This window comes from Polypterus senegalus, chromosome 13 (genome assembly GCF_016835505.1).
Source record: "Polypterus senegalus isolate Bchr_013 chromosome 13, ASM1683550v1, whole genome shotgun sequence".
Classification (NCBI taxonomy): domain Eukaryota; kingdom Metazoa; phylum Chordata; class Cladistia; order Polypteriformes; family Polypteridae; genus Polypterus; species Polypterus senegalus.
The window spans coordinates 133,143,360-133,264,619 of record NC_053166.1 but is presented as its reverse complement, the minus strand read 5'-3'; the positions used below and the strand labels follow the sequence as shown (position 1 = coordinate 133,264,619).

General features: G+C 36.3%; 3 protein-coding genes across 3 annotated transcripts; 2 read left to right on the top strand and 1 right to left on the bottom strand.

The window, feature by feature from the left end:
- Positions 1-16,185: 16,185 nt before the first annotated feature.
- Positions 16,186-64,167, top strand: LOC120542965 (probable cytosolic oligopeptidase A). Its single transcript, XM_039775738.1, has 19 exons — positions 16,186-16,540; positions 30,887-30,952; positions 31,738-31,910; positions 39,292-39,428; positions 41,986-42,054; positions 42,151-42,308; positions 43,831-43,956; positions 44,477-44,653; positions 46,267-46,391; positions 50,209-50,326; positions 50,510-50,551; positions 51,789-51,910; positions 52,960-53,043; positions 53,164-53,282; positions 54,561-54,765; positions 56,824-56,899; positions 57,318-57,384; positions 61,896-62,059; positions 63,644-64,167. The coding sequence occupies exons 1-19, from the start codon at positions 16,440-16,442 to the stop codon at positions 63,780-63,782; spliced, it is 2,268 nt and encodes a 755-aa protein (XP_039631672.1). The 5' UTR covers positions 16,186-16,439; the 3' UTR covers positions 63,783-64,167.
- A 1,874-nt stretch (positions 64,168-66,041) lies between these two features.
- brat1 (BRCA1-associated ATM activator 1) lies at positions 66,042-89,630 on the bottom strand. Its single transcript, XM_039775763.1, has 14 exons — positions 89,025-89,630; positions 86,781-86,945; positions 84,920-85,074; positions 84,457-84,604; positions 83,258-83,681; positions 82,184-82,303; positions 82,002-82,093; positions 81,606-81,724; positions 75,303-75,498; positions 74,468-74,535; positions 72,237-72,321; positions 70,692-70,790; positions 69,669-69,847; positions 66,042-68,104 (listed from the first exon to the last, which is right to left on the bottom strand). The coding sequence occupies exons 2-14, from the start codon at positions 86,926-86,928 to the stop codon at positions 67,385-67,387; spliced, it is 2,553 nt and encodes an 850-aa protein (XP_039631697.1). The 5' UTR covers positions 86,929-86,945; positions 89,025-89,630; the 3' UTR covers positions 66,042-67,384.
- A 79-nt stretch (positions 89,631-89,709) lies between these two features.
- Positions 89,710-115,111, top strand: eif3ba (eukaryotic translation initiation factor 3, subunit Ba). Its single transcript, XM_039775764.1, has 19 exons — positions 89,710-89,922; positions 93,058-93,250; positions 94,359-94,478; positions 96,301-96,358; positions 97,347-97,475; positions 97,629-97,786; positions 98,045-98,176; positions 100,143-100,209; positions 100,355-100,401; positions 100,583-100,793; positions 102,514-102,586; positions 103,238-103,360; positions 103,769-103,847; positions 104,807-104,945; positions 107,664-107,789; positions 110,460-110,537; positions 113,753-113,861; positions 114,099-114,213; positions 114,651-115,111. The coding sequence occupies exons 1-18, from the start codon at positions 89,820-89,822 to the stop codon at positions 114,194-114,196; spliced, it is 2,043 nt and encodes a 680-aa protein (XP_039631698.1). The 5' UTR covers positions 89,710-89,819; the 3' UTR covers positions 114,197-114,213; positions 114,651-115,111.
- Positions 115,112-121,260: the final 6,149 nt, after the last annotated feature.

The window sequence follows — 121,260 nt, the reverse complement described above, 5'->3', positions numbered from 1 at the left end:
ACGTGCTCAACTTTAGTTGTGAGTGGTAGCTGATATCCCGAATGTGTCTGAGATTGCTTGCAGTAATCGGTCACAGTTATTTCTCAATTGCTGAAGAAGAATCTAGCTTGTGAGTTCAATTATAATGAGTCAGAAGGCATAATAACAAGCTAGGACCAGTGCAAACAGGCCACGGTTTAAAGCTTTCTGGTTTGTAGTGCATTTTGCCATATTGCTCAAGTGCTGTGACGTTTAAGAAGCAACTGCCTTCAAATGAAATGCATGATAACTTCCTGTAACCAGAGTCAAGGAGGAATGCCAACATGTTCTACGTGTTTAGGCACAGCTATTCAATACAACGGCATTCAGTAGTGTACACTACTGTTCTTTTCAAACAAATGCAATTTATACCCAGTGCTTTAAAGCCTGGCTCCTTTTCTGCACCTTCCCTTCTATGTTTCAGTCAACAAGATGGAACCTTAGACTCTTTTTTTTTAGTTAGGCTTTTTGTATTTTCAAGATCGCTGCTTCCATTTATCTTGCCCTGTAAACATTTTAGTTTTCTTAAAGGAAGACTGGAAGCTCTTGTGACGTTGTTAGCTGGACTTATGAAAGTGTTAGAAACCTTTCAAATCATACAACCCAGAACTTCTTATTAAATTGGAATGCTGAATGCTGGAGATAAATGAAGCTTTCCATTAATCTGTATTTCGTTCCATCTGTGAAGCAGGTTGTCCAAGGGGCTGATGGACTTATAGACTCCGCTAAATTCAGTCTGAGAAAAGTGGTCTTTGCTGATGTGTCCATCAGATGGAATTCCACTGATACAAAACTGGAAGGAGTGACTTTCTCTAGTCCTATGTTGTTGCTTTCACACGTTCTATTAGATGGGAGGGAAGAAACTAAGGTGCATCCTCCAGGAAATGAAGGAATTCTGTGTTGACCACCCAACCATTACTGAACTCACTCAATTAAGCAACGATGGAGCTTTGGAATGGGAATTTTATACTACATATAGCATGAATGTGTTTAGGACCTTGTAAAGTTTTCTTCAATTAATCAATCAATCTTTATATATTGGTACAAAACAACATGGCAAACATTTCTCTTTTGCCTTTATTACCATGAAGAAAGAGAAAGTTAAAAGTGTGACAGCTTACATATACACGTACTAGTACAACTTTTTCTAATCCTTTTATAAATAGATGAAAAAATCATTACAAAGAGTCCTGCATTTCTATATGTGAACTCTAAGAACGGTTCAAACGATGGTGTCTATTAAAACATTCTGCCTGAGGCATCAATAAAAAAGAGGCTTCCATAAGAATACAGTGCCCTCTTGTGTCCAGGTGTGAGAGTGCATCACACATGGAATTAGCCAAATGAAGCACCCAGGGAGCTGACAAGTGACCTTGTCACAATTGACTTTTTTGATACAAAATGAGTAAATAAAAATTAAAGTGAACTGTAATTGTTTTAATTACCAATACAAAAAGTTTCAATTCACAGAATATATTAGGCAAGTTTGTGCTTGTGTTATTTTTTTTTATATAAACTTATCAAATTGATAAAAGTCATAGATGCATTCAGGATCGTGAAGGCCACACAATGGCAGTTAATGAATGTAACAAGAGTATACAACTGAGTATACACCACCTTGCTCCATTCCATGACCTTCTATAAACTGTAAGTGCAGGAGGTCTTATAGTTTGTAGCTCAAGTTCTCAATCCCAGACTTCAGTATAACATCATGGCTGTTCTGATACCAACCAATTCAAAAGATAATTCTTATTTTAGCTGTACTACTTTAACATCCAACATTACTTTTAGCACATTAGCCAAAGGAGCATGTTTCATGCAAAAACAAGTAGGTCTTGTTTTTCTTAATACTGACATTTAATGATAATAATAAATTTCATAATTGCTCTGGAATTAGATACATGCACCTGTTCATTACAAATTAATTACCCAAAAATTATTTAATACTATTAATAAATCAGTCTTAATACTCAACTAATTTAAGGAGCATCTGTCAGATAACAGAGGACACTAAATTTGCTGCTGTTCAATAAATGGTATACGGTTTCAGTCTCAACACAGTGGAGAATTTCTTAGTCAACCCAACAAGCCAGGGTCTGATGATGCTTGGAGGGATTCTGGCTCCCTATCACCCTTAATTGTAGAAATTCACACTTATAAGCTGATGAATAATAAATAGTGTCATTTCCAGGCAGAGGAGTAGCTTCAGTGACAGACTTTTGTCACCGTCCTGCTCCACTGACAGACTGAGGAGATCGTTCCTCCCCCACACTATGCAACTCTTCAATTCCACCCGGGGGAGTAAATGCTAACATTAATTTTATTTACATTTTTTTCATTTTTATTGGTATTTAATTTAATATTGTTTGTTTGTATCAGAATACTGCTGCTGGATTATGTGAATTTCCCCTTGGGATTAAAAGTATCTATCTATCTATCTATCTAAACAGGGAAAAATGCAAACAAAAAGTTTGAAAAAAATGATAACTTGTCTGGAGGCTTAAGGTTTTACTAGGCACTTCTGTTTTTTTTTAAGCAAATATTTGCCTATGAACAGAGCAATGCAGATTTTTTTCACTTCATTACTTTCATTTATCTATGTTATCACTCTTCTGAACGATTATTACAAAGGCTGAGTGGCTTGGGTTTCTGTAATTTATCTGTGCTATTTCAGTTACTCCTTATATTGGATAATTAACTTCTTGGAAGTCGCTTTGGATAAACAATGTCTGATGAATGGAGTGCATGTGCAGTTGAACTATGCTGCGAGATTTGGTCTCAAATTAAGATTTTTGAATTTAAAATCAAAGGTGTCGGCCACAAAAATCCTTTAAAACGTAGAACCTGTTGGACCCGTGCTGTCATCAGTACATAATGTTGGTTCAGTCTGAACACTGCACTGCAGAGTGGTGTACAAGAGGTTTCATGACAGCCTTAAAATATTATGCTTCTGTTCATAAGCAACATCATTTTAAACACTATATGAATATACAACTATATAAACATAAGTCTTAATTTCTTGGATGATTATACAGGCAATATATTTTAAACTTGCACAGGATACTTGCTGCTCTGAACCCTTGATTAAGATCCTGGCCCATGTCTCTGTGGAGTTTGCACTTTTGAGCACTGGAAGAACGCTTAGTTTTGTTTGCACCAGGATTGATAGGTGACTTGTAAATAGAGGGATTTGAGTGTGTTTGGGTGTGTGAATGATTGTGCCCTGTAATGAACTGGCAACATATTTAACATGGATTTCAGGCTCCATGTCTTCTTGTGGCCCTGAACTAGATAAGTAAAGTGAAAACAAGTTGATGAGTTAGAAATTAGTGGGGAACATAAGGAGTTAAAGTGTATCTAAACTACCAGAAACCACCTTCTTACTTCAAACAAGGTTGACCAATAACGCTAATACAAAATAAACATTTCCATTAACTGAATTAATTTTAATATAATGTATTGTGATAATAAAAATAACTGAAGATGTAGCTAAGTGTATTGAGGTCACTTTTAAGGACAATGTTCTGGGCTCAAAATCTCAACAGTAAACATGAAATGTACTAAATAGGTTATTCAAATATCAAAATATTAAATACATTTCTTATGTTTTTTTTTGTTTATAAAATATGTATATGAGAAAAAAGATGTTAGGTAATAAAAAAGTTGTTTAATGTAAAGTTAAAATATGTTCACAAGAAGAAATGTTAAAGAATCATTACTAATATGATGGAATGTTTTTGATTCCAAATGAACAATGATTTGGTTTAATAAAAACTACCTGCATTCATAATATACAACAACAACACCATTTATTTATATAGCACATTTTCATACAAAAAAATGTAGCTCAAAGTGCTTTACAAAATGAAGAATAGAAAAACAGAAGACACAATAAAAAATAAAAATAAGTCAACATTAATTAACATAGAATAAGTAAGGTCCGATGGCCAGGGTGGACAGAAAAAAAAAAAACTCCAGAGGCTGGAGAAAAAAAATAAAATCTGCAGGGATTCCAGACCACGAGACCGCCCAGTCCCCTCTGGGCATTCTACCTAACATAAATGAAGCAGTCCTCTTTGTATTTAGGGTTCTCAAGGAAGGACTTGATGATGATGGTCACGTAGACTTCTGGCTTTCAGTCCATCAATGTTGGTGCATCATGAAGCTTTGAGTAGGTGGAGGTGGTGCAGGCCGCCACCACAAAGAAACCGGAAAAAGAAACAGAAGAGAGAGTAGGGGTCAGTATGGATTTTAGAGCCACCATGAGTAATTATTATGAGCAAATTGAACATACAGAGTATCAGGATTAAGTTAAATTGAAGTTATAAAAAGGCCATGTTAAAGTAATGTGTTTTCAGCAGTGTTTTAAAGTGCTCTACTGTATCAGCCTGGTGAATTCCTATTGGCAGGCTATTCCAGATTTTAGGTGCATAGCAGCAGAAGGCCGCCTCACCACTTCTTTTAAGTTTTGTTCTTGGAATTCTAAGGAGACACTCATTTGAGGATCTGAGGTTACGATTTGGAATATAAGGTGTCAGACATTCCGATATATAAGATGGGGTGAGATTATTTAAGGCCTTTATAAACCATAAGCAGTATTTTAAAGTCAATCCTGAATGACACAGGTAACCAGTGTAGTGACATCAAAATGATATAAGGAGAAATCACATAATCTTATTAAAAAATGATCTAAAAACTTAACAGTATTCTATCCTGCATTATTATGAGGATACTATAATTGTCATTTGTTATGTGCTTGGCATCTACAAGCCTAAGTTTTTGTATAGTTTAAATCATGCAAGAAGTTACCTGGGTGTCTTTCTATTTTTTATGCTGAAAATATCAAATAATGAACAGATTTCTGCCGATAAAAAGAGTGTAAAACTGTATGCAAGATTTTTTTATAATACGCTGTACATAGTAAATTGATAAATACATTAAAAGTTTTTTTAACATGTGTTGCTTTCATTTGAATCTATTGAAAAAAAAATCTTTCAATACTTGCATAAATACAGCTACATGTGTAAGGAAAAATCATTAGATACACAACTAACACACAAGAAAGGGAATTGTAGTGGTAACATATTGAGAGATACAGTCTATCTATCTGTCTGTCTGTCTGTCATATAGTTCCTCATCTATCTATCATATAGCACCTTTCATATCTATCTATCTATCTGTCTATCTATCTATCTATCTATCTATTATATAGCACCTTTCATATCTATCTATCTCTATCTATCTATCTATTATACAGGTGCCGGTCATAAAATTAGAATATCATGACAAAGTTGATTTATTTCAGTAATTCCATTCAAAAAGTGAAACTTTTATATTAAAATCATTCATTACACACAGACTGATGTATTTCAAATGTTTATTTCTTTTAATTTTGATGATTATAACTTGACAACTAATGAAGTCCCAAATTCAGTATCTCGGAAAATTAGAATATCAATTAAGACCAATGCAAAAAAAGGATTTTTAGAAATGTTGGCCAACTGAAAGGTATGAACATGAAAAGTATGAGCATGTACAGCACTCAGTATTTAGTTGGGGCTCCTTTGGCCTGGATTACTGCAGCAATGCGGTGTGGCATGGAGTCGATCAGTCTGTGGCACTGCTCAGGTGTTATGAGAGCCCATGTTGCTCTGATAGTGGCCTTCAGCTCTTCTGAATTGTTGGGTCTGGCGTATTGCATCTTCCTCTTCACAATACCCCATAGATTTTCTATGGGGTTAAGGTCAGGATAGTTTGCTGGCCAATCAAGAACAGGGATACCATGGTCCTTAAACCAGGTACTGGTAGCTTTGGCACTGTGTGCAGGTGCCAGGTCCTGTTGGAAAATGAAATCTGCATCTCCATAAAGTTCGTCAGCAGCAGGAAGCATGAAGTGCTCTAAAACTTCCTGGTAGACGGCTGCGTTGACCTTGGACCTCAGAAAACACAATGGACCAACACCAGCAGATGACATGGCAAACCAAACCATCACTGACTGTGAAAACTTTACACTAGACCTCAAGCAACGTGGATTCTGTGCCTCTCCTCTCTTCCTCCAGACTCTGGGACCTTGATTTCCAAAGGAAATGCAAAATTTACTTTCATCAGAGAACATAACTTTGGACCACTCAGCAGCAGTCCAGTCCTTTTTGTCTTTAGCCCAGGCGAGACGCTTCTGACGCTGTCTCTTGTTCAAGAGTGGCTTGACACAAGGAATGCGACAGCTGAAACCCATGTCTTGCATACGTCTGTGTGTGGTGGTTCTTGAAGCACTGACTTCAGCTGCAGTCCACTCTTTGTGAATCTCCCCACAGTTTTGAATGGGTTTTGTTTCACAATCCTCCCCAGGGTGCGGTTATCCCTATTGCTTGTACACTTTTTCTACCACATCTTGTCCTTCCCTTCGCCTCTCTATTAATGTGCTTGGACACAGAGCTCTGTGAACAGCCAGCCTCTTTAGCAATGACCTTTTGTGTCTTGCCCTCCTTGTGCAAGGTGTCAATGGTCGTCTTTTGGACAACTGTCAAGTCAGCAGTCTTCCCCATGATTGTGTAGCCTACAGAACTAGACTGAGAGACCATTTAAAGGCTTTTGCAGGTGTTTTGAGTTAATTAGCTGATTCGAGTGTGGCACCAGGTGTCTTCAATATTGAACCTTTTCACAATATTCTAATTTTCCGAGATACTGAATTTGGGACTTTCATTAGTTGTCAGTTATAATCATCAAAATTAAAAGAAATAAACATTTGAAATACATCAGTCTGTGTGTAATGAATGAATCTAATATATAAGTTTCACTTTTTGAATGGAATTACTGAAATAAATCAAATTTCTCATGATATTCTAATTTTATGACCGGCACCTGTATAGCACCTTTCATATCTATCTATCTGGGTTGAGTATAGGGTACAGCTAAAGCTACTAAGTAAATATTAATTTGTATGGATGGTTTTGGGAGTTTTAGTGAGTTTACTTCATTGTAAATCTTAAGTGTCTTCTGATTCATATTCCATCCTGCCTGCTTATTACAAAATAACACATTAACAGATTATTCAAAAATGAGTGACATGTTTGTGCAGTACAATGCTGAGATTAATGTAGTGGGATCCATTCCTATAATGTTCACTAAATTCCAGGAGATGAGTGGGATGTGAATCTCTGGCATTTCATCTAGAAAGAGTTCCTGCCTTGCACCAGTGTATTGCATGTTGTAGATGCTTTTCTGGAGGTCTTTGTGCCTGAAATGCCTGTAATTTTGTTTTCTTCGTTTCTGACAAGAATCACAATCAATATACATAAATGGCAGCAAGATTACACAGGTCAAGTGTGATTTATTCATTCATTTTTCAAATTTACATATTCCAGTTCACGCAAGTGTTTTAATAGTTGTACGAGAGTTTATCTTTTCAAAAGGTGTCTTGATTCACCTTACCTTCACAAAAGCATCTTTAACAAATGAGCAGCAAATTCAGTACAATATGATACAGAAAATATCAATCCAAGAACTGGCATATTACAACTGTGTTGAAAATGTACGTTACAGCTTTTAGGATTACAGGGAGTCCATATGAGACTGTCCAGCTCGTGCCAGGCCAGTTTAGAGCCAATTATTTATACACTGGTGGGATGTGGAAGGAAAACAAGTGCAGGAGTGAGGAGAATGTGCGCATAGACAGGTATTCAAGGCCAGTCTCTTGGAACTGTGAGATAGCAGCACTCCTCACAATTGACTGTGTCCCCTTTGAATAAAGTAATTTGTTATTTATTTCTCTTTCTGTTAGTTTTTCCTTAAGCAGGATTTCCTGGCAAGGGCCAAGGTCACAAATTTCCATTTGAGACTAGTTGGGAATCTGTATGGGTTTGTGGTGAAGGGGGAGTTAAATTGAAGGGGTTTTAGGATGAATCCTCTATGTGCAATTTAATTTCACACAAAATGTACAAAAGACAAGATTTTGTTCATTTGTTATTGTTTAAGGGAAATATCTCAAGTGTGAAAAAGAAGCAAGGCTTTTTATTTATTGTGAATTCTCACAATAAAAATAGCCACTATTGTACAAATACATGTTTTTTTTATGTTTTGAAGATCTAATACACTGTGTAAATGTTTCTAGTTAGTTCAAATGTTATTCTTTACAGTAACTTTCATGATTAAAAACCATACTAAAATGTATATGAATCGTTTAATAAAATTTACAGTGATAAATATTGTGATTGAAAATGATTATAAAATTTACACTGGCAGGTTTGTATCTTTAATCACAGAGTTAAAAATTTACTTATTTAGCCATTAAGCCACATGTTACTAAAAGAAGGATTGTTAACCTCTGCAGCAGTGTTTGTAAAGCATAAAAAGTACAGGCTTCTTATTGGGGGAAAAATGGCACTTGAAAGTGTATTTGTCTGAATACAGAGTTTTACCTGTCAGCTTCTCCTGGGCAAGATAAGTATACTGTTTTAGGACACATTTGTCTGGATATCTTGTTAGTATTCATACAGAGCTCTACTGTAGGTGATAAATCCAGAATGTAAAAAGCATATTCAAAGTACTTTTCTAAAGTGGCCTTCAGGGGCTGTAAACTAGTGATCTTATGATTCTTATTAGAACAATGTTTTCTTCACGCTGAATTAAATTGGACCTGAAGATGAACTATGACATTTCATAACCGCCTATCAGCACCACTAGGACTGTGAAGGCACAAAGACATTCAACTCCAAACTGATGGCCAGAATGTACAGTATACGTAATGTACAAAAACTTTATAAAGTATTGCTTTAAAACATTTCATGTCTCAGAATATGTACTAAGTTATGATAACAGTATGTAAAATACATATTTTAACCCAGATTATACTTTGAGAAAAATGCCAAAGGTATACAAGTTTTACTAATGACATTTCAATGAAAGAACAAAAATCAATTAGATTTATATCAGTTTGTTTAGAGGGAGCATTAGCTTCATGAGTGGGCCAGGTTAAACACCAAGAACAGCACCGTGGAAGGGTTATTCCACTTACAGCACCTCCGCAAAGATACAAAGGTGATAAAACAACACGAAAAAATCCATCCATCCATTTTCTAACCCGCTGAATCCGAATAGGGTCACGGGGGGCTGCTGGAGCCAATCCCAGCCAACACAGGGCACAAGGCAGGAACCAATCCTGGGCAGGGTGCCAACCCACCGCAGGACACACACACAAACACACCCACACACCAAGCCCAATGTAGAATCTCCAATCCACCTAACCTGCATGTCTTTGGATTGTGGGAGGAAACCGGAGCAAACCCATGCAGACACGGGGAGAACATGCAAACTCCACGCAGGGAGGACCCGGGAAGTGAACCCGGGTCTCCTAACTGCGAGGCAGCAGCGCTACCACTGCGCCACCGTGCCGCCCCACGAAAAAATCATTATGGGAAAAAAATATATAAGGAATTAGCACACAATGCCATGTCAAGCTCTGCTGGGAGATCCCCATTGAGTATTCTCAGGGTGAAAGCTGCTGTAACAGTTAAGACCCACACTATCTGTCTGTCTGTGTGTTAGCCGAGGTTCGCCCATTACTGTAGCAATCATCTTCTCCAAGAGCTGCTGGGGCATGCAGACGTTGGGATGATGGTACGTTACTCATATGTTCCAGGGTTGAGCATGTCAGTGGTTGTGGTGCTACAGTGTATCTGGGGTCTAGTGGTCGTGAAGTTCTTCAAGTGCTAGGTTAAATCTTTTTATAACTAACATTGTTTTAGAAGTATAAACCACCCATTCTTTAAAGTAAGAGCTTCACCCACATTTGCAAGAAATTTCTCTGTATTTCTGCTAGAAGCAGAAAGGAAATACTTCTGCTACTGACTAGTAAAGCATAATAGATAAATCAAAACAAGAATGTATAATAATAAAGGAAAAGAAATCAATGTAACATTTTAGTAAAAACAATAAATAAAAACTATATTGCATACAAAAATAATAAATCATAAGCAGGATATGTACTCTATACAAGTGCAAAGCTTAGTAAATACACAGGCCATAGTGATGCATGGAATATTGGTTGAACTTGACTGCTGCCTACATACTGAATTGCAAAAGAATTATTTAACATTAACACAGTATAATATTGCAACCGTCACTTAACTTGTAAATCTAATAATGTTGTGCTTAAATTTGGAACCTTCAAAGTACATGGTCAGGATATGATATGTAACTCATGGAAACAATAGTCGCATTGCTAAATAAAAGTAGATAGTTCAGCAGTCATGTTGCTTTGAAAGATGGAAGCACTGTTTTTATTTATGCAGTCTAACCCAATTGCAATCTTGTAATGTTTAAGTAGAGAAATGACAAATGTGTGTTGCACTGTCTTTACACAAATGAGGCAAAGGTCACGTGATTTCAGAAACAGTTTATCCTCATTTATGGCTCATCTCTCTGTCAACAGCAGTTTCTCCTCTCAGTCAGGTGTTTGAATTCATCACAGGCACCCTTAAGGCAGAATGAACACTAGTTAAAGAAGTCACTTACAAAGTATAGTTTCTGTGGGAAAAATACCATCATAAATATTTTGTATTCAAAACTACTGCATTATCATCGGCTTAAAGAGAACAAGAAAAAAGGAGTCAGACCTTTACTGGGCAGTTTATAAAACACAAGTTCAAAAATAACTTCTACAGACATAACTAAAATCAAATGAATATATGAATTTGAAAAAAATTACTTTTTAGCTTTGCTCTGAATCAGTAAAATACATTTTTGTTACCTGGAGGAACAACAGTTTAAGCAATTTTTGCTAAACCTTTTTTTTGTTTTGTCCATTTAGGCGTAAAGTGTACACGTGCTCTTTTGCTTATAAACAGTGATGGCAAATATAAATTAATTAGTGAATCAAATTCAACTTATCAGCTGAGATAACAATGCGTTTTATAAGGAGTAAGAAAAGGACTGTTTCAGTGTGTATCTGATAAAAGGAAAAACAGGTGTTCTTTCCACATTGAAAAAATAAGAAGGATAGAAATATATTTCGCAATATGGAAAAACTTTTACTGATTTTATATTTATGGATATTTAAATATATATTTATTACTGTACAATACCTAAATTAGAAATATTAATTAGGAATTTCACTTGATTATTTTAATAATCATATTTAAAATGAAAAATATATATAATGTAACTGCACAAAATATATGTATAAGATGCAACTGTCTATATTTGATTTAATGGTCTATTTTAAATAAAACATCCATCCATCCATTTTCCAACCCGCTGAATCTGAACACAGGGTCACGGGGGGTCTGCTGGAGCCAATCCCAGCCAACACAGGGCACAAGGCAGGAACCAATCCTGGGCAGGGTGCCAACCCACCGCAGGACACACACACACCAAGCAGACACTAGGGCCAAGTTAGAATCGCCAATCCACCTAACCGGCATGTCTTTGGACCGTGGGAGGAAAAAACCCACGCAGACATGGGGAGAACATGCAAACTCCACACAGGGAGGACCTGGGAAGCGAACCCGGGTCCCCTAACTGCAAGGCAGCAGCACTACCACTGCGCCACCGTGCCGCCCCTTAAATAAAACATAAAACATCTAATTTTTCCCCTTTTTCTTTCGCAAAAATAACTGACTACAGAATATACTCATTGAATGAATAAAAGAGGGTGATAATACTTGTGAGCTTTAGTTGTATAATTCCCTAAAATACCTTCTTTATATCATTGTTTGTACAGCTCTTAAGTGTCTTAACATGCTATACCCAGAAATAGTGATGAGTGAACCACAGAGAGTTGGTAGGAAGCCTGGGGTTTTGCCACCCCATTTATTGATTTACTGTGTGTATATTTGTTACATTACAATAACTAAATCGGCACTAGATCACAGAAAATTAGTCTTTTGCCAGGAATGTTAAAAGATGCTAGTATGTAGAGCAATTTGCAGACAAGTTCTACTTGTAATTATGAGTCTTTTCACAGACAGAAATATTCTAAGAATGTGGATAGAATGTCCACTAACAACTACTCAGTACATGCTGATCTTACAACAGTTTGCCTAAATACAGCACTTACTTAAGCACTCTACCTTAATCAAATATATCTCTTGGCAGTAACAATTCTGCACTACATATGTTTGTAGACAGCAGGTTGCAGACTCCAAGATTAAAAAGACAAGATTTGTGTTCTTTATAATCTTTTTTTATTGGGAGTTATCTAACTGACCCAAGTGGTTGCTAGACAGGAAAAAGTATAATTTGCCCCTTTAAATAATTTTTTAATGACAGTTTATATCGTTATTAATACATTTCAAAATAAAATTGCAGGTTTTATAGCAAAGCTAGAATATCCAAAAACTCATTCTGGGTTTGCATCCACAAAAGTTAAGAAAATGTTTCTTAGCATATCTTCATAAACAATATGGAATTTCAATATTTACGTGGATTATTTTTTTACTGAAGATATGATGTGGCCCAAAGTTTTGTATAAAAAGTCTCTTCTCTCATCATAAATAGGCTGCAGTATGCAGGGCATCAAAACAAATTTATTCTAGACTGGTTTAAAATCAGCATAGGCTGATAAGACCAGTTTCTTCTTTTTAGACCCTTATTTGGTATTTTATTATTATTTTTCTATTTTCTTTTACTACTCTTCTACATGATTTGCCTTTTTTTATTTTTTATTTTTCCCTACACCCTAGCAACCTGACAGACAGATGCACAGACACAAACATAGACATTTGTCATTTTTTTAGGGTGGATAAGGATACATATTATTATGCCATCATTTTGTGATTTAGTTATAAGTAACTAAAGAACAGAATATCTTTGCAATCCTTATTTACTATCAGACCTTTTTCTGTTTTTCTCAATTGGACTCATAAGCATGCCACAGTAAGCACTGTTTGATCCAAACTGCATCAGGAAACATACATTTAAATGCAATAGACATTTAAAGAGGTTTTAAACATGTACTTATTAAATTAAATGTTTCTTAGAATTTAATCAATGAAAATACAGCACAAGCCATTGGTAGTGACCGAAACAACAAAATAAGGTTCAATTGTATATAAACTACCTCTTGGTTTCTAGATTGTAAATCTGTCTGTCCTTGAAGTAGTGCTACTAACAGAAAACAATATAAAAATCAATTTACCAAAATAATGTTGTAAAATGGGGAAAATACTTTAAAAAAAATGAGAATCTATTTATTTATTATGTGTAAAACTGTGGAAAATCAGCTGGTATATTGAAGTGCATAGTAAAAGTAAATAAACATGGCTGATCTGAAAATAAAATACAATTTATTTTAAGAATATGTGGAAGTCACAGAAGGTTTTATTGGTTGTATTTTTTTTCCTTTTTCTCCAAGAATATGTCTTAAGTTGTAACTAAAAGAAAATTCATAAACAATATATATTTGTTGAGTTATCACTAAATCTCCCCATAACAACTTTTCTTTCATCCTGCACGTTTAATAAATTTACTCTTTTCTTTGCATCGATGCAGAGAATACTGTTATTTCATATTAACCATCATTCTTGTACTATGTATATTTTCCTTGACTGTTTTGTGCTTGTTCTATACAGTACACACAATATTCTGCTACATACAGTATATGTGGTATATATACTTTAAATGCAGCTGCACAGTAGTCATAGGGATAAATTCCACCTTTATAAAGCAATAACCCTATTACAAACAAATGCACATTTTACAGTTGAGGGTCATTCTCCTGTTATTAGATTAAGTCCTTTTGGATGACTTGTTGACTTTACTTATCTTTTGTTTGCTGACAGACATTATTTCTGTATGAGGTGTGGAGACACCTGCTTATAGAACTACAGTATGCCTCAAAATCTTCTAAAGGCTGTGGGCAACTTAACAACAAGACAGCCTGTTGAGACTGTATGCGTCAAATAAGAAGCATCGCTTGGAGATTGAGAAGGTGTTTTTGTGGAGACCTGGAATGCATATATTTGTGGAAGCAAGTGCACAATGATAAGCATGGTGGGAGTGCAGAACTCATATTCAAGTATGTGTTCCTGCTGGTCTAATCCATTTATCTCTATGGATTCTAGGGGGTGCTCTTGAGACATTCCAAACACAAAGTGCTAAACAAAATGGCGATTTACCAACACTATAACAGCATTTGACTACATCACTTCTTACTATTTGATTACATTTCTAAAGCTAGGCCTATATGCAACAGCTTTAAAAAAAGAGAATGAAAGCATACCATCATTAACAAGAATTGCATTTACTAAAGGGATACTGAGAAACTCAATGGGGGATGTTGGCATTAGAAAATGTTTAAAATAAAGAATAACTGGCCTGATCCAAAACATGAGATTTGCCCATGCCATCACTACACCATTTAAGTGTATATACACTGCTCAGAATAATTAGGAGAACACTTAATTATCACAATCTTAAAACCAAGTCAGTTAAGCTTCAGGGATATCACTCTGTCCAGTTAGGAAACATAAACAATTGTGAATGAGCTTCACCTGCTTTGGTGCAAATGAAACTGACAACTGGTACACTGAAGAGGCAACAGCAAGACAACCCCCAAAAAGGGAATAGTTTTGTAGGTGGTGGACACAGACAATTGTTCTCTCCTTATCCTTCCTGACCGATTCGTCTCTGGTTTTGCATTTTGCTACTGTCCTTGACACTACTGGTAGCATGAGACGGTACCTGCAGCTATTTCAGGTTGCATAAGAAGTCCAGCTCCTCCAGGATGGCACATCCATATATGCTTTCACAAGAAGGTTTACTGTTTCTCCCAGCACTGTCTCAGGAGCATGAAGGAGATGGGCCATTACACGAGAAGAGCTGAACAGGGCCATAGAAGGACATCAACCCAGTAGCAGATCCAGTATCTGCTCCTTTGTGTGAGGAGGAACACTGCCAGAGCCCTACAAAATTATCTCCAGGTGGCTACTCGAGTGCATGCTTCTGACCATACTGTCAGAAACAGACTCCATGAGGGGGGCAGGAGGACCCGACATTCTTTAATGGGACCTGTGCAGCTCAACTGCCATTTGCCAAAGAATAGCACAGTTGGCAGCTCTGCCATTGGAGCCCTGTTCTCTTCTCAGATGACAGCAAGTTTACAATGAGCTCATGTGATAGATGTGAAAGAGTCTGGAGATGCCGTGGTGAACATTATGCAGCCTGCTACATCATTCAACATGACCGGTGTGGCAGTGGTTATAGATGGGCATATCCAAACCTCCATGTGCTAGGCAACAGTACACTGACTGCTGTTAGGTACTAGATGAAATTCACAGTGTCATTGTCAGATCTTACACTCACGCAGTGGGCCCTGGGTTCCTCCTGGTGCAGGACAATTCCCAGCCTCAGGTGGCCAAAGTGTGTAGGCAATTCCTGGATGACGAAGGCATTGATGCCATTGACCGGTCCAGATGTTCCCCAGACCTGAATCCAACTGAGAACCTTTGGGATGTTATGTATCAGTGCATCTGACAGCCCTAAATAGCACCACATACTGTCCAGAGGCTCACTGATGCCCTGATCCAGGTCCACCATCTCATCAGGAGCAGATGGTGAGTTGCCATGATGCAATTCACACAAGTTGGATCAACATGTACTTTCAATTTTTGACTTTGATTTTCAGGGTGATGCGGAATCCAGCCATCCATGGGTCAGTGATATTGGTTTTCATTGAGCATTGTTACATCCTTTTGTTCTCAATGAATTGCACAGTATTACTCCATCCATGATTTTCCACTTCACTATTTTGTTCATCCAGATCTGATGTGTGATTTAAATGTTGTGTTAATTTTTTGAGCAGTATATACATGGGAAAATAATGCGTTGGAAATTACCTTTTTAAGAATGCAAATATGTTAAATATGCCGTTCCATTTCGTTATTTACCTGCTATATAAACCGAAATTGACGTCCTTGAGTCGTGTTTGTCTTGCATCTTTGTATCTTGACTTGTTCGCACAGACACTTGTTGATTCCACAAAGTATGAGCCAGCGTTCCCTGGTTGAAGCCACTCATATTACTGATACCGCATGACGGCAGGAACTTGATATAATTGTATGTGACGATGCTCTTTGCTCCACGCAGCACTCAGGTTTTCTATTGGCAGAATCGAGCGGGAATCTAACAACTCCGTTCCCATGACAACGGCTCGGCAGTTTCCATTTATTTGGGCACGTTTAAGCAGTGGTCTTACTCATTTGGAGCTGAAGAAGAAGAAGCACAAGTGCCTGTGTCATGTTTGCACCTGCTCACACGCAGCTAAGTCACACTTCCTTAGCCCGCCTACCACCTCCACCCACCATGCCTGGCAGGTTGACCAGCACCTGAGCACCGCGCGCACTCAAGCAAGTCATTTCCTTGTTTGCTCGCGAGCCCGCAGACTCGTATCACCTTCGCGGCAAGTTAAGTTGACTGCTTGAGGGATGAAAGGCTATTGGTGGCTGCTGCGTTTGCCTGTCCGTTGTGGTTCTGGCTCGCAGCGTTATCAGCGTTCGGGATTTTCGCTCCGCAAGCTAGGCTTCCTGTAAGTATACATTATTAAAAGAAACTTGTACGATTGCTGGAGAGACGCTAGGTGTGGTTGCTTTTAGCAGAACGCCCGACTTAGGTGCTTATTTTCAAATGAGAATTCCCGGTAGTTTTCTCTTTTAACCCGTTTTGTTTCGGTCGGGTTCTACGCCTTTCCCAGTAAACTCAAGTGAAGGAAGTTGTCACCGGCATTTTTTTTTTACAATAATTGTAATTGGTTCCTGCCTTGTGCCCTGTGTTGGCTGGGATTGGCTCCAGCAGACCCCCGTGACCCTGTATTCGGATTCAGCGGGTTAGAAAATGGATGGATGGATAATTGTACTCATAAACCACATGAATAGGAAGAAACCCACTGAAATCGTTGTAGACATGATTCTCAAACTAAATAAGTGTTTCAGCTTTCAGTTCCTATGTTTAATACATGACGATATCTGAAATCAATTAATCGAAAAAGAAGTTAATCGTACTTTAGGATTGTTTTGTTTGATTGTATTGATCAGGGTTTTTCCAATGATACATGTATCATCCAACGGTGTTTGAAGTCTAAAACGGATGAGTAATTTTGAGTTCTTCACTTTTCTTCAGTTTCCTTCTGAGTGCCTAATTAAACCAAATAGTGAACGATGAATACAAACAGGTGGACATGAAGACAAGCTAGAGGTACAAGTGCTGCTTCCTTTGTTATTTGCATCTTACTGCTAATAAGGAGCAGTTTAAACAATTAATTCAGCCGTTCAAGACGAAAGTAAGGAATTAAGGGTTCAAACCTTCACAAGCAAGACGGCTAAAATGAAGCAAGAAATACTGTGTTACCTGAGCAATAAACGCTTCATCAGCAATGAATGATTTCTCATAAAGCAACTGGTTTGGAACAAAAACCTGAAGTCACTGTGGCCCTCCAACACTGATTCAAAGGGTCTGAGTCTTAAATAGCAAATAAATTAAAGTTAATTAGTAGCAAAAACTAGTCACTAATTAAGAAAATAGAATGAAAACCTGTAGCCACTGTGGCTCTCCAGGTAGGATCAGAGTTGGCCACCCCTGGTATTGACATTGTGCAACAAGTGGTCCCCAGCAAACATGAACACAGTGACCCCAGTGTGGGCAAACTGTAGGCAGTGTGGGCTTGGGAATAAACAATTAAATACCACACTTCCTGACTGTGTGGGGGATGCTACAAGTTGCCCCTTAAAGAAAAGTTTCCCAAGTGGCAAATCATTGGCAGTACAAGTTCAGTAAATCTTTCATTGGCACACTGCTGGTTTGGTAGCACTGGACCAATGTAACCACTACCCCTATAGTTTTCAGCTTTTTAATGTTGTCGCAAAGTAAGTAACGCTGAAAATTACTATTGTTGGTATGTTTTAGATTTTGATTGTAGTACAACTTCACAAAATATTGCTTTTCTATTGACTAAAATCACACAGTTTATTATTGGTTTTGTTTTCATATTCAGGGTTGTAACACTGCAAAATAACTGGCCCAGTACGAATAAATGCAAAAGCATTTTGTGTTTTTTTAAGAATAAACTGTTTAAAACCACATTAGTGTTGTGTTTCCTACTCTTTTTCATATTAATTAATACCCTATAAGTTTTCAAAATTACACAAAATTCAATTAATAAAAGCAACTGAACTCTAGAAAAAAGTTTCAAGGAAGGACTAGCAAGATGGGGCAGCAGGGTGTAGTAATAGTAGTGGTGGCTCTGAGGCTAGGGATCTGCACTGGCAATCAGAAGACTGCCGGTTCAAATCCCGTAAATGCCAAAAAGGGACTCTGCTCTGTTAGACACTTGAACAAGGCCCTTAACCTGCAATTGCTGAGCGCTTTGAGTAGTGAGAAAAGCACTATATAAATGCAAAGAGTTATTATTATTATTAATGAAGACAATGGGGTTCATGTCCTGGGTCCTCCCTGCACTGTTCTTTCTCTGTCCATGTGGTATCCTCCCAGAGTCCAGCCATGCTGATCTTGTGCACTTGTGATGCTAAATTTTCCATAGTGAGTATATTTACTCTGTGATGTCCAGGAGTTGTTTCTACGTGTTCCCACTGCTTTCTGGGATAGATCCTAGCTACCCTGCAACACCACCGTGGATAAGTAGGTATAGAAAACAAATAAACAAATAGAGTAAGGTATGAACTTTTTCAGGTTCATGACCAAATTTGGCCTCACTGTCTGTTTACTCAGTACTTTGGAGCCAATGTTGCTTCTATGTGCAAATCCAAATTGTGTCATTGTTGGCTGTCCACATACAGTATGGGCAAATATGTTTGCCCTAACAGGGCCTACACTAACCGATTGATAGTTTGTTTGCTGGGCCTTCCGTAATCCAACCATTGTCGTGCTCTCTAAATCCAATTCAGGTTTCTGGTCACTGGAGCACAGCTTTGCAGCTGTTGTATGCAAAGCAGGAACTAATGCTGAGCAGGAAGTCAGTTCTGTGCAGGGTACATTTATGAACATGTCCTCATTCTCTCACATCAGACCAATTTAATGTCTTTAGGTTGCTTAGTATGCATGTTCAGGATTTGGATGGGAATGATTGTACCCTGTGGGTCCTGGGTAAACATATAATCCTGGTCATGATTCAAACCCAGGACATTGGAGTTATGAGGCAACACTGGCGACCACTTCTGTTTCACTCCGTTTTGATCCTTTCAGCTTAATTATACTGATTATTCTGCTGGGCACATTTCAACTGTGCTTTTTCTAAAATGTGTTTCATTGTGTTAATTTTGATAGTTATTTGGAGTTCTCCTTAACAGTGCAATGTTAATTTCTCTCTAAATTTAATTGAAAAAGTGAGGTCTTTGAAGGGTACTTTATAAAATCCACCCTATCTAATATCCAGACCCATTTCTTTCAGTACAAGGCCACAATAAATCAGTCTACTGCAGCAATGTCAAATAAAAGGCAGAAAGTAATCTCAAATTAAGTTCTGTTGCTCTGTAGGAATGTATTGGCTGTGAAAAACATTATGGTAAAGTTAGTAACGTTAGTGAATATAATAAATATAATTAAAAGTGTAGTTTTTATTTATTTATTTCCATCTTTTACTGCAAAAGATCACTATTTGTTTTGTTTTAGGAAATTACATTAGGCAGAGAGGACAATATCCAACTTTAGCTGATACGTTTCATGTTTTTATAGTTTAGTTTTTTTTCAGCAGGTTCCATCACAAGGTGCTTTACAGTTCAATGTAACAAAGTTGGTTAAAAAAAGTTCAGAAATAGTAAATTTATGACCAAAAAATGCAAACAAATGTGATTGACAGTAGGAGCCAAATAGACAAGATTGAGTTTAAAATAGGAACAGAAAAGTAAAATTCAAAAGATTTTAGTAAAGTAAGACCGAGGGACATATAAATAATTAATTGGTTAAAGTAGACAAAGTGTAGTTTTTGGAATGTTGCTATTAAGCCTTGCCCTTTATCACCAGAGACAATGACAATTGAGGACCTACCCAATAATTTTTATTAAAGAGCTGGTCATTTGTGACTGTACTACTTTTCCCATGCACCAGATAATGCAGTGTGCCAAGTAACCTCTACTATATATAGCACTTTGCATGAAGCACAACATTTTAAAACACTGGCAGGCAGTTTAGTATAAATAAAATGGAGACTGATTATTAGTTTGTGACAGATGGCTTGATGTCATTCCCCTTAGCAAACCATCTAACCTGCCTTTGTTTAAGCTGTGTATGAATGTGATAAAGAAGTTGGTGTTGCCACCTCAGTGCTTTGGTTTCAGAGATCCATTTTTGGTGAGGTACAGTCTATATGGTGTTTGCAAGTTCTTTCTTCATGTGTTCAGCATCGTCCTCACTCCGCCCGATATTCAATCATGTTGATAATCTCAAGGCAGTCTGTTATAAAATGGCCTTCTATCAATGGGTGTCATTTGTGACTCTGAATTGTAAAATAAATGCTTTCCATAAATTGCAACAAATTACCTGAATAAATAACACATTTTTACTTTGTAAAAGGATAGAATTGTCATGTATTTGCACTGGAAATGAGGATTCGATTGCTATCCAAATCCCTGTCCTTGTGGAGTTTGTTTGCCTTACTTTGTGTATATGTTTTTTTATCTTGGTAGACTTGTTTCCACCCAAAAGACATACATGTTAGACTTGGCAAATATAAATGGGCACAATGTGGGTGGAGTGAGTCTGACTGGTGTCTTGGCCTAGGATTCTTCTGCCTGTCATCTTTTGCTAACAGAATAGATTCTTACTGTTAGTGAAAAGGTGATGCATATTCAAATGCAAATGAGGCATACTCAGAAAATCAAAAGATGGCATTTGCCTAATTAAATTGTATTAGAGTTGGCTTTCCTTTTTAAGGAATAGGTCATCTGTACAGAATGCTTACAGTTTGTCTTGCTTTTTTACATATATTAAGACTTTAGATAGCAGCATCTAGTTTCAACATTTCCCTACCTGTATGTCCTTTTAGCTTCTTTTTCATCTGTGTGTTAAAATAAATACTCCAAAGTACCACTGAAAAGAAAATGAGGATTTAATTTTTTGATCTGGAGATAGAAATCTTGAAAGGACTCTTTAACCTGTCATCCATCCATCCATTATCCAACCTGCCACATCCTAACCACAGAGTCACAGGGGTCTGCTGGAGCCAATCCCAGCCAACACAGGGTACAAGGCAGGAAACAAACCCCAGGCAGAGCGCCAGCCCACACACACACACACTAGGGGCAATTTAGAATCACCTAACCTGCATGTCTGTGGGGAGGAAACCGGAGCACACCCACGCAGACATGGGGAGAACATGCAAACTGCACGCAGGGAGGACCCGGGAAGCGAACCCAGGTCTCCTAACTGCGAGGCAGACGCGCTACCCACTGCGCCACCATGCCGCCCTAACCTGTAATTAAAGACATAATATAAAACAACATACTTTATTTTTTTATTTCTTTGAATTAACAGATGCTGAAAACCAAAGAATATATACAGTATATAGTATATTCAGAAATAATTCATATCTCTTATCTTTTTTCATGTTTTGTTATGTTGCAGCTGTATGCTAAAATCAATTAAATTCTTTTTTCCCCTAATGAAGTAACACTAAATAACCCAGAAAGGTATTGTGAAAACAGGATTTTAGAAATTTTTGCAAAAATATTCAAAATAAAACACTGAAATATTCCAATGACAAAAGTATTTCAAGTGTTAGAGCAAAGTGTCCATAGAAAGTGTGGGATAGGGGTACAGTGGTACAAATGTAAGTGTTAACTGATATTTTGGCAGTGTAGGCCAGATCTACTATTTAACTGATGTTGAGGGCAGATGGAATTGTAGGCACAGCAGTTACAGTAATGGTGAGAGGTGAATGTAACTAATTCCACAAGCTGTTCTCCTTTCTGCCTTCTAAAGAAAAATCTGTGATATTGAAGAGAAAATTTTCTGAAAACTAGGTAAGGAGTATTATGCAGTATGGGGGGAGACATGGCCAGTGAAGGCAGAGCATTAAGCAAATCTAGATGGCACAGAGCTGAGAATGATTGGGTTGAATGTAAGGTGTGTGATTGAGTAACAGGAGGATGCAGCTGAGTTCAGGGAACAATTTAGTGTATGAGTTATAGGCTGCTTCACTTCAGCACAAAAGTGGTTGGAGTGAAACACAAAGGATGAGTTAAATAAAGAGTTGAAGGTTTTGATATGAAAAGAATACATCTAAACCTATAATATACCCAAGCAATGTGGACAGTAAAGATAAAACATTTGGGGCCAATGGGCTAACCTGAGTAAAACCTGAAAATGGCTGTGATGATGATGATTTTCCCAGTCAAAACTAGCAGTTCCAGTGATCATGTCTATATTGAGATTCTCTTTTTCAGTCTCACTGACCACTGTTTTATAACAAAGGATGATTTTTTAACATATCACTATCTTCCACTTTGTCAGACGTTTTCCTCCACTTTTCATCATTTTTTTCTAGTATCTTTTCTATTTTTAATCTGTAAACAATGTTTAATTACATTCTGCTTTTTCTTTGCCTCTATTATATTTAAAATTCTTTCATCATTTACACTAATTGCAAAAGTGTGATCTCTTTTTCTTTTTGTTCTGTATGGCTGAGAATTCCTATACTTTTCTGCAGTCTAAAGTCTACTTCAGTTCTGAACCATAGGGCCCAATGTTATATCTGTGGTGTGTATTCCATTTAGTGAAACAGGTTTTCAGTAATTAGTATTCAGCTGTTTCTCTTTGTTCAAAAATATGCTGTTCTTCTTGCCTACTGTTTTCACCACCCCTTCTAAAGTACAGTGCTCTAATATCCTACAGTCAGCAGCTTCCAACATTACCATTCCCTGGAACCACCAGGATAGTATATCAAGTGCCACCAACACAGAACTCTTGTCTTTGTGTGTATTTCTATTATGGCTCTGTTTAATAGTACCATACCATACTACTTTCTAAGCCTGCTTAATTCTGAGCCGGGTTGTGTGGAACAGTTTAATAGTATCCAGGTAAATACCTGTCCTCCTGTTTCATTCCCTACCCATTTCATCTGGCTTATACTCATCTTCTTTTCCAATTTCATCCTAATAACATGAGATATAGGACAGTGTTTTAACTCTGTTCATCACTCACCTCCAGATCATCCATCCATCCATTCTCTAACCCGCTGAATCCGAATACAGGGTCACGGGGGTCTGCTGGAGCCAATCCCAGCCAACACAGGGCACAAGGCAGGAACCAATCCTGGGCAGGGTGCCAACCCACCGCAGGACACACACAAACACACCCACACACCAAGCACACACCAGGGCCAATTTAGAATCGCCAATCCACCTAACCTGCATGTCTTTGGATTGTGGGAGGAAACCGGAGCGCCCGGAGGAAACCCACGCAGACACGGGGAGAACATGCAAACTCCACGCAGGGAGGACCCGGGAAGCGAACCTGGGTCCCTCCAGATCATGGAGAAAGTAAATGACTATGTTCATTGTCTATTTGCCAATTGGCCGCAAAACGCCACTTTTGATTTACTAGAATGCCCACAACTGCAGTGACATTATATGGTGGTGCTGCATGATGCTGTCCTTATAAATGCGAAGAATTATTATATTATTATTCATCCATTTATATGTGATGTGCTGTTCCAAGTTCTGATTGGTTTCCCAAAGATACAAAAGCATGTGGTAGTGCTGTAGCATAAACATAGCATTATCAAACTTCAGGATTTACTTGATGCAAATTAGGAAGCATCTTTGGCCAGGGAATTAGTGAATCATAGATCACATTCCAACAGCACCCATACATTCATTCATTAGAATTTTTGATGTTTTGAAATTATATTGTAAATAGGATAAAAACCATAGACATAAACATCCAGACTGTCAGAAACAGACTCCACGAGAGTAGCATGAAGGCCTGATGTACCTGTGCTCATAGCTCATCAACTGTGAAGCTCGACATTCACCAGAGAGTACCACAACTGGCACCTTCAAGTGCTAGGCAACGTTGCCCTGATTACTATTGGGTACCAGGATGAAATCCTCAGAGCCATTGTCAGACCTTATACTGGTGCAGTGGGCCCTGGGTTCCTCCTGGTGCAGGTCAATACCCAGCCTCATGTGACCAATGATGAAATTGATTGGCCTGCATGTCCCCCAGACCTGAATCCAACTGAGAACCTCTCGGACATTATATATCGGCCACAGTGAGGAGCTCACTGATTCCCTTATACAGGTCTGGGAGGAGATCCCCCAGGACATCATCTGCCGTCCCATTGGCAGCATGCCCAGATACTGTCAGGAGTGCATACACGCATGTGTGGTCCATACGTACTACTGAGTCACATTATGAGTTGCCATGATGAAATTCACAAAAATTGTATCAGCCTGTGCTTTTAATTTTTGACTTTAATTTTTGGAGATATTGAATCCAGCCCTCAGTGGGTTGGTAATTTTGGCTCCCATTGAGCGTTGTTACATTATTTTGTTCTCAATGAGTTACACAGTGTTATTCTGTAAAGATTTTCCACTGAGATCTGATGTGTGATTTAAGTGTTTCTTTGATTTTTTTGAGCATAATTAAAAAAAACATTATAGTACTTCTGTTTCTAGGACAGTAAATTTAGAATCCATCCATCCATTATCCAACCTGCTATATCCTAACTACAGGGTCACAGGGGTCTGCTGGAGCCAATCCCAGCCAACATATGGCGCAAGGCAGGAAACAAACCCCTGTGCAGTGCGCCAGCCCACCGCAGTAGTACATGTCATGATGATCTAAATGATATCTTTTAACAACTTTACTTGAGTATCCTTCTATATAAAAGAGGCCGGGATTGTCCTTCCGTCCCGTGAGTGCTACGCAGGCGCGGAGTTTCACACACGCCCATTCCATTTTGCAATGCACGATGGGATTTGTAGTTTCGTTTTTTTCCAGGTAAAAGATGATTTTCTACTCCCGACTGTGCGATATCTTGGTCTTCTTTCTTACTATATAAAAGCGGTTGGGATTGTCCTTCTGTGAGTGGAAAGCGTAGCGGTATTCTGCTTATCACAGACTTACTACTTGCAGCTTGCGGTACGAAGCGACATGATGTGAGCAGAGTTCTGGTGCTCCCATCGTTCCTTTGCTTTTGTGCGCGATGCGCTGGAAAAATAGACAAAATTATGTCTCTGGAAATAATTAATGTTGATGGAGTACAAATGTCTCACCACGTAGTAAATATCAGGGGGGTTCAAAAGGTCGACCTCAATATAGAAAAAAAGTTTAAATTTCATCACAAAAATAACAGAAACGAGTATTAAAGTAATACCGCTCAAATGCAATATAACCAAATTAATGAGTTTGTATAAAATACCAAATTGATCTACATATTGAATTGCCTTAAGAAGTGGTCAACTTAAAAGTCGGTCGCCTTAAGAGGCGGGTGAGACTAGTATATTGATAATGTTTGTATAGTTTTATATATTGTATTGCTTTTCTTTTCTTTTTTAAATAATTTTATTGATTTTATTGAAATCACACAACATTCCTTAGAAACATATCAATTTTACAAAAATAGGATTGAAAACAAATCAACCCCTACCCCTGAGAAAGAGAGCATGGGCAGCAGAATAAAATTTAAAGCTAGTAAAAATATGTAAATAGATTATTCACTTATTAATTAAAGGTAAATGGAGAAGAAAAAGAAATAGGGAGAGAATCTGCTTCCTCGGTGCTTTAAAAGCTTATTCTAAAATGTTTTTGATTAGATCCTGCCAGGTTTTGAAAAATTTCTGCACAGATCCTCTAAGAGAGAATTTGATTTTTTTAAATTTCAAATAATATGTAACATCAGTTACCCACTGACTTAAAAGAGGAGAGTTAGAATTCTTCCAGTTTAGCAAGATGAGTCTACGTGTCAATAGTGTATTAAAGGCAATCACCATTTGTTTTTCCTTCTCCACTTTAAGCCCATCTGGGAGTACACCAAACACAGCTGTTAATGGGTTAGGAGGGATTGTGACACCAAGGCTGTCTGAAAGGTATTTAAAAATTTTGGTCAAAAATGATGTTCATTTGGTGCAGGCCCAAAACATTTGACCCAGTGAGGCTGGAACTTGATTGCAGCGTTTGCAGGTTGGATCTTGCCCTGGAAACATTTTATACAATTTTAAACGAGACTGATGTGTGCTTGATATATAATTTTGAGTTGAATAATTGTATGCTTTGTGCATATGGAGCTCGAATGAATTCTCTGCATTGCTACCTTCCACTCCTTTTCTGAGATGTTGAGTGAGAGATCCTTTTCCCACTGTCCTCTTGGATCTTTGAAAGGGAGGGACCGTAAAATGGTTTTATATATTGCAGAAATGCTGTCTAAGTCCTCGAAACTGAGCAATATTTTTTCCAGCATAGAGGGAGGTTGGAGGTGAGGAAAATTGGGCAGGTTCTGTTTAACTAAGTTTCTAATTTGAAGGTAGTGAAAGAAATGTGTTGCTGGAAAGTTTGAAGTGTAATTGTTCGTAGGATGCAAAGGCAGTAAAGTACAGTAGAATATACAGAGGAAGAGGCTGGCAAGGCAGAAGTGGAATAGTCAGAGTGATAAAGAAACTTGACAGGTGTACAAGGAGATAAGGCATGAGGTGAAGAAAGGTAGTGAATTAGTAGTAAGTTGTGGTTAAGGCTTTGGACTTCAAACCCTGAGGTTGGGGGTTCAAATTCCACTACTGACACTGTGTGACCATGAGCAGGTCACTTGACCTGCCTGTGCTCCAATTGGAAAAAAACGCAAAAGAAATTTAACCAATTGTATCATAAGTGTTGTAAGTCACCTTGGGTAAAAGCATCGGCCAAATAAGTAAATGTAAATGAGAGGAGGTGAAGGCAAAAGAAAAGGCATATGATGAGTTGAATGAGACAGAAGGTTGGATGATGTGGAGAACCAGCAAGTGCAACAGATTAGTAGGGAGGAAGTAAAGATAGCTATGAAGAGGATGAAGAATGGAATGGCTGTTGATCCAGATGACATACCTGTGGAAGCATGGAGGTGTTTAGGAGAGATGGCTGTGGAGTTTTTAACCAATGCAGTCTTGGAAAGTGAAAGGATACCTGAGGAGTGGAGAAGAAATGTACTGGGTGATGTGTAGAACTGTAGTAACTGCAGAGGGATAAATTGATCAGCCACAGCATTAGGTTATGCTAAAGAGTAGTGGAAGCTAAGTTAAGAAGGGAGATGATGACTAGTGAGCGCCAGTGTGGTTTCATTCCGGGAAAGAGCACTACAGATGCAATGTTTGCTCTTAGGGTGTTGATGGAGAAGTATAGAGAAGAGAACAATGGTGAAAGGGAAGGTCTACAAGATGGTAGTGAGACCAGCTATGTTATATGGGTTGGAGATGGTGCACTGTCAAAAAGATAGGAGACAGCTGGAGGTGGCAGAGTTAAAGATGTTAAGATTTGCATTGGATGTGACAAGGATGGACAGGATTAGAAATGGGTACATTAGAGAGTCAGCTCAGGTTGGAAGGTTTGGAGTTAAAGCCAGAGAGGGAAGATTGCGTTAGTTTGGACATGTGTAGAGGAGAGATCCCATGGCTGAAATTACCAAGCAAGAGACAAAGAGGAAGGCCTAAGAGGAGGTTTATGGATGTTGGTGAGAGGAGACATGCAGGTAATGGGTGTGGCAGAGCAAGATGCAGAGGACAGGAAGATATAAAAACAGATGATCTGCTGTGGTGACCCCTAATGGAAGCAGTCGAAAGAGGAAGTATTCCGTGTGTGCATTTAACTTCAAATTCTGGATTGTCCTGTTTGACCAGAATTATGCAGGTAGAACTATTTTGTGACTTTCCTTTTACATTTTTTAGTATTTTATCTGTAAAAATCTTTAAAATGTCAAATGAATATTTGGACATACATATTTAAACTGCACAGGCTGTATTTACTGTATACTCTCTCAATTGTTCCGTCCATTTCTGCACACATCTCAACCCATTCTTTGGTCTACATGCCTATTGTATGCTATAATTTAAATAATCAATCATTAACTGTATTGCAAAGATATAAATAAGTATCTGATTATTATATGTGTTGATCTTATGAACATTGTGTATTTAAATTAATAATCCGTGAGATTTTCCACAAGTTGTTTTGTCCTTGCTAAAAGCTGCCTAAAGCTGTTGTCTTTTGATCACATTGTAAGCCAAATGGTAAAGACATTGTTGGTAAAGTGGAGGGACATATCCATTGTGTATGTTAGAAGACGTATTTTTAAATCTTCTCTAAATTTGTCTGGATGCCAAATTAAGCATGTGCTTACATTTCCTTGTTCTAACAATGCTCCATGAAGCAGCCTTCTTCTTTTAAAAGCTTTGTTTTCATTCTCTGAATCTTCTGTGATCAGTGCAAAGAAGCAAATTTCAATAACTTTTCCAGCGCCGCATCCGAGTGGCAGCCTTTCCAGCAGCTCCGTATATGACTTTATCTTTTTACCTTTTTATCTCTATTTTTCTCTATTTCACTGATCACTTCTACCACTTTCTTTTATGTGGAATTGCTCCCTGGACACTTTTACACATTTTTACTATTTGACATGGATTGTTACACTCCGAGAATCGCCTATTCAAGTAGTCAGCTTAAAGCACTGAGAAGAAATGCTTATGCCAGTGTGCTTCCTTATTTACCTGACGAGGTAAGAAGACAATATTGGGGCAGCCGAGCCGGCGCAAAGATAAAAAATAAGATTAAATCAAGACAACTTGAGAGAAAATGGCGTTATAAACCGTCGGTGCCTTCTGTGATCTTGGGAAATGTAAACTCACTACCAAATAAGATTGACGAACTGGCTGTGCTGGTGAAAAATGTCAGTTGTGAATTTCCCCTTGGGATTAATAAAGTATCTATCTATCTATCTATCTATCTATCTATCTATCTATCTATCTATCTATCTATCTATCTATCTATCTATCTATCTATCTATCTATCTATCTATCTATCTATCTATCTATCTATCTATCTATCTATCTATCTATCTATCGTCCTCTCGCAATCCAACAACATGCAGGTTAGGTGGGCTGGTGGCCATACATTGTCCCTAGTGTATGTATGTAGTGTGTGCATGTGTTCTCCCTTTGGTGGACTGGCACCCTGTGCACGGATTGTTCATGTCTTATGCCCTGTGCTTGTTGGGATAGACTGCAGTCCTTCTGTGATCCTGCTCTGGATTAAGTGTGCTTAGAAAATGTATGTTGTGGTATGGTATGTAAGGCAGCATTATAGGTTTAGTGAGTTACTTATTTAGCTTAAATGGAGGTAATGCTGGAAGACTGTGAGCTTTAAAGACAGATAATTGACTCAAGCTGTATGTTAGTACATCCTCACTGAGCTTTCATTATGCATTTGTATAGCACTAAGAAATTGGTCCTATTAAATATATAGTTATTCTGAATTTCTAGTTTGGGAATTGGTTGTAGTTTTCGGTTAATCTTTAGGCTGCACTGGTCAACACACATTCTTTTTTGTGTACTAAGAGATGGAGAATCCTCTTGATGACATCCAAACTAATTGCCAGTACAGCAAAACGGTATGTTGTCTTTGAGCACACTAAAAGAGTTTGCAAAAGTGAGAACACAAAGTAAACAGACAACAGAAGAAAACGCTTGGTGGTTTTGTCTGTGTGGGTCTTGACCCATCTTTACCCAGTAAGGTAGCTCAAACACACACTTGCCCATTTTACAAGTAGCAGCAAAGCTGTCTTTTATGCATCCCCGCACCTCATCCCCTTTTCTCTCTCTCAGTTATGTTCTTGACTTCTTCCCATTCAATCTTTGTCAAAAAGCAGCTGTCTTTTACCTCATTGATCAGGATTATTTCCTACCTCCTGCCAACCCTCTGTTGTCTCATTCTCTTTGTTCATATAAGGCCAAGTATGCACCCCTCAGTCTACTGAACTGATACCTCTGAGTTTTGCTCCTCTCGGATGCTCAGCATATGTGAAATGGTATAGTCTACTAGTGGCTTCAGCTTTATCTCACTACCTTGTGCAAATCCACTTCTCCTCATTGTATGTGTGTGTTTTTCTTTCTACAAAAGTTATGTGGGACCCTCCATGCACTATGTCACACCCACCATGTACTTTGTCACCTTGGTGGTCCAGTTGTTCTGGTAGCCTCCTTTTACTCTAAATTAATCTAAATTAATGCATGATAAAAACAGAACTCTTACTAAAGACTAAATTGAGATTTACATTTAATTCCAACCTACATCTGAAAAAGGGTAATGTATCTATTCATTCCTTCATTTTCATTACTCAATATCTTACTTAACTGTTTGTCAGTAAGGGGAAACCTATATCTACAAAAATGGGAGTAAGACAGGAACCACCTCTGGTGGAGTATGCATAATTACACTTACTAATTATGTAAGGTTTGGAACTTTTCTGATATCATATTATATTTGTAAATCATCTATAAAGTGTCCTGAAGCTATACTAGGTGAAGAGTGATATACAAGAATAAATTGAGCTGAACTGATCTGAATATGTTTAAAATTGGTTAATTCAGAATTGGTAATTCACCTGGCCTTTTTTTTGACACGGTGGACGAAAACTAGCTTTCATATGCATTTACTGTAACTGAAATTATCACACTTTTCTGTTATTTTTTCAGAAAGCTGAGAATCTAAAACATGATAGTTATATATTTTTACATTACAACATTTGTCTAGATATAAACTATATTCTTTTACTTGTGCATTTGAATTCAAGTTGTTTTACTGGACATTTAGGTGTGTTGGTTATTTACACTAAGAGCTGCACTGAAAGAACAACAAAATGAAAAGTGATATTTGTACTAAAGAAAATGTGTTTTTTATGCAGGATTTGCACCCAAGTTTTAATTCTGCTGTTCCTCTGGAAGTGGGGTTCCTCCTCTTTATTGTCAAGGTACAGCACATTCTCAGATAATTTACTTTAGTTGCAATAAAATTACAACTTTCAACTATATTGTTATATGATGCCCCCAAGAAGACCAAGACCGTTGTGAAGATATAGTAATTTTTGTTTTTGTTGTTTTATTTTTTTTCCTTAATCATTTGGGTTAATCTTTACTATATGTAAGGGAGAAACATCAGCACCAAAATAAATGTAACAATCAGAAACCTAGTTGTCCTGTTTAGGGCTAGAGGTGTAGTCAGCCTTATTGTCTGCTCATATACTCTGGTTCTACTTTAAACAAAAATGTACTGTTCTTGTTGAATGTTAATATCTCTTTGCCTTGTATTTGAATGTTTCCCCCTCTGGTCAGCCTAAAATTTTCTTTGGCTTCCATACCTGGCCACTGTAGTCTTTTACTACCTGTGAGCATAATGCACCCCATTTCCTTGATTATATTTATATTACCCAGTGCACAGGAATAATTCAAGGGTGCCTGCTTTGTGTCATACTCTGCATACAACTCTTGCTGCTCTCTAAATGAAAGAAGGCACTGGAAATATAAAAATAACTTCTCATCAGTACAATAATTCCATTGCTTATTTAAATAATATAAACTGAACTTTATTTAAAGAAAATTGTGTTTATTTGTTATAATAAAATATTTGCATATTTCTATATCTATCCTTAACTGTAACCTTTAATATAGAAAAGACTGATTAGTAACAGCAGTATAACACTGCAAATGTTTCCTATTTCAATTTTCATTATTTTTTTTTTACCTTTTTCCCCTGAAGAGTAGCGTCAGCTGAGTCTGATTTTAAAGAGAGCTTAAATCCTCTGCTTGACACATCTGGACTACCACACTTCTCTGCTATATCAGTAGATCATATTGTGCCTGGTATTATTAGAGCAGTGGCAGAACAAGAAAAAGGCCTACAACAGTTGGAGCACAAGTTACAGTCATCAAGTAAGTTAATCAGTAGATATGACATTTAGTTATACTAAATTGATTAATTGTTATACACATTAGGTATTACTAAAACACTTATAAGACACTGGCCTTGGCATGGCAGGGGCACTTGTTCCAATGAATCTTAGAATTATGTTGAAAGAAACCTTTGCTCTTGTGAAGGTTAATCTAGGCAAATCAGTGTATGAGAAGGAATCATGCAAAGGATATGTTTCAAGGTATGTTGGATCAGGATTACTAAATTTCTATCACAGTAAGTGCTACCCTGACAAAAAACCTGAAGTTCATAGTTCGTAATAATTCAACTGAGATTACACTATCAACCATATTCATATCCATCCTGAATAAGCTTGAGTGGCTTTGCATGTTCTGCAAAATTAAAAGCGCTTTTCTGCCTAACTGTAAATTCCTTTTGCCATAGACCTTGATTTTTTTTGTATTTCAAATTTTTGCTCCCCATCTGCTTCAATTGTGAGCTTTTCCTGTAAATCAGCTGCAAACAAGAAATGTGAAACAATTATGAATCTTGAAATGGACTGGCATTGTCAGCTTATGAGTCACTGAAACAATACATTTTTAGATAGTAGTTGTATGTGGTCCAATGAACGTTAAGTGCCAGTTTCCAAAAAGCAACCCTCAGGATGATATCCTCTGTAACAAATCACACCTGCTTTTTGACCCTAAAATCTTGAGCCATCTGATACAGGTATTTACTTTCCATAAATTCTTTAGCAGAGGTTCTTACAATTGACAACTTCCTCCAAGCATGTCCCTGAGCTTCTTTTGGATGTGTCGGGTATTCTCTTAAACTAGAAATCGAGGAGTCTACTGAAGATAGATTAAGGCAGAATTGTTTTAATCCATAACAACACTTGAATGAAAATGTTTTATGGTAGAATTATGAAAAGCATTCCTTGAAAATTCTGTCAAAGGCAGGACTGAATACAATTAAACTGGAAAGTATCCACAATACATCTTAAACACTTTTAAAAATAAATACCTCCAAAAACATTAAACAAGCTATGGTCCCCGACAAGAAATTACATCTTTTGGAATACCTAGAAATTAAAATACAAGTTAATTCAACCCTTACCTTGCTTTTGTGGAATTACAAACTTCACAGGTTAATCATTATTTTTTTATATTTACCAAGACATGTTGTCCCCCCAAAATTGCCTCCTTATTCATTCAGTAGTCTGGGTAACGCTAGGCTTTTGAAACATCACCTAAACATGTGAACATCAAAGAGCATTCTCTAGAACAAATGAAAGTACAAATGATTTCCTTTCAGGTGTATCATAAGGCTGCGGTGGGCTGGTGTCCTGCCCGGGGTTTGTTTCCTGCCTTGTGCCCTGTGTTGGCTGGGATTGGCTCCAGCAGACCCCCGTGACCCTGTAGTTACGATATAGTGGGTTGGATAATGGATGGATGGATGGATGTATCATAAGGAATGTTAATATTAGAGTTTGCCTCCTCAGCTAATGACACAATATCAACTGAACCTTCTTTGGTGTCAGTTAAAAATGTCTCTGGGAAAAGAATAATTTTAGGTTCACAGTGTTCCATATGTGTAATATTATCAAAAAAGTGTGTCCTGGCTGATAAGAAATTAAAAAATTTAAATTGTCTGATAATGAATGGCTGGAAATTTAAACATTTAGCAGGCCATAAATATTCATTAGAACCCTTATTTTGCCTTTTTGTAGGGACTAAAAGAACAAAAATTTTCTGGTATCCTTTAGTTCCATATGGTGGTAAATCCACTGTATGTGTCTTTTGGGATACCTCTTAATTCAAGAAAGTCATGAAGGGCTTATGAAGTTAATTTCTAGTTTCACTAAATATTTTTCATTTAAACTTTTTAGCACCTCTCATACATAAAGTGCATGTTGTTCCAGATCCTGAGAAAGAATTCAGTGTTGCCAATATCAACTAAAATAAAAATTCCCATTGTCTATTTTAAAAAACATTGTTAATGAATGACTGGAAAACTGTAGGCACAATAGCCAAACCATAGGGGACAACATGGTGCTGAATATGTATATTAGCTGTGTTAAATGCAGTCACATCCAAAACCTCTAAATCAAAAAATGTGTGCACATTTACTGAAATATTTTCTCCTCAAATGAGCTACAAATAAAAGTATACTACTATAGAAAATGTAAACTGGATTTGCTCTGATCTACCTAAAATTCTATCTGACTCCTCTTAGACTTTACCTGAGATTCTAATTCAGAAGATGAACTCAGAAAAGATTTTAGTAACTCCATACTAATTGAAAAAAAAAGTGTGGATGCTTTCTCTCTCTGTATGTAATCTGAACGGTGATCTCAGTCTCTTTTTAAAGCTCATATATCAGTCATTGGAGCAAAAGGACAGGAACAGTTTTAAAATCTATTGTGGCCTTTGACGTATGGTACTTACTTGCAATAACTTCACAGACAACAATTAAAAAAGAAGCAGCAATATCTGATAATAGGATAATATGCTATGACAGATAGATGTGAGAGAATCATTCAGACAATAAATGTCTAATTTAAAAAGAATTTGCATAATTAGATTCTCAGTAAATGTGGATATTTTTGGAGAAAGTTTGTGAGTTTGCAAGGCATACTGTGGCATGAATCATTGGAAGTTTTACACCTGTGTCTGAGACAGATTTGTTTCAGCAGTGTCAACCTGATCTGCTGTAAATGCCTGAAAATGTACAGGTATTCAGAGATATTTCCTGGGGTAAAGAAACCTTAGGGTTCTTTAATACTGGAAATAAGCTATAGGCAAATTCGTAGTCACGGGAGAAGGTTTGTAACCAGAAGGAACAAAACTAAATTAATATACAAGAACCTAAAACACATTGCTAGGATGAACACAAATTCAATAGTTTCAGTGCAGAAATCCTAATACCATCTTGGGTGTCTATCCTCTATTATTAACATAATATTTGTTTTTAAGAGAATCCAGTGCTCGGATATAGAGCTTCTGCTTTCTGCCATCTTAAATAGGTCAGTGCAATAATGCCTGATCAAATGGCTAGCAATGGATGTCACCACTAATTATAATGGTTGTGGCCTTTAGAAAAAGATCACAAATTAGTTGCAACCAAAACTGTCCAAGATGGTGCTACAGGGATATAACAGTCATCACCGAAAATAAATCTGATGTGTTCAAATAAGAATACTGAAACCATGGAGCAGCCCACTAGGTCCTATTTTTTCCAGGTGAACTTTTTAATCTGTTCATTAGGATGATATCCACAATGACTACAGATCCATCCATTGGTGTCTATCAAAATAGCCATATTTCAGTCACTTATTTTTTATAATATGAAGTAGGACCTGAAATCAGTTTGCTAATGCAACAAATGCATCAGTGGACCACACAATTTTTCTGAGGTTTTCTTAAATTCTTCAGTATCTACAGTAACATAGCACATATGTTTGGATCCCTTGTAATCTTTAAAATAATGTAATATACATGGATATGTATCTGCCCTTGTGCTTTTGGCTGATGGATTTCATTTTTATCAGGAAGCAAGTGCTTAATCCACAAGATGTCATATCTCTAAGCCACCCAACTTGAGTACAGGGCTATATCTTACCATCATCATTTCTTTCTGTGTAAATGACAGCCTTTTACATGAAGAGGTAAATTGTTAAATAATTCCAAAATAAAAGTCAATACAATAAAATAATTGTGATTTTTATGAGAACAGTCTCCTTTATAACCAGATTGTAGAGGTGAAGAAGAAGAATCTCTGTGCATGAAAAGCTGTGTTATTAGCTAAGTAGGAAAGTCTGCTCCTGGATAACAGATATTTTCTTTAGCTAAGCAATAGAATTGATGACCTGTGATTTCACAGTCCCATGTTGATATCCCTCCCCTGTCATCCTCAGAAATTCTACGCTGCTGACATTGAGAATCACCCATTCAAGCATGGTAACTTTAATTTTGGAACAAATCTTTATTGAAAGGTATAGAGACAAACATCTTAGAAGAACCAAAAGCAAGTTACATATAATAAAATAAGAACCTTCTACATGATGCCCATCCTCAATCCACCACTAAAGAGATCAGAATTCTAAATTGCAACAAATGAGCCTGAGTAGATCAACAGGTGAGACATGCAACAGCATCATCCCAAATAAGGAAGTAAAAAACTAGGAGACTCACCACAGGGCACCCTTCCCTTGCACTAACTGTATCATATCTGACTATTTATCAGTGTAGGTGCAGGAACCCCCATTGATCCTCACCACTGAGAATTCTAGAACAGTCAAATGAATTAAAGGACCATTTCCAACTGGAGAAAGAAAGGTAAATAGAAGATTTCCAGCAAGAGGCACAGCAGATTTTGCAGTAATTGTCTATAAGGCAAATTCCTAGCAGGAAAGTGAAGCAAAAAGATGTCTAGGTGGGCGGGTACTCATTGCACTAAACTACTGCACAGAAGGCAGACACTTATTTTTATAAATTCAGGAATAAGTTATACAGGAGGCATTGTATTTCTGAACCCTGTGAGAAGGTAGTTGAGATCTGCCTTATTAGTCCTCTCTTTGTGAGCGTATATCCCTTTATTACTTGTGCATTCATTTAAAAGCACAAATAGTTTAATTTGCAAGCAAGTGAGTCACTATGAATATATGCCAGTTTATTACCTTTAAAGGCATTTAGACACAAGACATCAGCCTGGGTGCTGGGGAAAGAAAAATGGAATTGCAGAACAGAAAACAAAGCCACACTTAAAAATACATAGAAAATACTTATGTGGTGACAAAAGTTAACTAGTGACTGTTCTGCTCTGAAACAGATTCTTTTCCACAATGTGTTTTGACTTTGTCTGTTTCTGTGAGTTATGCCAGTATCTGTACCTAGGATAAGAAATAGCTAGAGATTTAAGATGCTTCTAAAATCACATACTGGTATCTCTGTAGAATCAATCTACTGTTCTAGATGAAAACAAAATACCTTAAAATGATACTGTACCTATCCTTTGTTTACTTCTCCTAAAATCTTTTAAACGATTTAGATCTATAATGGCTAGAACTGAAAGTTTCATTGCAGTATTTACCCTCAAGATGTGAGCTGCATTAATTTAGTATCTTAACTATAGAATCTTGCAAACTAATATGATGAATATACTTAAGTGTTTTTTGTTGAACTGATTACTTGTAGGGTATTTAAAAATGAATATGACTGTTGTCCATATGTTTTATGTTTGCTTTGGTGTTTTCTTTATATGAACTTCATCAAGTTAAAATTCATGCAATTGGTGTTATGGCAATGAAATAAAGTATTGAACTGTAGTAGTACAGTAGTTGCATTGTCACATGCATATAAATGTATATGTATAAATGTATATGTATAACACCTATGTATATAAACAGGGATATACCAAAATACAGATGCTACTATTACATTTTGTCCAATAATGCACACCTCTTAACAATTCAAGTATGTCCATACATTTATTTTGTGGTCAGATTTCTGTTTTTTTTTTCATATTTCAGCAGTAGTTAGTTATATTGTCTATAGCAAACACAATTTTTGCATACAAAGTTGTTCATAAGTGAACTTAGTACCAGACCTTGATTGTAAGTTCACCATTTGACTTTATCAGACTCTATGGTGAAATGGCTTATACAGCTGGAATGTTAGTTGGCCAAGCCTTTTAGACCCAAATGAATAATGAGGGTGCCATGTGAAGGCCAGGTATACACACTCCTATTCATTTTCAGCTCTCACCTTTGAAAGGAGGCTCTATATTTTATGTGAGGTATTCTCAAAGACACATGAATGTTTTGCAGGATGACTATCATAATTTTCAAAAAGAGTGGATTAATGTGTTATTTGTTATTGAAAAATATCTCTTGAAAGTTCTCATTATCCAAACCACTGTATAAAGTTCACAGGTACAAGTACACCTTTTCAGATACATATGCTCCTCCCATATACAGTAATTGATTGCTCTGTCATGTGTGCATGCAATATTATTTAAAGTAGGCAGGTGGCTAAAAAGGAATTCTGCGTTTACAACTTAAAAGTAAGAATGAGCAAGACACATGATTTAAATGGATTTGACTACCCCATGGTAGTAGATGCCGGTCTAGACAAGTGTAACAAGATGAGCAAATCTATTTAGAATTTTATTCCTGACTGTGGCTGAAGTGTATCAGGTATTTGTCACCACTCAAAAATAAAATTCAAAATAGCAGTTTTGTTTTCTGAAATAGATTGACAATACTGTCAGTGAAAGTAGGTCATAGAGGCCGTGGAGACTTATGTATTGTTTATTAAGAAAATGGCTGGCTTCTTGATCACTTAACACCTAAGTAAAATAATAATTCTGTTGAAGAGATATTGGAACGAAATATTAAGATGTAGTTGTACTAAATGAAGTTCGCAATCAACTGGAAAAATATCACCTTGTTTTATGATTCCTGCTACTTTGCAGATTCATGCTTATTAAATGGCCAGGATATACTGAAAACCTCACAAGTGCTTGGGAGTCTTGGATCAGACTGATAGAATGTCAGAAATACAGACTGGATTTTGGACGTGCTATAATTTCTGCAGTTTTTTTGGGCCTCCTCATACAACAATAATAAATATGTAGGTGTCACTAATTTTCTAATCATTACTGCTAATAAGGATTTCCCTTTATAGCAGCAGTGTACCCACCTGCAAATTGACTTCACCATAACACCCGACTATGGTGGAAAAAAGTTTAGAATGATTCCAATGATATAATAGTGAATCCAGTTTAATGCAGTGGCATCGCTAATAACTCAATCTCAATGCAGTTAAACATCTGTGAGATGAGCTGAACTTTAAAAACACTTTGTTAAGTCTAAACATTAAAAAATGTAAAGTGTTCTTATTTGGTTAAATTGATTCTGTATTAGATAGTTGTGCCTAATAATGTTCTCTGCGTAAAAATGTGTAGCTAACACATTATGCAGGAACAGTCTAGGCAGACTGTTGAAAGAATTTAAATTGTTCCTGTTAGATTCTAACTATTCATTGAGAAACATACATTTATAAGTATTAGTATGTTTATCATTTTTTCATTTCACTTTTAATTTTAACTGCTTTAAAATACTGCAATTTCAAAGCCAAAAATTCTTTTGCCACAGAGCTTTTTGATATTTTTACAGTTTTTCTTCTGAATGTGTAATCATACGCATTATATAGAACTGATTTCTTTCCCTAGCTTCCTGGCTTTTGCTATTAGAAGACATTTGACATTATTCAAAGAATTAACATTTGTTCTTTGTTTTATTCCAATACTTGCTAAATATTTTATGGGTTTTATTATATTCTTCTCAACAAGACTAGCCCATGTATAATACTAACACATTTACTATTTCCTTGTTTATAGATTATTTGCCCAGGACATGGGCCTCTATTGTAGAATTCCTAGAAGTATTATTAAGACCCCTGGAATACAGCTGGAGTGTTGTAACCCATCTTGAAAATGTGAAAGACTCTCCACAACTCAGACATGCCATAGAGAAGGTTGGTTATTTTGCACGAATGGTATTTGTTTAGCTGATAAAAGTGTATTGTCTAAGATATAATGAGCAGAAAAGCTTTGAATGTGATGTATGCTATCTATGCTTAGAGTTGTACATTTTCTTTAGCAGGTGCGTTTATCCAATGTCACTTATAAAATAAACATATACTGTATCTAGTACAATTAGCAAGAAAGTACAAAGATAGCTAAGAAGAAAAAAATAGATTATCCTAGAGTACTAGTAGTACTAGGGTGTTGTACCATGTTAGCCATTATGAATGCAGAGAAAAGTCAAGCAAAATGACATCTTTTATTGGCTAACTAAAAAGATTACAATATGCAAGCTTTCAAGGCAACTTAGGCCCCTTCTTCAGGCAAGATTAAAAAGGTGTCATTTTGCTTGGCTTTTCTCTAGAGTACTAGAAAATAGTTTTAGGACTAAAGCTACACGAAACCTTGCAGTCTGACAAAGCCACCATTTGTTGATAATTGATAGGGTCATTAATATCTCTAGATAATCAGTGAAATTGTGTGTATTCAATGGACTTCATAGCAGCATTTGGATACCATTTGAGACTGCAAAGCAGAGGAATAGTGTGAGTGAAATGAAGAACAGAATATCCTGGTTTGACAAAAACATTCTGGAGTTTGAGAGTTCATATAGCAGTAATCTATAATAATCTATAGTTTTAGATGTATAGTATAGATGTAGTATAGCTTTAGATGGAGAGTAAGGTAGTGAGGAAAGTTCTCATCTTTTAAAGAAAGAAGGGTCATAACTGGGTTATTTAAAAATATTTTTATTAAAGGAGGAGTGAATTATCCAAGGTTACACATACTGTATATTTCTGATAGTAACCACTTAGAGAATGATCCCAGGATGATAAAGCAGAAAAATAAAGTTATAGTGTATAGAGCTAGACCTAGAGTAACACGAATGAAGTGAGAAATCTTAAGCCAGTGGTGACCTTAGAACCATTAAAATTCACTTCAGTCTCTAGGCCTAGCACATGGTGATATAGGTTTATAGGTCCTGAATACCTCTTGTAGGCCTAAAACCTAATCATCTCCAATCATACAAAGATTTCCCTGTAGGGTTTGGTTGTTGGGATCAGCTTATGAGACAGAAGAATAGACTAGTTATTTAGACAATGTGTTATGTCCCATGCCCACCACCCAAGGGCACAACCTTTTACTCTGTGAACATCAGTAGTCATAATTGAGATGGACCAGGATGACTGAATAGGCAAAAACAAGACACAGTTTATTAAACAATAAGAGTTAAAGTACTCAATAATTCCATAACAGTTCATTTCAAGAAATATTTTTTAAATCCATGCCACAAAATAATAAGTGCCCTCAGATGGTCCAATAAATAATGAATAAATACATAATTTTAAAATAAAATCACTCCTGCATGACATTATCCACTCCTGAGTACATCCTTATAAATCCACACTTAGAGTCTGTCACACCCTGGTCCAGCACAAAGACCCAGACTGCCACCTCTGCCAGTAACACACAGTTCCAGGGCGCCTCACCCTTCTCTCGATGCTGCCACATTGTGGATCTACCTCTGTTTCCTCTGTTCCCATACCTCGCAGCCTGTATCTGCTCCTCTGTTTAGCAGATCAAAACTCCACCACACATTGTAACCTTCACTCAGCTATCGATCCTGCACCCTTTAAGTTACTCACAGATGATGCTGCCTGTTCTGTACACCCACTGCGGAATACTTATGAACAAAAAGTCAAAAGAAGTGATCACTTTCTGTCTGTTTCATTTTTTTCCCAGCAAATCTTCTGTCTTTAGCACATCAATGTGAGTTAAGCTGCTGGGTTGTACTAAAAATTGTTGAAAACATTAATTAAATTAATGCCTGTATACAACTCACCATATTGCTGTCTCTGACAGATTTAAAAATTGTGTAACATATGAGAGAGGAAGGGACATAGAAGATAGATGTAGTTTAGAAGAGAATGCCAGGCACAAAAAGGATTATGATTGTACATGCTTTGTCAAGGCTTACTGTCAAAAATTTCTCAATGAATTAAGCAGGTGTTTACTTAATTTTTAATCTTCAACTAATATTCCAGTATTTTCTTTTTTCTATTTTGGACCTTGTTATGAGCTGAATTTGTTCTTAGGTTTAAGTTTTCTCTAGTAGGCCAGGATGGCTTGTCTTCTTGAAAACAAACCTTGGAGAGGTCACATTTATATTAAGATTATTATTCGTCTATGATTAGGTGCCAGAGACTTAGAAATTAAAATAATATATTTTTCTTATCCAGAAAAACATTGCATTTGATGGAGGAAATTTAGTAAAATTTTGATACTGTTGATCCCTTTACTTGTGAATAGAAAGAAATGGGAAAAAAAGATATTTGCAACAAAATTTTGTATTTGACTTTGTGGTGGAATGAAGAAACGAGGCAATTTAAAAACAAATGTAAAAAATGCAAACAAAGCAAAAGGGATTCTTTTTAGTAATTTATAATCCATAGTTTGTTGTCTTCTTTCAACATCTTATCATAAATATATGTATATATATGATTTTAGACACAACCGCTTATTCTTGAATTGTCTTCAAGACTGCAGCAAAGCCTTCCAATCTATAATGCATTTAAGGTAAGGAAAGACCTTGCATACAACATTTAAGAAGACTTTTATCATTTTATCCAATGTTAACTTTTTTAATGCTATTTTATGTCTTTTTAAATAAAGGAGCTAAGCTTGAGTAATGACCTGGATGCATCACAACAAAGAATTATTGATTTTACTCTAAGAAACATGAAACAAAATGGTGTTGAATTAAAGGGAGAGAAGAGGCAGCATTTTAACTATATTAATCAATGTTTGACAAACTTATCTAGAGCATTCAGGTAAATATTTCATATTCTGAATCTTTGACATAACATTTTCATGATTTATCCATTCTTACTTTACACAAGGTCCACTACAACAATCTTTGAAATCTCATCACATTGATTACAGTACATATTATAATCAAAAGGTATTTTTACTTTCATATTCTTTACTATACTGCTGTGCTTCTTATTCAGTCAGAAAAAAAAATAGCAATACATTTCTCTGTTACCTTTCTGTTGTGTGTCTGCATGTGCCACACTAAGCATGGAGAACAGAAAGAAGAGCAGAGAATTGTTTGAGGACTTGAGAACAAAAATTGTGGAAAAATATCAACAATCTCAAGGCTGCAAGTCCATCTCCAGATCTTCATGTTCCTTTGTCCACTGTGCGCAACATAATCAAGAAGTTGACAACACATGGCACTGTAGCTAATCTCCCTGGACATGAAAGGAAGAGAAAAATTGATAAAAGACTGCAATGAAGGATAGTCCGAATGGTGGATAAACAGCCTCAATCAACTCCAAAACATATTCAAGCTGTTCTGCAGACTTAGGGTGCAACAGTGTCAGCTCGAACTATCCATCGAAATCTGAACAAAATGAAAGCCAGGAGGACCCCATTGCTGACACAGAAACATTAAAAAGCCAGACTGGAGTTTGCCAAAATGTACTTGAGGAAGCCAAAATCCTTCTGGGCGAACGTCTTGTGGATAGATAAGAGGTAGAGCTTTAAGGGTAAAGCTCATCATTCTACTGTTTACAGAAAACGGAATGAGGCCTATGAAGAAAAGAACACAGTACCTATAGTCAAACATGGTGGAGGTTCTAAGATGTTTTGGGGATGTTTTGCTGGCTCTGGCACTGGATGCCTTGACTGTGTGCAAGGCATCATGAAATCTGAAGACTACCAGAAGATATTGGGGTGCTATATAGGGCCCAGTGTCAGAAACCTGGGTCTGTGTCAGAGGTCATGGGTGTTCCAGCAGGACAAACATACCTCTAAAAGCACTCAGAAATGGTTGAAGACAAAGCGCTGGAGAGTTCTGAAGTGGCCAGCAATGAGTCTGGATCTAAATCCGATTGAACACTTATGGAGGGATCTCAAAATTGCTATTGGGAGAAGGCGCCCTTCAAATCTGAGAGACCTTGAGCAGTTTGCAAAAGAAGAGTGGTCGCAAATTCCAGTTGAGAGGTGTAACAAGCTTGTTGATGGTTATAGGAAGCGCTTGATTTGAGTTATTTTTTCCAAAGGGCGTGCAAACAAATATTTAGTTGAGGGTGCCAATAATTTTGTCCAGCCCGGTTTTTGAGTGTTGTGTGAAATGATGTCAGATTTGGCTTTTTTTCTTTGTTTTTTGGTGGTGTTCCAATGCACATAAAGGAAATAAACATGTGTATACCAAAACATTTGTAATTGCAACAATTTTCTGGGAGATATGGTGCATTACTGGGAAAATTCCAGGGGTGCCGATAATTTCGGCCATGACTGTACATGTATTTGAAATAAGTAAAAGGTAATCATTTTCTCATGTTTCAGAAACAACATACTGGATTCAGCTTCAGAATTTTCCATTCTACTTAAAGAAAAGAAAAGTGTTGAAGAGCTCCCTGAAACTACCCTCAGGTTTATGGCTAATGCAGCAGCCATGGATACAAAAAAACGGTAACAATCAGAGATTGCTGTTAAAACCTTGGCTTTAAAAGAGAGTTAATAATTGGCATAATTTAATGATGCCTTGAATAGTTTTTTTCTATTATTCGTCTATTTGCAATTATAAACTTAATTTTGCATACCACTGTCTTTACCATTACATTTCAGTGAAGTATGTAATACTAATGCCAAACGTTAATGTGGGAAACACATGTTTAGCTATGTTCCACCTTCTAGCTCATCAGAATCAGTGAAGGCTGAGCCTGCATACTTCAAGATAGTTTGCACATTACAATTGTTAAGTTTCCTATGATTACTGTCTAGAGCAAAAGTAGAACATGAAGAATGAATCCCTTTAGGTTCTGTCTTCAGTTATATACATTTATTTCCAAGCATTTTTCAGGTACTTAAAGTGACTTATTTAGGGAATACATCTTTTATTATGAAATCCTGCTATGTCACATATACTAAAAATGATGTGCTGCATAATTCAATCATGATTTTGTCTTTCTTTGCAATCATGTGAAATCAGTCCTGACATTGAAAATGGTCCTTGGAAAGTGACTCTTGATCAAACAACATATGAAAACATATTGATGTACAGCAGTAATCGATCACTGCGGGAGATGCTTTACAAAGCTAAAATTGGACTGGCAGCATCAGCAAAATATAATAATGAACTAATCTTGAATGAAATTCTGAAACTCAGGTAACCTTGTTTCACCTATTCATCTTTTGCATAAATGTATGAATCAGATGGCAATCTACTGCTTATTAATATATTACAGTATTAGCAAATACCAATCTAAGTTTTATTTAATTCTACCCCTTTGGGGAAATTCCTTGCATGACTAATAGATGTTATGCACAGAAATGCAGTCATAATTTCACCATAATAATTGCTAACATGTAGAAGTAATATATACAATATAGTATATGAACATGTACAGCAGGTCTTATTAATAAAGGTATAAGGTCAATGCATCAGTCTTGTTTAGACATTATCAGGTCCATTGTTTTCACGATGTCCAAAACAATATCAGTAGGAGGCAAAGGCCATTCCAGTACCATTTGGCAAAGGGCAGGAACCAACACAGAAAGGTGTACATTTCATCACTATAAACACTCACTCACATGCTTATACAAATTCATATCAGGCCAATTTCAGTGGCCAGTTACACTAAAGAGCACATCTTTGAAACTTAAAATGAAAGTATAGTACATGGAGGAATAATCTTGAAAGTGAATTATAAGAAAAATAGGTCTGAGCAAGGTGAGAATATGACTGCACAGTGAGAGTGTTCCAATCAGCTTTTGTGAGCCATAACTTTTATACACTTTAGCAGAATTTATGTACTGCAATTATCCAAATGAGTTGACAAGAATAAAGATATCACTTATGACATTGTAGCTTTCATTCACCAGAAAACTCTTTAGATCTCATTTAGTAAAAATGCCCTTTGTAAAGGTAATTGTAGCCCTAGGAAAAAAAACAACTAATTTTTATTAACAAACTGTTGAAGCTGTTCACAGTCCAATGGACTTGGCTTAAATCTCTGTTCCTTCATCTTTTTTGTGGAGTTTACATATTCTCCTCATGTCTGTGACATTTTTCTCTGGGTATGTCTATGTCAATGAAGAGTTTAATAGTGACTCCAAATTGGCTTACACTGGTAAGTGTAAGTGCAAGTGTGTCCTATGATGGACTGGTATAAACAGCAATATCTAGTATTCATTCCTGACTTGATTCCAGGATATGCTTTGGCCCCAATGGCCATCCTGAATTAAACTAAGCAAGTGGTAATGAAATTGGATGTGTAGAATTCTAATTCTAACTGTTATTAGATGTATAATCCCAGATTAATATTCAATTTTTGCTTTATGGCATCTTTTGAAAGACTCATTTTCTAAACATTACAGAAAAAAGTGAACTGAGTCTTATTCAGCATTTAAAGAGATGTTCAGTTTAAATATTTTTCATCTATTCAATGGGCATTTGAAGGAGGTGGTGTAGTTTATTATATTTATTTATATACTTATTTAGCTTCTGTAAAAGCCAAATGTCACCCTAGGACAAATAAAGTGACATCTATCTATACAAATTCTATTCCTCTTTGCAAAATTGGCCCTCTTAGAAGAATTTTCCGCTTTTATGATAAGTAACTTAATCAAGACAAAAAGCAAATATGTTTCCATTGAGATTTACAGTATGTATAAATAATCCAATCTGCGCTTAACAATACAACTGCAAAAGCACAAAATAATAATTAAAGGGTGCTGTCCATTAATACTTACCAACATAATTTTATTTCTTGTCTTTAGGCAAGAAAAGGCTCAGATTTTAGACTACAACAATTATGCAGAGCTCTCCCTCTCTACAAAAATGGCCAAGACTGTCGACAAGGTGTGGAACTTGATTGACTTTCTTCATAATAAGACTTACACAGGTGGGAATTTGCTGAAACATTTCTTTCAAGGATATAGACAATTAAGTATATATCTGTTTATCTATAGAATCTAAATGGAAATTCTGTTTTGTTTGCAATTACCTCTAGTAGTCTATGTTACATTATACAGTGCTATTCACTCAGTAAGCTTAGAAAGTAACCCTTTATAAAGTAACTGTATCTGTTACTGTTTAACAATACATGTCTGTTGTTTCATGATTAACTACCAAGAATTCCACAAATTGAAAAAAAGACTTGAATATTATGAAAATAAAGCTTACAAAGAAGGAAAATATTCAAACTATAAGGAAATTTCAAGATAAGAAACCCTGATGCTTTTGAACCCCTGTCTACAAAGTGGGATAGTTAACCCATTTCTACATAACCATGAAAGAAATTACTTTTCTCCACTCCTCTGTCTCTGTTCAAACACTGGTATTTTCCTCCCACCAGTGAGTCCAAACTCTCTTCCTCACTTTAATGTCCCCTAGCATGAGGTGCCTTTAAACTTGCACTCAGTGTTACCTGCAGAAAGTCCAAGAGTCATTTCTGGTGTCAAGGTAAGCCTCTGTTTGTTCCTGTACAACTATGGATCCTTTAAAGGGCCTGGGGCCTCATGTATAACGCCGTTCGTAGAATTTGCAGTATAACATGGCGGAAGCACAAAAGCCGAAATGTGCTTACGCACAGAAAAATCCAGATGCAGGAATCTGTGCGTACTCCAACTTCCACATTCTTCCGCTACATAAAACCCGGTCAGCGTGAAAACTAACGCTCGTGCACACGCCTTATGTCCCGCCCCAACTCCTCCCAGAATTATGCCTCTTTGAATATGCAAATCAATATAAATCGCCCTTAAGCTCACACTTCTGTGAAAAGACAATGGGAAAAGCACGGGGGAAAATATAAGAATTTCAGCGAATACCAAGTAGAAGCAAAGGAAAAACATACTATTTGTTTAATTAAACCGTGGCATAATCAACAAAAGGAAGTTGATCGAGTGACTTAGCGTGTTGGGGAAACTTGAAAGCTCAGATATCAAAGTCACCGTGAAAAGGCGAGTCGTAACCCACCGTCTGAGTGTCATATGAAAGCTTATTAGGGTACAGACAAAAAAAAAATAGGCGCACAGTGGGGAAAAAAGCACAAAATGTCAACTTAAGTCTCGAAATTTCCACTTTAATCACGTAGTTTATTTTGTCATTAAAGTAGAACATCATAAACGTCATCTTAAAATCGTTTAATTAACCAGTTTCTCAAATCACATCGTAAATTAAAGTAGCACGTTAAATGCTTTGTTTTGTATGTGATCTTCTATGTGCTCTATGTGTGTGAATCACTACGTGCTTCTTAAACCGGCTCTCTCCGACTGGACACAATCCATTATATTCGTGATATTACAGCACTCTGAATAACTAAAATACTGAGATGTATATGTGATATCAATTTCATGATGATAGGAGTTAAAGCATGTTACTAAACATGGGTTTCACGGCACAGTTATTGTGTGCGACCTTCGATGAAATAATTCATTGCAGCAGTACTCATGGGCGGCTCTAGGCAGAGAAAGAATAGGTGGCCCCTTCGCCCGCCAATGTCAATATGGTATCTTATGCACGGTGGATGGCCACGTCTGTTGCGGACACTGCATAGACGCCTCGTGCTCATGACACTTTTGTCGAAATTTGCGGCTGAGCTTTTAGCTGTGTTGTTATTTTCTCGTTCTGTTTTATCTATACTAATATAGATTAGTCGGCGGCTTCCCTGCGCTATCCGAAACCAATGTACGTACTTATTTCAGTGGTATGATGCCACTGTCGTCCGCCATATTGAACTTTCCAATGTCACTAATTCTCCAACTTCCCGTGTAGGTAGAAGGCTGAAATTTGGCAGGCTCATTCCTCACAGCTTACTTACAAAAGGTTTCATTTCGAAATTCTACGTAACGGTCATAACGGTCGACAACATCCGCCATGTTGAACTTTCTAATTTATGGCCCCATCTTCACAAAATTTGGTAGGCGGCTTCCCTGCGCTAACCGAAACCAATGTACATACTTATTTCGGTGGTATGATGCCACTGTCGTCCGCCATATTGAACTTTTCAACGGTCTTTGTTACTTATGGGCCCATTTTCAAGAAATATTGTACACGGGTTCCCAATGCTAACTGAATCCTACTTACGTACATATATACATCCATAGCCTGCAGCTCGGTCACCGTGTGAGGTGGCGTTGGGTCCCAAATCCCAACGCCTCCCACGTTGTTGACTGCCTGCCTATATAAGGCTGTCCGTCGCTCCGGTATCTACATTCCCTTCCTTGCTTCGCCACGGGATTCACGTCTCCCTGCTGATAACTGCAGCCTTTTTATTTAATCCACGGCTTCTCCGCTTTTTTATTGTTCGTTTATTACAATTATATTTATTGTTTAGGTATTTTAGACTTACTTTACATTGTTCAGGTACCCATTTCCTTTATCATTCCAACCGTACCCCCATTAACATGTCTATCGAGGTGATCACCATCGATCAAAGAACTGTCACTTACCGAGTGGTTTCCATGCCCAGAGATGGCAGCTACCTTTTCAAGTGTGTGCTTGGGTCTGTATGCCGATAATTCTCTTTCCGATCAGCTGCTGCTGTGATTCACACTCAGATACAGTGATATAAATACTCCGAGTGGTGCAGTGAGAGGAATATGGAAAAATATGATCTGCTGTGGCAACCCCTAAGAAGAAGAAGAAGGTGCAGTGAGAGTAACAACGCTAAAGCAGTTATTGTATTTGGATTACTATGGCTATTCCCTGGACCATTATATTGTTACAAGTTAATTACAATCAGATGCATTACACTAATAAACAATATGTGGTTAGTTTCAGTGTATTTATAAAGCCGCGTCAGGAAAATAAGGAGTAACCACACAGGAACAGTAGCATTGCTTTGACGCTGAGTGCCGCCAGTCTGCAAAACCGAGCGGAGAACTTGCGTACGACAAGGTATGAGGTACCGTGGTATCGCAATTTGAACGTGGAAAAGTTCTTACGCAACATTTCTGTGTGTACGCACTGTTTATACATGAGGCCCCAGATCTCTCAGACATATTTTGAACCTTCTACATTTAAATGGGAACACAGCCTCTCCCCTCTCAGTCCATGTTCTGTCAACTAACAAATTTGAGTGTTTATAATTTATAATAAAGGACATGATCCCAATTCTCCTGATTTGGCACGATGTTGGCATGTAGAATTGCATTATCCAGTGCAACTTGGATAGGCACCAGCTTTCTGTGACTCTGTAATGGGACCCATTTGTGTTTACATTGCAATTGTTTATGTGTTAAGTAAATATATATGTTCCCTATACTGTATTGTGTGCATACTTCAGTATGTTCAGCATATCTACACCAACTGAGTTTACAGATAATTACACTTACAAATCATGCCCTGCTAAATTACTGTTAGTAGGAAAGGAATTGGTGTTTTTCTACTTAACAGACACAAAAAAGCATTAAAAGTGAAAGACATAGAAATGCTTCTAACTTAAATTAAAAGATGTATAAAGTAAATGCAATTACAGTACAGAAAGTTACAATAACAGTAATGGTTACTGTCTTTAATTGTTACTTTGAATTATTTAAACTTACGTTGTTGTATTATGGATGAATTAGAAAAAAATGTTCACTCATTTAAGTGGTGATTTATAAAGAGAGTACTCTATAAAGATACTATACATTGTATTTTAGATTCATATATATGCAGTTTTTGTTCTGTATTTAGTACCCAAACTCTGTCTTTGTTGATGTTGTTATCTTTTGTAGTGGCTCTCAAGGAGCTGAAGTCCTTGACAGAATTTGCCCACACACATGGTCATCGAGAGAAATTAGAAAACTGGGACATTGTATATTGGAAGCAGAAACAAATGAAATCATTATTCAGGTATATGTGATTTGATGAACTACTGTAAAAATATTAACAATTGTCGATTTTCAATCCCATTATTTTTTGATAAAGTTTATAGGGTAAAGTACTACTTTTTATACACAGTTTATTTAAAATAGTCATAGACTTTTTGCATTTAATATATAACTGCATTTACATTATTTTACTTGCTTTTTTTAGTATTCCAAGTGAAGAGTTGCCTCTTTACTTTCCAGTGGAGAGGTATGTTATTAACATTTTCTAGTGTGCAATATTCAATTTTAATATTATTTGATATGCTACAAAAACTAGGCCACACATTTGTAAACATATATGGGCTTTGAAGTAAGGATGGCATTTTCAGTTGCAAGGGAAATATGTTTCTGTGGCTAAGGCCAAAGTCACAGATAATACATGCACATCAATTCATCAGTCCTCATCCACTTTTTGTCTTCCTAAATGGTCATAAATTTTGGGGATGCAGAGCCTAGTTTAGCAGCTTTGGTTACAAGGCACAGACCACACCTTACTCATGCAGGGCCAGAATGCAGATTTTGAGTTGTGAAAACAGAGTGCTCAGAGAAAATCTATGCAGACACAAGAAGAAGTGCAAACTCCAAACAGATATAGTGCCAGGTCTTTGCTGCTGTGGTGCAGCAGAGATTATCAATGTATTACCATAGCATTGTACAAACAAACTTTTCTTTTTAAATAATCAGTCAGGTGGAGAATGGTTGTGGTTAATAATTATGAAAGAATATTATAAAGAATAAGCTGAAAGCTGCTTATTTTATGATTGACAAAGTTGTTAATTGTGTGCCTGTAACAAAGAAAGTTTATCCTTGGCAAAAACAAACCATGCTTGTGTACTATTTGACTTTAGCAAAATAACTATTTCTTCTAGTTATTTAAACTTTAATATTCATTTCTGTTTTCACCCTTTGTAATTAATACATCAAAACTACTAACCAAATTTTCCAGATTTCTACAAAAGCACAATGTTTAACTTAAGTTGTGTAGAGAACTATTTAAGAGAATTAATGCTTATATGGAGTGTACTCCATGTTATAAGAAGAAAATAGCTATTGAGAAAGTGAAGAGAAAAGCAACGAGACTAATTCCAGATCTCCTGGTTATGTGCTTCAAGGAAAGACTGAAGGAAATACATCTCGTCATCTTAATCAAATGGAGATTAATAGATGACATTATGAAATATTTATGTAAATTCACATAGAAAATGTTTTGTAATCATGATGCAATAATATACAGTATATACACGAAAGCAAACTATTAAAATTAAGCCCTTTTTTGTAAACCTGTAAGCAAGTAATAAGAGTACTTTCACGTAAAATATGTTAACATGGTGACTACCATATATATTTTTCCATAATATCTCATATATCTTATAAAATATATTAAGTGTACATTAAAGAAAGATACCAACCACTGAAGTACAATGTCAAACCCGTTCCTCCATTAGGGTTCTTGCTGGTCTATTTAAACTGTGTTTGGACTTATTTGGAGTAACCATAAAACCTGCAGATAGTGTTATAGAAGTCTGGGACCCCTTGGTGAAAGTCTTTTATGTATACAATGAGGAAGGTAAGACAATAACATTTTTACCTGTGCATTCTTCCTTTCTTGCTTCTTTCACAACTATTTTTGCTCAAAATTGGAATTGTTTTAATAAAAGGAATTTTTGCAGTAGTAGGCCTTAGAATAAAACACACGCATTAAGGAATAAAACCATTAACACAACATATAATTAACTATTTGTCCTAATTATGCATTCCCAGCCTATGTACTGACAGCTTTTTCTCTTCCCTTTAAATGTTATTTTACACACGTTATATTTTTTTATAAACCACATATTGACATTGATACATAAGCAGTTTTATATTTTATTAAAGAATACAGCCAAAACAGCAGAGTGTGGGTTTCTTTGCATTCACACTGAAAGTGTATCAGCAGGCCTTAATGAACTAAAATGATTTTAAAAATTCCAATGACAAATTTCTGCTCTAAGTACTTTGTTATAATTACATAATTACTGATTTTTTTTTTGTTTTTAACCAAACAATTGTAAAGGTGTCATGTCTTTCTTTTATTCCGTGCAATTCAGTGTTTACAGTTTTTTAGCTGCATTGTTAATAATTAGACTCTAGACATAATTACTTTTATTTGCACTGAGGTTTTCACTTAAAATAATCCAGTTAGTAGTTTAACGAAAACCAGTTCTACTTGTAAATCTCTGTATTTTAAAGGCTATACTTTCAATGTTTGTATTCTAACTTAAACATCACCCCTGACACACAGTGCCTTTTGAAGGAGAACCAGGGTATTTTTCTGTACTTAATTTTAGTTTTCTGTTGAACACCTAGTGCGTTTTTATTTATAACAAACAATGTGTTCATTGATAACCATTTTTCATAGAAATCTTGACAGTGATATATGTATTGCCTAAGTTTTTAAAGAAGGCAAACACAAAGTAATGTAAATATATTAAATTCCTTTAAGCATTAGAATCTTCATTAGACTAAATAATTATATTTATTTGTTTAAAGTCTGCTTGGCTTATTTTATGTATAACTTTAAACATAATGAATTTTTAATAATTGTAATGTCTGACTAAAATAATTGATATTTCATAGATACACATATTGCATCTCTTTTTCTGGATCTTTATTCTCGACCTAAAGAAAAGCAGTCGGGTGCCTGGATGGATGGTTTACAATGTAAGTTCATTCACATTTTTTATTCTTAATAAGATGGATCATTTGTAATTGACAATAATATATGAAAATATCTAAGATAGTAAAGTGATAAATTATTTTTTCTTTTAATTCTTTATTTAGCAAAAAGTGCTTTACTGAAAGAGAAACCTGTTGCTATCATTGTTTGTAACCAGATTCCTCCAATTGGATCTGCACCTTCACTGATGTCATTTGATGATGTTGAAACATTATTTCATGAGGTAAAATGTTTAATTTGGTATTAAGCAAAGTGCCTTACTGAGCCACATATTGCTTACATGTCAGTGCAACTATATGACTGTGAGTTTGGGGTCACACAGTGGGTTCAATAGTGAGGACTGATCTACGAGTGTACATTTACAGTTCAGCTTATTAGTCAGTAGTAGTCATATATTTGCCAAGTGCGAAGCTGATTTTACAGTATAAATATGCAAAACAGATAAATGCATTTTTTTTACAGATGACTTAATATATTAAACTTTTGTGTCTACTGCATTTTGCACTAATGATTTTAAAAATTCAGGCAAGAATGAAAATGCACAGTCCACTGAATAAATGCAGAGAGATAATTTAAAATGATAAGGAGTAACATGGCAGTATATAGATCCAAAAGCAGGATGGATCAAAATGCTTAAAACTCATAAAGATCCAAAACTACACTTTATTTATCCACTTTTGAGACACTGCAATTAAAAGATGTATCCAATTTAACATTGTGCACCATATACATTCCTGTAAACTCCAGACTTTCTAAAATCTACTCCCACCTGAGTGGTGATACCAAGCCATGGAAGCCCTGAGAATACTTGGTCACATGCTTTGGCTTTGTTCTCAACTCACACTCTATCAAACATTTAATTTTAATATGCTCTCAGAGGATTTAGACATTCTGATGATCCCCATTATCTTATCACTCTCTGTGGAATTGCAACAGATGCACACTCTTTCTGAATAATCATTCTAAAGTAGGTGCTTTTGTTACATTGCTGGCTTGCCACCAGTTTGAATTATTGGATGTAAACTGCACCACTTTCTATTTTATAATGATTTAGTGGTGTGATAAATCACATGCTAATAAAGTGTATTCAACTGAGATAAACTTCAATAATCTTAAAACATGAGGCAATCCACACTCTTTGTGCGCTAACCTGAGTGAACAACCATTTAGTTGTATGGTCTCAGTTTTCCCATAGTTATGACCCAAAGCACTTCCTTTGGACGTACATGTACTTCTGTGTTAGTACTTTTAAAACTATTTTCACCTGTGCTAGCTGTCTTGTTTGGTCTAATTTTTAAAACTTTTTGTTAACATATTTATTATGATGGCTTGACTGATAAATATCTTATGTGTATAATTTGTTATTTAATTAATTTTTTACAGCACATTACCGTTAAAAAAGCATTTATAATAAAATGTATTACATTGTATAGGTTGATTCAATAAAAGTCAATGCAAATCCTCAAGTTAACAATGTATTTAGTAATGTCTCTTTATTTAGTTTGGCCACGCTTTGCAGCATATGTTGTCAGTGGTGCCCTATGCAGGAGCCTCTGGAATCAACAGCATTGAGTGGGATGCAGTTGAATTTGCCTCTCAGTTTATGTCAAACTGGATCTATGACAGATACACAATTTCAGCAATCAGTGGTCATTACCAGACAGGAGAACCTCTGCCGTCACACATGCTGGAAAGCCTTCTCAAAGGTACTATCAGCCATTGTTCTGTGCATTTAGATTCAAAACATGCAGACAATTGTATTGATGAATAACCTAAAATGCCCATGTAACAATGAGAAGATGTGACAGTGTAAGATTTAGATTGTTGTGGTAGAACTGTAATGATAGTGGTAGTTGTAGAAATAGGAGTAATACTGTCACGGGCACCGAGTTCTGTGATATTCTTACTTGAATTCAGCACTTTGAGCATGAGAAAGGCACTATATAAATAAAATGTATTATTATTTCCAACCGATATGCAGCTAGAGAGCTTATATAAATAAATTCCTCACATTTAAAATTTTTGGATTACAAGCTAACTACTTCTCATCAAACTATATTAAAAATGCCGTCCACTGAGCATCTACTCATTATTAAATAATGACGTTTTTGCAGGCATTGTTCCCTCAGATTTTTACTTTGCTCATGTACTGTGCAGTATGGGCTGAATGGGAGTAATTTTTAATGATTTCCATCAAGTATCTCCAAAATCGGCACTACATCCTTGAGGTTCTAATGTTAAACTTTAAAAACTAGTCAGTAATATTTATAGTACTTTGTTTATAGTACTGTATTAATTTACAGATCTCCCAAGACCGTATATTTTGTTCTTAGTGTAGTTTAGCATCTTTTTATCTGAGTTATTTATAAATTATGATAAAAGTAATTTTGATGTATATTAATATTACTATTCAAAGAAATTGAGAAATGGATATCCTTATTCAAAGATGAAATTATCTTATTAAGAACTCTCATGGTAATATATCTAATTATGACAAATAATGTTAATATTAAAAAATAATTTTTCATTTTAATAAAACCATTACATATTATTATTTATTAACTTCAGGTTTACTGTAGCTCTTGACAGTAAATGTGCAAATAAGAATTGGAACTAGAAAGCGTGTAAATAATACCAATACGTACTTCAAGCTTGTTGATACTCTGATAACTGCAGACCTAGGTTACAGAACTAATGCAGATCAGCTACAACTAATTACAACTCTCGTGTATAAATTACATAATATATTAAAACTTGCTTGTCAAACTTCTTGGTCACCAGGAGCCAGAGCTTATCCACAAAGCACAGTTTCTCTTAAAAAAAAGGGAGTAAAAATAATTTTTAAAAAATCAGCATTGTTTAAAAAAACTCAGAATGATAAGTGTGGTGTCTATACAGAGAACTACAAAACTGTGCATGGATTAAAAGAAATAAACAGTATAAGATAGTTCTTTACACTACCCACCTTGAACACTACTCCAAGTTAAGAGATGAACATGCAAACAACCCTCTTGTGCTATTTATGATAATCACTGACCATTATCTGCAGCTTGATATGCTATTCGTCAGGATTTTACTGAGGGATCAATTATTATTTACATAATATAATGCTACTAAAATATATCATAGAGAAATACTATATACATTTTTACTTCATTACTGATGACATTCATTTACTGTATATCAGTCAGAAGCATCAAATTGCGCTTTTTTCTCTTTTGTAATTTACTATGTTGTTTATTGAAATTACACAGTGATAACAATAGAAGACATACTGTCACACGTACAGAGTGCAGTGAAATTCTTATTTGCAGGTCTAACCAACATACAACTGGTTTCATGATAAACAAGAATGTATTAAAATACACAACTTCATTTTATTTAACACAAATCAGCTTATGTTATTTACACCTTATCTGTTATGCAAGATAAAGAAAAAAAAATCTCAAAGCTTTATAATCCAATTCCAGTTCATGGGGAACTGGAGCCTATCCCAGCAAGACTGAAAGGACCAGCCCTGGAGGGTGCCAGTCCTCCATGGGGCATGCTAGTAACATGCACAGTTTACACAAATATTTATTCATAAATACTCCCCAGTCATTAGCAAAAATAATGCATGCATTACTGAGATTGTTTCATCAAAGCTCAACACAACACAATTACACTTCAGAGAAAACGCAGAATGAACAGAGGAAGTTGTTCTTAAGGCCCATTAAGTACTAACACATCTTTTAACTCCTTTTACCAAATGTATTTGATTTCAGCTCACCACTTCATGATGGCATTTGACTTACAGTACCAGCTCTATTTAACTGCCATTGACATAGCACTACATAACAGGTAAGATGGGGTATTTCTATGAAAATATGCTATTCATCAATATTACATTATCTTATGCTTAAATAATTTATGTATAATAGAAATACAAATATGCTAGCTAAGAAATATAAAGTTATAATTGTAAAATATAAACAATTTAAGAAAAAAGTTAACTAAATTATTCAACTTAAAATTTACAGTTTACCTAATTAATGAATTATAAAACAGATCTCATACTTTCTTGCTTAGTGGGTGTGTGCTTACGTTTAAGATACCATTTTTTATTATTCAGATTAACTCTGAAATCCAGGATTTGCTTTTCCAGAACACAATTTTTAAATTTTTAGTTAAATTGATGATTGGTTGTGATGTACTGTAGTACTTCATTTGCTTTGTTTAACATGTTTTTTATCAGCCTGAAACTTCTTCTTTTTAATAGTTCAGAGCCATTAGAGGTAATTAAGAAGCAAGTATCTGACAAATATAATGTGGTAAAGCCAATAAAGGTAAGACATTTTATGATTTCTAAAGAAACATAATACAACTTGAACATGTTTCATAATGGTGCTGCATGAATTGCTGACATTTTTTAAGGAAAAATAAAGAATTAAAAAAAGTATAAATTATAGTTATCCATCCAGCTATATCCTAACTACAGGGTCTGCTGGAGCCAATCCCAGCCAACACAGGGCACAAAGCAGGAAACAAACCCCGGGCAGAGCGCTAGCCCACCGCAGGGCATACTCACACACCAAGCACACACTAGGGACAATTTAGAATCGCCAATGCACCTAACCTGCATGTCTTTGGACTGTGGGATGAAACCGGAGCACCCGGAGGAAACCCACACAGACACGGAGAGAACATGCAAACTCCACGCAGGGAGGACTCGGGAAGTGAACTCGGGTCTCCTAACTGCGAGGCAGCAGCGCTACCCACTGCGACACTGTGCTGCCCCAAAATTATAGATATTCAGACATTAATTATACAGTATAGTGTAGTGAAAAAGTATGTCCATTTGAATGTCTACATTAGCATATTATGTACAGTTATTATAAAAGACTTCTTATATCATAGCATGTAATTCTTATATCATGGCAGAATATAGAGGTTCCGTTTGAGGAGGAAACATGAAGCCAAAGTTTCGTTTTTCATTTATTTGGTGTACAAGATAAATGTTGCTGCCCTGAAGCATGAAAAAAAGTTAATCCCCATTCCAAAACCAGTGACCTCAATCAAATTAAAGGGATTAGTAGATCTCTTTTGTTAAACCATTGATATGAACTTGAGTGCTTACCTCAAGTGCACTTGGATGATTCTTGGAGAATTTTCCCAAGTATGTTCTTTAAAAAAAACCTGCGGAGTATTTTGACACTAGTCCCATCAAGGCTAGAGAAATGCTCACACTGCACTCCACGCTTAAGGGCCATATGGAGGGTCATGTCATGGAAAGGGGTTGCCTTGTTACATCAGGTCTTGGAGGACTTCCATCACTTCAATAACTATGAGTTCATCTTTGTTCATGCAACAAGTTAAAGATATGAGACACATTAGTAAACTTGCGTCAGCATAAATGAAAATAAATTTTATACATTCGAACCTGCCCAGTCAAACTTCACACCTGATATCCATTGTGATATTGTGGCAGGACTTAAAAAACTTATAACAGTTAAAAGACACTTACTTAAAGAAGTCCTATAAGAAAGTGTGAGCTACAACTCCTCCACAGCACTGTGAAAGATTGATTACTAAAACATAAAATGTCTGATTGCAATCATTGCTGCTAAGGGTGATGATATCAATTTTTAAATCTTAATTGAAATTGCCTGTTGATATGGGTCCTAAGTATTTATATACAGTTTACATAAATTTAAATTTTTTCATTTATTTACTAAATTATCAGAAGGTTGTGATATTATGTGGTCTGGCAGGTTTCATTTAATTTTTAGATTGATTGATTACTTGTTAAAATCTGCCATGAAAAATATGTAATGATACAGGAAATCAGATGAGCTAAAAAAAAACCTTCTCAATGTCATAAATGTGCACTGTATATAAAACCAGAACTCTAAAACTGACTTAATCCGAGTTGGGATCTAGGGATGGCATAGACTATCAGCAGCACTGGATGCAACGTGGGAGAAAAACTCACGGCAAGGCCATGTATTATCACTGTACACAGTGCCACCCTTAACCACACGTGGACAAAATTGTTGGTACCCTTCAGTCAATGAAAGAAAAACTCAAATTGGTCACAGAAATAACTTTAATCTGACAAAAGTAATAATAAATAAAAATTCTATGAAATTTAACCAATGAAAGTCAGACATTGATTTTCAACCATGCTTCAACAGAATTATTTAAAAAAATAAACTCATGAAACAGGCCTGGACAAAAATGATGGTACCCTTAGAAAAGACTGAAAATAATGTGACCAAAGGGACATGTTAATCCAAGGTGTGTCCACTAATTAGCATCACAGGTGTCTACAATCTTGTAATCAGTCAGTGGACCTATATATAGGGCTCCAGGTAGTCACTGTGTTGTTTGGTGACATGGTGTGTACCACACTCAACATGGACCAGAGGAAGCGAAGGAAAGAGTTGTCTCAGGAGATTAGAAAGAAAATTATAGACAAGCATGTCAAAGGTAAAGGCTATAAGACCATCTCGAAGCAGCTTGATGTTCCTGTGACTACAGTTGCACATATTATTCAGAAATTTAAGATCCATGGGACTGTAGCCAACCTCCTGGACGTGGCGCAGGAGGAAAATTGATGACAAATCAAAGAGACGGATAATACGAATGGTAACAAAAGAGCCCAGAAAAACTTCTAAAGAGATCCAAGGTGAACTTCAAGCTCAAGGAACATCAGTGTCAGATCGCACCATCCGTCGTTGTTTGAGCCATAGTGGACTTCATGGGAGACGACCAAGGAGGACACCATTGTTGAAAACAAATCATAAAAAAGCCAGACTGGAATTTGCCAAACTACATGTGGACAAGCCACAAAGATTCTGGGAGAATGTCCTATGGACAGATGAGACAAAATTGAACTTTTTGCCAAGGCACATCAGCTCTATGTTCACAGACGGAAAAATGAAGCATATCAAGAAAAGAACACTGTCCCTTCTGTGAAACATGGAGGAGGCTCTGTTATGTTCTGGGGCTGCTTTGCTGCATCTGGCACAGGGTGTCTTGAATCTGTGCAGGGTACAATGAAATCTCAAGACTATCAAGGGATTCTAGAGAGAAATGTGCTGGCCAGTGTCAGAAAGCTTGGTCTCAGTCGCAGGTCATGGGTCTTGCAACAGGACAATGACCCAAAACACACAGCTAAAAACACCCAAGAATGGCTAAGAGGAAAACATTGGACTATTCTAAAGTGGCCTTCTATGAGCCCTGACCTCAATCCTATTGAGCATCTTTGGAAAGAGCTGAAACATGCCGTCTGGAAAAGGCACCCTTCAAACCTGAGACAACTGGAGCAGTTTGCTCATGAGGAGTGGGCCAAAATACCTGCTGAGAAGTGCAGAAGTCTCATTGACAGTTACAGGAATCGTTTGATTGCAGTGATTGCCTCAAAAGGTTGTGCAACAAAATATTAAGTTAGGGGTACCATCATTTTTGTCCAGGCCTGTTTCATGAGTTTATTTTTTTAAATAATTCTGTTGAAGCATGGTTGAAAATCAATGTCTGACTTTCATTGGTTAAATTTCATAGAATTTTTATTTATTATTACTTTTGTCAGATTAAAGTTATTTCTGTGACCATTTTGAGTTTTTCTTTCATTGACTGAAGGGTACCAACAATTTTGTCCACGTATATTATTCAGAAAGAGACGCTGCTTCCATCGCTTACAGTAAAATTTGTAAGTTGCTGACCTCAGCTGGCAGGATAGTGGTACTGCAACTTTAAGTAGGAATAGTACAGTGTTTGAGCCCATAGATGTCTTTGTAGAGATGCTATATGTAATACTTTAATGTTTTTGGTTTGTTTTTTTTTTGCCCACATTTATAAAGCATTGACCCTCATATATAATACTTAAAGATTTGTAAAATGTGTATAAAGGGGATATTAAGCATTTTTCAACCTCAAGAAAGGTTTTAAAAGGTGCTGGATTACAAATGTACACACCTTTTCCCAGTTTACATTTTTTTTTTCAAAAAATCACATCCTCGACAACCATTTTTGCCAGCAGATACCTTGGACAAAGTAAAAACTAGACTATGTTTGTGTACATTTTCAGACTTTGTGCATTAATACTTGGTCAAGTCCCTTTTTCAAGTTATTTTTAGGTTTTAGGTGAAAGATGTCTAGCAGTTTTAATAATGATTTATATTCTACTCAGTGGATGGACCCTTTTCAAATCATGATTCTTGATGGGTGTGAGGTCCAGACTTTGACCAGGCCACTTATGAACATTTTCCTTTTAACTCTGTTGTTACTCCAGTGTTGCTTTGACCTTTTTTAACTTGGGACAATTGCTCTGCTGACAAATCTTCTCCCAAGCTTCATTCAGTTATTCTACAGATTGTTGGCCTATCAGCAGCTTTCCCCACAAGTTCAGCAATTTGGATGCAGAGTCCTGGCAGACATCATTTTCTAGGCATTTTCTGGGCACTATGATGCAGCTTCCATTCTCTATTATATTCACATCTTTTGTTCAGACTCAATTTGTATCCAGTTATATCTTGTCAGGCTGGAGTGTTCCTCCAAAAAAATGTGTCAGACTTCAGTAGTACATGTATGTACTACAACATGCCTAAATTGTACGCTGTCATTTTTATAAACTTTTATATACAGTAATTACAAGAACAGTGAAAGTAAGATGCATGCTTAAAGCCACATAGTGAGCACATTTTGAAGGTATTTTCAGTTTGGTTGTTTCTTGATCGGCTTCTAAAGCACAAGTCACATTTTCTGAGGTATTATAATGTATAATCGATAGATAACCAGTTATAATATCTTAAAGCAATTTCATATTAAAGTTCCATCACTCCTCATTGTTGTATAGGAGGACAGATTTCCTTGTACATTCCTACACGTTTTTGGAAGCGAGGCTTATGCGGCTGGCTATTATTCCTACATGTGGGCCCAAGTCTTATCAGAAGATGCATTTGCAGCCTTTGAAGAAGTGGGATTAGAGAACAGAAAAGAGCTCAGTAAAATTGGCCACAGGTAAACCCTCCAAAAATAAATTCTTTATTTTCAACTTCTTTAATGATGCAGACTTAGCAGAGTGTCCCTAAAATGCAAAGAAACATTGAACTTTCACCTTATAAGTGAAACAGAGTGATAATCTACCAATAGAGCTAGCTATATATTATCGACAATGATGTTATGAAACGTGCAGGCATCAGCCTTGTACTCTGCTAATGGTATGGTGGCACAGGCAATTTAATTTTTATACCTCAAACTCCACGCTGCTCTTTTCAGCACACCTAGTCTTGCAGGGCCAGACGTGATCATCAAACCAGAATACACATGTGGGGACAACACATTAAAAGGGTGTAGTAAATAGCAGCAAAATCCTGCACTGCAAAGGCTAAACCGACAGGGTTTCTTCCTAAAATACTCACCTACAGTTCCTTGCATCCTTGTTCTAAATTAAACCATCAGGGTTGAGAAAGACAGCAAAAGATACTGAACAAAAGACTTGACACTGAAAGGAAATAAAAAGCTAAAACTGCGGTTATCCATTCAGGAGGTTAGTAGCACAAGGTAAATGAAGCTTAATGACAATCACACACCTACACCACCACAGCTATATACATTTGAGAAGTGCTTTTCTTTGCTGAGATCTTTGTCATTTTGACGATTGCACTACTATATGGCATACTGTATATATGGCATAACAGCAGCAGTTTAGATGAGCATTGCGGTCTATGGATATCGTTGGGCAGATTTGCTGATTCAGGCATGTTCGAGTACCTGCATCTCCTGTGGCTTTTTGTTACCAGCTCTTTTAACAGCAGTCCTTTTGACAGGATGTGACACACCATTTATTTCAAATGCATATTTTCCTGTTAATATGTTCACAAGCATAGCTGTCAGTTTTTTCAAACTCACATTGACTCCTACACTATCGTGGTAATTGTGAACAACGAGAGCAGACATGGCACCCGCAACAATGCATCATTCACGTTTAACACTCGTCCATTGGGGTGTTTGAATGTCTATGTATGTCTAATCTGATGTTAGAGAAAAGTTTTTGCTTGCAACAGGTTATGTTTATTTTTAACATGTGCAATGTGTTCTTGGCACACATGACCCATATTTTTATGTTTAATTGGGTTTTTTAGGAGATTTTTGACGCTTCATCGTAATTAGAAGTGTGCTCACTTTCAGACCAGATTAACAAGTTTACCGCTGCTCTTTGCTGTCCTAAATCACTGGCCCATCTCTGAGAGCCACCTTCTTGAGGAGTTGGAAAAAATGAACAAATGTGACAGTCAATGGGCCGTCTATTTGTTCCCACCCACCTTTAAACAAAATTTACTCATGGTTGTCCTCACATGTATATATTATAAACCGAGCCTTATTGGTCTCAGGCATAGCTGCAAAATGCTTTGACATTGTTATTACTCCTTATATAGCATTAGCCTGTGTACTGAACTGATTTAGGCATGAAATCTTTACCACACAACCATACAATTGATTGCAGAATGTTTTGGTTTTTTTTTAAACATGCAGCACAGTATTAAAAAAAGTGTGCACTAATATTCTTGTTCTAATAGCTTAAGTATATTATTTTTCTTACAGGTTTAAGGATACTGTACTAGGTCTGGGTAGCAGTAAACCTCCCTTGGATGTTTTTCGCATGTTTAGAGGCCGGGAACCATCACCAGCTGCACTCTTAAAGACTTATGGATTAATTCAAAGTACTGAAAAGGAAAAATAAAACTCTTTTCAGATGAATTTTTCTGGGGAAACAAAATACTTGTGTTAACTGGACATTGTGTTGTTGTTCGGATTTAGTTTCTGCTCAGTGGTTAATGGATGAAAATGTTCCTGGTATATTGAATTTGTTGGTAATCCACCATTCTCTATAGAATATGCTGCAGCACAAAAGAGGTTTTGTTTCCAAGCAGTTTTTAAGGAATCAGAGTTAGTATCTATTTCGCTAGGCATTTTTGTTGGTAACAACCATAGACACCTAAGAAAAGCAAACTACATTTGAGCAGAACAATATAGGACCTTAACTTTACTGCAAGATAACTAAATGATAAAATGTCAAATCAGGTCATAAAAGCAAACAAATAAACTACTGGTGTGACAAATATAAATACTAGACCACTGTACTTTGGTGTGGGGGACAGGGACAGGGGACGTAAAAGACAGTCATTGTTATAAAATTGAATCTGCACTATCTATTGTCAGGAATCTTTATATATATATATCTATCTATCTATCTATCTATCTTCCTATGTAATACACTACCGTGGCTGTTCGTTTGTCTGTCCAGGATTTCTTTTTACCTATTGACTTGAAATGTGGTACATATACAGTACAGGCCAAAAGTTTGGACACACCTCCTCATTCAATGTGTTTTCTTTATTTACATTGGTAGATTCTCACTGAACTCATCAAAACTATGAATGAACACATGTGGAGTTATGTACTTAACAAAAAAGGTGAAATAACTGAAAACATGTTTTATATTCTAGTTTCTAACCATTTCAGGTGAGACTACCTGTTGAAGCTCATCGAGAGAATGCCAAGAGTGTGCGAAGCAGTAATCAGAGCAAAGGGTGGCTATTTTGAAGAATCCAAAATATAAAACATGTTTTTAGTTATTTCATCTTTTTTGTTAAGTACATAACTCCACATGTGTTCATTCATAGTTTTGATGAGTTCAGTGAGAATCTACCAATGAAAATGGTCATGAAAATAAAGAAAACACATTGAATGAGGAGGTGTGTCCAAACTTTTGGCCTGTACTGTATATTACGTGACATCTACTATCTGCTTTCGGGGTGATGATCTTTATTACTCTTTATTTTTATTTTATTTTATTGTACAATCAACTCTCGGCAGCGTGCAGCAGGGCGGCCGTGCGGCGCATGCGTATGGGCGCCGTTCTCATTCCCTACCACCTTCGTTAGTCATTCTTGAGGCAGATTGAAGACTTAAGTGCCAGCTTAAGTGAAAAATTAAAGAAAACATACTAAGTAATTACAACACAAAAACTAACTTAATCAGTTTTAACACGAAAAGATGATGACGAAAGAAGAGAAGAAGTGGGCCGATAGGGTGGAGAAAAGACGAGCTGCTCAGGAAGCAACATGCGCATCAACCTCTGAGCAAACGAATGGTAAACGTGCAGAGAGAGAAAGAGGATGAAAACTAGGAATGCTCACGTCAAGTGTATTCACTGCACGTTATTGTGCAGTACGCCGTTACTGGTATATATATATATATATATATATATATATATATATATATATATATATATATATATATATCACAGAATCGGTTATTTTGCATATGTCATTTTCTGACCTTACATCTTTCAAAGAGATGATTTTTTTTTTTTTTGCGTCTTTCTTCTCATTTAATGAATCCACTTATTCACATCCAAAACATATTCACAAGGTGTTGAAGCCAATTCCAGAAACAGTGGGCACATTGTATGGGGCATCAGTTCATTACAGGACAAGCCCACACACAAGTGAGATTAATAATGGAAAATTATAATAGCAAGCATGGCATACAAGCAAGGTAAAAACAGCTAACATTTTCTGACAATATTGTTTATTATGCTCAAGTCTTTTAAACTTGTTTTAACTGTACAGTATTCAGTTAGTAAACATGTGGCAGTAAAGATTGGAAGCTTAATTCAGCTTTTTAAAAAATGAAAAAACCCACAGTGCATAGCCAATAGGTGAAAGGAAAAACTCATGTTTGTCAGGGTCTTGAAGCAAGTGTGCCCATCTCTTTATACTGCAGCCCACACAGTGAGGCATTCTTTTTTTTTAGCACCGTGCGCTTGAGGCCTGCCAGCTTTTAAAGCTGTTAGCAATTGCACTTATAGTTTATACCACTGTCAAAGTACTGAGATCAGTGCCTGTGCTACATGGAGGAATTCAGTCATTAACATAAACACCGCAGGAGACTACCAAGACAGGGGATTGTACAAAGACCTACATTTTTTGAATCATTAAGAACTGGCAAGCAAATGCCAATGAAATCACAAAAACTAATGCAGTTGAAAAAAGCTAGTGGATAAACGTCTGCTGCCTCAACCTTGTCTAACCACTTGAATCCAGCAGTTGGATCTTGGGGGACACAAGTCTATCCCTGCAGCATTGGTGCAAGGCAGGAACCTACCCTGGACAAGATACAAGTCCATCACGGGAGATATTCATACTTTAGGACTTGAGAAGGGAATGAAGTACCAGGAGGGAAGACACTCACCATTGCTGCAGACATTCTTAGTTTCTTGTTATATTTAATAAATAAAACTTGAAAAGTGAATGTTTAGCATATCAGGATTGGCCAAAAACATTTGCAACACTTTCTATACTTCAGTGTAAATGATCTGAAAACACTTTTGCCTTAGTTTGTGGTTAATGTGAAATGCCCGATTTTCTACTGCAGTGCCTTTGGTCCATGCATTGCTGCTGTGGTGTGACATGCATCTTACATCAAAGAACTGTTGATGATGTTTTCGGTGGATGAGGAATTGTGGTGAACAGTTACAGACTTTTCAAATATTGTTTGAAACATTTTTGGAGTTCTCAAGGTGGCATCTGTGGTAAAAGGTTTGGGAGTGAAGATGAGCTAAATGAAGAAGTGGCTGCGTGTTCTGGATTCAGACTGGTACAAGAAGGGGATCCATGCTGTTTTTTCACACGGCTGTTGAAACTGATGGAAGAAAGATTATGTAAAAAACAATGAGGAGTAAATACATGTAGTTATTCTGTGAGCGTGTTTAAACATTTCTAAAACATGTTTTGCAAATGTTTCTGGCAACACTCATGCATACAATCAAAGAAATAAGAATGTGGTGGCTCAGTCAAAGTTGCTGCTTCTACTGTAGACAAACCATGAATCACAGATCCAATCTTCTAACTCAATTTACATGGATTGTCCAGAACAAGATGGCAGAACCTGGGAAGCTTGTACACTATGGTGGTAAACAGACTGGACAACAGAAACAAGAAGACAAAGACAGATGAGAGCCAGTAACTGCAAAGTGAAGTGGGGTTCATCTATGTCAGAAGAAAGTACTTTATAGATAATAAACCCACAACATACAAAAAGTAAAAATCATGAGTATGTCTGAATCATTCTTTCTAAAATGAGGTTTAGTTGCAAATTACTTCATTTTTAATTCATATCTTTGTTTAACTTCATACATTTGTAATTGCTGCGAGTTAATCCTCAAAGTATTAAAAATGTCAAAATCACTTCTACTCAAGTGCTGCACATTGTGTAGAACCCATAAAGTCTGATTACTCAATGAGACAAAAGAATATGTGACCTTAAAATACCAGACATTTAATAGCAGTCAATAACATTGTCCACTGTGGTTTCAGCTACAGCCAGAATATCCTGAAGAAGAGAGTGAGGACTCTTTTGTATGTAGTCGCTGCTGTGTCCCAAATTATGCTGTACTGTTTTCAGATCCAGCGCAGCCAAAATTTCAGCAATGTCGTCTACCGTTTGGCCAGTAAGATTTATAAGCCCAGTCTGTGCAGCACTGCTCTGTGTTAAAAAGCAATCTTTCAGTATACTGTCTGCTTTTTCACGTCCGTTAGTACTAACCTCATTAGTAGGAAAATCCCCTTTTTCAAATAATTTTTGCAGGGACATTAAAACTGCACAGGCCTTTTGAGCAACTGGTCGATCACAGTCATGCAGTCCCACAAACAGAATGTCAAATATCTGTAACGTTTTTAATTTCAGCATCAATTCACTTAGAGATTTCCTCCTCAAATCTGTTGATGGTGTAACAGCATAGGGACAGGAAGGGATGAGTGTGTTAGCGAGAGTCTGATCGATCCACACTTCTGCAAGCTCTAAACTGTGAACTCTGACTTCCCAATCAAAATCACCGCAACCCACTTTAAAAACCACCGAGAGGGTTTCTTCAAAATTTTCTATCGGCAGTCGGGAACACTGCTGCAGCCAGCCTGTAAACACCCTGAGTGCGGCTCGTCTTGGAAAGCTCTCTGAATCCTGGGATAAAACGCCAACTAGCCGGGACACAATTCCTTCCTAGACAGAAGAATTCAGTTATGTCATTTAATTTGCATTTCACACAGATCTTAGTAGCCAAAGCAACATTTTTAATTATATTGTGATGATGTTTGGTATTGTTTAGGTTGAAGTTATTTCTTCACAATCATGGCATAGTATAAATTAATTTGACACATAAAATTCTGCTCTACACCAAAGCATTTTTTATTTCATAAATGAAAAAACATATCCAGCCTCTTCTTGGGTTTTAAAATAGAGGTGATGGCGTTGGGGGTCTAAATATAAAAACAAAGCTTTAACATACTGAATACATTCACTTCGAAAAACGGTGCCTCCTGCATTTCTGAGGCATGGTTGTGACAACAGAAGTAAACTGGAAGTAACGTTTTATCACATATTTTGAAGAAAAAAAAAATAAATGTTTCACTTCTCTGTTCACAGAAGCCACCATGAGTGGGGTTTTACTATTTACACCAGTTGCGTCCCCAATTTACCAGTTTTTTTTTTATTATATCCTACTTTTGTCTCCGCAGTTCTGTTTTTCCAATGGTTATGTTCTGCCATGGCTTGTAACAAATGATGATCTTCACAAAAGTTTGCCGAGTGTTTCATATACAGCAGTGGCAGACCTGTTCCTGTGCCCGCCCATGTGTACATATCTTTTTTTTCTTTTTTAGGCAATGCTGGCACAAATCCTGACTCTCATAAAGACAGATACACACTTAAAATTGTATGTTTTTTTCCTAAAGTGTGTGATGGTGAAGCAAGCACACACCAGTTTCTTTGTACTTTATATGCATAACAATAAATCCGATTACATTGAACTGCATTTTTTAAATAAAAAGTTAGGTTTTTTGCAAGACACAAGGACGTCAGCACATCGGTATGTTCACAGGGCCAATAAACAGTCTGCATTATGCACTTCCTGTGTGCACACACCATTAAAAAATACTGAGAAAATTAAAACACGCCGATTATGCTGTACAGTCCGGCCACAGTGAACCAGACTGAAGAGCCACAAACCAGTTATGCGGAGGATATGGTGATCAGTAACAGCAATTCACATCTGGGCATTTACTTTCAGTTATGTCAATAGCCGCGTGTGGAGAGGACGTTTCCAAGTGAAACCACAACCCTGGTGCTGAAAGGTTACTGCAGAGGTAGGCGATCTGTAAAGTGAAGCTTGTAGCTGGTCTCTTTTTACAATGGCTGAATCTCACTAGGTTTTGCTTGTTTCCTTCTTAAAATAAAATGAAACACTGCAATGTGTGTGCAATTCCAACGCACAGATACGGACTTAAAAATTGATATATTTGGTGAGTTTTAAGGCTTTTTGTTTTACATTTGGACCCCCTGCCCCCTAATTTCCATTTAAAGGGTAAGAACAGGCTAGCTTTTTTTTTAATTTTTAAAAATGCTTTCCTTTAGAACAGTTTCATGTGGCAAATTAAGACATACCATGATCATTAACAAACAACCTTTAATGTAACATTTGAAATATATCTGACCCAATTTAGCTTACTAGGAGTGTTTACATATGTTTCTGTATTACATGTCTTTATATTTTAATAAAGTGCATTACCTGTGTAAATTGGATGGTGTTAGAATTTAACTTATCATCTTTGTTATTCATTATATAGATGGCTTGTCCCAAAAAAGAAACAGTACTTGCACGAACATATCCTTCATGATCGGTCAGCAAACTCATTGCGATCTGAAGAATTCCAGAATTTAGAAGAAGAGGTGGAAATTCTTCATTGTCTAAATGAAGGGAGAAATTAAAGTTCATTATTATTTTTACATATCAGTACACCCAAAGAGATTTTCAGGTTTTTCAAATGTTATGTCCATTTACAGAACAAAACTAAATCTTTCTAATAAATGGGTCCAAATTATCCAAATTCAATGCAGTATCTTAGATCTCCGCGCAGTTACCATTTGTAGCTTTTCAAGTTGTGTATTTTATTCCTTGCAGTTAAAAAAGGATTCAGTTATCCATCTTGTTTGGGTCACTGCATGATAGTTTTATTTCAGAAATTTGTGCCATGCAGGCAACACTTCTATGGGATGGAAAATATAAAGAAAAGAGAAAGCCTATAAATAATCTGATAAAATAAGCACTGACCATTATCTGGTGCGACAAATTTGAACAGAATTATAGAAGTATAAACAATCTCATTACTTTTTGTGGACTTTAATTTACAACCTTTTGGAAACGCAGTTCTGGGCTCCACCTGGTTTTACTCAGTTTGTCACATTAACATTACAGAAAAGTACTCAGTAACTTACATAGCACTTCTGATACATCGGAGTAACCCTTGGCACGAACGGCCACCTAATTTTATATATAGAAGATTTTTTGCATAGGCATACAGTTGCACTGAAATTCTGGAAGACTTAAAGGATTGTAAAAGTCCTGTAATACCGATTGCATTTAATAAACCCATCAGTTTTTTAATCTCGCTCATTTGTTCTTTGTCCAACTGTAAATGAAAAGCAAGGTATTTCAAGTGTTTCTGAATGATCACAGACTACTGCTGAATTATTAGAAGGTAGCTGCTTTAGCCCAGGAAGCAATCAGCAGGAACACAAAGGGTACACCTACCTTGGAGATGTAAAGTGAGGTGTGTAAGAAGCTCTAAAGTAGAATCCCTGACTTCCCACCGGATGTCACAGAGGCGTTTCTTCAAGACAGGAAATAGATCTGAACAGAGAGACAAACTTAAATCACAAATTATTAAAAGCATAAAAGTCACTAAGTACAGTCGTGGCCAAAAGTTTTGAGAATGACACAAGTACTGGTTTTCACAAAGTTTGCTGCGTCAGTGTTTTTAGATCTTTTTCTCAGATGCTCCTATGGTATACTGAAGAAGAATTACAAGCATTTCATGTTTCAAAGGCTTTTATTGATTACATTAAGTTCATGCAAAGAGTCAATATTTGCAGTGTTGGCCTTTCTTTTTCAATTCACCCTGGCATGCTGTCAATCAACTTCTGGACCAAATTCCTGACTAATGGCAGTCCATTCTTTGTCAGAATTGGTGGGTTTTTGTTTGTCCACCCGCCTCTTGAGGGATGGGATTAAGGTCTGGGGAGTTTCCTGGCCATGGACCCAAAAGTTCAATGTTTTGTTCCCCGAGTCACTTAGTTATCACTTTTGCCTTATGGCGGAACGGGGCTCCATCATGCTGGAAAAGCCATTGCTGGTCACCAAACTGTTCTTGGATGGTTGGGAGAAGTTGCTCTCGGAGGATGTTTTGGTGCCACTCTTTATTTTACAAACTTTGTGAAAACAAATAATTTGTGTCATTCTCAAAACCTTTGGCCACAACTGTACAACATTACCTTGAACTTTTTTAAACTTCAACCTGAACATTAGTGAAGACCTTTTTATTGCTATAGTTATGGGGTCTGAACCTAGCATTGATCGGTTTTGGCTATTAATAATTGTAGATTTCTAAAAAATAGGCTTGCAGGAAATTAAAAATGAAGGTGAATATTTTTAAATTTAGCTTAACAATATTGCAATCAGCCAATGTGACATGGACATCTTTCAATTGGCTTTGAAATGTGAAGCCATATACACCATGTGGTAACTCTCTCCTATGATGCAATTTTAATCTGATGAATTCTTCATATTTAGCTGTCCTTAGTAAAAATAATAATAATGTAATGCAACATAAGTAACAACTTTCATAAACTTGCTAATTCAGCCTTATCTGGGTAGTATCAGTGCAAACCAGGAACCATCTTGAGGTGGGCTACAAGTTTATCGCAGGCCCCACTCAAATGATATATGGAGAGTTCAAGATTGGTATGGTATGCTCATGCAATAATTCATCATTAAGATCAAAAAGAACTTTAGAAATAAAAAATTGAAAATGAAACAGCACAAAATAGATAGGACACACTAACACTAAAAATGGCTACAACTGAGTGTTACAGGTGGTAAGTGAAAATACAGGAGATCACCCAGTGTGAACAGGACATTAGTACACAGAAGTTTAGGAAGAGGACAAAGGGGTCAGTGAGTGATGGAGAAACACCACAAGAGAGTGATGGCTGCTTTAATAAAATGGGGGTGTAATGGACTATCATATATCTGAGTCACACATGCCAAGGGGAAAAATTCAGCTACTAAGCATTTTACCTTTGTCAAAGATTGGCCACATCGCTGTTAGGTCAGGGTAGCACAAAACATATTTTAAGGTAGCTTGCATGACTTTCTTCAAAACCTGTAAACACAATATCGTTAAAACCTTAACTGTCATCTGAACTTCGCTTCAGATCCATTACTGACGGACCTTCTGTTACAACACGCAACCATTTTGAATCTTAAATCAGTACTGTTGATAAACGTGTCAGGATGCAGTTCAATATATATATTTTTATTAATATGACTGAATACTAATCAACATGTAACAGTAAGTAATGATATACTGACATAAGAAATACCCAACCCAATACGCCTCTGTCTCCCAGCCTAATCCCTCTTCTGTCAAGTCCTGTACCATACCATCAGGAAAAATGGCAAGGGAAGTGAACAGCATCATGACTCCCAAATCATAAAGTCAATGTACTTAGAATTTCTGTAAATAAAAGATCTAACCAGAGAAGCAGCAAAATCCCAGTTTTAAATGGAGTGCTTTGTTAATCTACAATACTGATGATAACCCCAGGAGAATCATATTAGGGAAGGAGATGAGCCAGATCCTCAAAGTGATTAATTCAGGGGTCTTCCATCAGAAGCATGGAGCTATTTAGTAGCTACTGCACCCAAGCAGAGCAGCATAACTTGGTACACAGGAAGAGTGAGCTTGGATAGATTTCCAACTGTGTTTTGGGTCATTCTCTTGTTGGACTATCCAACCCCTGCGTAACTTCAACTTTTCGACTTGAACATTATCCTGAAGAATTAGTTGATATTGGGTTGAATTCATCTGACCCTTGACTTTAACAAGGGTCCCAGTCCCTGAACTAGCCACGCAGCACCACAGCATGATGGAGCCTCCACCGAATTTGACAGTAGGTAGCAGGTGTTTTTCTTCCGCCATGCAAAGCACCTTTTGTTACCACCAAATAACTCAATTTGTGTCTCATCAGTCCAAAGCGCTTTGTTCCAAAATGAATCTGGCTTGTCTAAATGAGCATTTGCATTCAACAAGCGACTCTGTTTGTGGCGTGAGTGCAGAAAGCGCTTCGTTCTCATCACCCTGCCATATTGATATTCTTTGTGCAAATTGTGCTGAATTGTAGAACGATGTACAGATACACCATCTGCAGCAAGATGTTCTTACAGGTCTTTGGAGGTGATATGTGGGTTGTCTGTAACCACTCTCACAATCCTGCGCATATGCCACTCCTGTATTTTTCGTGGTCTGCCAGACCTGCTGGGTTTAACAGCATCTGTGCCTGTGGCCTTCCATTTCCTGATTCCATTCATCCCAGTTGAAACTGACAGTTTAAACCTCTGACACAGCCTTTTGTAGCCTTCCCCTAAGCCATGAGACTGAACAATCTTTGTTTTCACATCTTTGGAGAGTTGATTTGAGGATCCCATGCTGTCTGTTACTCTTCAGAGGAGAGTCAAAGGGAAGCACAACCTTCAGTTGACCACCTTAAATACCTTTTCTCATGACTGGACACACCTGTCTATGAAGTTCAAGGCTTAATGAGCTACTCCGACCAATTTGGTGTTGCAAGTAATCACTATTGAGCAGTTACATGCATTCAAATCAGAAAAATTACAAGGGGACCCAAATTGAATACTTATGTACATGTGATTTCTCAGTTTTTTTATTTTTAATAAATTTGCAAAAACCTCAAGTAAACTTTTTTCACGTTGTCATTATGGGGTGTTGTGCGTAGAATTCTGAGGAAGAAAATTAATTTAATCCATTTTGGAATAAGGCTGTAACATAACAAAATGTGGAAAAAGTGATGCACTGTGAATACTTTCCGGATGCACTGTATAACTAACCCTCCCCTTCCCATTTAAATTTAGACCAAAGACATCCTGCAGTCACTTTTTTCATTCCCCCCAACAGCAACCCCCTTCGTACACACAGTTCAGGACCACTGGCACTAGTATTCATGGGTAGTTTGTATCAAAAGGTTGTACGATTACAGTCACTCAACAGTGACAAATGCATATTCCAGAATGGATACTCTGTGTGTATGTGTGTGTGTATTTTGTGTCTGCGTTGGTACCATTATCTCTAGCCATATAAGTAAAATTGTCATTCCAAAATTAAACATATGACAATAAACTTCCAACATTTACAACATGGTGATGTTTACTGCTCAGATAAATAATCTGTCGATAAAAATATTTATGAAACTAGACATACTGTTGTGTTGAAAACAAATAAAATTGCTTACAAGTGAATCTGTATCAGGATTCCTGAGGTATTCTAGCAGTAAATGGACAGAATCTGAATCAACAATTCCTTTAAAAGAAAAAAGAAAACACATTTAAGAAAGACCAAGTCCAGGATTTCTAATGTGCCATATCATTTATTTAATAATTTAAGTATGAGCTATTGCAATTTGGTATACTCGGTTAACCAAAAAAGAGCTTGGCAAAAACTAAAATTACAATCCTTTCATGGAAATGTAAGAAAAGAATCATCTCTCTTTCTGTACCTTAACAAATATACAGCAACTTGCACCTATGTGCATTCATCACCCAGCAAACTAATATAATGTCCATCACTAGCATGAAAAGGTAGTGGAAATATCCCAGAAGCCCAGCTACTACACCAGTGGGTGAACCTTCTACAAGACACATTCACCACAGTCATACTAACTTCTGCCCCAGATACGACTTGGAGAAAAAATGTCACAGTTCATCTTTACTTTTATGTAGAAGTTACACTGTTCAAAACACATGGGGCTTCAACTGGTATCACTGGTCTATAGGTTGCGAGCGTGTGCTAATTACATACAGTGTGTTGCCGCACCCACCACTGGTCTATAATTGTTTGAAAATATTCCATTCTTTTATGGAAAAACTATATTGTTTAAATTCTTTTTAATTTATTTTTTAAGAAATCTGCCCATTATTCAGTTTTCCATTTCTTTTGATAACCTGATCATAATGAAAAGAAAGTATTTTATATTAAATCCCTTCACAATTGTACCACCACAATTTAAACAAATGTCTACAAAATGAAGAGATCTTAAATAAATGGTCTTTAAAATATGAACACAGTACCTTTCAAATGTAAAATGCTTTCAAGGGCATCCACAGCAAATTTTTGAACTTTCACATTCCCAATCAGGTGTCTACAAATCTGAGATCCAGCTGGGGTGGCGGGAATAGCAGCGCCAATGCACATTTGTAGCACCAATAGGACAGAATTGAGGATCGCTTCAGGTCGAAAATGTGTGGCGTAATACGGCTGGGTAATCTGTAAAGGCAACAGAGCGTTTTTAGAGTCTTTTGTTGGTATTGTATTACTGCCCCTACTCTGTGGGAAAATTTAGTAAGAAGTTCATTGGATTATGAACAAAGGATAATGAACTTGATCCAATAAATTAACAAGATATTGTTGATGTGTGAATTCACCTCAAAGTCATCAGAAAGAGTCACATTTAAAATACATCTCTTTTCTATTTATGTTCATGTTATTTATACTATTGAACAGTACCCTTTCATTTCAGTATGTACAAACTTCACTTTGAATTACTAGACATTACATAGAAGATGTATTTATGAAGACACAACATATACTTGCTTGTAGGGTGTGCTTGAGCAGATGCAGGATTCTGGAAGCAAAACAGGTCTTTGTTTTGTGTGCCCCCAATAGTTTAAGGAATTACAAATGTTAAACAAAGAGTTGAAAAGTTATGCTTAAAATTCAAACAAATGAATTTTTATGAAAAGGATGTTATTTTAGCTGGCTTCCTAACCTACAGTTGTGCTTGAAAGTTTGTGAACCCTTTAGAAGTTTCTATATTTCTGCATAAATATGACCTAAACCATCATCAGATTTTCACTCAAGTCCTAAAAGTAAAGAGAAACCAGTTAAACAAATGAGACAAAAATGTTATACTTGATCATTTATTTTTTTAAGAAAATGATCGAATATTACATATTTGTGAGTGGCAAAAGTATGTGAACCTTTGCTTTCAGTATCTGGTGTGACCCCGCTTTGCAGCAATAACTGCAACTGAACATTTCCGATAACCTTTGATCATTCCTTCACACCGGCTTGGAGGAATTTGAGCCCATTCCTCCATACAGAACAGCTTCAACTCTGGGATGTTGGTGGGTTTCCTCACATGAACTGCTCACTTCAGGTCCTTCCACAACATTTCGATTGGATTAAGGTCAGCACTTTGACTTGGCCATTCCAAAACATTAACTTTATTCTTCTTTAACCATTCTTTGGTAGAACGACTTGTGTGCTTAGGGTCGTTGTCTTGCTGCATGACCCACCTTCTCTTGAGATTCAGTTCATGGTCAGATGTCCTGACATTTTCCTTTAGAATTCTCTGATATAACTCAGAATTTATTGTTCCATCAATGAAGGCAAGCTGTCCTGGCTCAGATGCAGCAAAACAGGCCCAAACCATGATACTACCACCACCATGTTTCACAGATGGGATAAGGTTCTTATGCTGGAATGCAGTGTTTTCCTTTCTCCAAACATAACGCTTTTCATTTAAACCAAAAAGTTCTATTTTGGTCTCATCCGTCCACAAAACATTCTTCCAATAGCCTTCTGGTTTGTCCACGTGATCTTTAGCAAACTGCAGACGAGCAGCAATGTTTTTTTGGAGAGCAGTGGCTTTCACCTTGCAACCCTGCCATGCACACCATTGTTGTTCAGTGTTCTCCTGATGGTGGACTCATGAACATGAACATGAACCTGAACATTAGCCAATGTGAGAGAGGCCTTCAGTTGCTTAGAAGTTACCCTGTGGTCCTTTGTGACCTCGCAGACTATTACACGCCTTGCTTTTGGAGTGATCTTTGTTGATCGACCACTCTTGCGGAGGATAACAATGGTCTTGAATTTCCTCCATTTGTACACAATCTGTCAGACTGTAGATTGGAGGAGTCCAAACTCATTAGAGATGGTTTTGTAACCTTTTCCAGCCTGATGAACATTAACAACTCTTTTTCCGAGGTCCTCCGAAATCTCCTTTGTTCGTGCCATGATACACTTCCACAAACATGTATTGTGAAGAGCAGACTTTGATAGATCCCTGTTCTTGAAATAACACAGGGTGCCCACTCACACCTGATTGTCATCCCATTGATTGAAAGCACCTGACTCTAATTTCACCTTCAAACTAACTGCTAATCCTAGAGGATCACATACTTTTGCCACTCACAAATATGTAATACTAGCAGAATACCTGCGCTTCGCAGCGGAGAAGTAGTGTGTTAAAGAAGTTATGAAAAAGAAAAGGAAACATTTTAATAATAACGTAACATGATTGACAATGTAATTGTTTTGTCATTGTCATGAGTGTTGCTGGCATATATATATATATATATATATATATATATATATATATAAACATATATATACACACACACACACACACACATACATATATACATATATACAGTTATATACATATATACACATACTGTATATATATACACACACATATATACATACTGTATATACAACATATACATATCTACATATATACTGTATATACACATATATATACAAATCTACATATATATATCTACATATATATATATTAGGTGGGACTCGATTAAAAAATTAATCCAATTAATTAGAGGCTGTGTAAGAATTAATCTTGATTAATCGTATGTAATCGACACGTAAATTTGCCCCAAATCGCAAATGTTTTTTTTTTTAATTTAAAACGGTTTTAGTGGGCTTACAGAATCAAATAATAGACATGGACATGAATATTGTAAACTGAAGCTGTTTTAATTTCTAAAAAAAGCTTTTAAACTGCATTTGAATTCAAAACAGAAACAAAAATATCATCCCTGGTTAAAATTGGGCAGACTTAAAAATAAAGTGGTAGTTTAAGTACTTTAAGTACATTTTCAGAATAGTATTGTCTTTAAATAATAATAACCAAAATTTCAACATAAAGTGCAGTTTTCTTCTTAAAAAATAAGTCAGAAACATAAAAGGTAATTTGACCAGCTTACTCTTTAAACTCTGAGTAACATTAGCCAAAATTATTTTGTACATTAGGCTAAAACAGTGTGATCATTGAACATTTTGTAATTAGATGTATTTAGAATTACTAACGGTCACGGAAGTCCAATGATCCCCAGTAAGAGCCACAAAGTCCGCTTTCTGTAATGCATCTAATTTTGCTTGCTTTTCAGTGTGCACAAAACCATGCTTTTATCAAGGCTTCGCTCGGGTAGTCGAAATGATCAGTCGTAGGAACGCGCTTTATTCCGACTCTAACATTTTTGTAGCTGTGATGTGTGCATCAGTGTAATGGATGTACCAGGAAATCATGCATTGACAAAAGTTCCCGTTTTCTTGGAATTGAAAGTGTGATTAAATGCTTATTTTTAACGCGTTATGGAGTACATGCATCAAGCTTCTCAGCTGTGCTTGTGCTAAGAAAGGGAAAATTTTTAAAAATAACGTAACATGATTCTGCGTTAACCTAATATTTTTCATACGTCCCAAACCAAGGAGATCGAAGGTAAAATGAATCAGGTAGCGCGTACATAGTCAGTACACCCTCTCGAATCGAACCTCGAATGTCGCGTTAGAGGCTTAAGACTCTACAATTAGCCACAGCGTTTGGCTTGTCTGTGCTAAAGTATGTATTGTAGATCGGGTTATATATATACATTTATATATATATACCCGTGTACCACAGTGGAGAAGTAGAAGTTATGAAAAGGGAACATTTTAAAAATAACGTAACATGATTGTCAATATACAGTAATTGTTTTGTGAGTGTTATTGAATGTTGCTGTCATCAAGGATTTGATTATCATTATTTCTTTCAATCAGGCTCGTATTTGTAGGATGTGTTCAAGTTACATTCCGTGTTTGTCAATCGTTGTAAAGATAAGAGGTTTCATTCATCGATTAGTTCCTTACTGCATCAATAAACAGCTCGTCTTCCTTTTTATCTGTGATGTGACAAACTGCATGCACGGGTTTTTTTTACACTGTCTTCCTTTAGCAGGACATTCACTTTTTCCACCGTGTGCTTTGTTTCCGCAGTAGCTGCACTTATGAATATGATTGTATGTATAAGACGCTTCATATTTTTTTGCTGCCTTCTCAATTGTGTAATTCGGTTTTTGTTCAGCACTCTTTGGAACTGTTGCTTTTTGTCTGCTCATTGCGTCAGTTCATGTGAGTTGCTTGGTGTTCTTGCATCGAAGGTTCCCAGCTATACTGGTGCCATCTCGTAATGTCAGCTAAGACCCGGCACTTAAAAGTTTCTCTCGCAGTTTCAATGAGTTTGTGCCAAACACCACCCTGACCATCTCATCTTCCTCTGCATAAGCACAGTCCTTCACCCGTGAACATTTACCGGCAGTGTTTGTATTGGATTGCCGCTGATGGATGGGCAGGCACTAAATTACAAACGCTAGTGGCAGCCTGTCTATGAACTTAATTTAATATAAACTTACGGTTCACGCCGTGCTTTGTTTCCGCATATGCATCATTTGCTTCATAATGTTTTTCTGCCTTCTCAATTGTGAAATGGCGTTTTGTGCTTGGAGTTCTTCCTTGTTCTCTACGTACTTACGTAGGAGGCGTGATGATGTCACAGGAAACTCCGCCCCCCACGACCATCTCCAACTCAAGACTCCATTACATTATATGGGGAAAAATAGCTTCCAGTTATGACCCTTATGCGTAGAATTTCGAAATGAAACCTGCCCAACTTTTGTAAGTAAGCTGTAAGGAATAAGCCTGCCAAATTTCAGCCTTCTACCTACACGGGAACTTGGAGAATTAGTGATAAGTCAGTGAGTGAGTGAGTGAGTGAGTGAGTGAGGGCTTTGCCTTTTATTAGTATAGATTTGATCATTTTCCTTAATAAATAAATTACCAAGTATAATATTTTGTCTCATTTGTTTAACTGGTTTCTCTTTATCTACTTTTAGGACTTGAGTGAAAATCTGATGTTGTTTTATGTCATATTTATGCAGAAATATAGAAAATTCTAAAGGGTTCACAAACTTTCAAGCACCACAATGTTCCCAATGCTGCCATCCTAGGTCTGTTAAAAATGAATATATCTCTTATATATATTTCTCTTCTAGTTCATCCTGCTTCCTCTTCAAAACCAGTCCCTCCCACACACGCAGCCCACACAGCATTTCTCGATTCCTATTGGTTCGTTCTGCTTCTTCTTCAAAACCGGTCCCCCACACACACAGCCCACATGGCATTTCTCAATTCCTATTCCTCCTCTTTCAAACCCGTCCCCACACTGCCTGCGGCCTCCCGTACTCCCCACGCTTTTCGACATTACTATTCCTCCTTCGGATTACCGCGTTCCCGCTCCTCTCTCATTACCCTATTGGTGTCACGTCACCGCCCTATATCTAGCCTGACCGTGTGACCTTTCACTTCGGCCACGTGTGCGCCTGGGAGTCTTTTCCGTAGCCTGATACAGGAAGGTACTCTCTTGACCATTGGCATTGGTTTCGCTCCTTGCTATTTTTGTTATACTGCGATGGTTGTTTCCTAAGCCTTTTTTATAAAATGAACGACAGTATCTTCTGTCGACCGGTTTTTGTACAACGTCATCTCTATTCCAGGATTCATTTCTACAATTAATGCATTGCATTCAATTATGTTATCTCAGCAAAATAAAAAATGAGCATAGTTTTAATAATTATCCTAATATCTCATTGTAAGGAATTCACAACTAATTATTCTATGCAGTCTGTGAAGTTATTTGAGAATTATGGTCTGTGAACAGAGGACTATTTCAGTTAATCACAAATCCAAAATCCACCTATAGTAGCATCTTTGGAAACACATCCCCTGCGCACTTACTGTACTGCCAGCCCAGCAGGTTATTTTCAAAGGTGCTGATTATGTGCTAATCAACTTCATGTCCCTTTTTATTGTAAGATTTTGACAGGGGGCAACCCACCTCTCATATACAAATTGTATTCTCTGTGGACTAACCATAAAGTGTTTTTGAACTCATCTCTACCTGTTGGGCTATCAAAAAAGATTAATTTGTGCCTGTTGGAAAAGAAAGCAGAATAGCCTAATCATTTACCTACATAATGTGGCAGAACTTAACTTCATTATCGAGTAAGTGCCTTGTACAACAATAATTATTATTGAAACAATCAGTATTTCAATAAATGCCCGCAGCACCATTAAAAAATGTACACAAGAAAAATGTTGAGTTTATATTTGCGATTCAATTAGGTACTGTATTAAAAATAAAGAATGGACAGTGTACAGTTATTACTATTTTTTCCTTAAATGGCATTAAATGAAAAAACAGAATATTAATATGCCTGTGATTATTTAAAGTATACATTGCAATCAATTTTACTTACAATTTCTAAAAGTTCATGAATATGAGAAAGTGAGTTGCCCAAGAGTGCAATACAGGATGTTTTTCTGCATAGCTGCTCTTCAATAGTCATGTCTTCATAAAAACGTGTTTCAAGTAGGCCTATAAGTTAAATATTGTTATTCATTCATTACTGGTTCCATTTTAAACTTTTGTATCTCAAACACTTGATATAAGTAATTTGTTGTGATTATTTAAATATCTGTTTATAATTAAATAAGCGCTATTTCCTCAAAACTTATTTATTTTCATCCTCCTACTACAGTCATCACACAGGCAATCAAGAGTTTTCATCTTATTTTAAATTTACAAGAATTGTCAGAGCCAAAACCCAGTAAGGCTTTGGTGAAATCAGCATCTGCATTGTATGAAAATGTACCTTGATCCTGTGGCTGCTGACTAGCTGAATAAAGTATAAACTCCAACGGATGAAGGAACACACTGATAGCTGACATACTTAGGCTTCGCGGGCTGTAGATTACAGAAATTGAGAAGACATTTTTAACAGCTTAAACTAAGACAACAGTTAATTATCATAAACATATTTTCTCTTTAACTTACCAGTTCTTCAGGTTCAAAATTCCTGATGCCAAAGACCCAGTCTGTGCTGGACTAATAGTCCGGAGAAAATGCATTAGTAAGGTAGAAATCGTGGAGTCAGCTTGTTGGAATATAGGGGTCCTAGAAAAGCCAATTGTGGATTCATAATGAAAACCAAATGAATCCTGGAATCATGACAAGCATGTCTCACGATAAGTATATCTATAAACACATACCATAATGAATCAAACAGATTTACTAGTGCTTCTAAACATTAAAAAAATCATAATTTTCGGATTAATGTAACGTTCAAAATTGGGTCAAATGAAACCGTAATTAAAAAAAATTCCAGTTTTTTAAAAATTAATCCATCCATTAACTGAAGTTAACCCGCTTACTGCAATTTCAGGTCTACGGGAACATTAGCCTGTCCCAGTGCCAGGTTTTACAGCAGGTTTAATGTAAGTTTTTATACTATTCATTCATATTTTTTTCTTTTTTGCATTGCTTGGATGGTAATTTTCCAATGGTCCAAGGACCAAAGATGGCTGCCATCATATGACCTCCCCTCACGGAAGACATGCTGCCACAGCAACCATTTTCTTCCTTACAGAAGACCTGGAAGCACACCAATATCATCCACTCTTTTCATCTTTTTTAGAACAGATAGACCGTCTTGTTGACAAAATGATTTGCTAAATCGCTCTGCAAGTATCTGATTGTTTCATGGTTTTGATACATCTTCAAGCCTTTGTCCATGTGCTGTGGTAGTTTACTTTAAAACAAAAATAACATGTAGTATTTGTTAAAGGATGGTGAACTCTCTCTTTAATTTTAGTATAATCTTAGTGAAAAGTCAAGCAAAATGACACCTTTTATTGGCTAACTGAAAGATTACAGTATGCAAGCTTTCGAGGCAACTCAGGCCAACTTCTTCAGGCGAGATGTAATCTTAGAAATTCCCAGATAATACCTCAATGATTACTGAATTCCCTAATTTAGACTGCCATTGTAAGGATACAAGAAATACAGTAACAGTGCAGTTGTCTTGATTGTACAGTGGTTAGTATTCACAGTCATGAAAAAGTATTTTACCTTGACACCGAAAGTAAAAGCTCCACTAAAGGCTGGGTCAGAGTAGTCGGATGTGTTTCAAGCAAGCTCTCAATGTGTCCTACTACCTTCTCCCACAATATCTGCAAAATCCACGGCTCGCATGTCTTACAAGCCAAAGTCATCAGCTTCAAAGACTGTTCAATATGGAAAGGTTCACCTGAGAGAAGAGTCTCTTCTACATGCGTACCAACATGTTTTACTACATTTGTCCATTCACGATTCTCAGTAGAGGTGCTCTGTAACAGATCCCTCATATCAGAACTATGGCCGTCACCACTAAGCACAGGGGCATTCATAGACTGCTGTGTTGGAAGAGTTAGCAGTTTTATTAACAACTGGTTTGCTGCAGAGCTGACAAAAAGACTGCGGTCTTGTTGAAGTGGCAGGATGACTTCAATCAGCTCTAAAAAATAAAAATAAAAAACCTAAGCAACATAAATTTCACTACATAATAAGAGACAAGTGATTCAATAAAGAATTACAACGCTTCTGACTAAATGAAACTATATAATTCTAATAATATATATATTAACTATACCAAAATACAGAATATGCAAAACCACTTTTAACCTGAACAAAAATGGCACTTCATATTTTCAATTCAATATTTCATAGGTGAATTAAAACCAGGCAATTACACATATTGCATTTTCAACAATCTGAAACAACTGACATGGTATTTACTACACAGAACATATGCAGAGTCTGTTGTTGATTGTATTTTTGCAGTTATTTTTTTTATTCAAATGTTAAATTATGAATGAGAAAGGCATACAGTAGAATATTTGCAATTTATGTTTTTTTACCAACACTGTTTGTCTTACACACCCCATGTCAGGTTTAAACCCAGAGATGTGAACGTTCACAAAGTAAATCTTCCTACTACATTAAGGACATACTGCATAGCCCCCCTGATTTCTTTAGAAAATCCACCACTGAGTACCTGCTATTTAAATAATTACAATGCTATTCTAAAGCATGTAGTTCACCCCCAGACAGTACTAACAAAACTATTTGTGGATAAATAATCTCATTCGAATTATGCACATTACTGTACGCGTTTTATTGCTATTAAATTATTTAACCAATAGTGCAACTACAGTATTTCTTACAAGTCCTAAAGACATTTATGTATAATCACCAAATTTTAAATAGTGTTGATTAATAAAATGCCTTGCCATTTTTCAAAATAAACTGGAAGGCTTTCATATTCTGCACAGCACTCAGGAGTCCATGGATCCACCCACACCTCACAGTGGCATCTTCCCAAGTCCTCTTCTGCATCAGTTCCCTGTTCCCAAAGACTTCCCTCAGAAGTCTTAAATGCTAGCACAGGATGGACAAGAAACAAAAATGCAGACAGATTAGTTTATGCCAAATTAATAAAAAAAGCATGTAATTCCATTTGATCACATTTACACATTTTGTGTCCAGAAAGTCAAGTGCACATGCTGCGTATTGAAGCAATTGAATGGATAAGCACATTTTGATTCTTCGTAGTAATAGAAATAAACTAGGGGCTATGGAAGAAAAGAGAAAGGGATACAAGTTCTCTATTGCATGTGAGTGTATTTCAAAGCCATCATTCATTCTGTTTTGCAGTGGCTGTTTTATAAAGATTATAGAACACAGTTCCTCTACCTCTAAAAAGCTGAATCCGTCAACTGATGCTGCAAGCAGTCCAGTTAATCTGAAGATGAAGGAGAGCATACAGGGTTCTGGATCCTTTTGTTTGATTACTGTAGCAATTAATTCGGTCAAGCAACTATTCTGTTCCATCAGAGACTCATTTGGCACTACAACATAAAAAATACTGACAATGAGCAAAATACTGTGACAGAGTTATTTACCTTTTTTCAAATTGTTCTGGATAACAACATCAGTAAAAGTAAAGTATTTGTTAAAATTAATGAAAGAGATTTTTTTTTTGCCCATGGTGAAATTCTCCTGTACACCTCTGGTTGTTTAGACTGAATAAATGAATGAGAGTCAATTTCAGTATCATTAATATAAATGCTCCTATCCAGTTACAGGCTCATGAGGCCATAGCCTATACCAGCAGCATTGGGGGCAAGGCAGAAAACAGCCCTGCGACTCTACAGCAGGGCCCACTCATTCACGCACCCCAAACTTCTCTATACTCTCACAAGATGGATTTACAATCTGTTTTTAACCTCCTTGGTTTGTGGAAGAAAACCTGGAGTGCCCACAGGAATTACATACAAACAACATCACGGTATGCAACTCAAACCTAGAACGGCGAGTCCATGAGGCAGCAGTGCTGCAAATAATGTCACTGTGCTCCCCGATATAATAAAACATTATAACTTTACAAATCATGTTATAGCAGAATGAACTGCAATTTCTAATTTGACTAGTTAGGGTTCTCCATGGTGTCTACAATTGCATAGCTGATAAAGACAGCATACATATATCTAAATATTTTTTAAAGTTTAGATATGATTTAATATTTTTTTTTTTTATGTGTAACTCCTCTTGATTAAAAAACAAGTTTGTTTCTTCACTGAATTCTTGCAAGTTGATTTTATTATTTGAACACATTTAAAAACAAGAAAAAAGGGCATAAATCATCACATTCATCTGGCCTTCATGTGAGAGAAAGAATAAGCAATAATAATAAAAAAAAAACACAATAATACATGAACAGGCATTTTCGTGGCCTTGAACCCCTGCAGATTTTTTTATTATTTATTATTTATTTTATTTTACAAAAAAATTGAAGAACATCAACAGGTAAAAGTGTGTCAAAAAATGAACATAGAAAAGTCAGAGAAACAAAGAGAACTACAAAATTAAGATAAATATATTAGATATACAGTACATAAAAAATACGTTTTATGATCATTATTAAAAATTAAATACAAAAGGTAAACAAAGAGTTAAATGCATAAAGAAAATTAATATAAAAAGTAAAAACAAAGTTCCACCCATCTACTGTGTCCACTTATCCTGCTCAGGGGACAGGCGCTGTCACCCACAACCAACTACATGAAGAACAACTGTGGAACTAATGTTGGGTGCACTCTCAAACAAATCCACATTTCCTCACGTGGCAGCAAATTAGTTACCAGTTAATCTTTGTGTCCGTCAGCGAACCCAGAAGAAGACACATGGGAGCATGGGGAGAATTTGCAAACGCCACACAGGCAGTGACCAAGTCTGGGATTTGTACCCCGTCTCATGGAGAGGTAAGGTAGAGTCACCATTTTAAAAAACTATTCTTTGAGTAGTACTCTACTTTTACTGTGTACATCAGACTTTGTTCACTCAATTGACATTAGCCCGATTCAATTCTTTTGAACATGCAAGTGGCACACTTTGATTTTTGTTTGTCTCAATTTAAATAATGACTTTGTTCATCTTCTATAAATTACAAGGAGAGATACTCTCCAAGTTAGGTTTGATTTTCTAGTGAAATAATCTACCATTTTAGCACTAACCATGAACTTCAAGTAAAACATCACTGAAATGGTATACGTACCTTTACAAGTCATCACTTTGAACCAGTCCAGAAGCTTTTCTAGACATGTGTCATCAGGAATTGGCAGCTCTGGGTTGGCTAATACTGCACAGACTGAGGGTAACAGCATGATGCATTCTGTCTCCATTGCAGATGATCCTAGACGCATATCAATTTATGGAAACACTGAAAAAGAAATCCATTTCAAACATAAAGCCGAATGGAAGACACAAGAATTGTTACAAACTATACATCTTAAGAGCACACACACACACACAAAACTAAAAAATGACCATTCTCTACTACCTGACTATCTGATCTCTCTAGGGTGTGCACTAATATTTTGAATTTCAGTGCACGTATTCACATAGCACGTAAAGAAGCAAGTGAGGGAAGCTACACTTCACCAACAAAAACTTTACAAATGAGTAGCAGCACAATGGCTCTCAATCCAAAAATGTGTTATTTAAAATTTGAATGTTAGGAAAGAGCATAGACTACCCATCTGCCCATTTTTCAAACGTGCTTATCCAGAGCAGGGTCATCGAGAAGCTGTAGCCTATATCAGGGTAAGGGAAAAAGAAAAAAAGGGGTGCTTGAAGCTGCCTGCCTGGCATCTCGATTTCATCTATATCAGCACACTTTATGTTAGCAAATGAGAACATTTGGTTTTGTGCTTTATTCTATAATAACAGTTTACATATAAGAAGGAAGTCTTACTCTGTAAACCAAATGTTTAGACAAGGCTTTTAATGATTAACTGTTTCGGAACGTTTGCATGTTAATTAATGGCAGAGGTGTATTGCTAGATTGATCCGAGTTGTCATTGGTGGGACTGAAATGTTTACCCGCCGCTATATGAAAATGAACCTCAGTGATAACAGGTGCTCTTCTCTTAAGACTAATCGGACTTACTATGGAGAGCCTTGCTGCTCACACAGTGAGCCTGCACCAGTTGGTGTAAATTACTCCAGGAACAGGAACATCAGTCTCCTTGTGGTTGTGAGGCAGCACCATTGCGCCACCCATCATGCCGCCAGCAGATAAATTAATGTTACAAACATTTACTTTAAATACAGACCCAGTTAGATTGTCTTATGCTCATCCACTATGACCATTATTTGCGGTGGCCGTTTCCTTTTAAATAACTTTGGTTTATGAAACATGACAACACAAAGTACAATGACAAAATATTTCAACAAGTAACGCATATTTGAAGAAAAGAGACTGTTGTCTGATGTGAGATGAAACTGTTGAAACCAGGCGCTCCAGAGACAGCTGTTTAGGACGAATTTGGTCAACCATCATAACAAAATCTGTAACAATTAGAATTGTCTGAAAAATCACAGTGTTTTTGTTGGGGATGCAGAGTGTATCTGGCTTGAATACATCTTAGCATGAAATGCTTGTGGTCTTTCTGCAACCGCAAATACTGGCATTCACAGTGTGTTAAAAAAAAGTGAACTGGGGTCACTGGAGTATGATTTGGACATCAACTCTGTATCTAAAAACAAATCCAGCTCCTCGGACTCCATTTTTCAGTAAACCTAAACATTTTGTGACCGGTAGCTAGCTTTTTTAGAGCTGGCTATAATGTTGTTGCAACACTTTCTTTGACTTGTTTTTTCAATTTATGTTAATTTTTGTCGTTTTAAGATTTTTTTTTGTGTCTGTGTTTGACTTTCAGGATAGGCTCTGATAGATTGGGTTATTTAATCATTAAAGAATGCATGGATGGATAGAAAACATTAATTAATAAGAATTAAACAAAAGTACAAAACGTCAGTGTGTTTTAAAGACCGTACTCTTTCCGAGACTTTGAGCCAGGATGCTAATTTCAATTTTTAATACCTGTAAACAAAACCGTGACAACTGAACGAAGTAACTAAAAAATGACAAATTCTACAACTTTCAAATCAGTTAGCTTGGTCCTCGAACGCACCTGAACGTTACACCATGTGTACACTTTCGAACTGGTTTCTAGTTAAAAATCTAATTAATTAATTACAATACAAACAGTCAATTATCTATATCGTGTGTTTCTGTTAAAAGGCAAACATAAACGAGAGAAAGCATATTATCAAAGATACAAGTAATACCGCGGCACGATGGCGCAGTGGTAAACCCCCAATTCACACCTAGGTTCAAACTAAAGATGTTGTCTGAGCAACGTTCGTATGTTCTTGATGTGTATTGTTATTTATTATTATCGTTATTTTTTTCTGCTCCCTCTTCTCTCGTCTGACCTTTTCAATACTCTCTTACCTCGTAACGTGGTCCTTGTTAGACTTACTGACAGCGTTTTCATGAAGTGCTCTGCGATGTACTGGCATCCACACCAGCGTTGGTTTTTGGCACAGCTCCCGATAGTGCCAGGGTGCTTTCTCCTCGGTAGCAGGTAACTCTGAGCACAGTGACTAGAACTAAGCTGGTCTGGGAAATGATTGAGTTAAGGAGAGCTCCTTCACTATGTATAGGTCATTTAAATTCATGGTTATGAGAAACGATCCTTTAGACGTACATAGACCATTCAGGGAACGAAGCCTTTCGTCTGTGCATTGCCAAGTATGCTGATATTCCTTAGCTACAATAAGATGCACACAGATGCTGAACTTGGCTTATAATGAAACTCCTCCAGTTCAATGAGTACAGATAGGCCCTCCTTCTCTTCTTTTACACATTCGCTCTACTTCTTCTGAACGTACAGGGCGCGTCCATCTTTGGAACAATCCAATATGACGAAGGGGAAAATGGAGTTTTAAAAGTCGCTGTTACCCAACTTTCATTTTGATTTAATATGCAGAAGTTGATCGATGCCAAAAATTTATAAATTTTAAATCATTTGCTTATGTAGCTATGAACTTGGAAATTATACATTTAAAACTGTACAACTCTTTACTACCTAGCTCTACCTCCCGCCCTGTCGAAGAGGTCCAGTCCTTTTCCCAGCTTAGTCTAGCTGGGCGCCGGGTGTCGCGCACATGGCCTGCTAACGAATTTACCGTTTTATTTCTTCGCGATTCTTTATCTGAAGCAACGGTGAGGCGAATTGCGAGGTAGATGATCCATACAGAGAATATGGCGGCCGAAGCCGATTTCGAGGAAGGTGATGAACCTTCTTTCAGCGACCCCGAAGATTTTGTAGATGACATAAGTGACCAAGGTATGGGAAGCGCTGCGGCCTGGTAAATGTGAAAGGATGCAAGGCTGCGACAAGAAATGTATTAAAACTAATATGTGAGAACGTATGATATATTCGGAATGATGTTACATGTGGAAAATTCAGAGAGCACATCGCCTTGTCACTTGGGGGCACAAATTTGACGGCATAATAATTTAGGCCGAGCTTGCTTGGTTTTATAGGGGGCGCTTGAGTTTAGAGAGGTAATGCTACGCTCCTGTGTGCATCCCATCAGCAAAATGATCATTGTCCGGCGTTACTAATGAATCTTAAATGAATAAAATAAAGGAAGGCCACAGTTGCATAATGTTACTGAATAGCTTAATTGCCAGACCGTACTGTTAATTCTGTATCATGTCCAGATAGAGATTGCCTCAGTTCATCAACCTCATGTCATGACGATTACTTTTAGAAACCATTGTGTTTGGAAACATCCATCCACCCGTCTGTCTATTCTTTAACCAACTTACTCCAATGCAGGTTGCTGACAAGCCGGGGGTGTTTGTCAGTTGGCTTGAAATACCAGCAGATGTTTTCATTTTACGTTTGTACGGTAAGGTGCTTTGGGTAAACGAGGATTGGCCGCGTACTGGGAAATAAAACCCTGCATCCCATCTTGCGTTTAAAAGCTTCTTTTAATGCAAAATTAACTTTGGACCATTCTTACGAATGGATTTACACGGTGTTCCAAATGATTATGCACATGCTATTTTTGTTTTTCCTAAATAGTAAGTGGATATTATTACTATCAAAAGTACTGATAATGAGAACAGCTGTTTGTAGTATTTTAACAGAGCACCAAATACATTATTCCATATTACTATGCAAAATACAGTTTGGAAACATTCAGTGGATCAGAATGAATTTGAAACCAACATCTGTTTGCTGCATGAAGAGATAATGTTTTCAAAAATAAAATGCAATTCAAAACATTTTCAGATCAAGTTACTTATTAATATATACATATATATATATGTGTGTGTGTGTGTATATGTATGTGTTGTGTGTATATGTATACTTACATACACTGGGTTGAAAAAGTATTCAGCCCCCTCTCTAACGCCATCGTATTTCCATCTTGCAACCTATAAAAATCACAAATGCAGAGTGTCACAGTGAACTTTTATTTCTCTGTGTACATATTTTGAAACATTTAGAGCTTGGTGAACTAAACAAATGCAAATTTGACAGTCATGTTGTGAAAAATGCTGTTGAAAAAGTAATTGACCCCTTCACATGACACACAGTCATACTTGGTAGCACCACCCTTTGCGGCAATAACTGCTTGCAGTCGCTTTGGATAGCTATCTACAAACTTAGTACATCTATATGGAGGCAATTTTTCCCATTCTTCCTTGCAGAACTGCTCCAACTTGGCAATGTTTGAAAGCTTTCATTTGTGAACTGCTATTTTGAGATCATGCCACAAATTTTCAATCCGATTCATATCCGGCCTCTGGCTAGGCTACTGCAAAACCAGGATCTTCTTTTTGTCAAACCATGCTTTGGTTACTTTTGCACAGTGTTTCAGACCATTGTACTGAAAGTGGTGGCGTCGTCTGAGTCCCAATTTCATGGCTGACATTTGAAGGTTTTCTTCCAAATCTGGATATACTTCTTACTATCCATTCTGCCTTCAATAAGGGACCCAGTGCCTCTTTACGTTGCACCACGGCATGTGGTTCATTTATTTGACAGCATGTAGATCGGGGTAATTACATTCATGGCATTCGTAGTCTGAATCACAATCTGATTGTATGGATGGTTACCTACCAGGTAACGTTTGTGGTTGGTCTGCAAGTCTGGTTGGTCTGCAAGTCTTTGCATTATTTGACAGTAAACTATTCAGCCATTATGTGATCTGCTTCTCGCAACTGAAAGAGGGCACCTTGGCGGATGTTTGCTGACTTGCAGACCAACCACAAGCTTTACCTGGTAGGTAACCACCCATACAGTCAGATTGTGATTCAGAATACGAATGTCATGTATGTGTGTACATATTTATACACACACACACACATACGCAGAGTTCTTTAATATGATTTTTGCCAACCCTCATCTGTTGAGCTTATAAGTCTGTGTATAGTTTCTGCCAGTATTTCATTTGAGGATGCTAGTTGTACCCCCTAGAGCTGCTGCTTTTGAGGTATACTGCTTCCTTTTAAGGATTCTCCACAGGTTCTGAATAGGGTTGAAGTCAGTAGATGATGGTGGTCATATGTTTTTTTTTCCCCTCCATTTATGTCCATAGCAACCAAGAAGTCAGTGGTGTTATGTGCAGCACAAGATGGTGTGTTGTCCTACATGGAGTGGTAGCTCTGAGGCTACAGATCTGTGCTGGGCCTTGTAACTAACAAAAGAGATCCAACTCTGCCGGGCCCTTGAGGAAGGCCCCTTATCTGCATGTTTTCCAGGAGCTCTGTACAATGGCTGACCCTGCGCTCTAACCCCAAGGGATATGCGAAAACTAACAAATTCCTAATACAGGAAACTGTATAAGGTGAAATTAAAAAAAAATAAATAAATAAAGCTGGAAGGCACAGTTCTTCTTATACTATGGCAGGAAATGGTCAGTTATGGGCTCCATATATTTTGTGGAGGTCATTTTCACCCTCAGGCACAAAAAAGGCAGCCTTTTTCTGATCAAATTTGTCTGTGATCTGAATCACTTGCAGAACGTTTCACAGTTCAATGGTCTCTCTTCAGTTTTTGTGTCTGTTGTTTCTATGCCTTTTGCAAGTCACTGCACTGTTTCACACTTTTCATCTTAAGAAGGATCTTTTTACATTCCCATGTTGCATGAGGACTATAACTTGTATAATAATGTGGAATAACCTCTTGAAGTAGGTTTCCTTTGAATAAAGATCACGTTCAAGGCAAAATAATTAGCAAACATCTCTGAGCTTGTTGCTGATTATCAAAAAAAAAAGATGTGAGAAATAAAACAAGAAAATACTTTCACTAAAAACTGTTTATTTTACTGAAAGCCTACTGATATGTCGCTTGCGTAATAGTTTAAGAAGCCTTGATACTATTCTATTACGAATTGTACAGTGCTTATAGACACATTTCCTTGTGAGTCCTAATTTTTTTTCTTTAATTTTTTGGACAATTTAGAACTGTTGGAGGATATTTTAAGAGAAAGACCCCAGGAGGCTGATGGAATAGACTCGGTGATTGTAGTCGACAACGTCCCTCAAGTTGGACCAGAACGATTAGAGAAGTTGAAAAATGTCATTCATAAAATCTTCTCAAAATTTGGGAAAATCACCAATGAATATTACCCGGAGTTTGATGGGAAAACTAAGGGGTTAGTATATCTGATGAAAATTTTAATAATCTTTTATCAAATATTTTTGTCTCAGGTATATGATTGTGGCCAAGTTGCTGAAGAAGTGCAATAAAGTAGTTGTGTATTCAAAACTGACTAGAATCAAAACTTGCCATATTAAAGTTGCACTAAAGTAGTACTTGGTGGAACCCCCATTTGTCTCCAGAACAACCAGACTACTTTAAAACATGGAGCCACTGAAGTGGCAGAAACATTGTTGGGCTTTTTTTGGCCTCACAGTCATGTTGCCTGTTTTATCTCATCCCAAAGATGCACTTTTTCAATTTTGATCTGGACACTATGCAGGCAGTTAGGCTCAATTAAAGATACTGTCGTATGCATGCATGCAACTGCCTTGGGATGATCAATGCTTTCTGACATAGTACATGATTCTGCTGGAAAAATCCATTTAAAAAGAGGTAGAGTGTAGCTATAATAGGAAGCTCGTTGTCGGGAGCAATGTTTAGGTTCTCTGTGGCATTCAAATGACACCCAGTTGATATTAAGAAGCCTGATGTGATCCAAGAAAACATTCTCTGTACCGTTACACCACCACCACCAGGGTGTACCTTTATGGATTGAGCCACAGAATAGGCTAGATTGTAGAAGTGTTTTAAAATTGCCATTGTCTTTGCATAACATTAGTGTACTGTATATGTAGTGACTGTATCTTTGCAAGATACGTATCTTACAAAATACTACATACTTGCACCATATTAAGGTATTTTTTTGAGAAATGGTTCATATATTCCGAGAAGTGTGGGTCATTGCTCCTAAATATAACTGACTTATTTTTTTGAAATGATTTTACTTTTCACAAACAAAATGTTTTTTTATGAATTGATGTATGTTAAAAGGTGAAGGTGCTCAGATTTATTCTTCTTATTGGAAAGTTTTGAATCCAACAACTCTGTGTTTTACAAAAAGGGATCTTTGGTCAGGTTCATTTTTTGTTATACCAAAAAAGTAATATTTTTACAGAAATTAATAGTATATTTTATAGTAATATATTTGTCATATACATAGATTTTGGTGCATGTGGAGTGTATATTTTGGATTGGTTTGATGTTATCTATCCGTTGTGTAGGTATATTTTTCTGGAGTATGCATCTCCTGCGAATGCTCTTGAAGCTGTGAAAAATGCAGATGGGTACAAGCTAGACAAACAACATACTTTCAGGGTCAATGTCTTCACCGATTTTGACAAGTAAGTTCCAATGAACAGTTTATTTACTAATGATTTAAATGTATATACACTTTTCTACTATTTACTAATGATTTAAATATATATACACTTTTCTACGTTTGTCATTCTTTTGAGGGCCACATTGAGCTTTAAATAAAAATTTGTAGTTAATTCAATTTAAGTTAAAAACAAGCAAATATAAATTGTCTAGTAAAATATTAAGGTACGTAGGAAATGAATACAGTTTCAAAGCAAATATATTCTGGTGGTCTGCTTTAAACGTTTTTCTGTACTGAATTCACTGTAATTGCGTTTAATCCAAACTACAATCTGTGAAAAATATTTTAAAATTGGATAGGCTGCAATCTTTCGCTCTGTTTTCTAGAAAGATTCAAATAGTTCAGTTCATTATTCAGAATTATCTTCAGCATGTCCTACTAAAACAAATTTAGCACAGATTACTTTTAAATTGGTTGCTACTAAAAACTGTTCACTGACTTGACTACTTAATAAATGTTAGCCAGAAGGTATACAAAATTTGAAGAAAAAAAAAAGGTGGAAAAAAAATGAGTTTACTGTTGTATAAAAGTACAGAACAATATAACAAATTTAAATAGCAATTGAGGGATTGTTACCTGTGTCGTAGTGAATTTCATACACTGTAAATCACACTCTTATTAAATGTGGGTCAGGTGTTTTACTGTTATGCTCAGTGCTAGCTCTACCTGTGCAACATGTGCAATGGGATGGACTAATCCTAGGCCTTTAAGGACTTTTGGTGGAGTCTGCATGTATGGAAATGTGGGATTTGCATTGGCAATGCAGTCATTGTATCCTTGCAGTCTTTCAGCGTATGTAAAATGCAGTTATATATTTATTTTTTTTTTGGCTACCCAGACTTTTAAGATAATGCTGTGTCTGATACACACAGCTATGTTCTTAGATCAATATCACAAATGACTACAGCTTTCATGTGCAGCACACCCACTGACTTCTTTCTTGGCTAAAATATAGTAATGGTATATGGACAGTTGAATATTCAGTAATTCCATTCCTACTATATAAGGTTGTAATATTGATCTTAAAAAGATTCTGATTAACATCCATCAGTATCCAGTTTTGTTTTTGCAGTAGTTCAAGAATAATTATTGTCAGTAGCATTTTTAATTATTTACGGTAACTTACTTCATTAGTGTGTCACTTACTATTATATACTATTGAATTAAATTTCTGTTCAGTTTATTCTTAAATGGAAATGTTCTCTAAAACAAGGCTTAGCACACTTGTACAAAATTACAAATACAAAATAATAAATATGAAACCATTTGACATTTGCATAAGCATGCACTTTAAATGAACCATAATAAATTTGGAAGTTTTTTCTAAAATATATTTAGGTGAGGCCAACTTTCAAAGCATATACAAGATGTTATATTTGGCATTGTGGCATAGTCTTAGGACTCCTGCCTCACAACTCCTTAGACCTGAATGGAGTCCTTTGCTTGGTTGTTGTCTGTGTGAAGGTTTCATATTCCTTCTCTGCCGGTTTGTCTTTATATTTAATCAGGTTTATTCCTAAATGCCTACAGTATTTATTTGGCTAATTGGCTACTCCAAATTCTCTGTTATGAATAAATGTGTTAGTTTCCTGATTGGTGCTTCTTTTGTGCTTGATACCATCAGTGTTGTCTCTGTCTTATTGTGATGCCATAATGAACAAAGCTTATTTATTTAGAAAATGGACGGATATGTATATTTTCATTTTTTTTTTTTAACTGTCTGTGAACATGTGTGAATGCGGGGGAAAAAACCCTGAGAATTTGGACTTTTTTTTTTTTTTTAGATACATCACTATAAGTGATGAGTGGGAAACACCAGAAAAACAACCATTTAAAGATTTTGTAAGTACAGAAATTCTTTCTACTCTTTATTTTCTTTATAATGTCTTATTATCTGTATACTTTTGAGGTACGAAGTGAAACATTTTATTCTCTAAATGGTGGTAATTAGTTTTTTTTTTTTTTTTTTTTAAGTTTTCCACTGTTCATTGGTAAGTTTTGAGGTGGGGGGGGGGTACTGCTTTTTATTGCTCGATTGTTGTCTTATTTTCAGAACATAGTATGACTTGAAAACATGTACTTTAGGATGGAGTGTTGAACTGTTGCAGGAGAACCTCCTGCCACAATCCTTAACACTAGAAAATAGTAATAATAGCAGCTCATTACTCAAAATTGGGAGAATCCGGGCTTGAACCCACAAACTTTTGATTGGAAGTCAGCAGTTCTTACATCTACATCTGAGCAGACATGTCAGTTTGGTGTAAATTGATATTTGGACTTGGGTTTTTACTCATTGACAGCACCATTGCAAATTGAATTATTTCTTTTTCTTTGGTTATAGTCTTGAATAAAAGCGCACTTGTTTTGTTACACATTTTGTGAAAGTGTTTATTTGATATTTGGACTTAAGTCTTCACAAATTATACACTTCATGTCAGCATTTTGTCATTATTATTGTAAGATTCTGTTCTAGTTATGTGTTCAACATTTCTTGCCTCTCATTTCCAGTCATCCTACATTTACCCAAATTGTTGTAGACACAAAACACACATGGAATGTATTTATGCCAAATAGCAATCTTAACAAACTTAACATTGTTGTATTAAAATGGTTTACATTTTTTAAACAGTCAGAAGCATGGGAAAGGAAAGTGACATGCTTAGGGGGTGTCACAAATAGTTAGACATGTAGATTAAATTTAAAAAAAAGAAAAAAAAAATCACACAGTATGCTCCCTAAAGCCCGAGTAAAGAATGCTGTTGGAAGTTTTATCTTCTTTTGTGGCAGGGTGATCAGTCTTTACAGCTTTTTGGTTCTTTCCATTTTCAAGGGTAATGTTCGTCATTGGTTGGAAGACTCCGATTGCAGAGATCAGTACAGTGTGATCTTTGAATCTGGAGAACGTACAGGCATTTATGCCAATGATGTTAAAGAGCCAATTACAATTGAGGAGCGAGCGGTAAGTGGTTTATAAAAAGCTATATTGTCATTTTCTATAAAATTTTCATACTTTTTTTTATGGTTTTGTATTTTTTATTTACAATACCAATATATAATGCTATTGGATAATCTACTGGTAGTCTTTCGGTCACATTCTTTTTCTTTTATATAGCGGTGGACAGAGACATATGTACGGTGGTCTCCTAAAGGTACCTATCTTGCCACATTCCATCAGAGGGGTATTGCGCTGTGGGGAGGAGAAAAATTCAAACAAATCCAAAGATTCAGTCATCAAGGAGTCCAGTTGATTGATTTCTCACCTTGTGAAAGGTACAGTGTTTGATCTTACTGTAGTGTAGTAGATTATGTGTTTATACTAGATGGCCTTTGATGAAAGTGCACATGCATGTACCTCCACGCTGTTAAAAATGTAGATATTATGTTAACTATTTAAATCTGAGTAATTGAATTATGAATAATAGTAATAATTAGTTTTGTTTACCTTTTAAACTGAATTCAAATGTGCAGATATTTTATCTCGATTTTTAAACATAATCTTATTCCTGTTTTGCCTATTTCAAATCCTAGATACCTGGTCACGTTTAGTCCACTGATGGACACAAAGGATGATCCTCAGGCTATCATTATCTGGGATGTTTTGACTGGACAAAAGAAAAGAGGCTTCCATTGTGAAAGTTCTGCACATTGGCCAATCTTCAAGTGAGTGTAATGAATGGTCAGATTCAGTAGGCTGAAAACTTGCTGTATGTCACTGAAAAGTAATCTTTGATATTTATCAAAATTTGTTTAATTTTTTTAATAGCTATTATTATGTTTACTTTGCTCCGAAATTCCGTCATTCTGTATGTAAAAAATATTGTAAAGAAGTCTGAAGACTCAAGTAAAAGATGTTTTTGTTAGTGCTAACTCAAATATAAGAATTCCTTTAAGGATGAAGCAACACTAATGAATGAGAAGAGAATTAATTCATTAATTAATTTAAATAGTGGTTGGTTCTTCATCAATACAACTTCAGAAAAAGTTGTATTAGTATAATACAGCATCAGTAAATGGTATTTAATGCTAATAAGAGGCTGGTACTTAAAGCACTAGGTGAGGATGTTTTTCTTTACACTATAGTTTACTTTTTCTTTTAAAAGTTGTCCATAACTGTATTAATTATAAGAAATGTAGTTATTAAGAATGCATTTTGTGACAAAGGTGTAATACAGAAATCATTGACTGAGTGTTAGATGCTGAAATACAAATGATTTAAGTGAACAGTAAGTAAACTAAGTAAAAAGTCATCCATAGGGATCAGTGAGTGCCACATCACTCTTGGTTGTAAGATACTAAAAAGCTGTAATTTGACACTGATGCACAGTATATATGTTTTGTTTGAAGTAATTTTTGAGTACTTTTTACCACATAGTCAGGCCTGTCTATATTTCGTTTTGAGCCTTAATTAACAACATCATATAACATTTTATGCCAGTAAAAAGAATATTACCAAGATTGATGAAATGTTTTCTTGAGGTGGGCATATGTTGTATTATTTCCTTACAATGATCCTTTCAATATCTTTCTTCTTGAAACATATAGTGAAACACCTAGTTCAATGCTAATAGGACATATTAGACTACTTTAATACAGAACAATTTCAGTAGTCTAGCACTACTGGGCAGATCATAAAGATTACTGTTTTTTCAGTGCTTTATATGTCAGTAAATTCAAGAAATATGTCAAATTCTAAAAACTGTTTAATCCAATTCTGGCTCATGGTGGAGCCAGAGCCTGTCTCAATGCAAGGAAGCAGCCTAGGACAGGATTCATTCATGCACATACCCACACATACGGGGACAAATTGGAATCCACAGCTCGTCGTACTTGCTTGTCTTGGCATATGAATTGAAAAGTGGAGGACCTGGAAGAACACCTATGCAAAGATCACATAAGCAACATCATGATTCATGTAGTGGTAGCACTATACTAACCAGCCTATAAAATATATACTACAATTTAATACAATTCTGAAAAGGATTTTATTTGCTTATTTTGTAAGCAGTGACAGTGTCATAGTAATGTTTCATGCAGCTAAAAGCTTATTCTCTGCCACCAACCTTCAGTTTCCTTGCATAATATATAAAGCTGTACCACCTTGGGTGTTCCTGCAGAAGGTTCAATTCTCCAACCTAATCTTTCCCTAATATGTCAAGAAACTGTTCATTGGACATTCTTCCTTTACAGCAAAAGTGCACTGTACAAGTTAGACGTTTTATTCAAATTAATGGTAAGCAGTGTAGAGTGCTGTTTTGTTTTATTTTATTTTTTTTGATTATGTGGTGGACTCTCAGATTTTTAATAAAGCTAGCAAACCAGCTGCACATTAAAATCATACTGTAAACTGAACAGTATTTATTTGTCTATTAGAAAATGACATTCTAAGTTGTGTGGCTCTCCACTTGCCATATCAGAATAAGTAAGTTATACGATTCAACTGATGCAAGCTGTCTTTGCACAGTTAAATTGTCCAATTATAAGGTGTAATTGTTGTTAGTAGAATAAGAAGTTAGTTTTGAGCATGTTTTATGATTGATTTAGTGTGTGAGAGTGTGCTTCTTATTCATTGTGACAGATTGAAACCACTTATATCTGACCGTAATTAACACAACCATTTTCATTTTAGGTGGAGTCAAGATGGAAAATTCTTTGCAAGAATGACACAAGACACACTCAGTATTTATGAGACACCAGTAAGAAAAATGTGTATTAGTGAATTGTGTAATTAATTCTTGTAGCATGTGAGCCTGATGTAGAAATTATTTTATGGACCTTTGCCTGGTGAGTTATTGGTGCTTGTTAATAATTACAAATCAGTTTTCTTTTTTTTTCTTTCAGTCAATGGGATTGTTGGACAAGAAAAGTTTAAAAATCACAGGGATAAAGTAAGTGAAAATTTTGATCTTTATTTATTTTCAGTAAGTTTGGGCTCTGACCTCCCTTGGCCCTGAATTAAACTTATGGGCTTGAGAATGCTTTGTAAATTTCTATAAAAAATATCAATAGTATTTCATATAAGTTATATCCAGTTATGCCATGCTGTAATAATAAAAATTTTATTTCAAGGGATTTTTCTTGGTCTCCTGGCGATAACATAATTGCTTTCTGGGTGCCTGAAGACAAGGATATTCCAGCAAGAGTAACTTTAATGCAGCTGCCATCAAGACAAGAGATCAGAGTCAGAAACCTGTTTAATGTAGTTGACTGCAAACTGCATTGGCAAAAGAATGGGGACTATCTATGTGTTAAAGTAGACAGGACCCCTAAGGGAACCCAGGTAAGCATATATAACTTACTACTTAAAATGGCATACAAAAGTTTGGGCAACCTTACTTAAAACATCTTGTTACTGTAAATAGTTGAGTGAGAAGAAGATGAACTGATCACCAAAAGGCATAAAGTTAAAGATGACACATTTCTTTAATATTTTAAGCAAGAATACATTTTAATTTCCATCATTCACAGGTACAAAACACTAAAAAATGAAAAGGGCTTGAAGCAAAAGTTTGGGCACCTGACATGATCAGTAATTAGTAACACCCCCTTAGGCAAGTATCACAGCTTATAAACCCTTTTTGTAGCCAGCCAGTCTTTCAGTTTTTATCTGGGGGTATTTTCGTCCATTCATCCTTGCAAAAGGCTTCTAATTCTGCAAGATTCTTGGGTAATCTTGTTTGCACTGCTCTTTTGGGATCTATTCACGGATTTTTAATGATGTTTAGGTCGGGGGACATTGATGGCCAATGCAAAACTGTCGGCTTGTGCTTCTTGAGGTATTTCCTTGTAGACTTTGAGGTGTGTTTCAGATAATTATCTTGTTGTAGGATCCATCCTCTTCAGCTTCATCTTTTTTATAGATGGTGTGGTGTTTGCTTTCAGAATTTAGTGGTATCTAGTTGAATCCATTCTTCTCTCTAGTGACATATTCCCTTAACCACTGGCTGCAACAAAAGTCTAAAGCATGATCAATCAACCCCTACCCTTTTTTCTCCAAACATACCTTTGCCTATTGTGGCCAAAAAGTTCTATTTTGACTTCATTGGACCACAGGGTTTGTTTCCAAAAATGCATCAGGTGTGTTTAAATGTTCATTTGCAAACTTCAGGCACTAACTTTTGTGGCTAGTATGCAGGAAAAGGTTTTCTTCTGCTGACTCTACCATGAAGTTCATGTTTGTTCAGGTGCTGCTGCATAGTAGAAGAGTGTACCACCATTCCAGAGTCTGGTAAATCTTCCTGAAGGGCTTTTGCAGTCAAACAGGGTTTTTATTTGCCTTTCTAACAATCCAACAAGCAGTTCTTTCAGACTGTTTTCTAGGTCTGTCAGACCTCAACTCAACCTCCATCATTCTGTTAACTACCATTTCTTAAGAACATTAGGAACTGAGGAAACTGCTACCTGAAAAGGCTTTGCTATCTTCTTGTAGCATTCTCCTGCTTGGTAAGCATCAGTTATTTTATTTGCTGCTAGGCAGCTGCTTAGTGGAGTCCATGGCTGCTGATTGTTGGGACAATGTTTGAGGAGTCTGAGAATTCATACAGCTTTGCAAAACGATGACTGTGAACAAGCCATAGCCCTAACCAGCTAAATAAGGCCTGAGACCTTGGTAAAAGTTTTCCCAGACCTCAAATATCTAAGGGTGCCCAAACTATGGCATGGTAATCCTTTCCTTTTTTCACTGTACAATGGTAAAAAACAAAAGCAGTACACTAATCTTGCTTAAAATGCCTTTTGGTGATCAGTTCATCTTCTGCTCGCTTAACTATTCACAGTAACAAACATTTTAAGCAAGGGTGCCCAAACATGTGCATGCTACTGTATGCAAAATATCTCCGCAACTACACTTGCACATTTTTGGATTAATGCAATTTTGCATTGTACATTGTAAACTATTGAAATGGTTAATAACTAGAATATGCAGGAACACATTGTTTTCCTTAAGATTTCTTTTTTGTTAACATTTTTCTCATGGCAAATGTCTTTTATTCTATTTTTAGGGTGTTGTGACCAATTTTGAAATATTCAGAATGCGAGAAAAACAAGTTCCTGTAGATGTGGTTGAAATGAAAGGTAAATTTTATTCTTTTTTAAATATTCCTGGCCCTATCTTTTTTGATGCTTTGATACATGCATATACATTATAGAAAAATGTTGACATCTGTTTCCTTTTTACTTACCACTCAATTGCTAATTCATGTCCAGTGTTTCATTTGCACAAACATTACTTTAGAAAGCAGTCATATTGCTTGTGATTTGGATAAACCATTAGATTTGTTCTGATCCTCATCATCTAGATACATGATGACTACGATGTGAATGAAGCAGCACAGCACGATTTCTTTGATTTCAATTTTTAGATTTTATAATACAGTATATATTGTGTATTTTTAGTTTTTAATGTTGTGTTTCTGTATGGTTTCTGTTGAAGTTTAAGAAAGAAGGGTTACAGATAAAAGCAGTATTAATTATTAAAATGCTTCACGAATCAGTGTCCATAATAAAAAAAGAAAATTAGTGATTCTGGTGATAACATTATTCTAAAATAAGTTGAGGAGAGATAATTTACTCAAAAACCAAACTGTGGGCTAAGAAAGATAATATAATGTTTGATACATGGCATGGCTATGTTAGCCCTAGTGGTTCAAAGTCAAAAATGAGTATGTTCTTTGTTCTATTGTTGAATTCTTTTACTAGCTTTTTCATTTTTGATTTATCTTACAGAGGGTATCATAGCTTTTGCTTGGGAGCCCAATGGCAGTAAATTTGCTGTTCTGCACGGTGAATCTCCAAGAATAAATGTATCATTTTACCATGTTAAGAATAATGGAAAAATTGAACTCATAAGTAAGTTAATTAAGATTTCTAAATAAATAAAAATATTCAGATGTTTTAATTTCTTGAATTTAATTCAAAAGATGTCATGAATGATTGTGTTTGTACTTTTAATGAACACATCAGAAGTAATATAGTATTGATATAGTTTTAATAATGGGTTTTACTGTAGTGGTATTAATAATAGTTTTAATATTGGTAGTTTTATCACAGGTATTAAGCATTCAACTTCTTTAGATTTTTAGTAAAAATGTTTGCTTTGAAATGTGGTTTTAAATTATTGTTTCAGTCTGATAGAATCGCCTAAAATAAGTTTTTCTTTTTATTTAATTATTTGCTATACTTTAACCAATTGATTATCATTCTGCTTGTATTATGTGCATCTTCTAGCAAGGTAATTCTTTATTTTTTTTTTTTAAGAAATGTTTGATAAACAGCAAGCAAACAGCATTTTCTGGAGTCCACAGGGACAGTTTTTGGTGTTAGCTGGTCTTCGAAGGTAAGCAAGTTGCCTTTTTATGCTGCAGACATCATTAACTAGGTTGCATGACGTTTTGTGTTCCTGGTGTGGACACCCTTTGTAAATTTTAAATAAGCTTAAAAGCCAAATAAAAAATGATCTGAAACTGATTTTAATAAAGGCTCAAATATAATATATCACAGTCCCATCTGATGCCAGAGTAGCCCACTTTGATCAGGCTGACGGCAACAAAATTATAGTGAACTGTTGGAGCACAGCACATGCTTTTCTGTCATGCACGCAGGTCAGTGTCTTGCTTTTCTCCCCTGAGCTCTGATATCCATTTAAATATCCAAAGAAACTTAAACATAGTAATATTTTGAAGCATATGAAGTTCACTGGCTTAAGAATATTCATGACATACTTTCAGGTAAATGACCTTACTTAGGCATGCACCATCATCCAGTTTTCGATGTTGGGTGTGTGTGTTTATGTGGTATTTTCTTAACCTGACATGCTAATATAGTGCATGTCACTTTGTTTTTCTTTTGCTTTTGTGTGTTTATGGCCACCAAATTCTTTGAAGGTGGACAAAACTTTGCCTATGTTCCAAGTTAAGCTAAAACTTACTGACACATTTTTTTAATTATTATATAGAGATAAACAGTGTAGTAGAGCTGGTTTTAGTATTGCAAAACACCTAATTCAGCATGTGCTTTTTATGCAGGCTTACAATATTATAATATATAAACATACATATAAGTATAAGTTAAGTAATTTTAGCAGCTTTTACTTTTTATACATGAGTGCTTTGCTAGGCATTGTCATGAAAAGGGAAGTGTTACGATGAACCAAGCAGGTGTTATTAACTTGTACAAATTAAACGTCTTCTCTTGTTCTTTATTTTATAATTTGTAGGATGTATTTATTTTCTTTATAACTTTTACACTTTCAAAGGAAAGATAAGCAACCTCTAATTCTTTTTCATTCTGTTTTAGCATGAATGGTGCCTTAGCATTTGTTGACACTTCTGATTGCACAATGATGAATATTGCAGAGCATTACATGGCTTCAGATGTGGAATGGGATCCCACAGGACGATATGTGGTCACATCAGTGTCTTGGTGGAGTCATAAGGTATTTTGGTCAATTCCAAGACTTTTGACTGTAAACATGTGCATCGTGCCAAGTATTAATCTTATGTAATGTTATATCCTTTAACATTTTTATATAAATGCTTTTGATGTTCAATTTCTTAAACATGAAATTGCACTTTATATTTATTGACATTTATGTGAACATTCACATTATGTGTAGCCCATCATACGTAGGAAGTAAAATAAGAGGAGGTATAAAAAAAATGTAAGTGTAGTTTCCTATTAATTGTTTCTTTCATAAAAGATCTGATATTTTGTTTCTGATTTTTAACAGTGAAACAGTTTAAAGTCCTTTATATGAAAACTTGTAGGTGATCTCTGTAGAACTTATTTGTGATAATTATAAGAACAGCAGTAATTACAGAAGATTACCTTTTAAAGGCTTAGAAAGTAAACAAAATCTGCAAAGATAAAAAGCTGGGTCCTAATTTAGAGTTAGACTGAAATTAGAGTAAAACTCAATTGACAAAAAAGTGCAAAAATCTGAATACACTCTTACAGGCTAATTTTATTGATTCTAACATATTGGAGAAAAATACAATACAAAATGTTACCCATCTATAGCTGCATTAAATGTTTCACTATCATTTAGAAGCAAATATTATTTTTGAAGTCTTTTGTGTTTAATGCTATTATTTGTGTGCATGTCCACATCAGTGCCAGTGTCCATATGAGGTGTGTGCTGTTTAAATTCCATTGCTTTCTATGGCACTACTTTGTATTCAATGTTCTAGTTAATCTGTGCAAACCTTGCACATTAAATGTTGCGCAGTGGAAACTGGCCAACCTTGGTGAACACAGAAAATGGTCTTTAAAATGGCATTGGGAGAGAGAGAGAGAGAGAGAGCATGAGTATAAGAGTTTTACTGGAGTGAAAGCCGATGCTTTGCTTCCACATTCTTATCTGACGATTTAGTGGTTCATGCCACCTTTGGCTAAAGAGGCTATATAATATTAGTTTTGATCTTAGAGTTACTTTACTCTATTTTTGCTGCTGATTGTTTTCTAAAGTCCTTGTCACATTAGACTCTTTTTCCAGTGATTTGGGTTTTTTTTTTCAGCCCCATTCCAAGACTATTTTTTTATGATCTTAGTGAGTCAGAGGTCCTGGGAACTGCAGATGCATAGTGAGACACACACAATTCAGACCTACTAGTTCATGACTCATCCTTACAAAAGTAAACGGGTTTAATATTGTTTTGAGTTATAGGGGAAGGCTCTATGGGTATGATAGCTGATAACCACTCTTCTGGAAGTGCAGTGCATTTAATGAAGGAATAAGAATCCTGGATATTTTGGACCTTAAACAGGAGAGAAGCTTGTCTTATCTGATTTCTCATATTTTATGCACCACATTTTAATGCAAAATTTTAAGTTTAGAGATTGCAGCTAAGCTTGCCATATTGTTATACCTTTTGCATGGGCTCTGATCCCATTACTCAACTTTCTTTAATGTAAAGACTAATAGTCCAATCACCATAAACAGGCCTCCACTCGCTGCTCTTTGTTCTGCAGGAAGTTTCCTGCAAAAAAAAAAAAAAAATAGAGATGAGGTGCTGGATCAACTTCCATAATACCTTGTGTAACGGAGCACTACAACTAAATTACCATAAAGCTTAGAAAAGCAGGGGCTGAAAATATCGTTTTTTTGTCATTGACCAATTTACCAATCAAGTGTTTTTTGGTGAAAATTGGCTGATTTGGATTGGAAGTCAATTGATCAGATCATCCCTACAAGCCATAACATTGCCTCCACCATGTTTCACAGATGATGTGGAATGTTTCAGATCATGAGCTGTTCTTTCCTTCTGCCATACATTTCCCATCATTCTGGTACATGTTGATCCTAGTTTCATCTATCCAAAGAATGAGTGGGCATTTTTAGAAGTTTTCTGGTAAAGTCTAATTTGGCATTCCTATTCTTGAGGTTTACCAGTGGTTTGCACCGTGTGGTAAAATGTATGCATTTACTTTCATGAAGTCATTCATGATTGTTGACTTTTACAATGATACATCTTCCTCCTCGGGGAATATCCTTAACTTGGCAAGAGTTTGTAGAGGGTGGCTTTCTTTACCTTTTCACTGTGAAAATATATATACTGTATATATTCTGCTATCTCTGTGATGGGTTTGTTTCATTTTCTCAATCTCATGCGGGCCTGCTTTACTTGCATTGACAGCTCTTTGGCCCTCATATTGAGAGTTTCATGCTTGGAATCAACTGCAGACCTTTTGTCTGCTTATTTTATTAATGGAATAATGAGACAACTGCCCAAACCTGGCCATGGAACAGCTTGTCAGTCAATTGTCCAATTATTTTAAGTCATGTGATAAGAAAGAGACAACATGTAAAAAGGGTTGTAATTCCTAAGCTATGAACCCAATTTAGATGTAAATTCCCTGAAGTTAAAGCTGACAGCCATTATTTTTGGGTAAAAAACTAAAGTAACAATAACATTATCACCATCACCATCCAAATACTTATGGACTTAAATGTAAATGCAGGTTATTTATGCCAACCTGGAGTAATTTTTAAAACTGAGTTAACTACATATTACGTTAAATTCAATCTTACAGCCTTTGTGTAAGACCACTCAATTGGTCTATCTTTTCTCCTTTCTGAGTGCAATGTAGGGACTTGCAAGCTAGGTGTATGTATCTATTTATGTTATTTATTTTTTTCTCTCCGTAATCTCAGGTGGACAATGCATTCTGGCTGTGGACTTTCCAGGGTCGTCTTCTTCAAAAAAACAACAAGGATCATTTCTGTCAACTTTTGTGGAGACCTCGTCCACCCACACTACTCGCTGCAGAGCAAATAAAGGTAAGCCAGTTTTGTTCTGTGCACAATTGGATGCAGATATGTTAAAAATTGTGACAGGTTTACATCTAAACAGAGTATTGAGTATAACTTCAAATCTTACTTTCTGCAAATACCGTAGAACTTGTTATGGAAGTGGCAGCATGTTCATAGGTAATTTGCTGTAATACAGAAACAACTATATTCTTTTCCTTGTACAGTTAAGCCTTGGACATCTGAGACAGATTTCCACACAATTTTTCTAGGACTATGTATAGATTGCTAAAAAATTCTAATATTGTTAGATATAAAGACACAAAAGTTACAAGGTTTATCGAATACAGAGTGTCAGAGGTTTAAATTTATGGTTTAGGTTAGCAAAAACTGGAGAAAAAAGGAAATATCTGAATATTACAAATGGGCCTTCTTCAAGGAACAACTAATAAGTTAAACCTATATATATTCTGCAGCAATTTAAGTAAATTAAGCCTTGCATCTTGGAAGTGAACAGTTTGCACAGGTATCCCAAATTCTGTTGATTACTTAAAAACCCTCTGTCTGACTTGAAGCAACAGCCTGTGTTACAACACCTTCTGATGTACCACTTGGACAGTATTCCAGTGATAATGGCAAGAAAATGTAATTAACAAACGAAATTAAACCGAGCATTATTACCCTTAGAAGTCTAGGCCTTTTATTTAGGGAAACAGTAAAAAGAATCAAATTGTCAGTGAGTACAGTGTCGTACACAACCCAAAGGCAACTGGAAACTGGAAGAAACTGTGATACAAAGAGATCTGGCAGACTCAAAGTCACAACCCAATCAAAAGACATGTTTCTGAGGGCTACCAGCTTACATAATAGGCGCCTCACAGCACCAGGGGTGTGTGCATATATATATATATATATATATATATATATATATATATATATATATATATATATATATATATATATATATATATATATACTTTATATTCAGTTTTTAAGGAGTGAATCCATTGTAATTTACTGAAAAAAAAGGGCAAAGCAGCTCTCTCTAAATGGCTGTGCTCTTCTCAAGACATCTAACTGGCCTACAGATTAATGAATAAGGCGCAAGCAGGCTATGTTTCTTCTCTGCATAGCACTGAAGGCACCCAAGGGGTAGATGGTGAAGTGTGTTTCTAAAATGACCGTCTGCTATAATATACATGTTGGATTGCAAGCCTGTTTTTAAGATGACCTGCACAGAGGGAGCTTCACTTATTATGCTTATCAGGCACACACAGCTGTGGGTTTTTTTTTCTTTTTTTTTTTTTTTTTGTTCTTACTGAAATTTTACTGAAACGGCACTTTTTTCATTATTTCACTGTTTGCTATTAACTTTAGGTGAGTTATTTATTTAAAGTTTGCTTTTAATTTTACTTCCATGTTAATGGAAGTTTAGTGATGGGGTCAAGAATTCACTTCAAATAAAGTTCAGGTTCTGGTTCTATGATGTTCAGAACTTTATAGAATGTGTGGAAACCCGTGTACAATGAGAACTTCCCAAAACACTGACCTATTTTTTTTTTCAGACAAGTTGTATCATGTTTGGTTTGTTACAGGCTCCAGACCTGTGGATTTTGGCCCAGTTTGTTCCAGTTATCTCCATATACATAAATAGAAAGACCATTAAACCTGTGTCTAACAAAAACCGCTGTAGAAGTTGTTTAATGAACCTGTGGTTTTTGGAAGTCTACTCCATTTAGTCAAAGAACCAGTCCTGTTGATTTCCAGAATGTTTCTACGTGTAGTTTTTGAGTTATATAATTTATTTACATTAACATGTATGCACACATACACTAAAGAAATGTATAGGTAAAAATAGTTGATAGCTTGTTTGCCTTTTCAAGGCACATGCTGAGTGATGAAGAGAAAGAAATGAACACACACACACACACACATACATACATACCTAGATCTGCAAATTTCAACATACACAGTGGCATTAAGCTAGCCATATATACCAAGTCTCTCAATCTATGCTGTTTGTTTGACACAATTCGTTTAGTTATTAAATGTTACTGAATAAGTTCATTTAGTGTAGTTCATTTATGCTAAAAAAACTGATACACTTGACTGTACAGTGTATTATTGTACATTATAGTTGGTTGAATTGTATTGTCAGTCTTCTGTAGAATGATTTCCTCCAGTATCAGTAACGTGAAATTTACATGGAAGTACTGTATGAATCATTCCAAAGTTAACCTTAAACGTGCACCTTAACGTTACTGTCCTTTCTGTTTAAATAAGTATTGAAGAGTGTTTTTAATTTTGCAATTACTGATTCTGCACCTCTTTAATAATTGCTAAGATAAATGCAAGTGGAGACAAACTGTCACTGTTGTGTAAGCTTAAAAAATGAATTCCTCCTGATAAGAGTCTTGGAACAGTTGCTCTTCTGCTAAAAAAGCAAACTATGAGTATCAACAGTACTGCAGCTGGGCTGACCAGATAACCAATAAACTGTATGCCCTATGGGGAATCTGGAATGTTTCTTTCTGGGATAATTTATTGGCAGTAACATTCAAATAAAACAGTGCCTTAATTTTTTTGTATTTAATGTTTGAAGGCATCCAGTACACCAGAATCCTTTAAACATGGATTAAACATGGCATGTAAACATTAGAACATTACTGAGACATGAAAATGTTTGCTTTCTCTTTATAGATGATCAAGAAGGATCTGAAGAAGTATTCCAAAATTTTTGAGCAGAAAGATCGCCTGAGTCAATCTAAGGCTTCCAAGGTAAAAAAAAAAAAAAAATAATAAAAATAATGTCTGTCCTGTTTTGTGCTTAATTAGTAGGCTTTGTTTAAATGGAAATGCTGATAGTGCCAAGTTTTGAACAACAACATTTATTTATATAGCACAATTTCATACAAATAATGTACCTCAAAGTGTTTTACATGATGAAGAAAGAAAAAAGATGAAATAAATAAGAATTAAAATTAAGGAACACTAATTTACATAGAATAAAAGTGAGGTCCAATGGCCTGGGAGGACAGAAAAAAAAAAACTGCAGAAAAACAGAAAGTAGATGGATAACAATTTTACACACGCTGTTATCCCTGCATTTTCTGAAATAATTATGTACTGTTAGCCTCTTTGGTGTTAACCCCAAGTATGACTCTGGCTCAAAATTTAATATAAATACAGTTAAACCCGAGTCAGACTCGTATCTTTACAATGTTAGTCCCTAATAACTATTGGGACAGTATTCTGCTGCCAAGTACTTAATAAATTAACATAATGCTGCAGAAAACCAAGAATATTTCTATGCTTTCTTCTACTTTATGGTTGCACTATGTTAAATCATCAGTATTCATAAGTGAGGCAGAGCCTTAAACCAAAAAACACAATGTCAAATAAAAAGCTGTAAAGCTAATTTTACAATAAACTGAAACTTGATCATTGCTTGAGTCAAGCGATATTGATGATGATATGAATTGTCCATCAGATGTTGACATGGAAAGGGGAACTGACACCTTTTCGGTATATTCCAATCTGTCAGCTTCCAGTTATGTTTGTGTTTGGTCTTTGTTTCATACTACTGCTGACAATCGTGCACCATCTTGCTGCCCATTTACGGGTATCCTTGTCTAAACATCTCTGTTAATTAGGATTATCTTGACTATTTGCAGTTTTACCAATGATAGCCTGCTGGAGAAAATAGTTGTTGATGTTCTGAGTAGTGTTGTAAAAGTCACAGTAAACCATTTGCTTGTTGCAGTTTCTGGCAGCTTGTTGCTGCAGACAACCTATGACATTTTTCTGTGTCCTGATGCTGCAGGGTATAGTGGGTAAACCAGCCCAGAGATGGTACTGGTCCACTAATTAATTCTTGCAGGCAAATTTATGAGTGCAGGTGGTGTGTGGCAAAAAGGCATAATTATTTCCATCAAGTGGAGCACAAGAGAGATGTCTTATAAGTGCAAGAACTGTCATTTTTTTTGTCAGTGAAAATGTGCGTGTCACTATGCCTTGCGCTGTGGTAGGCTACCATAATACAATAGGTGATGTCAGTCGTGCAAGTTAGTGCAAACGTTCAACAAAATTGTGCGCAAGCAAGAAACAAATATTACAAAAAAGTGTTTGAACATCAGTTTGATAATGTTTATGTGCGCTGGTGACTGTTTTAAAATGTTTCACATGAAGCCTGAGTACTAAATCTGTATCAGCAGGGGACTGCACAGTATATTATTGTACATTATAGTTTGTTGAATTGTATTGTAAAAGCAGCAGTGGACATTAGATGTTCCTTTCCTACGGTGATTATGTTGACACTGTTGTGTGTACGTTTCTATTATACACCACATTTTTTATTGTTGGAAACAATTCTTTTGGCTTGGTTTTATGGGAGTAAACAATCCTCAAGATGTGTTGCTTATAATTAGCAATAAGAAGTAAATGACCAATGAACCAATAGTTCTCCATCTACCTGATTTACAATTAAACCTCTGTGTTTCTGGTTTAATACAAAATTGTGGAAGAACACTGAAGAGAGAGAGAGAGAAGTGAATTACTGAGAATTACTCATCCACTTCAAGCTCCAGATCATCTGGATGATATCCATAGAAAGGAAAAAAATGACACTATAAGACTCCCCTGACATGGAAGAATAAAAATGATGATTATAAAAAACATTAAATTATTGTCCGTTATTGACAAGGAATGGCTTCTCATTAAAAAGTTTGGTTGGAACAAAAACTGCAGAAAATATTGTCCTTCAGGAAGTAGTTTGAAGAGCCTTAAACAGTTTACTTGTTGAGAAGAGCGATAGCCACAACTCTCCAGAGTCCCACATCATGTTGTTGTTGTTGTTCCAATAAAAGGAACAGCAGTGTACAGGAATCAGCTGCTTACCTCATTCATTTTTATTAACATAAATTACAAATCAGAATTTAAGACAAGCATTTTTATTAAGTGTTATAGTTGTTTTGGTTTTGTTTCCTGTATTTTGGGTTCATTTGACCGTTGTCTTGAGTGACTAGAACTTGCTCCTGTCCTCCTTTTTATGATTATATGCATTTACAAATTATTCCAAATTTCACATTTAACCTGGTACATTACATTGTAAAGAAAGATTTAATTGCAGAACACATTCCAAACTTTACTAGCAGAGAATTGACCTTCAGCATATACGTGAATGTTTGCTTTTCAAGCACTAACTTCCTTATGCTGTTTCACTTCAGTTGTCTTCAAGCTTCTGAATTTGATTAAATGAGTTGCGTAACCCACATTTGTAATAGCCGTTTATGTTTTTCCTCCTTTGATCTTGTTCCGATTTCTCTGTTTTTATGTAGAAAGCTAGGCTTTCAGGAAATTCATAAGAAACATTTATACTTTTCCAGCTGCTTTTTCTGTTTGAGGAATGATTAATTTTAGTTACGATATAAATATAATCCAGTTTGGGATTGTGAAGCGCTGGACCCTATCCAGGCAGCAGTCCATCATGGGACGCACACACACACACACACACACTGAATATACTGACAATATGGAGTCACTATTTAACCTAACATGTACGTTTTTGGGATACATGAGGAAGTCGCCACTTCTAAAGTTAGGATTCGAATTCCAAGTTAGTCACCGTCTGCGTGGAATTTGTGTGTCATCTTTGTGCTTGTGTAGACTTGCAACATGAAGGTTTAGAATTGCTAATTAGCCTAACAGGCAAGTGTTCTGGGACGTTGAAGGACACTTCCATTCTAACACAAGGAGAACATGCAAACCTCAAATGGACAAAGACCAAGTGCAAGATTTGAACCCAGGATAATGGATCTGTGGGTCAGCAGCGCTAACCATTTCACCTTATTGTTTGCAGTATACTCTTAAAATAATTTTTATTTAGTGTTTTGAGGAACTATGTCACAGTATGTTTAAGAAACGTGTATTCTTTATGGCTGTTTGTTTTACCTTTCTTGCAAATAAAGTAAAAATGTTATTTTGTCTTAATAAAGGAACTGGTTGATAAGAGACGTACTATGTTGGAAGAATACCACAAATACCGTGAGGAGACCCAAAGAATATATCGGGAGCAGAAGCCACTTCGCCTTGAGCTTCGTGGAGGTAACAGTCGTACAGAACTGCGGTGGACTAGCATTATGTCCAGAGTGTTTGGATAATGCCGCAATAGGTTCTGGCATACTATGAACCTGTTTAGCACTTAAAACGTGTGAAAAAAGAATAAATGGGGGAAAAGAATACTTTTTATTTATGCATTCTAATAGTATAAACATGAACTCCATTGTATTATTGTTACCAGATAAATGGTTTTGCCAGTTAAAATTGTATTTTCTCTTTCAGGGGTGGACACAGATGAGCTTGACAGCAATATTGATGACTGGGAGGAGGAAACTATTGAATTTTTTGTAACTGAAGAAATAATCCCCCTTGGAGAGTAATTCTTTTTGCATAAAAGGTGATCATTCTAGGAAAACTGAAAACTCCACTAGTAGTTCAAGTACTGTTTACTTTCTTTACATTGCATTTCTTGTATTTATAATTGTAATTAAAAACTCTGGCAATTGGTTTGTAGGAAATTAAAATATTTCTGTCCAAAAGAAGAGATTAAAGGAATATTTCCAAAAAATTGTTTTTTATATGCTGCCATATGTGGTTTATAGTGAGGGCTGAGAAAATTTTTTAATCTAAATTTTTAATGCAAAACATATATAAACAAATTTCAGATACAATATGTCTATTGTAATCAACACTGGATGACAAAAGAACAATAGAAAAATGTCTGTAAAAAAGTTACTCTCCTCACTTAATCCTTATGTCAAGTTACCCAGTTGTATGCTCACAATTAACAAAATGCACGCGTTTGTTCAGTAATGTTTATTCTCTTCTTTACAGCACCACATTTCCATCTTTTGAGGAGTTCAGTGACACGTGAATAAAACAACTGCTTTTGGACTATCAACTTGGAATTCAATGTACCAACATTAATCCTTTTTCAGAGATCCTCGTAGTGCCTTTAATCTGCTGAGGGAGCTTTTACATGTTGCAGTCATCACTTCTTCTTGAACCTCCTGCTCTTCAGCACACCTGTCTGAATACACAAACTTTTATCACGTTTAACGTGTGCATCACAAACAAGGCACTATGTTTCTGTTTAAAATGGACTCTTTTTGCATCCATGCCAAATGGATAAAGAACTATTTTGTACAGAAGATCATTGGAAGCAATTGTTGGTTTCATTTTCAATATTTTAGCGTGCTGCACCGGCACTATAACGGGCTGTATCCTCCTCCATTCAGATTATCCAATATTGTTAAATGTGCTTTAAAGGAAAAATAAAATATAATTGGAAATACTGTTGTCTTATTTATTAAAAAAATGCTTAAAGCAATGCAATATAATTTAAATGGCTGTCAGAGAAGGGTTTGCATAAGAAAGGGCTCTTGGCTCCAGATAAGATCTGTTAGAAATGTTCTACATTTCCAGTTGATTGTGCATGCAGCAGATAGAGGTGTTGAGAAATTTAAGAGACTGACGGACATTTGGATAAAGCATGCATGCGTGCCTTCATGTTACCTTATCAATATACAATTAGTGGGACTTGGTTCAACAGACCTCTTTTCATTATATAAACTTCTTATGTGTTATGCTTGGGGAATATTCCATCTATCCATTATCCTAACTACAGGGCCCACACACCAAGCACAATTTAGAAACGCCAAAGCACCTAACCTACATGTCTTTGGACTGTGGGAGGAAACCCACGCAGACACGGGGAGAACATGCAAACTCCACGCAGGGAGGACCCGGAAGTTAACCTGGGTCTCCTAAATGCAAGGCAGCAGCGCTACCACTGCACCACTGTGCCAGCCCTTGGGGAATATTTTATGGCCAAAAACAAACTCAAATTCTTTAAACAGCCATGTCATGTAAAACATAAATACAGTGATCCCTCGCTATATCGCGCTTAGACTTTCGCGGCTTCACTCGCATCATGGATTTTAAATGTAAGCATATCTAAATATATATCACAGATTTTTCGCTGGTTCGTGGATTTCTGCGGACAATGAGTCTTTTAATTTATGGTACATGCTTCCTCAGTTTGTTTGCCCAGTTGATTTCATACAAGGGACGCTATTGGCGGATGGCTTAGAAGCTACCCAATCAGAGCATGTATTACGTATTAACTAAAACTCCTTAATGATATACGATATGCTTCCTGCACGGTGCTTGATTGTTTGCTTTTCTCTGTCTCTCTCACTCTTTCTGCCTGACGGAGGGGGTGTGAGCAGAGGGGCTGTTTGCCTAGAGGATACCGACACTCCTCTAAAAAATTCTGCTTTATCAGGGTGCTTCGGCATACTTAAAAGCCCAAAAGCAGGTATTGATTTTTTGATTGTTTGCTTTTCTCTCTCGCTCTCTCTCTCTGACATTCTCTGCTCCTGACACGCATTCTTTGAAGAGGAAGATATGTTTGCATTCTTTTAATTGTGAGAAAGAACTGTCATCTCTGTCTTGTCATGGAGCACAGTTTAAACTTTTGACTAAAGGGTGTTATTTCATGTCTAGAGAGCTCTTATAATGTTAAGTTTCGTAGAGTTTATAATGGCTTAAAATATATAAAAATAACCATACAAACATATGGTTTCTACTTTGCGGATTTTCATCTATCGCGGGGGGTTCTGGAACGCAACCCCCGCGATCGAGGAGGGGTTACTGTATAATAATGTACTTTTAAAAGGTTTTGTGATTATATATATTAATGGGACATTTCAAGCTGACTTAACACAGTGGGTCACCGTCTTAACAGCCAAATCTATACCCCTTTTGTAATCCTTACTTCAGTACTCATTTGGTATTGAGTACCATTAAAAAATATCAAATTACTATTTTTTTTTCTGTAACATATGGTAGCAAGGTTCTTAAAAGAGCATAGAATGTACACCTTCTTCTCAGACATCCTGAAATGTGCAGACTTATTCTGACACAAGAGTACCGTAAAACCCACATAGCATGTGTATGACAATGGCTGACCAAAAGCATAGCGTTGTGTGGTGCTTCCAACAAAGATCTGGAAAAACATGCACATCAGTAACATGGGGATTTATCTGCAACCAGTACCAGATAAGGGACGTTACAAGAGTTTGCAAAGAGGCATGAAATGTTATCCAGGTGACACTGCTGCTAGCAGGATTATGTAGATGGGGGTTAACTGAAGATGTTTTAAAATTAGTTTACTTTTTTTTGCCATTTACCACTCAATAATACTTACAAAGCATAAAGCTTGTAGAGGCATCCACCGATCACTGTTATAACCTTTTGTCACAGGCTCTGTCAGTGGGGCGGAGGGGTGGCTCTGAGGCTAGGGATTTCCACCTGGCAATTGGAAGGTTGCCGGTTCGAATCCAATAAACGACAAAAGTGACTCTTGAGCAAGGCCCTTAACCTGCAATTGCTCCGTCCTGTGTATGACGTTAATCTGCATGTAATCTGCCCTGCATGTAGGCCCTCTTAACTACAGAGAAAACCTGGGGGTTGGTGGCAGAATTAGCACTCCAGCTACCATAAAAAACCTCCCACTGTTCCATTCCATCTGAACTAGTGTGGTGCTGAGGTGTCACCCATTGCATGGCTGCAATCGAGTCCTAATCTGGGATCCTGAGGTGGTTTGCCATGTGGTGGGTGCAGCATGTGCTCCTAAACCCTCCCTTTCTCTCTCTCTTTTTTTTCTCTTTTCTTCCTAATTAAAATGCAATGGACAGTATAACCAATATCCATAAATAAGAATGTTAAATAGTAAAAAAACTGCAAAATACTTAGTAGTTATGCCTAACTTGAAGATTAAAAGTTTTTATTTGAAACTAGTTTTTCTTTTTGAAAAATAAGTACCCAAGCAAGTGTAAATAAAATATATTTATTATTTTACAGCTTTAATGGATTTGAAAGTATTTTAACTGCATTAGTAACATCTAGGACTGGAGTCCCCAACTCTGGTCCTGGAGGACCACAGTTGCTACAGGTTTTCATTCTAACCCTATTCTTAGTTGGTGACCCCTGATCTAGGGTAACAAAATACTGTTTTTGTACTTAATTTATAGTATTAAAATTGCATTGTGCTCATATTTCTCCCCACAGTCCAAAAACACGCAGGTTAGGTAGTCTGACCAGATTAAATCGGCCCCATATATATATGTGTGTGTGTGTGTGTGTGTTAACCCTGTGATGGGCTGTCACCCTGTCCAGCGAGTGTTCCTTCCTTGCACCCACAGAGGCAGAATAGGATTAAGTATAAAAATGTCAATGTTACTTTTTCTAAATACAAATTACAAACTTAATAAAATGTAAAGCTAATATTACAAAATCTTTGTTGATAAAACACAAGGGCAGAAAATGAAAATGCAAAAACATGGGAAATTTTTTGTATGTGTTCTAAGGGGATCAGTTTAAGCACTTTCATGAATTGATTGCCTGTTTTAAATGAATTTAACCAATGACCAAATCTTTATAAAAACATAAAAGTTCCTATTTTATGTCTGTAAGTTCATGCTTGATGGCACAGTAAGGAGACCAGGGTTTGCAAACCTGGATCTTCCCTGTGTGGAGTTTGCATGTTCTCCTCATGTCTGCACCAGTTTCCTCCCAAACACACGCAGGTTAAGTGAATTGTCAACACTAAGTTGGCCTGAGTGTGTGTGTGTATAAATGGTGCGTATGCACAAAAATGTTGCGTACGCCCGTTTCCACGCACACATCATAATGTATAAAAAGTAAAGCCACGCACATTCTCACACCAGTTCTAACCTTTGCATACATAAGTTTTCGCCTCAGTTTTGCAAACTGTTGGCTCCTGTGTGGTTTCCCTTTATTTTTTAGATTCACATCCTTGACGTGGCTTTATCAAATACATTGAATTTAACCACATATCGTTTTTTAGTTTAAGGCATCTGATTGTAATCAACCTGTAACCATATAATGGTGCACAGAATGGCCAAACTTTTCCAAATATCAAAGCTGCTTTAGCGTTAATCCTGGTGCACCACTCAGAGTATTTTAACCCAGTTTATCTGAGTGTGGAATCATAGCTGTACAGCAGCTGATCGGAAAGCTGTACGGCAGATTGTGTCAAAAGCAGAGATAATTATCAGGATAGAGCATCTACCCTGGAGAATATTTATAGCACACACTGCCTCAGCCATGGCACAGTCTATTTGAACTCCCATTCGGCAAACGCTTCAGAGCCTTCAGTAGCGGTTTCATCCCAAGAGCTATAAACGTACTCAATCACTCCATTAAGTGCTCCCAGTAGAACTGTTTGTACTTATAAATACAATTACCTCACTGTAAACTTGCATTACAGTTGTAATATTGCACAACCTCAGCTACTTGTGCTTTAATATTGTATATTTTTCATTTTTTTATCATTATTGTTGTTATAATTTTACCATTTTATAGGAAAATAAGTTGAATCTCATTGTACCATACAATAACAACAAAGGAATTCAATTCAGTTCAATAGAATAGATTGCATTTTACAGATGATGACAACTGGCTTCTAAGTCGATTTTTTCAAGTGCTATCTTCTCGGAGCTCTTTATCTTTTTTAGGATGAAATGCAGTAAAGTATATATTACATTATACAGATACATTTTCGACTTCATTTAAATAATGTATACTTTTAATAATTACATGTGTGGACAGCAGTAGCGATGAACTGGCGTCCCCCACCCCGTTCAGGAACCCTAGATGGATAGATGGATGTAATAATTAAACTTGTACTAAAAGGATATTGTAATGTTATTTAAAGATTCTGAGGAATTGTCGCTGTTAGCTTACAGATGGCTTGACATTTATTAAAGAGCTGATTGTGTGGTGATTGGTTACATAGAGAAAGAAAAGGAATTACAGGAATTGGGAGTTAGCATGTTTGAAAAAGACAGCACTGCTGCATTAAATTATTTTATCAAGGGTTGCACGCAGCACAGCAAACATCTTGCGGAAGGCAGGAACAATCTCTGGACAGAGGGACAGCTCATCGCTACCGCTGCACCACCTTGACCCATGTTTAATACATGCTTTAATTCATATCATCATGAAAATAATATCATCTTAGTATTTAAATTGTTCAGAGAGCTGTAATATCATGAAAGTGGTGTATTCTGTGCCCTGTCGCCTTAAGAAAACGCCCATTTAAGAAGCACTTACTGATTCACACACATAGAGTACATAGAAGAACACACAGAAGAAGAAGTATTTAATGTGGTACTTTAGTTATGATGGAATTTGAGAAACTAGTAAACGATTTTACAATTAAGTTTATGACGTTCTGCTTTAATGACAAAATAAACTACGTGATTAAAGTGGAAATTTCTATATTTTTTCCCATGCGACTTTGATATCTGACCACTTCTTTTTTATTTTGGGCACTGGGCGACTTTCTGAGCTTGAACTTTCAAGGTTCTATGCCACTCTATGCACTTAATCAACTTTATTTTATTGTTTATATCACTGCTTAAACCAACAAATAGTACGTTTTTCCTTGCCTCCACTTGGCATTCGCTGAAATTCTTCTATTTTCCCTGTGTTTTAGCCACTGTCATTTAACCAAACACTGAATGGAAACAGCTATTTATATTGATTTGCATACTAAAATATGCAAAATTATGGGAGGAGTCGGGGTGGGGAGGCAGGTTGAGTGCTACTTTTCACGCTGACCGGGATTTACTGTATGTAGCGGAAGTGCGTGGAAGTTGGTTTACGCACGGTTTTGTGCATCTGAATTTTTTTGCAAGTGCGCACATTTCCGCTTTTGTCCGTACGCCATGTTTTAGTGTGAATTCTATGCACGGCGTTATGCATGAGGCCCCAGGTCTTCTCCTCTCTTGCTCTCTATGCTACCTGAGATGAAGGCACCAGATCCCCCTGCAACTCTGGTCCGAATTAAGCAGGTTATCAAATGACGTATCATGTTCATTCTATTAAAATATATTTTGTAATAAATTTATTATGGTAACCTTGAGGCTTTGTCGTGATATTAGTTAATATAAATATTGACGGACCTATACTAATTAATAATAGTCATTCTAAAACACTATCATCATTTGAAAACAAATTTTCGGCATCTATATTGGAAATGCTGACACATAAAATACTTCTGTCAGTATCGCCCATCCCTAGTGCTTCAAATGTCACATCAAAATAGACCGCCAGTTCGATTTAGCACGCGCAAACCGCACTGTCGGCACACTCGCTAACAGCTCTGGCTGTTTGTTAATCACAAAAGTAAAAAAAAAAAACTTCTCTAAAAATTAAAGTATCAGGAAATGAATTGGTTACTCAGTGCTTGCGTTATTTTACACTAAATGCTGCATTATCTGCACGTTATAAATGATTCTGTATTTCTATGACGCTGTAATCTGTCAATTAACTTCCAGCCTGCTCACCGTCATGGGAGAAGATTAAAATTTTACCAAGAGACTTTTCTTCTCCATTTGGTACTTTCAAGAAA

Bases quoted from the DNA above. Each gene is read 5' to 3' on its own strand.
- LOC120542965 (XM_039775738.1), top strand. From the start codon at position 16,440: ATGAAAGGCTATTGGTGGCTGCTGCGTTTGCCTGTCCGTTGTGGTTCT. The intron at 46,392-50,208 runs GTGGGAATTTGC...TATCTTTTGTAG, and splicing joins TCATAATAAGACTTACACAG to TGGCTCTCAAGGAGCTGAAG. The intron at 50,327-50,509 runs GTATATGTGATT...TGCTTTTTTTAG, and splicing joins CAAATGAAATCATTATTCAG to TATTCCAAGTGAAGAGTTGC.
- brat1 (XM_039775763.1), bottom strand. From the start codon at position 86,928: ATGCGTCTAGGATCATCTGCAATGGAGACAGAATGCATCATGCTGTTA. The intron at 81,725-82,001 runs GTACATTTTCAT...TTTAACTTATAG, and splicing joins TCAGCAGCCACAGGATCAAG to GCCTACTTGAAACACGTTTT. The intron at 72,322-74,467 runs GTAAGCAATTTT...TTGTGTTTACAG, and splicing joins ATCCTGATACAGATTCACTT to GTTTTGAAGAAAGTCATGCA.
- eif3ba (XM_039775764.1), top strand. From the start codon at position 89,820: ATGATCCATACAGAGAATATGGCGGCCGAAGCCGATTTCGAGGAAGGT. The intron at 96,359-97,346 runs GTAAGTACAGAA...TCCATTTTCAAG, and splicing joins AACAACCATTTAAAGATTTT to GGTAATGTTCGTCATTGGTT. The intron at 110,538-113,752 runs GTAAAAAAAAAA...GTCTTAATAAAG, and splicing joins GTCAATCTAAGGCTTCCAAG to GAACTGGTTGATAAGAGACG.